The 142,932-nt window shown below is 48.8% G+C and overlaps 2 protein-coding genes across 4 annotated transcripts; both read left to right on the top strand.

Moving 5' to 3' along the window:
• Nucleotides 1-82,155: 82,155 nt before the first annotated feature.
• Nucleotides 82,156-121,671, top strand: LOC307226517 (maestro heat-like repeat family member 5; the record flags this gene model as incomplete). Its single annotated transcript, XM_079995212.1, has 13 exons — nucleotides 82,156-82,266; nucleotides 83,516-83,632; nucleotides 85,002-85,112; nucleotides 87,826-87,966; nucleotides 91,920-92,039; nucleotides 92,732-92,805; nucleotides 92,898-93,033; nucleotides 93,767-93,862; nucleotides 101,842-101,946; nucleotides 116,379-116,514; nucleotides 117,401-117,522; nucleotides 118,590-118,739; nucleotides 121,513-121,671. 13 exons carry the CDS (start codon nucleotides 82,156-82,158, stop codon nucleotides 121,669-121,671), a joined length of 1,578 nt encoding a protein of 525 aa, XP_079851338.1.
• A 231-nt stretch (nucleotides 121,672-121,902) lies between these two features.
• LOC307227064 (maestro heat-like repeat-containing protein family member 7) lies at nucleotides 121,903-124,905 on the top strand. Of its 3 annotated transcripts, none has more exons than XM_079996181.1 (6): nucleotides 121,903-122,027; nucleotides 122,338-122,519; nucleotides 123,345-123,482; nucleotides 123,787-123,901; nucleotides 124,122-124,192; nucleotides 124,503-124,905. In XM_079996181.1, the coding sequence occupies exons 1-5, from the start codon at nucleotides 122,016-122,018 to the stop codon at nucleotides 124,158-124,160; spliced, it is 486 nt and encodes a 161-aa protein (XP_079852307.1). In that variant the 5' UTR covers nucleotides 121,903-122,015; the 3' UTR covers nucleotides 124,161-124,192; nucleotides 124,503-124,905. The 3 variants fall into 3 exon arrangements, with proteins under 3 accessions (XP_079852307.1, XP_079852308.1, XP_079852306.1); XM_079996182.1 differs by having other exon boundaries at nucleotides 124,481-124,905; XM_079996180.1 differs by lacking the exon at nucleotides 124,503-124,905 and having other exon boundaries at nucleotides 124,122-124,444.
• The last annotated feature ends 18,027 nt before the right edge of the window (nucleotides 124,906-142,932 follow it).

The raw sequence follows: 142,932 nt of genomic DNA, 5'->3' as shown, positions 1-142,932 counted from the left end.
CTTCCCCACCAGAGCGTAGCGGGGGGGGGGGAGATTCCCATGTATCAGGGCCAGCGTCCCCTCCAGTAGGGAGAGAAGATGAGTCAGGGCTGACCACGCCTCCATCGCAGAGTGAGGGAACAGAGGGAAAGTCAGATCCAACTAGCCCCCCCGAAGGGGGAAGCAGTGACAGGAGCAGTGTAACGGTCAGGAGAAAGGTGGCCGGCTGGGCGCGCGCGCCAAGTTCAAATGTACAGGCGCGCGGGACAGCAGGAAGCCCGAATTGGGAACCAGGTCCTAAAGCCCGCCGGAGGCAGGGGGAAGACTCAGGGGATTCAGCGTCAGAAGAGTCTAGAAAGGGCAAGACCCCAGTGGACAGGCGGACCCAGAGGAGGAAAGAGCAAAGGAAGAGGTGGAGCAAGGCTAGAGTCTTAAACTGGTGTCTGGGGGGAGGAGATTCAGACGGAGCTTCAGCGATCTAGAGTTTAAGACGTAGAGCTGCGCGCTACGGCTTTGAAATCGAAACTGATCTTCAATAAAGACTTTTGTATATAACAAGAACTGGCGTTGGTCCTTTGTGAGCTGGGACCTCGGGCAGCTCTGACACATACACTTTGCGTTTTCTGGGTCAATGTGCATTTTCACCAAAGAACACGACTTGAAATAAGCGACATCCAAGATTCGTCTTTCTATGTAGATGGAACGCAAAACAAACTGTTTTGCTTTGTTATGGCATTTTACACTTCGCGTGGCTATTTGTGGGTGAATGAAAACTGAAAGAAAAATCCAAGCTTATTCGTCCTCTTTCTATTGAGATGGAACCAAAACACCTGTGCTTGAATTGGGCTGATAACAAACCTTTGCGATTTCTGGGTGAATGTGGATTCTAACCCCAAAAACAACAATTGAAAATAAGCCCCATCCGAGCTTAATCATCTTTTTATGTAGATTGAACCCGAAACTCTTTTTTTCTTTGGTTGGGGGCGATTCTGGTGCACACGCAAAAAACACCTTGCGAATTGAAAGCAGCCCAATCAAAGCTTATTCAAAGAAAAAAAGAGTTTCGGGTTCAATCTACGTAAAAAGACGCTGTTTTGTTATTTTGGTCTCGTTACATACACTTTGCGTTTTCTGAGTCAATGCATTTTCACCAAAGAACACGACTTTTATGCACATGTGTCAGAGCTGCCTCCAGGTCCCAGCTCACAGAGGACCAACGCTAGGCTGTAGTTATGTACAAAAGTCTTTATTGAGGTTCAGTTTCCATTTTAAAGCCGCAGCGCGCAGCTCTACGTCTCAACCTTAGACCGGCGAAGTCCCGTCTGAGTCTCCGCCCCTTTTCTCCTCTGGGCCCTCCTGCCCGCTAGGGTTTCATCCTTTCTGGACTCCTCTGACGCTGACCCTGATGATTCTTCCCCCTCCTTCCGGCGGGCTTTAGGACCTGGTTCCCTATCCGGGCTACCTTCTGTGCCGCTCGCCTGTACATTTGAAATTGGCGCGCGCGCCCAGCCTGCAACTTTCCTCTTGACCGTTCCCTCGCTCTCCGATGGAGGCGTGGCCACCCCTGACTCATCTTCTCTCGCTGGTGGTGCATATGTGGGCTCTGATACCTGGGACTCCTCCCCCCCACTACGCTCTGGTGGGGAAGCTGGTCCTGATTTCCAACTGTTGCTCTGGGAGTCCCCACTGGCCCCTTGCTTCTGGGGTGTCCCCCTTGGGTCCCCCCTTGCCCTGCCCATCGGCGCCCCCTTCTGTGAATCTTCCGATTCGCTGGAGAGGCTCATGGAATCTATCGGGCTGCTGTCATCTTCTCCTACGCTGCCCTCGGATTGCTCCCCCTCGCTCTCCATCTCCTCTCCTCCCTGCGCTCCCGCTGAGTCCCTGACATCCATCCCCCCTCGAAGCCCCCCCTTCCCCCCTCCCCCTCTTCTGGCGTGGGTTCCGGGTGCTCCAATGCTGTGGGAGTGCATGCCGGATACAGTTCTTCCCCCCTGGCATGCTGCCAGTCCGTCATGGGTACATCGATGTCGCTCTCCTCTGCTTCCATCTCGTTGCCGGTGTGCTCGAACCCAGGGTCCTCCCCCAACCCGTCCATGCCCGCTTGTTCCCCCATTTCCTCTGGGGAGTCTGCGTGCCAGGGCCCTCTGAGCAGTCTCCTGAGCCACTCCTCCTCGGGTTGAGTGTCCCACCAATAAGAGCGTTCCGCACCCAAGTCTGAGATCGACCCCTCCGGCGAGGTAGTCTCTGGAGCCGTCTCCTCAGCCGAGGAGAACCCCTGAAACGTACTGGCTGAGAGTGTGGGGGTGAAAAGATATTTGTCAAAATAATCCTCCGGCATGGGCCTGTGTGGGAAGAGTGCGTGGAACTCGTCTTTGAGGTAGTGCTCCTCCACCGCATAGTACGGCACCCAGCTGTTGGCGCTGGCCGGGGCACCTTCCCTTGCGATGAGATATTCGACCCCCTCTTCCCCCCATCTTGAGTCCAAAATCTCCGTTACCTCATTGAGTGGCTCCGCCCTCGGTGACCCCCCTGTCATGGGTGCGTCTCTAAGCGGACTAGGAGCTGTCCCTGGCGCCTGAAACCTGTGAGGTGCCTTGTAGGGCGTGAGCACCGATCTATGAAAGACCGGGTGCATTCTGGAACCCTCCGGTAGTGTCAAACGGAAGGCCACTGGGTTGATCTGTGCCTCGACTAGGTAAGGGCCTAGCTGCTTGTGTCCTAGCTTCTTCTTAGCTAAGGATCTGGCCGGCACTGCCTGGGCCGCTAACCAGACCCAGTCCCCTACCCGTATGTCCTCCCCCACTCTTCTGTGTTTGTCTGCCTGCATCTTGTATACGTGTTTTGCTAGGTCTAACTGCCTACGGAGCTGTTCATGGACCTCCTGTAACTCCTGTGCCAATGCCTCTGCTCCCTGCGGCTCCCCTCCCCCTCTTTCTCTAAGCCCGGGAAGGTCCTGGGATGTCGCCCGTTGTTGGCGAAAAACGGTGTCACCCCCGTGGACACGTGTTGTGTGTTGTTGTAGGCAAACTCGGCCAGCGGCAGGTAGTCCACCCAGGTCGAGGGCTGCTGGTTGGCGTAGCATCTCAGGTACTGCTGCATGATGGCGTTGACCCTCTCCGCTTGTCCGTTGGTCTGCGGGTGTCTTGCCGACACTAGGTTGACCTTGACGTTCAGGATCCCCATCAGCTTCTGCCAGAAACTCGAGATGAACTGGCGCCCCCGGTTGGACGGGATAGACCATGGCAGGCCGTGCACCTTGAACACGTGGTCTATGAACAGCTTGGCTGTCTGTTCCGCTGTGGCCACCTTCGCGCAAGAAATGAAGTGCGCCATCTTGGTGAACATGTCGACTACCACGAGTACTGCTGTTTTGCCCCTCGAGCTGGGCAGATCAGTGACAAAGTCCAAGGCCACCCTCTCCCACGGTTTGGACGGGGTCTGTAGCGGTTCTAACAGTCCCGCCGGCGGTCTGTGTACTGGCTTGGCCCTTTGGCATGTGTCGCACCTCGTGACGTAATCCGCGACTTCTCCCCGCATCTTGGGCCACCAAAAGTCTCTGGCTACTAATTCCACCGTATTTTCCTTGCCGAAATGTCCAGCGCTGGGTGCGTCATGTAGCTTTTGCAGTACTGTCGCGCGGAGTTCATCTCCCGGCACGTAGATGGCCCCTTTGCGGAGGAGCAGTCCGTCGCGTATCTGGAACTCGTCGTCCTTCGCTGTGCCGCTGCGCACCTCCTCCATCTTGGATCGTGCTAAGGAATCTGTTCGCAGCTCGCGCCGTATTGCTTCCAGGTCCACGGTGGCCGAAGCGCATGCCCACGCCTTAGGTGCGAAAATGTGTTTGGCCGCTACCGGTGCTGCTTCCTCCAGATACTGCGGCTTCCTGGATAGCGCATCAGCCATGATGTTGTTGTCTCCGGGGATATATTCTATCCTGAAGTCAAAATCCGCAAAGAACTCCGCCCAGCGGATGTGCCTCTGGTTTAGGAACCGCGCCGTGCGCCAGTATTCCAGGTTCTTATGGTCCGTGCGAACTTGCACCGTGTGTTTGGCTCCGATGAGGAAGTGCCGCCACGCCTTGAAGGCTGCATGAATGGCCAGCAACTCTCTGTCCCAGATGGTGTAGTTCTGCTCCGACTTGCTGAGTTTCCTGGAGTAGAAAGCACACGGCCTCCAATCCCCTTGCGGGTCTTGCTGCAACAGGACTGCCCCCACGGCTCTGTCGGAGGCATCCGTCTCCACCCTCATGGGTCTGCTGGGGTTCACATGTGTCAGGGACTCAGCGGGAGCGCAGGGAGGAGAGGAGATGGAAAGCGAGGGGGAGCAATCCGAGGGCAGCGTAGGAGAATATGACAGCAGCTCGATAGATTCCATGAGCCTCTCCAGCGAATCGGAAGATTCACAGAAGGGGGCGCCGATGGGCAGGACAAGGGGCGACCCAAGGGGGACACCCCAGAAGCAAGGGGCCAGCGGGGACTCCCAGAGCAGCAGTTGCAAATCAGGACCAGCTTCCCCACCAGAGCGTAGTGGGGGGGAGGAGTTCCAGGTGTCAGAGCCCACACATGCACCACCAGCGAGAGAAGATGAGTCAGGGTGGACCACGCCTCCATCAGAGAGCGAGTTAACGGTTAAGAGGAAAGTTGCAGGCTGGGCGCGCGCGCCAAGTTCAAAGGTACAGGCGAGCGGCACAGAAGGTAGCCCGGATAGGGAACCAGGTCCTAAAGCCCGCCGGAAGGAGGGGCAAGAATCGTCAGGGTCAGCGTCAGAGGAGTCCAGGAAGGATGAGACCCTAGCGGGCAGGAGGACCCAGAGGAGAAAGGAATTTAGGAAGAGGTGGAGCAAAGCGAGAGTCTTAAACTGGTGTGGAGGGGGAGGAGACTCAGACAGGACTTCGCCGGTCTAAGGTCGGGACGTAGAGCTGCACGCTGCGGCTTTAAAATGGAGACTGAATCTCAATAAAGACTTTTGTACATAACTACAGCCTAGCGTTGGTCCTCTGTGAGCTGGGACCTGGAGGCAGCTCTGACAGTAAGTCCTGTCTCAAATTTCAAAGAACCTCGCAACGTGAGAGGACGCAGCGAGGGGCGAAGATTGGTGCTTCGCGAGCTCACAAAAGCAGCACAAGATGACTACAGAAGAACGACTGGCAGCTTTGCAAGAAGCAGTGGTACAACTTAACGCAGAAATACGAGCGGCAAGGAGGAGAGAAGAGGAATCAGATGCTGTCTGCAAGGATCTGCAAAACAGGTTGGAAATGTTGACTAAACAGGGGCCACCGGCAGCCAAATCCGAAGGGATCGGGCTCGGGAAGAGAGGGGGGAGCCTGGTGTCGCATTTCGATGGGAGTCTGCAGCAATATCCTAACTTCAGAGCAGACGTAGTTTTTGCGCTAAAGTTGCTGGAGAAGGACTTTAGAGATGAGCAGGAGAAAGTAGGCTTCATACTAACGCATCTCCATGGAGAAGCTAAAGCGTGGTTGCGCAATCGGTGGAGAGATAATGATCCAGCCCTCCAAAACGCAAAAGCCTTCATTAAGGCGATGGACGCTTGTTTTTTATCAGAAATAGATGTGGATGTCGCTAGAAGAGAGATTCACGGTCTGAAACAAGGCAGAGCCACTGTAAGGCAATATCATTCCCGCTTTTTTGCATTGGTCAACGCGCTGGGATGGGAAAAGGACTCAGCGTCCGTCAGGGACCTGTTCTGGGAGGGGCTCAACGGGGCTGTGAAAGACGAAATCGCAAGGGGGGAGAGGCCACGGAGCACTCAAGAAGTGGTCCAGAAGGCGCTGACGATTGGGGTGCGGCTGGAAGAACGTCCCTGGAGCAAAGATGAAGGGCGTTGGGGACGCACGCCAGCAAGGGCACCTCCTTTCTTTCCCAGAGACTCAGCGCGCGCTCAATCCACGCCTCCACTGGGAGGGGGAGAGGAGCCGATGGAGATAGGTGGTGCCAAGGCTCAGTCAGCGACCAGAGCCCTCACACCAGGAGCAGCCAAGGTGAAGCCTCCTAGAGGGAACAGGAAGTGTTACATCTGCGAAAGTGCTCAGCATATGGCAAAAGAGTGCCCCCAGAGGCTCCACAAGCACAATGCAGCCTCAGCAAAAGTAACAGAAGCAGTTCAGCAGAGGGAACCGCAGCAGGGAAACGACGAAGTCTGGCTGGAAGCAGAGCCGCTGGGGCCCAGCCAGACGAATCAGTAAAGCAGTCCCCAGGAATCTTACAGCCCACAGACCCCCTCCCGCCCAAACCAGTGGTGCAGCTCACCGCAACACTCCAGCTTCCCAATGGGCTCACCATGGAAGTGCCTATTACCATTGACTCTGGTAGCAATGCAGACTTTATGGGGGTGGATTTCATCAAGCAACATAGCATAGCGCTCCTGCCTGCCACGATGCCCCTGAAAGTAGTGACAGTCGATGGAAGGGAATTGCTGGGGGGACAGGTGGTACAGCAAACGCCGCCAATGGTGATGCGCATTGGAAATCACCGCGAAGTCATCAGCTTCAACGTCACCCAACTGTCAGACACGCCCATAGTGTTGGGCATGAGCTGGTTGGACAGGCACAGCCCGGCATTGGCATGGTACCAGCGTAAATTGACCTTCTGCTCCTCCTACTGCTCAGAACATTGCATCATGACTAATCAGGAGGACGAGGGGCAAGAGGATGACCCACAGCTACAACTGGGCATGCTGCAAGCGGTACCCGACAAGTACAAGGCGTTTTTGGAGGTCTTCTGCGAGAAGGAAGCGGACAAGCTGCCTCCCCACAGACCCTACGACTGCAAGATTGACCTCCTGCCGGGGACAACGCTGCCGACCGGAAAACTGTACTCCATGTCTGAAGACGAACTGCAAGAGCTCAGGGAGTTCATAGATCACAATTTGAAGCGGGGATTCATCCGAGAATCCATAGCAGTGGGGGGCAGTCCTGTGTTCTTTGTGAAGAAGAAGGACACGCCCCAGAAGAGGCTTGTAGTTGATTTCAGAATTTTAAATTCGAAAACCAAGCCCACGGCTTTCCCGATGCCCAAGATCGACGACTTGCTCGCGACGGTGAGGAAGGGACGCATCTTCACCAAGCTGGATCTACGAGGGGCGTACAATCTTATACGCATGCGGGAGGGCGACGAGTGGAAGACGGCCATGTTCACGCCCTTGGGCACCTATGAGTATAGGGTTATGCCCTTCGGTTTACAAAATGGCTCCCACTGCTTCCAAGCATTCATGCATCACGTGTTAGCGGGGCTCCTCTACAAGAAGTGTGTCTGCTTCCTGGACGACATTCTGATCTTCTCGGAATCGCAGGAGGCTCACGAGGGAGATGTCAAGGAAGTCCTGCAAAGACTACGGGAGCACAGGCTTTACGCCAAGCTGGAGAAATGCCAGTTCGACATGACGGAGGTGGATTTCCTGGGCTACAAGCTGTCCGACAAGGGAATCGCCATGGACAGTGCCAAGGTACGATCAGTACTGGACTGGAAGAGCCCGCGCAATCGGAAGGAGGTCCAGAGGTTTGTCGGCTTTGCTAACTTTTATCGCAAGTTCATCAAGGGTTTCGCTATGCAGACGGCGGCCATCACGGACACCCTCAGCTCCAAGAAGAAGAAGTTCATCTGGACGGAGCAGGCGGAGCAGTCCTTTCAGAAACTCAAGCGTCTTTTTGCTTCCGAGGAACAACTGCTGCATGTGAACCCCAGCAAGCCCATGAGGGTGGAGACGGATGCCTCCGACAGAGCCGTGGGGGCAGTCCTGTTGCAGCGAGACCCGCAAGGGGATTGGAGGCCGTGTGCTTTCTACTCCAGGAAACTCAGCAAGTCGGAGCAGAACTACACCATCTGGGACAGAGAGTTGCTGGCCATTCATGCAGCATTCAAGGCGTGGCGGCACTTCCTCATCGGAGCCAAACACACGGTGCAAGTTCGCACGGACCATAAGAACCTGGAGTACTGGCGCACGGCGCGGTTCCTGAACCAGAGACACATCCGCTGGGCGGAGTTCTTTGCGGATTTCGACTTCAGGATAGAATATATCCCCGGAGACAACAACGTCATGGCTGATGCGCTATCCAGGAAGCCGCAGTATCTGGAGGAAGCAGCACCGGTAGCGGCCAAACACATTTTCGCACCCAAGGCGTGGGCATGCGCTTCTGCCACAGTAGACCTGGAAGCGATACGGCGCGAGCTGCTAACAGATTCCTTCGCGCGCTCCAAGATGGAGGAGGTGCGCAGCGGCACGGCAAAGGACGACGAGTTCCAGATACGCGACGGACTGCTCCTCCGCAAGGGGGCCATCTACGTACCGGGAGATGAACTCCGCGCGACAGTACTGCAACAGCTACACGACGCACCAAGCGCCGGACATTTCGGCAAGGAAAAGACAGTGGAATTAGTAGCCAGAGACTTTTGGTGGCCCAAGATGCGGGGAGAAGTCGCGGATTACGTCACGAGGTGCGACACCTGCCAAAGGGCCAAGCCAGTACACAGACCGCCGGCGGGACTGTTAGAACCGCTACAGACCCCGTCCGAACCGTGGGAGAGGGTAGCCTTGGACTTTGTCACTGACCTGCCCAGCTCGAGGGGCAAAACAGCAGTACTCGTGGTAGTCGACATGTTCACCAAGATGGCGCACTTCATTCCTTGCGCGAAGGTGGCCACAGCGGAACAGACAGCCAAGCTGTTCATAGACCACGTGTTCAAGGTGCACGGCCTGCCACGGTCTATCCTGTCCGACAGGGGGCGCCAGTTCATCTCGAGTTTCTGGCGGAAGCTGATGGGAATCTTGAACGTCAAGGTCAACCTAGCGTCGGCAAGACACCCGCAGACCAACGGACAAGCGGAGAGGGTCAACGCCGTCGTGCAGCAGTACCTGAGATGTTACGCCAACCAGCAGCCCTCGACCTGGGTGGACTATCTGCCCTTGGCCGAGTTTGCCTACAACAACACACAACACGTGTCCACGGGGGTGACACCGTTTTTTGCCAACCACGGGCGACATCCCAGGACCTTCCCGGGCTTAGAGAAAGAGGGGGAGGGGGAGCCACAGGGAGCAGAGGCATTGGCAGAGGAGTTACAGGAGGTCCATGAACAGCTCCGTAGACAGTTAGACCTAGCAAAACACGTATACAAGATGCAAGCAGACAAACACAGAAGAGTGGGGGAGGACATACGGGTAGGGGACTGGGTCTGGTTAGCGGCCCAGGCAGTGCCGGCCAGATCCTTAGCTAAGAAGAAGCTAGGACACAAGCAGTTGGGCCCTTACCTAGTCGAGGCACAGATCAACCCAGTGGCTTTCCGTTTGACACTACCGGAGGGTTCCAGAATGCACCCGGTCTTTCATAGATCGGTGCTAACGCCCTACAAGGCACCTCACAGGTTTCAGGAGCCAGGAACAGCTCCCAGTCCGCTTAGAGATGCACCCATGACAGGGGGGTCGCCGAGGGCGGGGCCACTCAACGAGGTGACGGAGATTTTGGACTCGAGATGGGGGGAAGAGGGCGTCGAATATCTCATCGCAAGGGAAGGTGCCCCGGCCAGCGCCAACAGCTGGGTGCCGTACTATGCGGTGGAGGAGCACTACCTCAAAGACGAGTTCCACGCACTCTTCCCACACAGGCCCATGCCGGAGGATTATTTTGATGAATATCTTTTCACCCCCACACTCTCAGCCAGTACGTTTCAGGGGTTCTCCTCGGCTGAGGAGACGGTTCCAGAGACTACCTCGCCGGAGGGGTCGGTCTCAGACTTGGGTGCGGAGCGCTCTTATTGGTGGGACACTCAACCCGAGGAGGAGTGGCGCAGGAGACTGCTCAGAGGGCCCTGGCACGCAGACTGCCCAGAGGAAATGGGGGAACAAGGGGGCATGGACGGGTTGGGGGAGGATCCTGGTTTCGAGCACGCCGGCAACGAGATGGAAGCGGAGGAGAGCGACGTCGATGTACCCGTCACGGACTGGCAGCATGCCAGGGGGGAAGACCGGTATCCGGCAGGCACCCCCATAGCATTGGAGCACCCGGAACCCACGCCAGAAGAGGGGGAGGGGGGAAGGGGGGGCTTCGAGGGGGGGATGGATGTCAGGGACTCAGCGGGAGCGCAGGGAGGAGAGGAGATGGAAAGCGAGGGGGAGCAATCCGAGGGCAGCGTAGGAGAATATGACAGCAGCTCGATAGATTCCATGAGCCTCTCCAGCGAATCGGAAGATTCACAGAAGGGGGCGCCGATGGGCAGGACAAGGGGCGACCCAAGGGGGACACCCCAGAAGCAAGGGGCCAGCGGGGACTCCCAGAGCAGCAGTTGCAAATCAGGACCAGCTTCCCCACCAGAGCGTAGTGGGGGGGAGGAGTTCCAGGTGTCAGAGCCCACACATGCACCACCAGCGAGAGAAGATGAGTCAGGGTGGACCACGCCTCCATCAGAGAGCGAGTTAACGGTTAAGAGGAAAGTTGCAGGCTGGGCGCGCGCGCCAAGTTCAAAGGTACAGGCGAGCGGCACAGAAGGTAGCCCGGATAGGGAACCAGGTCCTAAAGCCCGCCGGAAGGAGGGGCAAGAATCGTCAGGGTCAGCGTCAGAGGAGTCCAGGAAGGATGAGACCCTAGCGGGCAGGAGGACCCAGAGGAGAAAGGAATTTAGGAAGAGGTGGAGCAAAGCGAGAGTCTTAAACTGGTGTGGAGGGGGAGGAGACTCAGACAGGACTTCGCCGGTCTAAGGTCGGGACGTAGAGCTGCACGCTGCGGCTTTAAAATGGAGACTGAATCTCAATAAAGACTTTTGTACATAACTACAGCCTAGCGTTGGTCCTCTGTGAGCTGGGACCTGGAGGCAGCTCTGACAACATGTAACAGTTGTTCCTCGGAAGTGAAAAGACGCTTGAGTTTCTGAAAGGACTGCTCCGCCTGCTCCGTCCAGATGAACTTCTTCTTCTTGGAGCTGAGGGTGTCCGTGATGGCCGCCGTCTGCATAGCGAAACCCTTGATGAACTTGCGATAAAAGTTAGCAAAGCCGACAAACTTCTGGACCTCCTTCCGATTGCGCGGGCTTTTCCAGTCCAGTACTGATCGTACCTTGGCGCTGTCCATGGCGATTCCCTTATCGGACAGCTTGTAGCCCAGGAAATCCACCTCCGTCATGTCGAACTGGCACTTCTCCAGTTTGGCGTAAAGCCTGTGCTCCCGTAGTCTTTGCAGGACTTCCTTGACATCTCTCTCGTGAGCCTCCTGCGTTTCCGAGAAGATCAGAATGTCGTCCAGGAAGCAGACGCACTTCTTGTAGAGGAGCCCCGCTAACACGTGATGCATGAAGGCTTGGAAGCAGTGGGAGCCATTTTGTAAACCGAAGGGCATAACCCTATACTCATAGGTGCCCAAGGGCGTAAACATGGCCGTCTTCCACTCATCGCCCTCCCGCGTGCGTATAAGATTGTACGCCCCTCGTAGATCCAACTTGGTGAATATGCGTCCCTTCCTCACCGTCGCGAGCAAGTCGTCGATCTTGGGCATCGGGAAAGCCGTGGGCTTGGTTTTCGAGTTTAAGATTCTGAAATCAACTACCAGCCTCTTTTGGGGCGTGTCTTTTTTCTTCACGAAGAACACAGGACTGCCCCCCACTGCTTTGGATTCCCGGATGAATCCCCGCTTCAAATTGTGATCTATGAACTCCCTGAGCTCTTGCAGTTCGTCTTCAGATATGGAATACAGTTTTCCGGTCGGCAGCGTTGCCCCCGGCAGGAGGTCAATCTTGCAGTCGTAGGGTCTTTGGGGAGGCAGCTTGTCCGCTTCCTTCTCGCAGAAGACCTCCAAAAACGCCTTGTACTTGTCGGGTACCGCTTGCAGCATGCCCAGTTGTAGCTGTGGGTCATCCTCTTGCCCCTTGTCCTCCTGGCTAGTCATGATGCAATGTTCTGCGCAGTAGGAGGAGCAGAAGGTCAATTTACGCTGGTACCATGCCAATGCCGGGCTGTGCCTGTCCAACCAGCTCATGCCCAACACTATGTGTGTGTCTGACAGTTGGGTGACATTGAAGCTGATGACTTCACGGTGATTTCCCATTCGCATCACCATTGGCGGCGTTTGCTGTACCACCTGTCCCCCCAGCAATTCTCTTCCATTGACTGTCACCACTTTTAGGGGCATTGTGGCAGGCAGGAGCGCTATGCTATGTTGCTTGATGAACTCCACTCCTATAAAGTCTGCATTGCTACCAGAGTCAATGGTAATAGGGACTTCCATGGTGAGCCCATTGGGAAGCTGGAGTGTTGCGGTGAGCTGCACCACTGGTTTGGGTGGGAGGGGGTCTGTGGGCTGTAAGATTCCTGGGGACTGCTTCACTGACTCGTCTGGCTGGGCCCCAGTGGCTCTGCTTCCAGCCAGACTTCGTCGTTTCCCTGCTGTGGTTCTCTCTGCTGAACTGCTTCTGTTACCTTTGCTGAGGCTGCATTGTGCTTGTGGAGCCTCTGGGGGCACTCTTTTGCCATATGCTGAACACTTTCGCAGATGTAACACTTCCTGTTCCCTCTAGGAGGCTTCACTTTGGCTGCTCCTGGTGCTAGGGCTCTGGTTGCTTCCTGAGCCTTGGCACCACCTATCTTCATCGGCTCCTCTCCCCCTCCCATTGGAGGCGTGGATTGAGCGCGCGCTGAGTCTCTGGGAACGAAAGGAGGTGCTCTTGCTGGCGTGCGTCCCCAGCGCCCTTCGTTTTTGCTCCAGGGACGTTCTTCCAGCCGCACACCAATCGCCAGCGCTTTCTGGACCACTTCTTGAGTGCTCCGTGGTCTCTCCCCCCTTGCGATTTCGTCTTTCACAGCCCCGTTCAGCCCCTCCCAGAAAAGGTCCCTAACGGACGCTGAATCTTTTTCCCATCCCAGCGCGTTGACCAATGCAAAAAAGCGGGAATGATATTGCCTTACAGTGGCTCTGCCTTGTTTCAAACCGTGAATCTCTCTTCTAGCGACATCCACATCTATCTCTGATAAAAAACAAGCGTCCATTGCCTTAATGAAGGCTTTTGCGTTTTGGAGGGCTGGATCATTATCTCTCCACAGATTGCGCAACCACGCTTTAGCTTCTCCATGCAGATGCGTTAGTATGAAGCCTACTTTCTCCTGCTCATCTCTAAAGTCCTTCTCCAGCAACTTTAGCGCAAAAACTACGTCTGCTCTGAAGTTAGGATATTGCTGCAGACTCCCATCGAAATGAGACACAAGGCTCCCTCCTCTCTTCCCGAGCCCAATCCCCTCTGATTTGGCTCCCAGTAGCCCCTGTTTAGTCAACATTTCCAACCTGACTTGCAGATCCTTGCAGACAGCATCTGATTCCTCTTCTCTCCTCCTGGCCACTAGTATTTCTGCGTTAAGTTGTGTCACGGCGTTTTGCAGAGCTGCCAGTTGTTCTTCGGTAGTCATCTTGTGCTGCTTTTGTGAGCTCGCGAAGCACCAATCTTCGCCCCTCGCTGCGTCCTCTCACGTTGCGAGGTTCTTTGAAGAGACGGGACTTACTGTCAGAGCTGCCTCTAGGTCCCAGCTCACAGAGGACCAACGCTAGGCTGTAGTTTGTACAAAAGTCTTTATTGAGGTTCAGTTTCCATTTTAAAGCCGCAGCGCGCAGCTCTACGTCTCAACCCTAGACCGGCGAAGTCCCGTCTGAGTCTCCGCCCCTTCCACACCAGTTTAAGACTCTCGCTTTGCTCCACCTCTTCCTAAGTTCCTTTCTCCTCTGGGCCCTCCTGCCCGCTAGGGTTTCATCCTTTCTGGACTCCTCTGACGCTGACCCCCCTGATTCTTCCCCCTCCTTCCGGCGGGCTTTAGACCTGGTTCCCTATCCGGGCTACCTTCTGTGCCGCTCGCCTGTACATTTGAACTTGGCGCGCGCGCCCAGCCGGCAACTTTCCTGTTGACCGTTCCCTCGCTCTCCGATGGAGGCGTGGCCACCCCTGACTCATCTTCTCTCGCTGGTGGTGAATATGTGGGCTCTGATACCTGGGACTCCTCCCCCCCACTACGCTCTGGTGGGGAAGCTGGTCCTGATTTCCAACTGCTGCTCTGGGAGTCCCCGCTGGCCCCTTGTTTCTGGGGTGTCCCCCTTGGGTCCCCCCTTGCCCTGCCCATCGGCGCCCCCTTCTGTGAATCTTCCGATTCGCTGGAGAGGCTCACGGAATCTCTCGGGCTGCTGTCATCCTCTCCTACGCTGCCCTCGGATTGCTCCCCCTCGCTCTCCATCTCCTCTCCTCCCTGCGCTCCCGCTGAGTCCCTGACAGCATCAGTTAATATCTTAAACTTAATTCTGGGCTTTTTGCCCTGCCAGACAAATTTAGATATATCTCTCTGCCACTTCCGGAAGCACTCCGTCTTGTCCACAATCTGCAATGTTTGAAACAAAAACAACATCCTTGGCAATACATTCATCTTAACAGCAGCAATTCGGCCTAACAAGGAAAGCTTCAATTTTGTCCAACTATCCAAGTCTCTCTTAATTTCAGACCAGCATTTTTCGTAATTATCCTTAAATAGACTCAGATTCTTTGCTGTTATATTTACCCCTAGGTACTTTACTTTTTTAACCACAGTTAATTCTGTTTCTCTCTGAAACCGTTCCGACTCTGTATCTGTCAGATTTTTTCCCAACACCTTAGTTTTCTGTTTGTTTAATTTAAATCCCGCCACCCGACCAAAGTCTTGAATCAATTGTAACACTCTTTTCGTACTAGATTCTGGCTCCTGCAGAGTCAAAACTAGGTCATCTGCAAAAGCTTTAAGTTTATATTGTTTCGCTCCGACCTGGATTCCCTCCACCAACCGGTCCCCTCTCATCATATTCAAGAGCACCTCCAGAACCGAAATAAATAGCAAAGGGGAAATAGGGCAGCCTTGTCGTGTTCCTTTTTCAATTTTAAACTCTTCTGTAACCACATTGTTAACTATCAATTTAGCTTTTTGTTCTGAATATACTGCATCAATCCCATTCTCAAAACCCCGTCCCACTCCCATTTCTTTTAAATTTCCCTTCATAAATTTCCAAGAGATATTGTCAAAGGCCTTCTCCGCATCTATAAAAATTAACACTGCTTTTGTATTTATGTCTGTTTGCAAAAGTTCCAAAATGTCAATGATATTCCTTGTGTTAGCAAACAAGTGTCTACCTGGGAGAAAGCCTGCCTGGTCTTTATGAATTACTTCATTTAATACTTTTTTAAGTCTACTTGCCAAAACATCTGCAAATATTTTGTAATCCACATTTAAAAGGGAGATGGGACGATAGTTCTTAAGTTGTGTCTTTTCAGCTTCCGATTTTGGTATCAATGTGATAAAGGCTTCTTTCCATGATTCCGGCGCCTTCTTCCCCTCCATAATTTCATTGCTGACCTCCATCAGTGGTTGTATCAAGTAGTCTTTTAATGTCTTATAGTACTTGGCGGTCAGCCCATCTGGTCCTGGAGATTTGCCCAGTTTCATGTTCTGAATGGCATTTTCAATCTCTTGGCGTGTTATTTTACTGTTCAGGAGTGATCTATTTTCTTGTGACAATTTTTTAAGTCCATTTTTCTCCAAAAATTGTTTAATCTCAACCTCATCCTGCGGCTCTTGAGTATATAATTTTTTGAAATATTTCTGGAAACACTTTCTAATCTCCTCCGGGTTCTGAATGTTTCTTCCTTCAATTTCCAAGTTTGTAACTGTATTTAATTTTTGTCTCTTCTTCAACTGCCAAGCTAGCAGTTTCCCACATTTATTTGCCGATTCGAAAGTTTTTTGTTTCATTAATTTAATCTTCCATTCTATTTCCTGGTTTATCAGTTTAGAATACTGCGCTTGATGGAGTTTGATTTCTCTCAAGATCGGCTGTGACTTCGGGTTTAATCTTTTCTTCTCTAGTTCTTTTATTTTCTCCAAAATCTTATATTTTCTGTCGTTTTGTATCCTCTTCCTTACAGCATTCTGTTGTATCAAGAACCCCCTCATCACAGCTTTACTTGCGTCCCAAATAATTCTTTTTTCCACCATAGTGTTCATATTTATCTCAAAGTAATCCTTCAATGCTTTCTGGGCCTTCTTAATAGTCTCCTGATCTCTGAACAAGTTGTCATTCATCTTCCATCTAAAGGAGCCGGTTGGTGGTAGTATCATGTCCATTTTCAGTGCGTTATGGTCGGAGCAGGTTTTTGGGCAGATTTCCACCTTCCTGACCTTGGGTGCCAGACCTCTAGTTATCCATATTTGGTCGATTCTTGTCCAAGTCAGCTGGGCTTCAGAGAAGAATGTTCCTTCTTTTCCCAAGGGGTTCTTCGTTCTCCAAATGTCAATCCAGTCCATATTGTCTGTCAATTCAAAAAATTTTTGAATTTTGGTAGTCTGCCTTCTTTTGTAACATTTTGGCTTTGTGACTTATCCATGTTAGTTGATACGACCCCGTTCATGTCTCCCATCATAATGATGTTGTCATAGTCCAGATAATCCAGCATGGTCTCATGCAACTTCTTGAAAAATTCCGATTTCCCTTCATTTGGTGCATAAATTCCTAATATCAAAATCTTTTCTCCTTGATGTTGTATTTCAATTGCCAAAATTCTTCCATGTTCATCTTTGAATAAAAATTTAGGTGACAGGCTCTCTTTTGCATATATCACCACGCCTCTCTTCTTTACTTTGTCTGAAGATATAAATTCCTGGCCAAGTCTTTTGTTTATTAATACTTTTCTGTGGAGCCTAGTCACATGTGTTTCTTGTAAGCAAATAATGTCCAGTTGTTCCTTTTTTAATATATGAAAAATTTTCCTCCTTTTTTCCGGAATGTTGCAGCCATTTATATTCCAACTCAAAAGTTGCAGAGACATCCTGAATAAATCTGGTTATTTTTCTAGGGGTGGTATCTTGTTCGCTGGATCTTCAGGATCCGAGGGTGCAGACACCCCTGGTGCTCCAGGCCCCGTAGGCAGTTCAAGTCCTTTTTGAAGGTCCTCTCCGTAGGCGATGTTCTGATTTTAATCTTCTTCCCTCTAAAAGTGAAAGATAATCCTCCTGGAAAATCCCACCTGAAGATGATTGAGTTGCTCCTCAACAGTTTTGCTAGTTCCAAATAATCAGATCTAAGGTCCAGCAGTTGTTTAGGAATATCCTTGTAAATTTCAATTCTTTTGTCCAGAATATCCAGTGACTTTCCGTAATGCAGACCCAAAATCTTGTCCCTTTCCTCCTTCGATCTCAATGTTATTAAACAGTCTCTGGGCTTCTCTTTCTTTATAAGTCTTCCAAGCCTGAAGGCTGATATGATTTTAAGATCTTTTTCCTCTAAGTTCCAAAACTTGGAAAATTCTTTAGTCAGAAACTCAGCTAGGTTGCCTTCTTCCACCTCTGGTACCGACCTTATCCTTAAATTGGTCACCCTGTTCCACAGTTCTATCATGGAAAGATAGATCTGGTGTTCACCTACTTGTTTGCTGAGTGGTCTTACCTCTTTTTCTAAATTTCCCAGTCTTTGGCTGGTATCCTCAGCCAGTTTCCGATTTTCACCTGCAGTCTCCTTCAATTCTCCAATTGCTTGTACATTCTGTGCGACTTGTCCAGTTAATCTATTTAAGGATTCTGTGTTTTGATCAATTTTAGCTGTTTGCTGATCAACTTTTTTATCCAAAGATTCCAATTTTTCAAGAATTTTCTCTAAAATAGAGCCAGTTGCTCCTGAGGCCATCTCTTCCAATTGTAATTCCTCAGTTTCTCCCTCCCCTGCCCGAGGCAGAGAAGCGGCTTCTTCCTCAGAAGTCAAAATAGGCAAAGTAGGCAAAGTAGGCACAGATGATCTACGTGCCTGAGAGGCTGCGGTTAAAGTTGTTAAGGTTGTTTGTCTGGTTCTCGGTCCCTTTTTTCTTGCACCACTCATTCCAGAGTTATCTAAAAGTCAAGGTCAAGCTGAGTTGTTCCCATGAGAAAGCAACGGCCCAGATGGTAACAGTCAAACAGGAGGCCGGGAAAAGGAAAGTAAAACAATGTCACTGCTGTAAATCCCAAATCCTCTAGGGGGAGCTTAAAATGTCTTTAGGGAAGAAATCAATTCCAATAAAATTAATAAAGTCTAATTTAATATCCAGGAACCTTCAATAAGGTAGGTTTTAGCAGAGTTAGTATTTTAAAAAGCCACAATATTTCAGACAGTGCTTACTGGTATTCCGAAAGGTGTTTCAAAGTAGCCAGTCCAAACTCCCTCAGATTGTTTCAAAGCTTAAGTTCAAAGTATCCAGCCCTGCAGGCTGACTGCTCAGTTACTCAGGCAGTTCCAACACCTGGGTTTCTTGCTTAAATTGTAATCCAAATGGAAGAAAAGTATCATAGTCCAAATAGAAGTCATGTAATCAATTACTTAAGGTCCTTATTCTGCTTAGAAATAATTTCCATGGGTGCCCAGATCAGTTAAGTTAAAAGTTCACTCTTTGCCTCCACTCCTCCAGCTCTTTGCTTTGAAGTTCAGTGTCAGCGGAAGACGGACTTCCTATTTTTCGTCCCTCCGCTTTCAGCCAAATTCAATGTTTTTAGATCTCAAAGTTTTGTAAGATCCTTATTACTCACGGATTGTTGCTTTCCGAATCAGAAGTTTAGGAAGAAAGGTCAGCGCTCACCGGCAGCAGCAACGCGGCTTCGCTCCGTTGACTGCGGAACGACCCACAGCGCCGCAACCACCTCTGTGATCCGGAGCCCCTTACAGGGTTCCTTCAACGTTTTAGGGGCCGCTTCTGGCGCCCGCCGGGTCCCAAGACCACAGGCTTCTGCCACCTGTGGTTTTCCAAAGTGGGTCTCCGCTTCGCCGCAGCGGACGACCCGTTTTCAGCGGAGCTTCCCTCTCCCGGTTAGAAGAGGGCAGCCATTGCCGTTCGCGCCGCCTCCGGAATCTCTTCCGATTCGCCTCGAGCCTCTTCCGATTCGCTGGAGAGGCTCATGGAATCTCTCGGGCCACTGTCATCTTCTTCTACTCTGCCCTCAGATTCTTCCCCTTCGCTCTCCATCTCCCCTCTTCCCTGTTGTCAGGGACTCAGCGGGAGCGCAGGGAGGAGAGGAGATGGAGAGCGAGGGGGAGCAATCCGAGGGCAGCGTAGGAGAGGATGACAGCAGCCCGATAGATTCCGTGAGCCTCTCCAGCGAATCGGAAGATTCACAGAAGGGGGCGCCGATGGGCAGGGCAAGGGGGGACCCGAGGGGGACACCCCAGAAACAAGGGGCCAGGGGAGATGGAGAGCGAAGGGGAAGAATCTGAGGGCAGCGTAGAAGAAGATGACAGTGGCCCGAGAGATTACATGAGCCTCTCCAGCGAATCGGAAGATTCACAGAAGGGGGCGCCAGTGGCCAGGGCAAGGGGATTCCCAAGGGGGACACTCCAGGAGCAAGGGGCCAGCAGGGACTCCCAGAGTAGCAGTTGGAAATCAGGACCAGCTTCCCCACCAGAGCATAGTGGGGGGGAAGAGTCCCAGGTATCGAGGGCAGAGGATTCCACACCAGGGAGTGAAGATAAGTCAGGGCTGGCCACGCCTCCGTCGGAGAGCCAGACAACGGAGGGGAGGTCAGATCCGGGCAGTATCCCGGAAGAGGGAAGCAGTGACAGAAGCAGTGTGACGGTCAGGAGGAAGGTCACTGGGTTGGCGCGAGAGGCAAGTTCAAATGTACAGGAGCGCGGGACAGCAGAGAATGAGGATTGGGAACCGGGTCCTAAAGCCCGCCGGAGACAGGGGGAGGAGTCAGCCGACTCAGCGTCGGAAGAGTCCAGAAAGGGGAAAGCCCCGGCGGACAGGAGGACCCAGAGGAGGAGAGAACAATGGAAAAGGTGGAGCAGGGCTAGGATCTTAAACTGGTGTCATAGGGGAGGAGACTCAGACGGTACTTCGCCGGTCTAGGGTTAAGACGTAGAGCTGTGCGCTGCGGCTTTGAAATGGAAACTGAACCTCAATAAAGACTTTGTACATAACGACAGCCTCGCGTTAGAAAGAAGATGATAAAGCTCTGATGGGGCTTATTTCCAATTGTTGTTTTTGGGGTTAGAAACAAAGCAAAACAGTTTGTTTTGGGTTCCATCTACATAGAAAGATGAATCTTGGATGTCGCTTATTTCAAGTCGTGTTCTTTGGTGAAAATGCACATTGACCCAGAAATCGCAGTTTAACCCCCATCACAGCTTTATCATCTTCTTTTTATGTAGATGGAACCCAAAACTCCTTTTTGCTTTGGTTGAGGGCGATTCGGGTGCACACCCAACAACACCATGCGAATTGAAAGAAGCCCATTCAAAGCTTATTCGTCGTCTTTCTATGCATATGGAAGCAAAAAGACGCTGTCTTGTTATTTTGGTCTAATTACATAAACTGCGATTTCTGGGTCAATGTGCATTTTCACCAAAGAACACGACTTGAAATAAGCGACATCCAAGATTCGTCTTTCTATGTAGATGGAACCCAAAACAGTTTTGCTTTGTTATGGCATTTTACACTTCGCGTTCCTATTTGTGGGTGAATGAACACGGAAAACAATCCAAGCTTATTCGTCCTCTTTCTATTGAGATGGAACCAAAACACCTGTGCTTGAATTGGGCTGATAACAAACCTTTCACTCTGCGATTTCTGGGTGAATGTGCATTCTAATCCCCAAAACAACAATTGGAAATATGCCCCATTACAGCTTTATCATCTTCTTTTTATGTAGATGGAACCCAAAACTCCTTTTTGCTTTGGTTGAGGGTGATTCTGGTGCACACCCAACAACACCATGCGAATTGAAAGAAGCCAATTCAAAGCTTATTCGTCGTCTTTCTACGCATATGGAAGCAAAAATACCCTGTTTTGTTATTTTGGTCTAATTACGTAAACTTTGCGATTTCTGGATCAATGTGCATTTTCACCAAAGAACACGACTTGAAATAAGCGAAAGCCAAGATCTTCTTTCTATGTAGTTGGAACCCAAAACAACCTGTTTTGGCTTATTACATTTTCCTTTGCTATTTGTGGGTGAATGAACAATGAAAGAAAAATCCAAGCTTATTCGTCCTCTTTCTATTGAGATGGAACCAAAACACCTGTGCTTGAATTGGGCTGATAACAAACCTTTCACTCTGCGATTTCTGGGTGAATGTGCATTCTAATCCCCAAAACAACAATTGGAAATATGCCCCATTACAGCTTTATCATCTTTTTATGTAGATGGAACCCAAAACTCCTTTTTGCTTTGATTGAGGGCGATTATGGTGCACACCCAACAACACCATGCGAATTGAAAGAAGCCCATTCAAAGCTTATTCGTCGTCTTTCTACGCATATGGAAGCAAAAAGACGCTGTTTTGTTATTTTGGTCTAATTACGTAAACTTTGCGATTTCTGGATCAATGTGCATTTTCACCAAAGAACACGACTTGAAATAAGCGAAAGCCAAGATCTTCTTTCTATGTAGTTGGAACCCAAAACAACCTGTTTTGGCTTATTACATTTCCCTTTGCTATTTGTGGGTGAATGAACAATGAAAGAAAAATCCAAGCTTATTCGTCCTCTTTCTATTGAGATGGAACCAAAACACCTGTGCTTGAATTGGGCTGATAACAAACCTTTCACTCTGCGATTTCTGGGTGAATGTGCATTCTAACCCCAAAAACAACAATTGGAAATAAGCCCCAGCAGAGCTTAATCATCTTCTTTTTATGCAGATGGAACCCAAAAAGCCTTTTTGATTTGCTTAGGGGTGATTCTGGTGCACACCCAAAAAACAACATGCGTATTTAAATAAGCCCAATCAAAGCTTATTTGTCTCCTTTCTACGCATATGGAAGCAAAAAGACGCGGGTTTGTTATTTTGGTCTCATTACACCCACTTTGTGATTTCTGAGTCAATGTTGCATTAACACCAAAGAAGACGACATGAAAAAAGCGAAATCCAAGATTCTTCTTTCTATGTAGTTGGAACCCAAAACAATCTGTTTTGCCTTCTTTAGACTTATTACACTTCGCTTTTTTTTGTGTGGGTGAATGAACACGGAAAACAATCCAAGCTTATTCGTCCTCTTTCTATTGAAATGGAACCAAAACACCTTTGCTTGAATTGGGCTGATAACAAACATTTCACTCAGCGATTTCTGGGCGAATGTGCATTCTAACCCCAAAGGCAACAATTGTAGATAAGCCCAATCAGAGCTTTATCATCTTCCTTTTATGTAGATGGAACCCAAAATGCCTTTTTTGCTTTGGTTGGGGGCGATTCTGGTCCACACCCAAAAATCACCATGCGAATTGAAAGCAGCCCAATCAAAGCTTATTCGGTTTTTTTCTACACATATGGAAGGGAAAAGATGCTGTTTTGTTATTTTGGTCTCGTTACATACACTTTGCGTATTCTGAGTCAATGTTGCATTTTCACCAAAGAACATGACTTGAAATAACCGAAAGTCCCTCCATGGTTTTAATTTCATAATAAGTTGCAATTCAGCAATTAAGTTTAATTAATTGCAATTCATTAAATTAATTAAACTTAAACTTAATTGTATAATTAAGTTGTATAATACAACTTATTACCAAACTTAAAACCATGGATAGACCTGGTCTGAACAAAGACATTGGATTCTTATCTCATTATACATGACAAAGCCATTTTTCACCTTCTCACCCCTTGCTTTTTCCTGTAAGACCTATTGCAGTCGTTAAGAGTCGTCAACAGGCTCATCACAGCTATCTGCCAATCACCCAATCCCACCACCCTTCTGAGTAATACCCCTCCCCACCTTCTCACTATATAGAAGGGTCTGGTGACTTCTGTTTCAGTGTATCTGAAGAAGTGTGCATGCACACAAAAGCTCATACCAAGAACTAACTTAGTTGGTCTTTAAGGTGCTACTGGAAGGAATTTTTTTATTTTGTTTTGACTATGGCAGACCAACACGGCTACCTATCTGTAACTACATCCACTTTGCGATTTCTGAGTCAATGTTGCATTAACACCAAAGAAGACGACGTGAAATAAGCGAAATCCAAGATTCTTCTTTCTATGTAGTTGGAACCCCAAACAACCTGTTTTTCCTTCCTTAGACTTATGACATTTCCCTTTTCTATTTGTTCGTGAGTGAACACGGAAAGAACAATCCAAGCTTATTCGTCCTCTTTGCCAAGCAGGAAACACCATCAGAGCACTCCTGACATATGGTTGTCAAGCCTCTGCTTAAAGACCTCCAAAGAAGGAGACTCCACCACACTCCTTGGCAGCAAATTCCACTGTCGAACAGCTCTTACTGTCTTCAAATTTAATTTAGCAAATTCATTTATATTAGTTTTATCCTTTAAAAGTTCCTTCAAATATTATATTATTCAAATTTTCATCCAACATCTATCCCTTCTTTCATATTCTTATTTATCTTATTCACTTGAACCTCTTCGTTTCATTTCAGTGTCCTCAACATTCAAAGATTTTACAATGTTTTTGTAGGTAATTTTTAAACTTCTTCCAATCTTCTTCCACCTGCTCTTCTCCTTGATCTCGTATTCTGCCAGTCATTTCTGCCATTTCCATGTAGTCCATTACTTGCATCTGCCATTCTTCCAAGGTGGGTGGATCTTGTGTCTTCCAATACTTTGTGATGAGTATTCTTGCTGCTGCTGTTGCATACATAAAGAAAGTTCTGTCCTTCTTTGGCACCAATTGGCCGACCATGCCCAGGAGAAAGGCCTCTGGTTTCTTCTGAAAGGTATATTTAAGTACCTTTTTCATTTCATTATAGATCATCTCCCAGAAAGTCTTAATCCTTGGGCACGTCCACCAAAGGTGAAAGAATGTACCCTCAATCTCTTTACATTTCCAACATTTGTTATCGGGCAAATGATAAATTTTTGCAAGCTTGACTGGTGTCATGTACCACCTATATATCATTTTCATTATATTCTCTCTTAAGGCATTACATGCCGTGAACTTGATACCTGTGGTCCATAACTGTTCCCAGTCAGCCATCATAATGTTGTGTCCAACATCTTGTGCCCATTTTATCATAACAGATTTCACCATTTCATCCTGAGTATTCCATTTCAACAGAAGTTATACATTCTTGACAAGTTCTTAGTTTTAGGATCTAACAGTTCTGTTTCCAATTTTGATTTCTCCACCTGAAAACCAATTTTCTTATCCAAATTAAAAGCCTCCATTATTTGATAATAATGAAGCCAATCCCATACTTTGTTTTTTTAGTTTTTCAAAACTCTGCAGCTTTAATCTGTCTCCTTCTTGTTCCAATATTTCCTAATATTTTGGCCAGTTGGCCTCCATATTGAGCTTTTTCTGAGCCTTTGCTTCCATTGGTGACAACCACCTTGGAGTTTTATTTTCAAGCAAATCCTTATATCTTATCCAGACATTAAACAGTGCTTTTCTGACAATATGGTTTTTAAACGCTTTATGTGCTTTGACCTCATCATACCACAAATATGCATGCCAACCAAATACATTATTGAACCCTTCCAAATCCAATACGTCAGTGTTTTCAAGAAGCAGCCATTCCTTCAGCCAACAAAATGCGGCTGATTCATAATAGAGCTTAAGGTCTGGCAGGGCAAATCCACCTCTTTCTTTAACGTCAGTTAATATCTTAAATTTTATTCGGGGCTTCTTGCCCTGCCAGACAAATCTAGAAATATCTTTCTTCTTGAAACAATCCATTTTATCCAAAATTTGCAATGTTTGAAACAAAAACTGTGGGGATATATTGACTAATTATATCCTTATCCAACTTGTGCTAACAAGTTCCCAAAATATCAGCAGAGTTTATGACATTCCCCTTTTAGTTCGCAACGGTAACGTCTGCACAGGTTCGCTAGAACCTCTATAATAATTACTCTGGTAATTTCCCCTTTGTTCCCTCTTAAAATACAAGACACGACACAGTCTTCTTAAAAGTATAAAAGAGTTTACTCACGTTCTGTTCACAATATGATCCCAGAAGGCAGACAGCTTAAAAAAGGTTACATACTGTCAGAGGCTCAGGAGCAGAGGCACAGGGGAGAGAGGAAACGGAGAGCGAAGGGGAAGAATCTGAGGGCAGCGTAGGGGAGTATGACAGTGGCCTGAGAGATTCCATGAGCTTCTCCAGCGATTCAGGAGATTCCCAGAAGGGGGCGCCGATGGCCAGGGCAAGGGGGGTCCCAGGGGGGACGCACCAGAAGCAAGGGGCCAGCGGGGACTCCCAAAGCAGCAGCTGGAAATCAGGACCAGCTTCCCCACCAGAGCGTAGCGGGGGGGAAGAGTCCCATGTATCAGGGCCAGCGTCCCCTCCAGTAGGGAGAGAAGATGAGTCAGGGCTGACCATGCCTCCATCGCAGAGTGAGGGAACGGAGGGGAAGTCAGATCCAACTAGCCCCCCCGAAGGGGGAAGCAGTGACAGGAGCAGTGTAACGGTCAGGAGAAAGGTGGCCGGCTGGGCGCGCGCGCCAAGTTCAAATGTACAGGCGCGCGGGACAGCAGAAAGCCAGAATTGGGAACCAGGTCCTAAAGCCCACCGGAGGCAGGGGGAAGACTCAGGGGATTCAGCGTCAGAAGAGTCTAGAAAGGACAAGACCCCAGTGGACAGGCGGAACCAGAGGAGGAAAGAGCAAAGTAAGAGGTGGAGCAAGGCTAGAGTCTTAAACTGGTGTCTGGGGGGAGGAGATTCAGACGGAGCTTCAGCAGTCTAGGGTTTAAGACGTAGGCCGCGGCTTTGAAATCGAAACTGAGTTTCAATAAAGACTTTTGTACATAACCACGGACTGGCGTTGGTCCTTTGTGAGCTGGGACCTCGGGCAGCTCTGACAGTAAGCTCCGTCTCCCTTTGAACCCTCGCAGCGTGAGTTGGCGCAGCGAGGTGCAAAACTTGGTGTTTTGCGAGCTCATGAAAATCGGCAAAGATGACCACAGAGGACAAGGTGAAGCAGCTGCAAGAAGCAGTCTCGGCGCTTTACACAGAAGTAGCAGCTTCCAGAAAGAGAGAGGAAGAAGCAACAGCGCTCTGCCAGGATCTGCAAACCAGGTTGGAACGTTTGGGCAAAGAGGGGATGCCAGGACCCAAGCCGGAGGGAGTTGGCCTCGGGAAGAGGGGGGGCAGCATCGTAGCCCACTTCGACGGGAACCTGCAGCAGTATCCTAACTTCAGAGCAGACATAGTTTACGCGCTCAATTTGCTTCGGAAAGACTTTAGAGATGAGGAGGAGAAAGTAGGCTTCATAATAACTCATCTGCATGGGGAGGCTAAATCGTGGCTGCGCAATTTATGGTGCAAAAATGACCCCGCCCTCAAAGATTCAAACGCCTTTATTAAGGCTATGGACAATTGTTTTAAATCAACGGTAGATGTGGATGTCGCCAGGAGGGAAATGCATGGGCTGAAGCAGGGCAAAGCCACTGTGAGACAATATTACTCCCGCTTTTTTGCGTTAGTAAATGTGCTGGGCTGGGAGAAGGACTCCGCTGCCGTCAGAGATCTGTTCTGGGAGGGGCTGAATGGAGCTGTGAAAGACGAACTAGCGAGAGGGGAGAGACCCAACAGCACTACAGAAGTCGTCCAAAGAGCGTTGGCGATAGGGGTGCGCCTGGAAGAACGTCCTTGGAGGAGGGATGAGGGACGTATGGGGCGCACACAAGCCAGAACAACTCCTTTCCTACCCAGAGAGATAGCGCGCGCGCAGTCCGCGCCTCCACTGGGAGGGGGAGAAGAGCCGATGGAGATAGGTGGTGCCAGGGCTCAGACAGCAACCAGGAGCAGTCAAGGCGAAGGCTCCTAGAGGGAGCAGGAAGTGTTATATCTGCGACAGTGCACAGCACATGGCCAAAGAGTGTCCCCAGAGGCTCCAGAGGCAAACTGCAGCCTCAGCAACAGTAAAGGGAGCAGTTCAGCAGGGGGAACAGCTGCAGGGAAACGACGAAGCCTGGTTGGAGGCAGAGGCACTGGGGCCCAACCAGGCGAGTCAGTGAAGCAGTCTCCAGAGATTTTACAGCCCACAGACCCCCTCCCGCCCAAACCAGTGGTGCAACTCACAGCATCGCTCCAGCTGCCCAATGGACTCACCCTGGAAGTCCCTATTACCATTGACTGTGGTAGTAATGCAGACTTTATAGGAGTGGATTTCATCACGCAACATCGCATAGCGCTCCTACCAGCCACGATGCCCCTAAACGTCGTCACGGTCGATGGCAGAGAGCTACTAGGAGGACAGGTGGTACAGCAAACACCGCCAATGGTGATGCAAATTGGAAATCACCGCGAAGTCATCAGCTTCAACGTCACCCACCTGTCGGACACACCCATAGTGTTGGGCATGAGTTGGCTGGATAGGCACAGCCCAGCATTAGCCTGGTACCAGCGTCAATTAACCTTCTGTTCTTCCTACTGCACGGAGCACTGCATTCTGACCGGCCAGGAAGTTGAGGGGCAAGAGGATGGACCACAGCTACACTTAGGCATGGTGCAAGTGGTACCCAACAAGTACAAGGCGTTTTTGGAGGTCTTCTGCGAGAAGGAAGCGGACAAGCTGCCTCCCCACAGGCCCTACGACTGCAAGATTGACCTCCTGCCGGGGGCGACGCTGCCGACTGGGAAACTGTATTCCATGTCTGAAGACGAACTGCAGGAACTCAGGGAGTTCATAGATCACAATTTGAAGCGGGGATTCATCCAAGAATCCAAAGCAGTGGGGGGCAGTCCTGTGTTCTTCGTGAAGAAGAAAGACACGCCCCAACGGAGGTTGGTAGTTGATTACCGGATCATCAACTCCAGGACAAAGCCCACAGCATTCCCCATGCCGAAGATCGACGACCTGCTCGCGACGGTGAGGAAGGGACGCATCTTCACCAAGTTGGATCTATGAGGGGCGTACAACCTTATACGCATGCGGGAGGGCGATGAGTGGAAAACGGCCATGTTTACACCTTTAGGCACCTATGAATATCGAGTTATGCCGTTTGGTTTGCAAAATGGCTCCCATTGTTTCCAAGCCTTCATGCACCACGTGTTAGCGGGACTCCTCTACAAGAAGTGCGCCTGCTTCCTGGACGACATCCTGATCTTCTCGGAATCGCAGGAGGCTCATGAGACAGACGTCAAGGAGGTCCTGCAGAGACTGCGGGAGCACAGGCTTTACGCCAAACTGGAGAAGTGCCAGTTCGACATGACGGAGGTGGATTTCCTGGGCTACATGCTGTCTGACAAGGGACTCGCCATGGACAGCGCCAAGGTCCGCTCGGTGTTGGACTGGAAGAGCCCGCACAATCGGAAGGAGGTCCAGAAGTTCGACGGTTTCGCCAACTTTTATTGCAAGTTCATCAAGGGGTTCGCAATGGAGACGGCGGCCATCACAGACACCCTCAGCTCCAAGAAGAAGAAGTTCACCTGGACGGACCAGGCGGAGCAATCCTTTCAGAGACTCAAGTGTCTCTTCGCGTCCGAAGAACAGCTGCTACACGTCAACCCCAGCAAACCAATGAGGGTGGAAACGGACACCTCGGACAGAGCGGTGGGGGCAGTCCTGTTGCAGCAAGATCCGCAAGGGGACTGGAGGCCGTGCGCATTCTACTCCAGGAAACTCAGCAAGTCGGAACAGAACTACACCATCTGGGACAGGGAGTTGCTGGCCATCCATGCAGCCTTCAAGGCGTGGTGGCACTTCCTCATCGGAGCCAAGCACACAGTGCAAGTCCGCCGGACCATAAGAACCTGGAGTACTGGCGCACAGCGAGGTTCCTGAACCAGAGACACATCCGCTGGGCGGAGTTCTTTGCGGATTTCGATTTCCAGATAGAATACATCCCGGGAGACAACAACGTCATGGCGGATGCGCTATCCAGGAAGCCGCAGTATTTCGAGGAAGTGGCACCGGTGGCGGCCAAACACATTTTCGCACCTAAGGCGTGGGTGTGCGCTTCAGCCACCGTGGACCTGGACGCGGTACGTCACGTGCTGCAGACGGATTCGTTCACACAATCCAAGATGGAGGAGGTGCGAAGAGGCACAGCGAAGGACGACGAGTTCCAGATACGTGACGGACTGCCCATCCACAAAGGGGCCCTCTACGTGCCGGGAGATGACCTCCGCGCAAAAGTACTGCAGCAGTTACACGACGCGCCCAGCGCCGGGCACTTCGGCAAGGACAAGACGGCGGAATTAGTGGCCAGAGACTTTTGGTGGCCCAAGATGAGGGGAGAAGTCGCGGATTACGTCACGAGGTGCGACACATGCCAAAGGGCCAAGCCAGTACACAGACCGCCGGCGGGACTGTTGGAACTGCTACAGACCCCATCCGAACCGTGGGAGAGAGTGGCCTTGGACTTTGTCACTGATCTGCCCAGCTCGAGGGGCAAAACAGCAGTACTCGTGGTAGTCGACATGTTCACCAAGATGGCGCACTTCATTCCTTGCGCGAAGGTGGCCACAGCGGAACAGACAGCCAAGCTGTTCATAGACCACGTGTTCAAGGTGCATGGCCTGCCACGGTCTATCCTGTCCGACCGGGGGCGCCAGTTCATCTCGAGTTTCTGGCAGAAGCTGATGGGGATCCTGAAGGTCAAGGTCAACCTAGCGTCGGCAAGACACCCGCAGACCAACGGACAAGCGGAGAGGGTCAACGCCATCATGCAGCAGTACCTGAGATGCTACGCTAACCAGCAGCCCTCGACCTGGGTGGACTACCTACCGCTGGCCGAGTTTGCCTACAACAACACACAACACGTGTCCACGGGGGTGACACCGTTTTTCGCCAACAATGGGCGACATCCCAGGACCTTCCTGGGCTTAGAGAAAGCGGGGGAGGGGGAGCCGCAGGGAGCAGAGGCATTGGCAGAGGAGTTACAGGAGGTCCATGAACAGCTCCGAAGGCAGTTAGAGCTAGCAAAACACGTATACAAGATGCAGGCAGACAAACACAGAAGAGTTGGGGAGGACATACGGGTAGGGGACTGGGTCTGGTTAGCAGCCCAGGCAGTGCTGTCCAGATCCTTAGCTAAGAAGAAGCTAGGACACAAGCAGCTAGGCCCTTACCTAGTCGAGGCACAGATCAACCCAGTGGCCTTCCGGTTGACACTACCGGAGGGATCCAGAATGCACCCGGTCTTTCATAGATTGGTGCTCACGCCCTACAAGGCTACCTCACAGGTTTCAGGCGCCAGGGACAGCTCCTAGCCCGCTTAGAGACGCACCCACGACAGGGGGGTCGCCGAGGGCGGGGCCACTCAACGAGGTCACGGAGATTTTGGACTCGAGATGGGGGGAAGAGGGGGTTGAATATCTCCTCGCCAGGGAAGACACCCCGGTCAGCGCCAACAGGTGGGTACCGGACTATGCAGTGGAGGAGCAATGGCTCAAAGACGAATTCCATGCACTTTTCCCGCACAGACCCATGCCGGCAGATTATTTTGATGAATATCTTTTCACCTCCACACTCTCAGCCAGCACGTTTCATGGGTTCTCCTCAGCTGAGGAGACGGCGCCAGAGACTACCTCGCCAGAGGGGTCGATCTCAGGCTTTGGTACGGAACGCTCTTATTGGTGGGACACTCAACCCGAGGAGGAGTGGCGCAGGGAACTGCTAAGAGGGCCCTGGCACGCAGACTCCCCAGAGGAGATGGGGGGACAGGAGAGCATGGACGGGTTGGGGGAGGACCCTGGGTTCGAGCACACCGGCAAAGAGATGGAAGCGGAGGAGATCGACATCGATGTACCCGTCACGGACTGGCAGCATGCCAGGGGGGAAGAACTGTATCCGGCATGCACCCCCACAGCATTGGAGCACCCGGAACCCACGCCAGAACAGGGGGAGGGGGGAAGGGGGGGCTTCGAGGGGGGGGATGGATGTCAGGGACTCAGCGGGAGCGCAGGGAGGGGAGGAGATGGAGAGCGAGGGGGAGCAATCCGAGGGCAGCGTAGGAGAAGATGACAGCAGCCCAAGAGATTCCATGAGCCTCTCCAGCGAATCGGAAGATTCACAGAAGGGGGCGCCGATGGGCAGGGCAAGGGGGGACCCAAGGGGGACACCCCAGAAGCAAGGGGCCAGCGGGGACTCCCAGAGCAGCAGTTGGAAATCAGGACTAGCTTCCCCACCAGAGCGTAGTGGGGGGGGAGGAGTCCCAGGTATCAGAGCCCACATATTCACCACCAGCGAGAGAAGATGAGTCAGGGTTGGCCACGCCTCCATCGGAGAGCGAGGGAACGGTCAAGAGGAAGGTTGCCGGCTGGGCGCGCGCGCCAAGTTCAAATGTACAGGTGAGCGGCACAGAAGGTAGCCCGGATAGGGAACCAGGTCCTAAAGCCCGCCGGAAGGAGGGGCAAGAATCAGGGGGGTCAGCGTCAGAGGAGTCCAGAAAGGATGAAACCCTAGCGGGCAGGAGGGCCCAGAGGAGAAAGGAACTTAGGAAGAGGTGGAGCAAAGCGAGAGTCTTAAACTGGTGTGGAAGGGGCGGAGACTCAGACGGGACTTCGCCGGTCTAGGCTTTAAGACGTAGAGCTGCGCGCTGCGGTTTTGAAATGGAAACTAAACCTCAATAAAGACTTTTGTACATAACGACAGCCTGGCGTTGGTCCTCTGTGAGCTGGGACCTAGAGGCAGCTTTGACATATATATATATGCGAGGGAGGCACAAATGCGAGGGAGGCACCAACAATTCATTGTTCTATGATAGATTCGTGGCAGGTGGCAGTGCCCCCTTGAAGCAGAAAGAGCTTAAGGAGAGAGGGGTGAGGCCTGAGCATAAGAGTCTCCCTCCTGCCTTGCCCCATGTTGATATTTTGGGCTTACAGCTGATGGAACAGACAACCTTCTGCATTGCTCCTACCTTCCAGTCACATCTGATGCCACGTGCAACAATGTCTACCCAGGACGGTTCACTGAATGGATGCTTTGTGCTGGACAGCTGGACAGCAGCCAAGATGCCTGCAAGGTGAGGCTCTTCTCTTTTTACTGGCAAGTCCAGTGATTGGGGGTGGGGGTGGGGAGCAGACAAGCAGAGGCATACCTTGACTCCCTTGCGATCTTGGCCAGAAGCTGTATCAGTACATGTGAAGCTGGGAGAGACCATGGACCAGAAACTCCAAAAGTTTGCTTTTTGTCACCTTTCATGCTCTGCCTGTGATTTTCTCTATAACCATAGATAGATAGATAGATAGATAAATTTATTGTCATTGTCCATATATACACAGTATACACAACAACGAAAATCAAACACCCAAGACCGGATTCACATACACATTTGCACGTATCTCCAACACTCTCATCCTATTCAGACATAATCTATTAAAACATACATAATCCAGAATATAACACAACCTATTAGAAGCATAGCATAACCTAAAACCTATCTCATTCCTTACTACTCACTGCTTGCTATTTCTTACAACTGGCCCTGAGATCATTGTTTAGTGCAATCAGAGCTCTTGGATAGAAACTATTCAGAAGGCGTGTGGTTCGTGTTTTCATTGTCCTATATCTTCTGCCCGAAGGCAACAGTTCAAAGAGGTTGTGAGCAGGATGGGTGGGATCTCTCAGGATATTGTGTGCCTTCTTCAAGCTGCGAGACGTGAAGATCTCATCCAGGGTTGGTAGTTGGAGCCCAATAACATTCTGGGCAATTTTAATTATTCTCTGTAAGGCTTCTTTATCCATTCCAGAGCTGCTCCCATACCACGATAATATACTATAGGTTAAGACACTCTCAATGGTACTATGATAATAGGACAGAAGTAGGTGCTGAGATAGATTCAATCCTCTGAGCATTCTCAGGAACTACAACCTCCCCTGTACCTTCCTCACAACCATATTAATATTTGCAGACCATGAGAGGTCCTCAGAGATGTAAGTGCCCAGGTATTTAAAACTACCAACCCTCTCCACCTCCTCGCCATTTATGTGCAATGGTAATAATACACTTTTCTTTCGCCTAAAATCAATCAGGACTGCTCTTCTTCATCTCTCCCTCCCTCTCTTCCTGCAGCTCTCACCTGCTGTCTCTATCTTTCTTCTATCCAAGCGCCACTTGGCACTCCACTCACAGTTCCAATAGCACCACTGGCCAACCTGGGAGATGGTCCTGCAGGGCTGATGAGATGGGTGCCTAGAGGAGCCTGCATGCCTTGCCTGGCCTCCCAGAGGGGCATGTGTGCTCCTAGCCACTCCAAGCCATGGGTGAGAGGTGTGGTTTTGGTGGCCCCCTGAGCCTGCACTTTTTGGTGGGAGGTAAGGTTGTATAGGTGTCCCTGACGTTGAGTTCAGTAACATGGTCTAATTATGTGCATCCACACACACCATATAGATGAATGCTTCCCTTCAGACTAGAGCTGTCTCCAACCAAATCACTCACAAGCACAAGCATTCTCCATAGGCAGGCTAGTAGCTTACTGGCCAGACATTAACCAGAACTAAACAACAAAGCATAATATATTTGAAAAGTACAATAAAAAGCCATGTGCCAAATCCTCCCCATATCAAAGTTAAATAGCATTTATGTCATTCCCGCATTCTTGAGAGGGACAGAGGGGCTGTAAGCGCAAGCGCACACCCAGCCCAACAGGGGAAGAGAAATTCTCCAGCTGCAAGAGCCAACTTCTTGGGACCACTCAGGAGGTACGGTACTTGTGGCTGGGGAAAGCCTCACACAGCTCCCTCTCTCCTGCTGCAGGCAGTGCTCCAGGGCCTGAGAGTTCAAATAACGACAGTGAGAAATTGCCATGATTTGATCCTGTGCCCTGGAGAGTCCCAAAGCTGTTGTCTGTGTCTTAGGGAGATGTGGGCAGCCCCCTGGTGTGTGAAGAAGCCATCCAAGGACTGCTGTCCTGGAAGAAAAGCTGCAGTGAAGAGAACCGGCTGGGGCTGTACACCAAGGTCTGCATCTTTGAAGACTGGATCCACTACACAATTGCCAACAACTGAAGAGCAATCAAGCCAGATTGTGCTCTGTTTTTTTTTTTTTTTAAATGATTTTTATTAATTTCCAATTTTTTATCACAAACAAAAAAACAACAACATAAAAACAAACAAACAACAAACTCATATTTTCTTAACCTTATTTTCATAACCCTCTTTTCCCGGACTTCCCCATACCTTCCCCTTTTTGCATCCTTAATTTAATACCATTATTCAGCAACCTTTCTTGCCCAATTAAATATAAATTCATCCTCTTTTTCTACTCCACCCTAAAATTTAAACCCAATTATCGCTGCAATTCTACGTCTTCTTTCCCCTCAGCATTTTAACACTCCTCAGTTTTATAATAATTCTTAAGATACATCTTAAATTTCTTCCAATCTTCTTCCACAGTCTCTCTCTCTTGGTCGCGGATTCTGCCGGTCATTTCTGCCAGTCCCATAAAGTCAATCACTTTCGCCTGCCATTCCTCCAGCGTGGGTAACTCTTGTGTCTTCCAATACTTTGCTAGAAGGATCCTTGCTGCCGTAGTGGCGTACAGAAAGAAATTCTTGTCCCTCTTCGGCACCAGCTGGCCGACCATACCCAAGAGAAATGCCTCTGGTTTCTTGTTAAAGGTGCACTTAAGCACTTTCTTAATTTCATTATAAATCATCTCCCAGAAGGCTTTAATCTTTGGGCAGGTCCACCAAAGATGGAAGAAGGTCCCTTCAGTCTCTTTGCATTTCCAACATTTGTTATTGGGCAGATGATAAATCTTCGCAAGCTTGACTGGGGTCATGTACCACCTATAAATCATTTTCATAATGTTTTCTCGTAAGGCATTACATGCCGTAAATTTAATACCTGTGGTCCATAACTGCTCCCAGTCAGCAAACATAATGTCATGACCTATGTCCTGTGCCCATTTAACCATAACTGACTTCACTGTCTCATCTATTGTATTCCACTTCAACAGCAAGTTATACATTCTTGATAAATTCTTAGTATTGGGTTCTAACAGTTCTGTTTCTAGTTTCGATTTCTCCACCTGGAAACCAATTTTCCTGTCTTGTTTATAGGCCTCCATTATTTGAAAATAATGGAGCCAATCCCGTACCTTGGACTTTATTTTCTCATAGCTTTGTAGTTTAAGTTCACCACCTTCTTGTTCTAAAATTTCAGAGTATTTCGGCCAATTAGTTCTCATATTAAGTTTCTTTACCTCCTTGGCCTCCATTGGTGAGAGCCACCTGGGAGTTTTATTTTCCAATAAATCTTTGTACCGTATCCAAACATTATATAGTGCTTTCCTGACAATGTGGTTTTTAAAACCCTTATACACTTTAACCTTGTCATACCAGATGTATGCATGCCAACCAAAATTATTATCAAATCCTTCCAAATCTAGAATGTCTGGATTCTCAAGAAGTAGCCAATCTTTTAACCAGCAGAAAGCTGCCGATTCATAGTAAAGTCTTAAGTCCGGCAGGGCAAACCCCCCTCTTTCTTTAGAATCAGTAAGTATCTTAAACTTGATTCTGGGCTTTTTGCCCTGCCAGACAAATTTAGATATGTCTTTCTGCCACTTCTTGAAACAGTCCAGTTTATCAACAATTTGTAATGTCTGAAACAAAAACAACATTCTAGGCAATACATTCATTTTGATCACTGCTATTCGACCTAACAAGGAAAGCTTCAGGTTTGACCATATTTCTAAATCTTTCTTTATCTCAGTCCAGCACTTATCATAGTTGTCCTTAAATAAGTTCACATTCTTAGATGTCATGTTAATCCCCAGGTATTTTACACTCTTTGCCACCACTAGCACAGTTTCCTCTTGGAATCTATCCCTTTCAACATTTGTTAAGTTCTTTTCCAATACCTTGGTTTTTTGTTTATTCAACTTGAATCCTGCGACCTGGCCAAATACTTGAATTAATTCCAAAGCTCTTTTAGTACTAGTGTCTGGCTCTTGCAAAGTCAGTACTAAGTCATCTGCAAAGGCCTTTAATTTGTAATGTCTGGCTCCGACCTGAATCCCTTTTACCAGCTGATCTCCCCTAATCATATTTAACAGGACCTCCAGGACCCAAGCCAGATTGTGCTCTGACCTGGTATCTTGCTGCTCTGAGAAAGACCCTGTGATCTGGCACCACCAGCAATGCAATGACTATACAGGCCTGGCTACTATGGAAGAGAAGGCTTCTAGGAAGTCTACCCCCCAGTCTGCCCACCACCAGAGGGGTCATGGCTGAGGCAAGGGAGCAGAATCAAATGATTTGCTACCTCACTCCTCAGCTTCCGGCACACCTCCTGGAATGGCTTGATTTCACATTATGGTAGATGTTGGTTAGGTTTTACCATGTAGGTGAGGGAATATATTAACTATATTTTATTCCTCCACAAACCTGGCCAACAGACAAAACATCAGCTTATCGCTTGTGTTTAGAAGCACAGTGCCGAGCATCTTAAACAGTAAAAACAAAAGCCTTTAGGCTGATCTCCGCCTTCTGTTACCCTGTAAACAGGCCACCGACTGAAAAGTATGGTTAAAACATATAGTTTGCTCACAGTCAAGCACCTGCCCTTAGCAACAACAGCAGTAAAAATAAATGCAGGTAAAATACTTGTATTTACAGTGAAAGCAGCCTCAGGCATGAGCCTGATGCTGGAGCAAGCAGATACAAGTCTTCTCCCATCGGCTGGTTGGAGAGAGAGAGAGAGAGAGAGAGAGAGAGAGAGAGAGAAGGAACAGAAAATACTTCTTTTCTTCTTCCCTACCAAGAGAGGAGGGGAAATGAAATAACACAGAGCCTTCTCTACCAATTGCATTGATCTGAGTCCACCTAACAGCAATACTGCTCTGTGATTTTAATCCCCACACATGCTTACTAGTAAGAATATGCATTTTTAGATTTGATTTCTAAACTCCCACAATATTTACTCCATGGAGCAGTTTCATTAGCATCCCAGCCTTCCATGGCCTAACACAGTCAAAGCTCCATGAAAGAACCTACCACACCAGCACCCACCTAGAGCTGGCTCTGAAGTCTGCTTGTTTGTGAAGTGAGGCACTTGGGGTGCTCAGAGGCCCGACCCTCCAACGGACGTAAGTTGCAGAGCTGCTGATTTCCTTATACCGAAAACCGAGTCTGAAAAGACACAACTTAAGAACTACCGCCCCATATCCCTGCTTAATGTGGATTATAAATTTTTTGCAGACATTTTGGCTAAAAGACTGAAAAAAGTATTAATGGAGGAGATACATAAAGATCAAGCTGGCTTTCTCCCAGGCAGACATTTGTCTGACAACACGAGGAATATAATTAACATTTTAGAAAAGCTCAGTGGCGTAGCGTGGGTTGTCAGCACCCGGGGCAAGGCAAGTAATTTGCGCCACCTAACCCATGGATTTGCGCCCCCCAACCCGTGGATTTGCGCCCCCTAACCCTAACCCCCAGATGTTGCGCCCGGTGCGGCCGGGCCCCCCTGCACCCCCCACGCTACGCCACTGGAAAATCTTCAAACAAATATTAATACCAAAGCAGTTTTGATATTTGTAGACGCGGAGAAAGCTTTTGACAATATTTCTTGGAGTTTCATGAAGAAAAATCTTCAGGGGATGGGGGTTGGTCAAGGCTTTGAAAATGGTATAGGTTCAATTTATTCAGAACAAAAGGCTAAACTGATAGTTAATAACGTGGTGACAGAAGAATTTAAGATGGAGAAAGGGACACGACAAGGCTGCCCAATTTCCCCATTGCTTTTTATTTCGGTCCTGGAGGTCCTGTTAAACATGATTAGAAGGGACCATCTGATTAAAGGTATTCAGGTCGGAGCTAAACAATACAAACTTAAAGCTTTCGCAGATGACTTAGTATTGACATTACAGGAGCCAGAATCTAGTACTAAAAGGGTTTTGGAATTAATCCAGGAATTTGGTCAGGTGGCAGGTTTTAAGCTGAATAAATTAAAAACTAAGGTTTTGGAGAAAAATTTAACACCAGTTGAGAAAGAGAGAGGTTTCAGAAGGAGACAGGTTTAACATTGGTAAAAAAAAGTAAAATACGTGGGGGTGAACATGACTGCTAAGAATGTGAATTTGTTTAAAGATAATTATGAGAAATGTTGGTCAGAAGTGAAAAAAGATCTTGAAATATGGTCAAGCCTGAAGCTTTCCTTGTTAGGCCGAATTGCTGTTATCAAAATAAATGTATTGCCAAGAATGCTGTTTTTGTTTCAATCATTGCAAATTATAGACAAGATGCACTGTTTCAAGAAGTGGCAGAGAGATATTTCTAGATTTGTCTGGCAGGGCAAGAAGCCCAGAATAAAATTTAAAATACTTACTGATGCAAAGGATAGAGGTGGATTTGCCCTGCCGGACCTTAAACTGTATTATGAATCAGCAGCTTTTTGCTGGCTGAAAGAATGGCTGCTTCTTGACAACACAGACATTTTGGACTTAGAAGGTTTTGACAATGTTTTTGGGTGGCATGCATATCTGTGGTATGACAAGGTTAAAGCACATAAGGCATTTAAAAATCATATTGTCAGAAGAGCATTGTTTAATGTCTGGACAAGATATAAAGACTTAAAGGTAAAGGTAAAGGTACCCCTGCCCGTACGGGCCAGTCTTGACAGACTCTGGGGTTGTGCGCCCATCTCACTTAAGAGGCCAGGGGCCAGCGCTGTCCGGAGACACTTCCGGGTCACGTGGCCAGCGTAACATCGCTGCTCTGGCGAGCCAGAGCCGCACACGGAAACGCCGTTTACCTTCCCGCTGGTAAGCGGTCCCCATTTATCTACTTGCACCCGGAGGTGCTTTCGAACTGCTAGGTTGGCAGGCGCTGGGACCGAGCAGCGGGAGCGCACCCCGCCGCAGGGATTCGAACCGCCGACCTTTCGATCGGCAAGTCCTAGGTGCTGAGGCTTTAACCCACAGCGCCACCTGCGTCCCATAAAGACTTACTTGAAAATAAAACCCCAAGGTGGCTATCACCTATGGAAGCAAAGGCTCTGAAAAAACTCAATATGGAGGCCAACTGGCCAAAATATTGGGAGATTTTGGAACAGGAGGATGACAAATTGAAACTGCAGAGTTTCGAGAAATTAAAAGATAAAGTGCGAGATTGGCTTCATTACTTTCAAATAAGGGAGGCCTATAATTTAGATTAAAAAATTGGCTTCCAGGTGGAAAAATCAAAATTAGAAACAGAACTGTTAGAACCCAAAGCTAAGATACTATCAAGAATGTATAACTTGCTTTTGAAAAGGAATACTGAGGATGAAACGGTAAAATCTGCTATGATAAAATGGGCACAAGATATCGGACATGACATTATGTTTGCTGACTGGGAACAGTTGTGGACCACAGGTATGAAATTTACGGCATGTAATGCCTTAAGAGAGAATATTATGAAAATGATATACAGGTGGTACATGACTCCAGTCAAGCTTGCAAAAATCTATCATTTGCCCGATAATAAATGTTGGAAATGTAAAGAGACTGAAGGTACATTCTTTCACCTTTGGTGGACGTGCCCAAGGATTAAGGCTTTCTGGGAGATGATCTATAATGAAATGAAAAAGGTATTTAAATATACTTTCTTGAAGAAACCAGAGGCCTTTCTCCTGGGCATGGTCGGCCAATTGGTGCCAAAGAAGGATAGAACTTTCTTTATGTATGCTACAGCAGCAGCAAGAATATTCATTGCAAAGCATTGGAAGACACCTTGGAAGAATGGCAGATGCAAGTAATGGACTACATGGAATTGGCAGAAATGACCGGCAGAATCTGAGACCAGGGAGAAGAGTTGGTGGAAGAAGATTGGAAGAAATTTAAAATCTTTCTACAGAAACACTGTAAAATTATTGACTGTTGATGACGTTGGAATGAAACGAAGTGGTTCTAGCAATAAGGCAAAATAAGAATATGTAAGAATAGATTGATATCAGATGAAAATTTGAAGTTAGAATACTTGAGGATAAACAATTAAGGGTAAATTAAGAGGGTACGAATTTGCTGAACAAATTTTTAAATGGAATACAAAAAAAGGAGGTGTGAGGAAGTCATGAAAATAAGTAAATGAGTGGTAAGATATTAGAAAGAGGGATTTTTCTTTTTTCTTTTTACGTTAAATTTTGGTTCTTGTATTTTCTTTGTGCGTTCTTTGTTTATTGTTCACTGTTTTGCAATCCTTTTTTTGTCAAAAACTTAATAAATATTATTAAAAAAAAAAAAGTTGCAGAGCTGCTGATTTCCATACCCCCTAAGGTACCCATTTCACACACCCCTCTGCGACGTCACTGTTTCTGCCAAGAAAGTGCCTGTTAGGTTGAGGCACAACCTCTTCTGTTCTTTGCTCTTCGTCAAAACTGGCTATCCAACAGTCCCTTGCCTGAGCTAAGCCAAGCCCCTTGCCCACCTCACCAGCTTCTTACAGACATCTCAGTTCTGTTTCCCCATCATTGCCAACCACAGAGATGCCAACTGAGAGTGCCCACAAATGGCAAGTTTAGTTGAGTGTGCTCATACGCTACGTCACTGCACTGAACGGTGCCCAAAGCAGCCTGAAACAAACACCAACTGATTATCAAAACACAGCATCCTTGGAGGTTGCTACTGCTGCTGAAAGCTCTTAACTCTGTCCCTTGATAAAAACAGGATTATGACAGGAGGGATTCATTCCATTGTCTCTGCAGGCAAGGGCAGAGGAAGGGGGTGCGGTGGTTGTGTGCCACCCTGGGCGTCACCACTGAGGAGGGTGACAAAATGCTGGACGGCACTCACCATGAGGCCTGCAGCATGCCCAAACCACCAGTGGTCAGGACCTCATTAGCAGGACCAGTGGTCAGGGATGATGGGCCTTGTATTCCCACAACATTGGGTGACCCAAGGTGGAGAAAGGCTGCTCTGCACTGACTGGCAACCACTCTCTATCTCACATGAGGAGAGATACCTGGGTGCATTGGGTTCGCTGATGCATTTGGTGCAGAAGTTTCCCCTACGCAGGTCGCTCTCTCTGTGGTCTTTGTGGTCTTTAAGAACAGGCAAAAAAGTCCACTGCCAGTCCTTTGGCAAACACACAGGGCAGAAGTGAAACCAATTGAATCATCTGAAGCAAACTTAACAATAATACAAGGCTATGGCTATATGCACACTAACTTGAAATGAATTTTGTTGAGATCAATGTGACATTTTGGAATCTGGGTAAAACTATCCTGAAATGGGCAAGTCAGCATAGAGGTCTTTTTTTTTGTTTTGTCTTTTGTCTTTAGATGGAATGGCTGCAGGTCTGTCCTGCACATTTTTCTGGAAGCAAGTCCCAAATTTATGGGTTCAGGGAAAGGCCCAAAGAAAAAATCTATGCCAATCCAGGCTATTTGCCACAGAAAGGCCTTCATTTGGCACCAACACCCAAGCTAAACACTCTGTCAGTTTGCCTCAGATTCTAGAGAATTGTAGGCTTCAGAGATCCCCAAGGGTCATTCCAGCCCACCCCCTGCAATGCAGGAAGTACACTTTGATTGCAACTGACACTCACTCACTGTTGCTCATGAGCACCAGAAGCAGGTGTTGTCCCCTTCCAACGAAAACCCAATCTGTTTTTGGAGATCTGCACACACCTCCTCAGGTTGGGCAGGTGGCCATGTTTCCATTTCACTATTTCATGAAAAGTATGTGTTGCTTGATTGTAGAACAAAAAACCTCAAAGCAGTTTACAAAACCAGCAAAAGCACAGGCAAGCGCAGCAAAATCCTTGGCAGTGAGCATGGGGGGGGGGGCAGGGAGCAACGTAGGATTCTCACTTGAGTAAATGCAGGACAGGATGCCAGTATGGCTGAGAAGCATAGCTCTTGCAGGGGGACCTCCATGGACAGATGCAACCTAGCAGCGAATGGCCTAGGCTGGGGAGGGGGGCGAGCGGAGACCAGAAGCTTAACGCTGTGATGCAGCAGCAGCAAAAAAGGCGAATGCTCTTCTTGGCTGCCTCCACAGAAGTCTAGTGTGCAGATCTGAGGCATCTAATCATAGCCTGCATTTTTATTAAGGCTTGATCAGGGCCTGTATTTTAAAATGAGCTTAAAGATTTTCAAAATGTTTCATGCCAGGCAGAAGACCAGCTGCCTAAGTACTTTGGCAAGATGTTTATCCTCCTGGACAAGGGGGCCCCTGATTTATAGCAGAAAACAATTCTCAAAGTCGTAAAAAGGGAATTACAGGCTGAGAGCCAAGGTTACACTGACCCTACATATTACAGAAGATAAAAAAAAGCAGATGTCAGAGCTGCCCCTAGGTCCCAGCTCACAGAGGACCAACGCGAGGCTGTCGTTATGTACAAAAGTCTTTATTGAGGTTCAGTTTCCATTTCAAAGCCGCAGCGCGCACCTCTACGTCTTAACCCTAGACCGGCGAAGTACCGTCTGAGTCTCCTCCCCTCTGACACCAGTTTAAGATCCTAGCCCTGCTCCACCTTTTACGCTGCTCTCTCCTCCTCTGGGTCCTCCTGCCCGCTGGGGCATTGCCCTTTCTGGACTCTTCCGACGCTGAGTCGCTTAGCTCCTCCCCCTCCCTCCGGCGGGCTTTAGGACCCGGTTCCCAATCCTCATTCTCTGCTCCTGTACATTTGAACTTGCCTCTCGCGCCAACCCAGTGACCTTCCTCCTGACCGTTACACTACTTCTGTCACTGCTTCCCTCTTCCGGGATACTGGCCGGATCTGACCTCCCCTCCGTTGTCTGACTCTCCGATGGAGGTGTGGTCAGCCCTGCCTTATCTTCTCTCCCTGGTGGGGAATGCACTGGCCCCGATCCTTGGGACTCTTCCACCCCACTCTGCTCTGGTGGGGAAGCTGGTCCTGATTTCCAACTACTGCTCTGGGAGTCCCTGCTGCCCCCTTGCTCCTGGGCCGTTCCCCTTGGGAACCCCCTACCCCTGGCCACAGGCGCCCCCTTCTGTGAATCTTCTGATTCGCTGGAGAGGCTCATGGAATCCCTCGGTCCACTGTCCTCTTCTCCTACGCTCCCCTCGGATTCTTCCCCTTCGCTCTCCATCTCCTCTCTTCCCTGTGCCTCTGCTCCTGAGCCCCTGACAGCAGAGAAAAACATAAATTAAGAGTTGGTAAATAGTAAAATAAAACCATGTGCCTCCCATTAAACTTGAGCCATATTTTCCTAAGGTTAAAAGGTCAAGAGCAAATGGAAAAAAGCAACTGGCTTGGCTGGAGAAGGGAGGTGTAAACAGAAGAAGAGGTTTTCTTCCTATTTTATTTTGAGGCTGTAAACCTTCCTGTCAGGGGTTCAGGAGCAGAGGCACAGGGAAGAGAGGAGATGGAGAGCGAAGGGGAAGAATCCGAGGGGAGCGTAGGAGAAGAGGACAGTGGACCGAGGGATTCCATGAGCCTCTCCAGCGAATCGGAAGATTCACAGAAGGGGGCGCCAGTGGCCAGGGGTAGGGGTTTCCCAAGGGGAACGCCCCAGGAGCAAGGGGGCAGCAGGGACTCCCAGAGCAGTAGTTGGAAATCAGGACCAGCTTCCCCACCAGAGCAGAGTGGGGGGGAAGAGTCCCAAGGATCGGGGCCAGTGCATTCCCCACCAGGGAGAGAAGATGAGGCAGGGCTGACCACGCCTCCATCAGAAAGTCGGACAATGGAGGGGAGGTCAGATCCGGCCAGTATCCCGGAAGAGGGAAGCAGTGACCGAAGTAGTGTAACGGTTAGGAGAAAGGTCACTGGGTTGGCGCGAGAGGCAAGTTCAAATGTACAGGAGCGCGGGACAGCAGAGAATGAGGATTGGGAACCGGGTCCTAAAGCCCGCAGGAGGCAGGGGGAGGAGCTAAGCGACTCAGCGTCGGAAGAGCAGAAAAGGCAATGCCCCAGCGGGCAGGAGGACCCAGAAGAGGAGAGAGCAGCGGAAAAGGTGGAGCAGGGCTAGGATCTTAAACTGGTGTCAGAGGGGAGGAGACTCAGACGGGACTTCGCCGATCTAGGGTTTAAGATGTAGGGCTGCGCGCTGCGGCTTTGAAATGGAAATTGAACTTCAATAAAGACTTTTGTACATTACGACAGCCTAGCGTTGGTCCTCTGTGAGCTGGGACCTAGAGGCAGCTCTGACAGTATGAAATATATTGGCTTAAATGTAATTATGCAAAGGATTTAAGAAATGTTGGATTCTTATTTCATATAGTTGTAAGAGTTGTAACTATCCTGAAATTAAGTAAGCCATCAGCCCAGCCCCCCTGCCAAGCCGGAAACATCATTAGAGCACATATATGGTTGTCAGGCCTTTGTTTAAAGACCTCCAAAAGAAGGAGATCTTTCAATGTTGATGTGAACTCAAGATCCTTGACATATGTTTAAGATAAAAATTTAAAACTAATATCCATCTGTTTTGGAGGGCAATAGGGCAAGGAGGGCAAGGGGTGAGCTGGTAATTAAGGTTCCTTGTTGAGACAAATGTAAGATAAATGACTACTTATTTGTCATTTATAGATAGAAGAATATATAGCTTTTTGTTTCCCATAAAAGGCAAAAAGGAAATGAGTGTATCTTTTGTGATTGGTTCTAGCAAACAGCCAACAGGAATTTCAACCAGGCTGATTGGACAGAGGCAGCCACAGGAGGAGCAAGGGGGCTGGGTTAAGGTGCTGGCCATAACGGCAGGAGGCCAGGCCAGAGCTTGGTAACCATATACCACTGTGCCTCATATTTATTTGTCCGACAAATAAATTATTATTTTAATTTCTCTATTGCTGCGTTGAATATTTCATTCCAGCTAAGCGTTAACCACAAGCAGGGTGCTACAGATCCAGGGCCCAAATCCTGGAGAGTCAGTGTTCAAGTTCAGAGGCAAGAGCATTTATGTTGCAGGCAAATCCTCACTGGTATCTGCAAGGGAGGCTGGGAGAGACCCCCACCATGCCACCTGAAGCCCTGGAGAGCAGCAGCCAGTCAGTGTAGAGGTGGTGTGGCATAGTGGTAAGAGCAGTGTTTCTCAAACTTGGGTCCAGACAACAGCTGGGAAGAAACAGTGGATCAGAATGTCAGTCTAGGGCCCGGGAGGCCGGGGTTCAAATTCCCGTCTGGCCATGAAGCTCACTGGGTGACATCTGGCCAGTCACTCATTCTCAGCCTGACCTCCCTCGCAGGGCTTTTGTGAAGACAGAATGAGCAGGAGTGGCAGAGCCTAGGAAAAGGGACGGGCCGTCTGTCGTTCTCTCACTTTAGCCTGGAGGCTGATGCCGTAGCTGGTGAAGGCATACTGGCAATGCAGCAGCCCCAGGTGGGTGATCAGGAGCCGGCAGTAAGCGGTGAAGGTTGTGGTGAGGAAATGCCAGTAGAGAGCTCGGTCCAGAAACCAGATCTCAGAATGCGGGGTGACAACTGGAAGAGAGAAGAGAGACCGCAGGATGAGAAGAACAGACCACCCCACCTTTCAAGGGGGCCTAGGGATGACGAACTGGGCCTCGGTGCTTTCTACAAAGGATAAAGGCGTTTCCAAGGGAAATTCATCCTCTGAGGCCCTTCTTCGGGTGCCTCCTCCCCGAGAGGAGGGTGGCTACACAAGAACAGGCCTTTGCTGCAGTGGCTCCCTGTTTGTGGAAGGCTCTCTCCAGGGAGGCTCGCCTGGCACCTTCGCGACTTATCTGTAGGCGTCAGGCGAAAATGTTCCTGATATCTTTCTAAATATGTTGGGTGGGGGGATGCTTGTTTTTCTTCTTATTTTTATTATGCATTTTGTGTTTTTTATATTGCAGTTTTAGGTGGTAAACCACCCTGAGATTTGTGGATGAAGAACGGTATGCAAATTTTAATAATAATAATAATAATAATAATAATAATAATAATAACGAAAGATGAAAGCCAGGCATAGCTTGCTTCAGGAAGACTTCATCACAGGCCATGATAGAGAACAGCCTTTGTCAACCTGGTGCCCTCCAGATGTTTTGGACTATCCGTCCAAAGCCCATCAGTCTCAGCCAGCACAACTATGGTGCAAGGAACAGTAAAGGTAAAGGTAAAGGTAAAGGTAAAGGTAAAGGTAAAGGTAAAGGTAAAGGTAAAGGTAAAGGTAAAGGTAAAGATAAAGGTACCCTTGCCTGTACGGGCCAGTCTTGCCAGACTCTAGGGTTGTGCGCTCATCTCACTCTATAGGCCGGGAGCCAGCGCTGTCCGCAGACACTTCCAGGTCACGTGGCCAGCGTGACAAGCTGCATCTGGCGAGCCAGCGCAGCACACAGAACGCCGTTTACCTTCCTGCTGGTAAGCGGTCCCTATTTATCTACTTGCACCTGGGGGTGCTTTCGAACTGCTAGGTTGGCAGGCGCTGGGACCGAACGACGGGAGTGCAGCCCGCTGCGGGGATTCGAACCGCCAACCATGCGATTGGCAAGTCCGGCGCTGAGGTTTTACCCACAGTGCCACCTGCGTCCCCTATGCGAGGAACAGTAGTTCTGCCCTATTCCATGACGGGGACTCAGAGAAATAAGAGGGGCTGAAGACCTATAGGGAGTGGGGAATGGGGCAATCTGTCGTCCAGGAATGGCCCTACTGCAGCTAGCGAACCTGACAAAGCTGGTAAAAGGCACTGCTAGCTCCCTGACACTTTCCATTAGCTCTTGCTAACATTGGATGAATTTGCAAGTCACAATAAATAGTTGATGCAAATGAGCCACAGTTTCTCTCTGGCGCGCATTCTTCCCCCACCTCCTTTCCCCCCCAGACTTTTCCTTCTGGTTTTCCCTTAGCAACCCTTTCCTGTTTTGTGGGGGCAGTGGGGCGTCTTGCAGTAGGACCCCCTCCTAAAGTGGCTCTCTGCTATCAGCCTAGCTTCCTTCCGGGCTTGAGAATCTCCGCAGCCAGTTATTTCCTCCCAGCCTAACCTGCCTGCAGGGTCGTTGTGATGACAAAATGTGGGAGAAATTAATGACGTGCCCCATCTTGGGCTCCTCAGAGCAAAGGTGGGATATCAAGGTAATGGACAAAAATGCTCTAGGGCTACTTTTTTATTGCATTTTTATCCCACCTTTTCCTCCAAAGAGCCCAAGGTGGTTCTCTCCCTCCTCATTCAATCCCCACAACAGCCCTGTGAGGTAGACCAGGCTGACAGGCATTGACTGACCCCCCACCCCATGGTCGAACTCTGGTCTCCCAAGGGGCAAATTGTACAGGGAATGCGTACAATGGAATTTTATGAAAGCAAAACAGTACAGTTTAATGATTTTAAAAGGTGATCAAAATCCATATAAGAGACTGTCCTCAAAGAGTACTATTTACATGGACACCCTAAAAGCTGAGTAGAGAGTCTCTCTGAACAGAAGGCTGTTGTGTACCCCAATATTATCTATAAATATAGAAAAGTCTTGGAAAACTGCTTATAATGAGTACTATTTTAGGAAGACTAAGGACAGATCGTGAAGTTGAGGCTTCAATACTTTGGCCACCTCCTGAGAAGAGAAGACTCCCTGGAAAAGACCCTGATGTTGGGGAATATGGAGGGCACAAGGAGAAGGGGACGCCAGAGGACGAGATGGTGGGACAGTGTTCTGGAAGCTACCAGCATGAGGGAGGCAGTGGAAGACAGGAGTGCCTGGCGTGCTCTGGTCCAGGGGGTCACAAAGAGGCGGACACAAACAACAACAACAGCAAACTAGCAGCTGGAACCTTGTCAGGAGATAGGAGGCAGATATTACCTTGGAAGGCAAGAGCTTGCTAATGAAGGGGAGTTAAAATAGCTCAAGGAAGACACAGGGCAACAAAAGAAAAAATGCCTTTAAAAGAAGCTTGTAAGATTTAAGATTGCTCGGAAGAGACCAAAAGGACAGAATGTACCCCCAAAGCTAATAGGGAGACCCCAACACTGAAAGAAGAGAACAGTAAGTGACTGCTCTTTAGGAAATCCTTGCGACCTAGGTCACATTCACCCAGGAAGCGAGAAAACTGGCCAACTCCGGAGAATGGAAGACCCTTTGAAGATAAGAAAGCAGCGCTGTAGTATTCCATCCTGTGTCATAAATGATGTCAGAGCAGCAGTTTTCATTGCTCCTACGTCATGAGGGGCTTGCCTTTCGAAATGGGTCCAAGGTCTGGCCTGAAGTGCATACATCGCTTCAGTCTCTCGAGATTAGAGACTCGTTGCAACTAATCAAGGGCAGCTTTCCCTCAAATCCTTGGTCATTTTGACTGGCTAAGAAACTCGTGCTTCAATTCCATCTTCCCCCAGATCTCTGGGAGATTGGCAGCTGATGGAAGCTGTCGTGCAGTGGTTGTCATGCAGCGGTGAGACTTGACTTGAGAAAATAAACTTGCTCCTAAACAGCACAGCCAAAGAGCATACACAGAGTGCTCAGAGTGGCTCCTTACAGATTAACTGCAGTCCTAGAGCCACTCTGCCTTAGTTTACACAGCAGCAGCAGCAGTAGCCCAATTCCACAGACTTCTCCTGGCTGAGACACCCTCAGGCCCACAGAGCACGTGGCGACTATTTCAAGGGATGTTTAAAACAGAAATTTGAATGTTGTTTTTCTCCTGTCCTTGTTTATCTCCTCTCTGGCAGGTTACTTGATTGGATTGCTTGGGGAGCCCGGCCAGTCTTTCGTAATGATAAATACTTAGTTCCTGGGCTGGTCACAGGCTCACCCTATTCAAACAGAGACATACCCATAAAGACAGGATTTGTGAAGGAAAAGACAATGGGGAGGCTTTTCCATTTTCCTTTGACCTTGCAGAGAAAACATTTGGTCAGTTACGGAATCAAAATGGTTCCAGGTCAGTCTTCCTGTGCTGATCTATGTACATGCTTGGTTGGTACACTTATGAACATTTAACATATATCTAAGACCTCAAAATTCCTATCACAGGGAGGAGTCCCATGTCTCAGGGACGCAGCATTTGACTGCTAACAGTTAGGCTGGAAAGATTTGTGCAGGCCTTGCCAGGCCTTCTAGGCCTTCCTGCTTCTGCTGACCAGAAGCTTGGTCTCAAGACAGGGGTGTCATGGACTGTCTGGATGCAGAGAATTGGGGGGAGGCCCAAGCTGGGGAACCCCCAGGGGAAGAAGGCTCTTAGAAGCAAAGAAAAGCCCTCAACGACTAGGACCCAAATGATTCCACCTCCCTCACAGAGAATCTCTGGTGGTTCCCAGCACCCCTGAGTTTCATCTAGTCTTCACTAGGGATGTACCCTTTAGTGTGACAAGCCAAGCCCTGTGGAACTCCCTGCTACTAGACGTTTGCGGGCACACACGCTAAACCCTGTTTGTGGTGCCTACCCCTTTTCCCAAGTGATAAGACAAGAGACCAGAGTATGGGTTCAAATTGGCCACAACTTGATTGAGCTTCAGAAGTGGGGAACTTGGCACAGGCCTTGGCAGGCAACCCTCTCCACCCACCTGGCTGAGGATATGCAGGCAGTTGAGGCCCAGTGAGAGGGGACTGCAAAGCGCAAACTTACACAGCATGCCCTTCCACTGACCTCGTCTGGGGAGTTTGAGGTACATACCGCCGCTCTAGGGCCAGGGACTCCCGGTTTTGCCCTTCAATGGGCCCTGCAAGCATGACTGCATCCCCCCCCCCCAACTTGATGTTAGACTAAAGGCTACCTTGCCAAGGCCTAGAACCGCCACTCGAGGCCCTAAGGGGCCTCGCAGCCAAGTCCCACAACCGAGGACCAATTAAACCCCGCAATCTATCCAGTCCCCAAGGGCTCGTCACAAGTCGTGGAGCCAGAAGTCATTGCCCAGTGGGGTCAGGTGCACCCCGTCCCCCCGGAATAGGTCAACTCTATCTGCTGTGATGGTGGGATGTGGGATAGAGAACCCACCAATTTGGCGCATGGTGTTGCACATGGCCCTGCTAATTTTACTCACTGCATAATTGAGGCGAGAGGGATTGGAAGCCCCCCTCCAGTGAAGACGGGGTAGGAGATTGGACCAGCCGATGGTCATTGATGGGTACAAGGCATGCAGGCTTTTTAAATCTGCCTTTTTGCTCCACTAGATCGTTCTCCCCTGCATGTATAATCAAGACCCTTGGAGGGCCATGGGTCACTGCGGCACTACGCAGCATGGGCATCAAGCTCCGCCAACGCATGCCCCACTGGGCCATCCAACAAAAGCATACCTTGGGATGGATATTAAGGTTATGGCCACGATTTTGAGACTGTGCATAATCCGCTGCCCAATGGACAATGCTGTGGCCTATAACCCAGATCTTCATGGTGGGCAAACCTGTAAGACAATTAAATTGCAAGTGATAAGGAGGAGGAGCCGGGACGAATGTGACTTTTGTAGGCTGTTGAGCACCAGTGCCCCAGTGTCTTGATGTGTGCGGGGTCCCAACCCTGTATCGCCACTGAAGTGGCAGCCCCGATACGGAACAAGTGCCCGGAATATTCCTGGGGACTAACACTGCAAGCAGATAAGGCTTTGCGTAAGAACAGCAAAAGAGGCTTGAGCCCAGGAGTCAGCCTCTTTTCTTTTGGCCTTAGGCCCGCCCCTGGCCAGCCGTCCATTGTCCTCCCTGGCCGAGGGCAGGTCAAAGGCCAGCTCAAGCAGGTGGGTGGCACCCGCCCAGGTGAGCCTTGCTCGGTGCCGCAAACCCTGCCCACTTGTGGGGAAGGGAGGGCGGATATTGTCAAGGAGCAGCCCTCCCTTCCTTCAGAGATCTTTGGAAAGCTTTGTTGGTTTGCTTAAACAGGCATCATGATTTTAACCAATGAATATTGCTTGATATTCATTGACATTTTCGTGGATCTTTTGTTGATTCTCCCTTCTTCATTTTCCCACTTGCTATATTGCTACAAAGGGACGCGGGTGGCACTGTGGGTTAAACCACAGAGCCTAGGACTTGCCGATCAGAAGGTCAGCTTCACCTGGAAACCCTGATTCCCCTCCTCTGCTACCGTTCTACATTAAGAACACAAGAAGAGGCTGCTGGATCAGGCCCATGGCCCATGGAAGATGCCCTCAGAATACTGCTGCCCTACGATAGAGGGGATTTGGGTTTCCAGGTGAAGCTTGGCAGAACTGAATGGAGCATTTTCCAAAACCTTGCCCCTCTGTCTATGGAGCGCAACCTTCTTCCACTTCAATCAGGCCTTATGGTTGCTTAAGAACAGAAGAAACAGAACAGAAGAAAAGGCTGTGCTGGGTCAGGCCAATGACCCATCTAGTCCAGCCTCCTGTTCTCACAGTGACCAACCGGATGGCCGTGGGAAACCAGCAAGCAGCACCCGAGCGCATGAGCCCTCTCTGCTCCTGAGGTTTCCAGAAACTGGGATTCAGAAGCATGGAGGCAGAGCAAAGCATTTCACATGCGCAGAGGTATTTGTCTGCTTGCACATGTGAGGAAACGCTTGTATCAGGTGGTCCGCCAGAAACAAAAGGGTCTCCTTGTGCTCAGGTCAGGAGCAAATGCAAGGAGCAAGTGTGGCAACAAGAGAGCACTCAACAAAATACCCCCCCCCCCACAAAACTGGCTGACTGACCGAACCCAAAGGGTGCTCATCAATGGTTCCTCTTCATCCTGGAGAAGAATGACTAGTGGGGTGCCACAGGGTTCTGTCTTGGGCCCGGTCTTATTCAACATCGTTATCAACGACTTGGATGATGGACTCAAGGGCATCCTGATCAAATTTGCAGATGACACCAAACTGGGAGGGGTGGCTAACACCCCAGAGGACAGGATCACACTTCAAAACGACCTTGACAGATTAGAGAACTGGGCCAAAATTACCAGCTCCAGCAAATAGGCTTTGTAAAATAGAAAATTAAGTTATAAGTAAGAAAAGGTCAAAATTTAAGGCAATATTTGGTTTAATTTTAAGGTATGAGCAATTGAAAAAAATTAGTCTAAATTTAGAAGTATAATATCTGGAAAGTACAAAATAAGGTATGAAATAAGGTAATAATTTGCTGACATTCTGATTATAAATAACGCAGGGTAAGGAGACGCGAGGAAGTCCAGTTAGTTATAGAAGAAAAGTTATATTGAATGGTTGGTTATATTTTTCTCTTTTTATTATGTATTTTGAAAATTTAATAAAATATTTATTAAAAAAAAAAGAGAGAGAGAACTGGGCCAAAAGAAACAAGATGAATTTTAACAGGGAGAAATGTAAAGTATTGCACTTGGGCAAAAAAAATGAGAGACACAAATACAAGATGGGTGACACCTGGCTTGAGAGCAGTACATGTGAAAAGGATCTAGGAGTCTTGGTTGACCACAAACTTGACATGAGCCAACAGTGTGACGCGGCAGCTAAAACAGCCAATGCAATTCTGGGCTGCATCAATAGGAGTATAGCATCTAGATCAAGGGAAGTAATAGTGCCACTGTATTCTGCTCTGGTCATACCTCACCTGGAGTACTGTGTCCAGTTCTGGGCACCACAGTTCAAGAAGGACACAGACAAACTGGAACGTGTCCAGAGGAGGGCAACCAAAATGGTCAAAGGCCTGGAAACGATGCCTTATGAGGAACGGCTAAGGGAGCTGGGCATGTTTAGCCTGGAGAAGAGGAGGTTAAGGGGTGATATGATAGCCATGTTCAAAGATATAAAAGGATGTCACATAGAGGAGGGAGAAAGGTTGTTTTCTGCTGCTCCAGAGAAGCGGACACGGAGCAATGGTTCCAAACTACAAGAAAAAAGATTCCGCCTAAACATTAGGAAGAACTTCCTGACAGTAAGAGCTGTTCGACAGTGGAATTTGCTGCCAAGGAGTGTGGTGGAGTCTCCTTCTTTGGAGGTCTTTAAGCAGAGGCTTGACAACCATATGTCAGGAGTGCTCTGATGGTATTTCCTGCTTGGCAGGGGGTTGGACTCGATGGCCCTTGTGGTCTCTTCCAACTCTATGATTCTATGATTCTATGTGTTGTGTATTGAGTCAAAGGATTTTATATCTGTATTATTATTGTCTGTAATTGCATTAGGGTAAAGTAACTGCCTTTTGGTTCCAGAGGGTACAGCTACTATTGGTTCATTTAAGCTGCTGTATTTGGATCCTCTGTCTTATTGGTTTCCTCCAAAAGGCAGGACTGTGATTGCCTGATATTGTTCCCTCCAAAATGTATCCTTTCTAGCTAGTTCCCTGTCCCTATAAATGTAGCTCTCCCCTCCTCAGGTCTTAGTCTTGTTGCTTTAATAAAGAAGTGTTACTAGAGAACTGTCTCCAGCATATTATGTCAAGAGAGCTGAAATCACAAACCCCACGTCACAACAACTGGCGACGAGGATGGGATCCGGAATGCTGAGGAGCGGTTAAACGCAGCCCTGCCTCAGAGTCCGGATTGTAGCTAAGAACAAGACTCACTGGCCAGCTGAGTAGACGACCCTGCCCACAGGACAATGGAGAGTCCAAGGGTATTGGAGCCCTTCCAGCCATCAGGGCCCCACACGTGGGAAGACTACGTCGAACGCTTCGAGTTCTTCGCAGTGGCTCAAGGGATCACCAATGCCAGCAAAAGAAGGGCCACATTCCTGAGCTACTGTGGGCCTGAGATCTTCACTCTGGCCAAGGCATTGCTTGCCCCAGCGAAGCTAAGTGAGACATCTCTCAAAGATATTCTTGCCTGCCTAACAAGCCATTTAGCGCCTACTGAGACCAAGATGGCCCGGCGGATGGAGTTTCATAAGAGGCAGCAGCGTGCTGGGGAGTCTGTATCTGCATTTCTAGCTGAACTGCGGAAGCTCGCTCAGCACTGCGACTTCCAAGATCTGGAAGAGACTCTCCTGGATCGGTTTATTGGTGGTCTGAGCAGCAAGAAAGCCAGAAGACGCATTGTGGCTAAAGAAGAGGTTACCCTTGCTTCAGCCTTGAAGGAGGCCACCGCCACGGAGAATTATGAAAGAGAGGAGCTTGATGCCAGTCGCAGGGCCCCTAAGCCACAGATAGAAGTTGCGCATGCCATGGACGAGCTAGAGGCTACTCCGAGCCAGAGCCCAGTCCGTGGGGTCGAGTCAGTGCGTCAGGCCTGCACAGTGCGCAAAGATCACCGAGGCAGGTGCCCTGGTTGTGGCGGAAACCATGAGCGGAAGAGTTGTCGTTTCCGGGATGCTATGTGCGGAAAGACAGGTCACATCGCCAGGGTCTGTAGATCGGTGGCGTTGGGAGCGACTGGAGCACCTAGACTGGAGCATCGCAGATCGCCCACAGCAAACCATGTTCTAAAGGAATGCCACTACGTAACGGAGATCAATGGGAGGGTCGTGCAGTTTCCAGCGCAAGGCAAGGCACACGTCAAGGTGAAGATTGAGGGTCAGCTGTGCGACGTGGAGGTGGACTCCGGATCTGGATTCACTATCGTGTCGGACCAGACCGCGAGGACATTCTTCTCCAGGGGTAAGTTGCCCCCTCTGGAGCCCTTCCCGGCAACTTTGCAGTCATACTCAGCGGGCCGCATCCATGTCATGGGAATGTGTGCCGTGAGAGTACAGTTCCGGGACAAACAGGCGGTACTCAAACTGGTGATTGCGAAGGGCAGTCGCCCCAGTCTCCTGGGCACTGACTGGTTCCCCGCCCTGGGACTGAGTATATCAGGGCTTAATTCAATCCAAACCTGCCCTGAGATGAGCGAGGCATTATGCAAAGAATTTGCTGGTCTCTTTAATGGAAAACTGGGTTGTTATAAAGGGCCCCCAGTTGACTTCGAATTGGACCCTGGGGTGGCCCCAATCCGACTCAAACCAAGGCGAGTGCCATTTGCACTGCAACCCAAGATCGAAGCAGAGCTGGATAAATTGGTCAAGCAGGGAGTTCTCTCACCCGTGGACTCCGCTAAGTGGGAGACTCCAATCGTCACGCCCCTTAAAGCAAATGGGGAAGTCAGGATCTGTGCTGATTACAAATGTACTATCAATAAGGCACTCAGGGGAAACTCATACCCCATTCCAGTCGTATCACATCTGTTGGCTAAACTGGCTGGGGGCAAGGTGTTCGCCAAAATTGACCTGGCACAAGCTTACCAACAGCTGCCAGTAACCTCACAATCAGCGGAAGCACAGACTATTGTCACACATAAAGGGGCGTTCAGAGTTAACAGATTACAATTTGGAGTTTGTGTGGCCCCAGGGATTTTTCAAGGGCTCATGGAACGCCTGTTAAGAGGTCTGCTGGGGGTCTTGCCATTTTTTGATGACGTTTTGATTGCTGGAAAAGACCCACAGGAACTGGTTGCGCGTGTCCGTGCAGTGTTGCTCAAGTTCAAGGAGGCGGGGTTGCAACTAAAAAAGGAAAAATGCAGTTTTGGGGTGCCAACTGTGGAATTCTTGGGGTTTAAAATTGATGCATCAGGCCTCCACCCCACAGATGCTAAGGTTAAGGCCATCATCGAGGCACCACGACCACAGAACAAGACGGAGTTGCAGTCATTCCTGGGACTTATTAACTTTTATCATTCGTTCTTACCCCAGAAAGCTTCGGTAGCTGAACCATTACATAGACTGTTGCAGAAAAAGAATGTGTGGCGATGGGGGCAGGAGCAGCAGAAGGCTTTTGACTCCTTGCGAGGAATGCTGAGTAGCAAGAGCGTCCTGGCTCATTATGATGAATCGAAGCCGCTGGTCCTGGCATGTGATGCCTCTCAATACGGCCTGGGGGCGGTGCTGAGTCATAGGGAACTGGATGGGTCGGAAAAGCCCATCTCTTTCTATTCCCATACGTTGTCGCCCACGGAGCGCAACTATGCTCAAATTGACAAAGAGGCGCTTGCAATTGTGGCAGGAATCAAAAAGTTCCATGATTATGTGTACGGTCGTCATTTCTCCATTGAAACGGACCACAAACCACTGTTGGGGTTGTTTAACCCGAACAAACAAACGCCACAAATTCTCTCCCCCAGAATGTTGTGTTGGTCTATATTCCTGAACGGGTTCCAGTACACCTTGACCCATGTGCTGGGGAAACGGTTGTGCCACGCTGATGCGCTGAGTCGATTGCCCCCTTCCTGGCGGGAGCAATGAGGATCCTGCTCCAGCGGAGCACATAATGATGCTGGAAACACTTCCGGGGGCTCCTGTAACGGCTACTGATATTGCTGAGAAAACGAGGAAAGATGCTGTTCTCTCCCGTGTGCTCACTTGGGTGGGGAGGGGGTGGCCAGGTGGTCCACATGAAGACAAATTCAGGCCTTATGTGACAAGGCAGCACGAGTTATCCATGCATAAGGGTTGTCTCCTGTGGGGAGATAGGGTGATCATCCCAGCACCACTGAGAAACAGGGTTCTTGAGACGCTTCACATGGGACACCCGGGAATGGTCAGGATGAAGTTGCTAGCCCGATGTTATGTGTGGTGGCCTGGAATGGACCAGAACATAGAACAATGGGTACGAACATGCAAGGCATGCCAAGAGGTGCGGCCAGAAGTGGCCAGAGCACCAGTTCACTGGTGGGAGCAGTCCAGATCTCCCTGGAGCCGGCTGCACTTAGATTTTGCTGGGCCATTCCAGGGGAAGGTCTTTTTGGTTATCGTCGATGCATATTCCAAATGGGTAGAAGTGGCGATGGTCCCTAGCATGGCATCAGCTGCCATAATCAAGGTGTTGAGGCAGCTGTTTGCAACCCACGGGTTACCTGAGACCATTGTATCAGATAATGGGGCAGCTTTTGTATCCCAAGAATTCAGGGCATTCTTGGCTGATAACTTCATAAGAGGGGTCACATCCGCGCCCTTCCACCCATCCTCCAATGGGCAGGCCCAAAGAATCCATTGCGCGCTGAATGGAGGGTAACTTGTCAGCTCGCATCGCGCGAATGTTATTTTTGCAGCATGCGACGCCGTGTACTGCGACAGGCAAGTCGCCAGCTGAGCTGCTCTTGGGTAGAAGATTGGTAACGGTGCTGGATTATGTCCACCCGGATAAAATGCAAAACCGTAATTCAAGAGCAAACCCCCAGGCTGAGACTGACACAACAAGGTATTTCGCCCCTGAAGATCTGGTCTGGGTGAGGAACTATTCACGAGGTTCACGGTGGGTGGCTGGTGTGGTCACCCGGGCTAGTGGACCTGTGTCCTATTATGTGACCTTGGAAAATGGGCAAGTTTGGAAGAGACATATAGATCAGCTGAGGCGCCGGGCGCTCAGCAGGGAAGAGTCTGATAATTCATCCCTGGCTAACGACACAGAGCTGCAAGACCAGAGTGAAAATGGCCCAGAGGTGCAATCACCAGGGGCTTCAGCAAATGAACCAGGGTCTGCTAGTCCTCAGGATGACGAGGTACAGGTAGGGGACCCTGAGATGTCTGGGACTCCATCTGTTCCTGACGAAACCCCTATAGCAGCCCCCCTACCACAGGTGATACCCAATCCAGAACCGGCAACACCTGTTGTCAGGAGATCAAGTAGAAGTTGTAGGACCCCACAGTACCTTAGAGATTACGTCTGCTGTGCTCACTAGGGGGGGAGGGGTGTTGTGTATTGAGTCAAAGGATTTTATATCTGTATTATTATTGTCTGTAATTGCATTAGGGTAAAGTAACTGTATGGGACGCAGGTGGCGCTGTGGGTTAAAGCCTCAGCGTCTAGGACTTGCCGATCGAAAGGTCGGCGGTTCAAATCCCTGCGGCGGGGTGCGCTCCCGCTGCTCGGTCCCAGCGCCTGCCAACCTAGCAGTTCGAAAGCACCTCCGGGTGCAAGTAGATAAATAGGGACCGCTTACCAGCGGGAAGGTAAACAGCGTTTCCATGTGCGGCTTTGGCTCGCCAGAGCAGCGATGTCACGCTGGCCACGTGACCCGGAAGTGTCTCCGGACAGCGCTGGCCTCTGGCCTCTTAAGTGAGATGGGCGCACAACCCCAGAGTCTGTCAAGACTGGCCCGTACGGGCAGGGGTACCTTTACCTTTACCTTTAAAGTAACTGCCTTTTGGTTCCAGAGGGTACAGCTACTATTGGTTCATTTAAGCTGCTGTATTTGGATCCTCTGTCTTATTGGTTTCCTCCAAAAGGCAGGACTGTGATTGCCTGATATTGTTCCCTCCAAAATGTATCCTTTCTAGCTAGTTCCCTGTCCCTATAAATGTAGCTCTCCCCTCCTCAGGTCTTAGTCTTGTTGCTTTAATAAAGAAGTGTTACTAGAGAACTGTCTCCAGCATATTATGTCAAGAGAGCTGAAATCACAAACCCCACGTCACAACACTATGATTCTATGATTCTATGAAAAAACCCCCAGGGGTAGACTTTGGTGATATGGCGCCCTGAGCTAGGAAACAGCAGGGCTTGAGCTGACCTCTTTGAATTCCGAGGTGCCAGGAGAGAGTCCAGCTTCCATCTACCATAAGGCCTATTATGGGCTGGCATTGAAGTCACAGTGGCCTCTGCCAAAGCTGGCTTCTTCAAAGTACATTTGCAAGCCATTCTGAGGCTGCCTACCCAGAAGCTTAAAAATGGTTACAACTTCTTCTTTTTTTACAATTATATTTTATTGTTTCAATATTTTAAAAATCATATACAGTCAAAACACAATTTTGACTTTTCTCTTAATTTTCGTCAACTTCCCACCCTGTTTTCCATGGAGTTGTTGTTTCTCTCCTGCTGCACCCCGTCTTCTGTTTGTCAAATCATAACCCCAGTATTATAATCCAATTACTTACGTTGCTCATAGCTCAAATCCTCCGTACGAGTTCAGCGTACTTGTCAGAGCTGCCTCCAGGTCCCAGCTCACAGAGGACCAACGCTAGGCTGTAGTTATGTACAAAAGTCTTTATTGAGGTTCAGTTTCCATTTTAAAGCCGCAGCGCGCAGCTCTACGTCTCGACCTTAGACCGGCGAAGTCCCGTCTGAGTCTCCGCCCCTTCCACACCAGTTTAAGACTCTCGCTTTGCTCCACCTCTTCCTAAGTTCCTTTCTCCTCTGGGCCCTCCTGCCCGCTAGGGTTTCATCCTTCCTGGACTCCTCTGACGCTGACCCTGATGATTCTTCCCCCTCCTTCCGGCGGGCTTTAGGACCTGGTTCCCTATCCGGGCTACCTTCTGTGCTGCTCGCCTGTACATTTGAACTTGGCGCGCGCGCCCAGCCTGCAACTTTCCTCTTGACCGTTCCCTCACTCTCCGATGGAGGCGTGGCCAACCCTGACTCATCTTCTCTCGCTGGTGGTGCATATGTGGGCTCTGACACCTGGGACTCCTCCCCCCCACTACGCTCTGGTGGGGAAGCTGGTCCTGATTTCCAACTGCTGCTCTGGGAGTCCCCGCAGGCCCCTTGCTTCTGGGGTGTCCCCCTTGGGTCCCCCCTTGCCCTGCCCATCGGCGCCCCCTTCTGTGAATCTTCCGATTCGCTGGAGAGGCTCATGGAATCTATCGGGCTGCTGTCATATTCTCCTACGCTGCCCTCGGATTGCTCCCCCTCGCTTTCCATCTCCTCTCCTCCCTGCGCTCCCGCTGAGTCCCTGACATCCATCCCCCCTCGAAGCCCCCCCTTCCCCCCTCCCCCTCTTCTGGCGTGGGTTCCGGGTGCTCCAATGCTGTGGGGGTGCATGCCGGATACAGTTCTTCCCCCCTGGCATGCTGCCAGTCCGTGACGGGTACATCGAAATCGCTCTCCTCCGCTTCCATCTCGTTGCCGGTGTGCTCGAACCCAGAATCCTCCCCCAACCCGTCCATGCCCCCTTGTTCCCCCATTTCCTCTGGGGAGTCTGCGTGCCAGGGCCCTCTGAGCAGTCTTCTGCGCCACTCCTCCTCGGGTTGAGTGTCCCACCAATAAGAGCGTTCCGCACCCAAGTCTGAGATCGACCCCTCCGGCGAGGTAGTCTCTGGAGCCGTCTCCTCAGCCGAGGAGAACCCATGAAACGTACTGGCTGAGAGTGTGGGGGTGAAAAGATATTCGTCAAAATAATCCTCCGGCATGGGCCTGTGTGGGAAGAGTGCGTGGAACTCGTCTTTGAGGTAGTGCTCCTCCACCGCATAGTACGGCACCCAGCTGTTGGCACTGGCCGGGGCACCTTCCCTTGCGATGAGATATTTGACCCCCTCTTCCCCCCATCTCGAGTCCAAAATCTCCGTCACCTCATTGAGTGGCTCCGCCCTCGGCGACCCCCCTGTCATGGGTGCGTCTCTAAGCGGACTGGGAGCTGTCCCTGGCTCCTGAAACCTGTGAGGTGCCTTGTAGGGCGTTAGCACCGATCTATGAAAGACCGGGTGCATTCTGGAACCCTCCGGTAGTGTCAAACGGAAGGCCACTGGGTTGATCTGTGCCTCGACTAGGTAAGGCCCTAGCTGCTTGTGTCCTAGCTTCTTCTTAGCTAAGGATCTGGCCGGCACTGCCTGGGCCGCTAACCAGACCCAGTCCCCTACCCGTATGTCCTCCCCCACTCTTCTGTGTTTGTCTGCTTGCATCTTGTATACGTGTTTTGCTAGGTCTAAGTGCCTACGGAGCTGTTCATGGACCTCCTGTAACTCCTCTGCCAATGCCTCTGCTCCCTGCGGCTCCCCCTCCCCCTCTTTCTCTAAGCCCGGGAAGGTCCTGGGATGTCGCCCGTTGTTGGCGAAAAACGGTGTCACCCCCGTGGACACGTGTTGTGTGTTGTTGTAGGCAAACTCGGCCAGGGGCAGGTAGTCCACCCAGGTCGAGGGCTGCTGGTTGGCGTAGCATCTCAGGTACTGCTGCATGATGGCGTTGACCCTCTCCGCTTGTCCGTTGGTCTGCGGGTGTCTTGCCGACGCTAGGTTGACCTTGACGTTCAGGATCCCCATCAGCTTCTGCCAGAAACTCGAGATGAACTGGCGCCCCCGGTCGAACAGGATAGACCGTGGCAGGCCGTGCACCTTGAACACGTGGTCTATGAACAGCTTGGCTGTCTGTTCCGCTGTGGCCACCTTCGCGCAAGGAATGAAGTGCGCCATCTTGGTGAACATGTCGACTACCACAAGTACTGCTGTTTTGCCCCTCGAGCTGGGCAGGTCAGTGACAAAGTCCAAGGCCACCCTCTCCCACGGTTCGGACGGGGTCTGTAGCGGTTCTAACAGTCCCGCCGGCGGTCTGTGTACTGGCTTGGCCCTTTGGCATGTGTCGCACCTCGTGACGTAATCCGCGACTTCTCCCCGCATCTTGGGCCACCAAAAGTCTCTGGCTACTAATTCCACCGTCTTGTCCTTGCCGAAATGTCCGGCGCTGGGTACGTCGTGTAGCTGTTGCAGTACTGTCGCGCGGAGTTCATCTCCCGGCACGTAGATGGCCCCCTTGCGGAGGAGCAGTCCGTCGCGTATCTGGAACTTGTCGTCCTTCGCCGTGCCGCTGCGCACCTCCTCCATCTTGGATCGTGCGAAGGAATCTGTTCGCAGCTCGCGCCGTATTGCTTCCAGGTCTACGGTGGCTGAAGCGCATGCCCACGCCTTGGGTGCGAAAATGTGTTTGGCCGCTACCGGTGCTGCTTCCTCCAGATACTGCGGCTTCCTGGATAGCGCATTAGCCATGATGTTGTTGTCTCCGGGGATATATTCTATCCTGAAGTCGAAATCCGCAAAGAACTCCGCCCAGCGGATGTGTCTCTGGTTCAGGAACCGCGCCGTGCGCCAGTACTCCAGGTTCTTATGGTCCGTGCGAACTTGCACCGTGTGTTTGGCTCCAATGAAGAAGTGCCGCCACGCCTTGAAGGCTGCATGAATGGCCAGCAACTCTCTGTCCCAGATGGTGTAGTTCTGCTCCGACTTGCTGAGTTTCCTGGAGTAGAAAGCACACGGCCTCCAATCCCCTTGCGGGTCTTGCTGCAACAGGACTGCCCCCACGGCTCTGTCGGAGGCATCCGTCTCCACCCTCATGGGTCTGCTGGGGTTCACATGCAGCAGTTGTTCCTCGGAAGCGAAAAGACGCTTGAGTTTCTGAAAGGACTGCTCCGCCTGCTCCGTCCAGATGAACGTCTTCTTCTTGGAGCTGAGGGTGTCCGTGATGGCCGCAGTCTGCATAGCGAAACCCTTGATGAACTTGCGATAAAAGTTAGCAAAGCCGACAAACCTCTGGACCTCCTTCCAATTGCGCGGGCTTTTCCAGTCCAGTACTGATCGTACCTTGGCGCTGTCCATGGCGATTCCCTTGTCGGACAGCTTGTAGCCCAGGAAATCCACCTCCGTCATGTCGAACTGGCATTTCTCCAGTTTGGCGTAAAGCCTGTGCTCCCGTAGTCTTTGCAGGACTTCCTTGACATCTCTCTCGTGAGCCTCCTGCGATTCTGAGAAGATCAGAATGTCGTCCAGGAAGCAGACGCACTTCTTGTAGAGGAGCCCCGCTAACACGTGATGCATGAAGGCTTGGAAGCAGTGGGAGCCATTTTGTAAACCAAAGGGCATAACCCTATACTCATCGGTGCCCAAGGGCGTGAACATGGCCGTCTTCCACTCGTCGCCCTCCCGCATGCGTATAAGATTGTACGCCCCTCGTAGATCCAACTTGGTGAAGATACGTCCCTTCCTCACCGTCACGAGCAAGTCGTCGATCTTGGGCATCGGGAAAGCCGTGGGCTTGGTTTTCGAGTTTAAGATTCTGAAATCAACTACCAGCCTCTTTTGGGGCGTGTCTTTTTTCTTCACAAAGAACACAGGACTGCCCCCCACTGCTTTGGATTCTCGGATGAATCCCCTCTTCAAATTGTGATCTATGAACTCCCTGAGCTCTTGCAGTTCGTCTTCAGACATGGAGTACAGTTTTCCGGTCGGCAGCGTTGCCCCCGGCAGGAGGTCAATCTTGCAGTCGTAGGGTCTGTGGGGAGGCAGCTTGTCCGCTTCCTTCTCGCAGAAGACCTCCAAAAACGCCTTGTACTTGTCGGGTACCGCTTGCAGCATGCCCAGTTGTAGCTGTGGGTCATCCTCTTGCCCCTCGTCCTCCTGGTTAGTCATGATGCAATGTTCTGTGCAGTAGGAGGAGCAGAAGGTCAATTTACGCTGGTACCATGCCAATGCCGGGCTGTGCCTGTCCAACCAGCTCATGCCCAACACTATGGGCGTTTCTGACAGTTGGGTGACATTGAAGCTGATGACTTCGCGGTGATTTCCAATTCACATCACCATTGGCAGCGTTTGCTGTACCACCTGTCCCCCCAGCAATTCTCTTCCATCGATTGTCACTACTTTCAGGGGCATCGTGGCAGGAAGGAGCGCTATGCTATGTTGCTTGATGAAATCCACTCCTATAAAGTCTGCATTGCTACCAGAGTCAATGGTAATAGGGACTTCCATGGTGAGCCCATTGGGAAGCTGGAGTGTTGCGGTGAGCTGCACCACTGGTTTGGGCGGGAGGGGGTCTGTGGGCTGTAAGATTCCTGGGGACTGCTTCACTGATTCGTCTGGCTGGGCCCCAGCGGCTCTGCTTCCAGCCAGACTTCGTCGTTTCCCTGCTGTGGTTCCCTCTGCTGAACTGCTTCTGTTACTTTTGCTGAGGCTGCATTGTGCTTGCGGAGCCTCTGGGGGCACTCTTTTGCCATATGCTGAGCACTTTCGCAGATGTAACACTTCCTGTTCCCTCTAGGAGCCTTCGTTTTGACTGCTCCCGGTGTGAGGGCTCTGGCTGCTGACTGAGCCTTGGCACCACCTATCTCCATCGGCTCCTCTCCCCCTCCCAGTGGAGGCGTGGATTGAGCGCGCGCTGAATCTCTGGGAAAGAAAGGAGGTGCTCTTGCTGGCGTGCGTCCCCAACGCCCTTCGTCCTTGCTCCAGGGACGTTCTTCTAGCCGCACACCAATCGTCAGCGCTTTCTGGACCACTTCTTGAGTGCTCCGTGGTCTCTCCCCCCTTGCGATTTCGTCTTTCACAGCCCCGTTCAGCCCCTCCCAGAACAGGTCCCTGACGGACGCTGAGTCTTTTTCCCATCCCAGCGCGTTGACCAATGCAAAAAAGCGGGAATGATATTGCCTTACAGTGGCTCTGCCTTGTTTCAAACCGTGAATCTCTTTTCTAGCGACATCCACATCTATCTCCGATAAAAAACAATCGTCCATTGCCTTAATGAAGGCTTTTGCGTTTTGGAGGGCTGGATCATTATCTCTCCACAGATTGCGCAACCACGCTTTAGCTTCTCCATGGAGATGCGTTAGTATGAAGCCTACTTTCTCCTGCTCATCTCTAAAGTCCTTCTCCAGCAACTTTAGCGCAAAAACTACGTCTGCTCTGAAGTTAGGATATTGCTGCAGACTCCCATCGAAATGCGACACAAGGCTCCCTCCTCTCTTCCCGAGCCCAATCCCCTCTGATTTGGCTCCCGGTGGCCCCTGTTTAGTCAACATTTCCAACCTGGTTTGCAGATCCTTGCAGACAGCATCTGATTCCTCTTCTCTCCTCCTTGCCGCTAGTATTTCTGCGTTAAGTTGTCCCACGGCGTCTTGCAAAGCTGCCAGTCGTTCTTCTGTAGTCATCTTGTGCTGCTTTTGTGAGCTCGCGAAGCACCAATCTTCGCCCCTTGCTGCGTCCTCTCACGTTGCGAGGTTCTTTGAATGAGACGGGACTTACTGTCAGAGCTGCCTCCAGGTCCCAGCTCACAGAGGACCAACGCTAGGCTGTAGTTATGTACAAAAGTCTTTATTGAGGTTCAGTTTCCATTTTAAAGCCGCAGCGCGCAGCTCTACGTCTCGACCTTAGACCGGCGAAGTCCCGTCTGAGTCTCCGCCCCTTCCACACCAGTTTAAGACTCTCGCTTTGCTCAACCTCTTCCTAAGTTCCTTTCTCCTCTGGGCCCTCCTGCCCGCTAGGGTTTCATCCTTGCTGGACTCCTCTGACGCTGACCCTGATGATTCTTCCCCCTCCTTCCGGCGGGCTTTAGGACCTGGTTCCCTATCCGGGCTACCTTCTGTGCCGCTCGCCTGTACATTTGAACTTGGCGCGCGCGCCCAGCCTGCAACTTTCCTCTTGACCATTCCCTCGCTCTCCGATGGAGGCGTGGCCAACCCTGACTCATCTTCTCTCGCTGGTGGTGCATATGTGGGCTCTGACACCTGGGACTCCTCCCCCCCACTACGCTCTGGTGGGGAAGCTGGTCCTGATTTCCAACTGCTGCTCTGGGAGTCCCCGCTGGCCCCTTGCTTCTGGGGTGTCCCCCTTGGGTCGCCCCTTGCCCTGCCCATCGGCGCCCCCTTCTGTGAATCTTCCGATTTGCTGGAGAGGCTCATGGAATCTATCGGGCTGCTGTCATCTTCTCCTACGCTGCCCTCGGATTGCTCCCCGTCGCTCTCAATCTCCTCTCCTCCCTGCGCTCCCGCTGAGTCCCTGACAGTACTATAATCCGAAAAAGGCCTATTTGCCCACAAAACTGCTAATTTTGCCAGTTCTGCATAGTCCGTTATCTCACTTATCCCTTCTTTGGAACTTCTTTTTCCTTCCATTTCTGCGCATATAGAATCCTAGCTGCTGTTGTTACATATAGAAACATCTTTAACTAATTATATCGAATAGCAGGTCACCACAACCAAAAGCTGCAGTATCTAGCTCACCATTGCAATGATAAACTCTAAAAATATAATTGAGACAAGACATTTCATCAGAAATTAATCAGAAACTATTCACTTTGGTTATTGTTAGTGGCTGTGGACATGCCATAACATTACAGCACATGACTCCTTCCCCCCGAGAATCATGGGAACTGTAGTTGACCTCTAAACACAGTGCTATAGGTCCCAGTGCAACACATGCCTGGCTTATCCTAGAGATCACTGTGTGCAAAATTTGCGATGCCACTTGAGCCTAATATTTACCCTGCAATGCCAACCACCTTTGCCCAGGACAATGTACGACACCCTGGACTCAGCTCTTCAAAAATTATTAGAATTTGGACTAAGAAACAGGAGAGTGTTCTGGAAGGAAGGATATTTTAAAATGACTGGAAGATCAGAATTATGAAATGGGGAGGGGGGGAATATATTAAAAAAACTCTTCCAAAAATCCCTTTAAAAGAATCAAGTCTTTAAAAAAAAGTCCTAAAAAGTATTTAAAAGAATCCTTTCCAAAAAATTAAAAAATTGTACCGTAACCCCTTAGAGGTAGGTAGTTGGTCTACCTAGCTGAATCTGGGGGGAAACAAGAGAGAAGAACGCAGGAACAAGTGAAAGAAACTTTCTCCCGACAGCGAGAACATGGAAAGGCCTCCCCAAAATTTTTAGTTTGGAATGTATAATTGGCTTTATTGTTTGTATTATGATGTGGCAAGAATTGATTTGATTTGTTATCATTGGAATGTTACTAATGGAGAATTAATTTTAAAAATATTCAATCCATTAAGAAGTTCTTAGTTCATCTTCGATGAAGGTTTGCCGGATCATAAATCAGCAAATATAATGTAAATAGAAAAAGAGATGAGCAAGAGGTCTCCTTTCCACTGACATCATCATTCCATCATGTTGTCATAGTGCTGTGACCTCATGTCTCCAGGGGCTTGCCCTTAGCAACGCTGGTACACAGCGACCCCCATAGAGAGTGAGTGTGTTTTCTTTTTCTCCCCAAAGTCAGTGTGGTATATTTAGTTTTAACTTGACATTTGTGTTCCCTTTTAATAAGAATAAGAATGAGAATTTTTTATTTGTATCCTGCCCTCCCCGGCTGAGGCCGGGCTCAGAGCGGCTAACATCATAAAAAAAACCCAGGAAGGACCTTTTAGGCAGAATTTTGTTCCAAAGCCAGAACCATTCAGTTCTTTCAGGGGTTGGCCAGGGTAAAATGTAGAAATTGGAGACAGAGCTATTTGTGGTGGTATCATTACTACTCATGGAATTCCTTACTAATTAAAGTCTCCCTGATTTCACAAGAGGAATAACCATGATCTATATAGCTCATGTCTGGGAAAAGGTGGCATTTTCCCAAGGTCTTACCATGAGGGTGCAGTAAATGAGAATTGGCCCTTAACAGCTTGCTTGGTTCCCTCCCCTGTACATTTTAGGCTCACGTTCCCTTTTTCTCTGGGATGCGGTGCAGGCTGTGATTTGGGCTGACTTCCCAGAGAGCCTCTGTTGTAAATAAAAATTGCCCTTTTTCCTTATGGGGTATCCAAGAACCCATATAGAGTCCTTACATGGGTTCCTTATTGGTAGGAGAAGATAACAGAGGCCAACTAGAGAATATTGAGAAGCAAGGCAGCTAGTAAGCTTGATCTTTATTGATCTGTTGCAACAGGGTGCTCCCCTCACCCGCAGGAGTGACGAGGAACCCAGAACAATGGTGCGCAAGGCCTTACATGGACTCTTGAAATTGCCACCCTGTAGACCAAGACCACCCCCTGGAACATCATACATACATCATAGAAGGGGTGTAACCTAAGGCCACCCCTCAGATACATCACACCTACATCACAGAAAAGGCGGCCTAAACAGAAATTTAATGTTGTTTTTGTCCTTGTTTATCTCCTGTCTGGCAGGTTACTTGATTGGATTGCCTGGGGAGCCTGGCCAGTCTTTTGTAATGATAAATAGTTCCTGAGCCAGGTCACAGGCTCACCCTATTCAAACACAGACATACCCTTAAGACAGGATTTGTGAAGGAAAAGACAATGGGGAGGCTATTCCAATTTGACCTTGCAGAGAAAACATTTGCTCAGTTTAGGAATTAAAATGGCTTCAGGTCCAGTTAAAAAAGATTTAGAAATATGGTCTAATTTGAAGCTTTCCTTGTTGGGTCGAATTGCAGTTATAAAGATGAATGTATTGCCAAAAATGTTATTTTTGTTTCAAACTTTACAGATTGTGGGCAAGATGGATTGCTTCAAGAAGTGGCAGAGAGAAATCTCTAGATTTGTCTGGCAGGGCAGAAAGCCCAGAATAAAATTTAAAATATTAACTGATGCGAAGGAAAGAGGGGGGTTTGCCCTGCCGGACTTTAAACTTTATTATGAATCAGCAGCATTCTGCTGGTTGAAAGATTGGCTGCTTCTTGAGAACACTGACATTTTGGATTTGGAAGGCTTTAATAATGCTTTTGGATGGCATGCATATTTGTGGTACGACAAGGTTAAAGTGCACAAAAACTTCAAACACCATATTGTCAGGAAAGCATTGTTTAATGTCTGGATTAGGTACAAAGATTTATTGGAAAATAAGACCCCAAGGTGGTTGTCACCCATGGAAGCAAAGGCTCTGAAAAGACTCAATATGGAGGCCAAATGGCTGAAGTATTGGGAGATATTAGAACAGGAAGGAGATAAAATGAATTTGCAGAGTTTTGAGAAATTAAAAGACAAAGTGCGAGATTGGCTTCATTATTATCAAATAAGAGAGGCCTATAATTTGGATAAAAAATTGGGCTTCCAGGTGGAAAAATCGAAACTGGAGACAGAACTGTTAGAACCTAAAACTAAGATCCTTTCAAGAATGTATAACTTGCTGTTGAAATGGAACACTCAGGATGAAACAGTTAAACAGCCATGATTAAATGGGCACAGGACATAGGTCATAACATTTTGTTTGCTGACTGGGAAAAGTTGTGGACCACCGGTATGAAATTTACGGCATGTAATGCCCTAAGAGAGAATATTATGAAAATGATCTATAGGTGGTACATGACCCCAGTCAAGCTTGCTAAAATTTATCACCTGCCTGATAACAAATGTTGGAAATGTAAAGAAATTGAGGGTATTTTCTTTCACCTTTGGTGGACGTGCCCGAAGATTAAGGCTTTCTGGGAGATGATATATAATGAACTGAAAAAGGTATTTAAATATACCTTCCTTAAGAAACCAGAGGCCTTTCTCTTGGGTATAGTCGGCCAATTGGTGTTAAAGACAGATAGAACGTTTTTTATGTATGCGACAACAGCAGCAAGAATACTTATCGCAAAGTATTGGAAGACACAAGATTTGCCCACCTTGGAAGAATGGCAGATGCAAGTAATAGACTGGCAGAAGTGGCAGAAATGACTGGCAGAATCCGAGACCTGGGAGAAGAAGCGGTGGAAGAGGACTGGAAGAAGTTAAAGAACTACCTGCAGAAACACTGCAAAGTTTATGAATGCTAAAATGATGTTGGACATAAAAATAATATGGCATTAGTGATACAGTGTTAAAAAGTATGCAAAAATGCAATAGAAATAGGGTGAAAGACTAAAGTTATATTATGTCAAAAGTAAACAATATGCTAAAGGTGTTTAAACATAAGGAGGAAAGATCGGAGACATAATAGAAGTGATTTTAATAATTAGAAATGAGTTTTTAAAGATGGTAAGGATTTGCTGTATTTGATTGGACAAAGAGGAACACAAAAAAGGGAGGCGTGAGGAAGTCAAGAAAGAAAGTTTTGTAAACATGAATTAAAAAATTGGAGTTTTTATTTTTATTTTTTTATTTTTTATTGATGTGTATCTGTGATTGTTTTTGCTGTTCTGTATTTTTCTGATGTTTCTTCTTTTTCTGTAAAAACAAATAAATATATTTTAAAAAAACAAAACAAAATGGCTTCAGGTCGGTTTTCCTGTGCTGATCTATGTATGTGCGCCTATCACACCATCCCATGAGCGGTGTGAGTTGTTCAACTGCATTCTAAATGACATACAGCATTACCAAACCAATAAACAGAATATCCAGTCAACCTTCAGCTGAGGCTCCCACAAATGAGAGTTGTTGTTTTCAACACAACAAAGCCACTTCCGAACCTGGCGAGGAGTTGGGGTTGTGGGCTTCATGCCCACTCCATGTGCGCGGGGGCTGGTTCCAGCCCCCGTGAGACTGAGGGAATCCCAGCTGCGTCGTCAACCCAGCCAGCCAGTTGGGTGGCTGGGGGGGGGCGTAGCCTGCCCTATTTAGGGCCGGCGCGGCCGGGGCTCACCCTCTTTTCACCTGGCCAGCCATCCCACTTTGGTTTGTATTAATGTTGTTTTGTCTCTTGCTTACCTTTTCTTTAGGCTGTGTATCTCAATTCCTTCGGTGATCGATTTTCACTTGGATTTACCCACGCATCGGTGTTGTGCCTCCCATCAGATTGCCTGCCTCAAGCCCACCCGTGTTCCAGGCAGCCGCTTCGGCAGCCAGAGCCATTTAGCTCCGAAACAGCAGGGCTGAAACTGCGCTGGAAAACCCCATCGACCGGGTGTTCTGTTCTCTCTGGGTGGCTTCTCTGCAGCGGAGCTTTGCGGAACGCGGTTTGCACGTTCAGCGCCAGCCCGTCGCCGTTTAGTCCTTTTACTTGGAAGCGCACAGCTCGCCCGACAGATCAGGTTTGACTGGGGGTTCTTATTTCTAGCCGCATTCGCAGGGTGGTGGGGCACCTTTAACGTTTTTTTTGGGGGGGGCTTGGTGGAGCAAAAGGAGGGAGGCTTAAAAGGACACGTCTTTGTCGCTACCCCTTTGCATTTGGTACTGGCCGCGTTGCCTTTGCGTTCCAACAGTTGCTTCTTCACCATTATACCTTTCCAAGAACTTCAGCCAGACTTCCAGATCGGATTTTACCTCTTTAGATAGGTGAACCCTGTGATGGGGTGACCGCAAGCCTGCTGACAACCTCGCGAGGCAGCTGCAAAATGGGTGGCCTGGGGAAACCACCCGGCAAGCAAAGTTCAAATGGCCTAACAACGGCTGAATCTGCCTGAGCGTAACTTTTCTTTTCTTTTTTTTAATGAATATTTATTGGCATTTTCAAAAAACCACACAAAAACAAAAGTAGACAAAAATAACAAAAATACAAAAATCCAATTCTTAAAAAAACAATTAAAAACACATAAAATTTCAGTTACATATTTTCATTTAACTTGTTTCTCAGACCTCCTTACACCTCCCCTTCTTGTATTCCAATTTAAATTATTAACTCAGCAAGTCCTTATTACTTATTTCTCAACTTTAACTTAATAATTTAATTTTAGCATGTTGCTATTTTACTTTTCCTCCTTCCATTTCCTCAATTTATTTTTGCAAACCTTATTTTCATTTAATTTAGACCATTTTAGAAACCAATTTTAACTTATCCAAACTTAAACCTCAATACTTATACATCATTACTCATTCTTAAACATTTTTCCTAAAGTCGACCAAAATTTCCCTTCCACGACTTTCCCAATTTCCATACAGATAGCAAAACAAAATAAAAACAGTAAAGGTAAAGGTAAAGGTACCCCTGCCCGTACGGGCCAGTCTTGACAGACTCTGGGGTTGTGCGCCCATCTCACTCAAGAGGCCAGGGGCCAGCGCTGTCCGGAGACACTTCCGGGTCACGTGGCCAGCGTGACAAAGCTGCATCTGGGGAGCCAGAGCTGCACACGGAAACGCCTGGTAAGCGGTCCCTATTTATCTACTTGCACCCGGGGGTGCTTTCGAACTGCTAGGTTGGCAGGCGCTGGGACCGAGCAGCGGGAGCGCACCCCGCCGCAGGGATTCGAACCGCCGACCTTTCGATCGGCAAGCCCTAGGCGCTGAGGCTTTAACCCACAGCGCCACCTGAGCAAGTTATAATTATATACCCTTTGGATTCCCTAACTCCACCCACCCCTTTCCCGGTTTCAGTCCCCAACAAGGGTTCACCAGTCTCAATATACTGTTTAGCCTGGAGATCTCACATCCGAGGCTCTTAAATCTCTTTCAATTCCTCTCTGCTGGTCTTTTTGATAGTCCTTAATGTTAAACCCCAAATCTCGGAGAGGCTCCGGCCCAACAGGATCCATGTTTCTTCCAGCCAGATCCCCATACTTAAAAGTAAAGTCTATGGGGTACTCCAAATCTTGTTTCATACTCCTTTCAAATCCAAATGTCCCCAAAGCTTCAACTTCCATCTTAATCAAATTTATAATCCTTCGGTCTTCAGATCTCCACACAAGGAGATCTCTCAGTTTTCCGCTCTCCAATTCAGGCCAGACTTTCCACATCAGGTTTTTATTTTCCTTTGTTGCCATCATGTCAGGCCTCAAATTGCAGCTCTCCTTTAACATCTGCAAAATTACAGCTGCTCCTACCTTTTCTTCAGGGGCAACATATGTCTCCTCCATATTCTCATGGCTCTCAAGTTTCTCTATTTGTTCAATTGAATGGGCTTCCTGCTTCAAATCCTTATCAGATTCAACAATGTTATTTACTGTTAAGTCCAAAGTTGTGACGTTTATAGCCAAAACATCAATTTGGCCTTGTAACTTTCCCAAGAGAACAAATGTTCTATCCAATTCAGCCTCGATTTTCCCTCCTCCAGCCATTCTTGTAATGTCCCTAAACCCCCTCTAGGGGGATTTTGGTTCCTTAATGTTCCTTTCAGCTCAAATCCAAAAATCAAGTTAGTTTGTATCAGCCCTTCCTTATTTTCAACAAATTGTAACAAATATAACCAGCAGAAACAACAGAAACAAAGTTCTCTTTTTCCTTCTGACAGCTAACTTGACAGCTGTCAAACTCTTCAATACTTCATCAACAGGCTCTCTCGCGGGACGCTCCCGGGTCCGGGGGGGGGTGGAACTTCAGCTCCCAAAGTTAATCTTTTATCCTCCAGTAACATTTCTTATAATGTCAGAACGTGAAAGTTAAAGTCTTTTAGAAAAAAGAAAGAAAAGATTCTCTCGACCTTAGTTAGCAGGTCCTTTGCTTTAGGTTATTTACAAAGGGGGGGGGGCGGACTTCCTTTTTAACCCTTCCCCGCTCGTTCCTGATTCAACAAAATTTTCTTTAAATTCCAATTTCCGTACTACTCACGGGTTGTTACTTTAGAGTCCAATTGTTCCAAGGAAAAAGTCAGCGCTCTCCGACAATGGCTTGCGGCTTCACTCCGCAGAAGGAGCAGTCTACTCACAGCACCGCGCCGCACCCTGTCCCTGTTCCGGAGCCTTTAAAAAGGCTCCTTCGCAGATTGGGGAGCGCAAATGGTGCCCGCCGAGTCACCACGCTCACAGGCATCCACGCTTGTGATTTTTAAGGGTCCCCGCGTGGCTGCCGCGGACAAGACCCAATCCTGGCGGAGCCGGTTCCCTCCGGAGCTCGGAGGGAATCCACCATTAGACGATGGCGCTAACCCAGAAGTCCCTGAGTGTAACTTTTCTTAGAGGGAGAAGTTGCTGAATGAGGTCCCTAAGCGCAACCATTTTTTCAATAGGAAGTTTTGAAGTTTGGGCGACTGTGTCCAACTCAATGCCTAGGTAAACCATAGTTGTAGCTGGGCCCTCCATTTTATCTGCAGCCAAAGGTACTCCCAGCTGTCCTGCTAAAGATGTGAAGGCTTCTAGAAGGGCCGAGCACTTATGCCTACTATCAGCTACGAGAATAAAGTCGTCCAAGTAGCGCAACACACCCTCAGAGCCTATTCTAAAACGAAGCGCCCAGTCCAAAAAGGTACTAAATGCCTCAAAGGCTGCACAGGCCACTGAGCAACCCATAGGCATTGCTTTGTCTACAAAGTAAGTAAAGGTAAAGGCACCCCTGCCCGTACGGGCCAGTCACGTCCAACTCTGGGGTTGCGCGCCCATCTCGCTTAAGAGGCCGGGGGCCAGCGCTCTCTGGAGACACTTCCGGGTCATGTGGCCTGCGTGACAAAGCTGCTTTGGCGAGCCAGCACCAACACAGCACACGGAAACGCTGTTTACCTTCCCGCTATAAAGTAGAACCTATTTATCTACTTGCACTTAAGAGTGCTTTCGAACTGCTAGGTGGGCAGGAGCTGGGACCGAACGACAGGAGCTCACGCCACCGCGGGGATTCGAACCGCCGACCATACGATCGGCAAGTCCTAGGCGTTGAGGTTTTACCCACAGCGCCACCCGCGTCCTGTGTCTACAAAGTATGCCCCGTCAGATTTAAAACCCAGCCACCGGAAGTCTTCCGGGTGGACTGGCAGGAGTCAGAAAGCAGACTCTATATCACATTTCGCCAGCAACGCGCCTTTTCCAAATTTGCGAATAAGTTTAACTGCTTGGTCAAATGAGGCATACCTCACAGAGCAAAGTTCCTGAGGTATCGCATCATTGACGGACCCTCCCTTTGGGTAGGATAGGTTGTGAATCATGTGAAACTCACTGGGTGCCTTTTTGGGGACGATGCCTAATGGGGAGATATGCAAACCCTCTATGGGAGGGACAGAAAAGGGGCCGGCTGCCCTCCCTGCCTTAATTTCTTTAAGTATTTTCTTGCGCGCCACTTTGGGCATCTCTCTAACTGATTTCTGATTTGGTGGGTCACCTGAATAGGGGGGGGGAGCAACTGGGATCCTAAAACCTAAACTAAAACCTTCCCAGAGAAATAATGCAGCTGTTCTGTTGGGATAGAGATCCAAAAGGGTTTTTAAGGCTCACGTACCCTTTTTGTCTGGGATGCGGTACAGGCTGTGATTTGGGCTGACTTCCCAGAGACATCACATGAGCGGTGTGAGTTGTTCAACCACATTTTAAATGACACACAGCATTACCAAACCAATAAACAGAATATCCAGTCAATCTTCAGTACCTATAAAAGAACTTCAGGGATAGGACCAGAAGCATTAGCCTCATCCTTAGGATCAGAAGCTGAGGCTCCCACTGATGAGTTGTTGTTTTCAACACAACAAAAGGGATAGCGTTTCACTCCTGCATCTGCTGGAGAACCGCCCCCCCTCCAACTAACTGAAAGTACAACCTGGGAATATACACAGAAGCCCAAATGATTATTTGGAGGCGGAACAGGTACTGCTTGAAGCTGATGGGGTGCGGTGTCCTGAAGCGACTGTCTGTTGTCCATGCCTTCCCCTTTCTCCGGGGGGGGGGGGAGAAGCCAGGGAGTGAAGGAGGTGAGGACAGGTGACCCCCCTAGGCCCAAAGTCACCCCAGGCCTCAAAACCAAATTTCCCCTTTCTCTCGTCTACAACAGCTTTTCTCTGCTCTTCTCTGCTTTCTCACAAGATGCTGCTGCATAAGCAAAAGGTTATTTTTTATCAGTACAAGAAGCCTTCAAAAAGCTAATGAATAGGCTCTGTCAATGCCAGGAATAAGCAGGTCTGGGAATTGAGTCTTATCTCATCCAGTTGCAACACATCTTGGACACGCTGAACGCAAGGCTTCTCAACCCTCTTGGCTTCTCATCCCTCTTTCCTGGGAAGGGCGCTAAGAGTCCCAAGAGTCCCAGGACAGGAGCTTTCTGTTCATGCTCAGGGAAACTCATGAGGCAGGACTCCTGAGGAGGGGGAGAAGGGGGAGGGAACTGGAGGGGAATATATGCTCTGTGCAAATGGCTGTGAACTTGTGCTTGTTTGTGAAGTTATCACACTAGCTCCTTCTACCAAGCCCGGATGATAGAAATAAAGCTCTTTCTCTGAAATTATCCCTTGAGTGCCTGTTTGACTCCCCTTTCCCTCTCCCGGGTGCAATGCTCTTCCCATCCGAGGGCAAAGCCTGAAGAGGCTACAGGAGTTGTGGCGTCCTCAGGCACAGAGGTTTTCCAGGTAGCTAGTCCCAGGGTCCACTTCTGCAGGCAGCGCGCCTCCACCCGCACACAAGACAAGCCGCCTGCAGGAGTCGACTCCTGCAAAGTGGCCCACCAAGGGGAGATCCTTCCAGCAAGGTTTCAGGGCAGACCTTCAGCCAGACCTAGTCTGTCTTGGGATCCACCCATAATGAGAAAACGAAAACAAAACTGTTCACACAAAAGGCAGGCCTTACATCCAGGCTTTTACTGACCGTACATTAAAATACCTTTTCACAAGAGATAATAAAACACAGCACCCAGAATTAGGAAGAGATAACCAGGCTGGAATAGTAGATCATGTCAGATCATTTTCCTCCACAAATTTTACAATATTCTTCCGCGGTATCCACTTCCTCCCCCCTTGGATCGCTTGCTATTTCCAGGTCTGTCAAATATTTGGTCATCCTTCTCACTCTGAGTAAAAAGACTTCCTCATTTCAATGTTTACAAATAAAAATACAATACCAAATACTTTGAATCATTCCCAGATTCTGTCAATATCCAGGATAATATTTCCCAATTGCTAAATTTCCAGCAATCAGAACTGGAATATCATATTCCAGTCTTAATAGATTACCTAAAAATGACACTTGTTATCCAGAGATTCTATTTATTTTTTTAAAATAATTTTTTATTGATTTTTCCATGGATTCTACTTCTAACAATATATCTTTAACAATTTTTCATATTTCGACCCTCCTCCCCTGGACTTCCCTCGTACTCACATTTTGTTTTATTTCCCTATTGTTCACCTTGCGTATTTGATGTTTCCCCAAAATTTCCTCAATACATATAGTCTTATTTTTTGTTGTAGACAGTTGTGATTGTTCACTGCCAATGAGTCCATTTCTTTATGTTGCCTCTTCATATATGTTGTAAATGGTTCCCATTCTCTTTTAAAGTCTTTGTTGTCCTTTTCATGTAATTTTTCTGTTAGTTTTGCCGGTTCTGCATATTCCATAAGTTTCCCTTGCCATTGTTCTTTCATTGGTATTTCTTCTGTCTTCCAAGTTTGTGCTAATTAAATTCTTGCCGCTGTTGTTGCATACATAAATAATTTCCAATTTTCTTTTTTTACATCTTGGTCTAAAATTCCTAGAAGGAATGCTTCTGGTTTCTTAACAAAAGTCTTTTTAAACAGTTTTCTCAATTCACTATATATCATTTCCCAATAATTCCTAATCTTTTTGCATCTTGCAGGATGGCTTTTTTTCTAAAAAGAAAAAAGAAGAACAAGATCTACCCCTCATACGAGGAGGAGGCCCCTGCCCTACTGCCAGCATTGGCAAAGCCTTCAACATCAGCCACAGAGGGCAGGAGGAGAAATCAAAAGATCTACCCCTCATATGAGGACGAGGCCCCTGCCCTACTGCCGGCATTGGCAAAGCCTACCCCATCAGCGGCAGAGGCCAGACCGGCAGAGGCCAGACCCCTAGTCTTGCCAGGGCTGGTGAAGCAAGATCCAAGCCAGCAGCGGCCCTCAAAAAAGAAGAGCCTTGAGGACTCTGGGCCAGCGTTCCCAGGTGAGTAGGCAGAACCAGATCCCTCTTGGGTTCCCCTTGGTCTTAGACCTGGTGTTTCCCTCTACGGATGTTGGTGATCTGACACTAACTAAAAGCGAAACAAAAGAAGTGCCATGGTCAGATCACTTCCTGGTGCAACTGGACTTCTCCGCGACCCTTCCCCTCTGCAGGGAGGTGGGACCGATTCGGATGGTCTGCCCCTGCTACTTAATGGATCCAACTGGTTTCCAGAGAGCGGTAGGGGATGTTTTATCCCAAGTTGGTGGCCTCTCGGCTGATTCCCTGGTGGCCCGTTGGAATGCGGAGTTAACCAGGGCTATTGACTGTCTGGCTCCGAAGCACCCTCTCTGATTGCATGGAGCCTGGACAGCCCCATGGTTTCCCCCAGAGCTGAGGGCGAATCGTTGAGATGGCTAGAGTGCCGGTGGTGGAAAACTCACTCTGAATCAGACTGGACACGGGCTAGAGCTCAACGTCGAGCCTACCAAGTGGCAATGCAGAAAACAGCAGCGGGAGACTTTTTCAGGTGGTTCACAATCTATCAGAACCACTTGCACCACCAGGGCCTGGTAGGGACCCCAAGATCTCCTGCAGTGCTTTTGCAAAGTTTTTTTGCAGATAAAGTTGCTCAGATTCAGAAGGAGGTAGACTCCACCGTGGGAGCAAGGACAGGGCGGGAGAGTAGCACTGTCTAGTTCTGTCTAGTCCTGTTACATGGGATCAGTTCCAATCTGTTACCTCCGAGGATGTGGACAGGCTGCTTGGACAAGTGAAACCAACCACCTGTCTCCTTGATCCTTGCCCATCCTGGCTGATAAAAACGAGCCGGGAAAGGCTGGGCGATGGGCTCTGCGGGGTAGTGAATGCTTCTCTCTGTGAGGCAGCCTTCCCAGACCCACTGAAAGAGACGGTCATTAAACCGCTTCTTAAAAAAACTTTTTTAGATCCAGCCAATTTGGCCAACTATCGCCCAGTCTCAAATTTACCATTCTTGGGCAAGGTGGTTAAGCGGGTGGTTGCCGAACATCTCCAAGCATGCCTGGAGGATACGGACCATTTGGATCCCTTCCAATCAGGATTCAGGCCTCACCATGGGACTGAAACTGCCTTGGTCGCACTGGTTGATGATCTCCGGCGGGCTAGGGACAAAGGTGAGAGCTGTTTCCTAGTTCTGCTGGATCTCTCAGCGGCCTTTGACACCATCGACCATAACATCCTTCTGGACCGTCTAGAGGGGCTGGGAGCTGGGAGCACTGTTATACGGTGCTTCCGCTCCTTTCTCCTGGGCCATGCCCAGAAAGTGGTGTTGGGGAATGAGTGTTCAGACCCCTGGGCTCTCACGTGTGGGGTGCCTCAGGGTTCCGTCCTCTCCCCCATGCTTTTTAATATCTATATGAAGCCACTGGGAGAGATCATCAGGGGGTTTGGGCTGGGTGTTCATCAGTATGCAGATGACACCCAGCTTTACCTCGCCTTTAAATCAGAACCAGTGAAGGCGGTGAAGGTCCTGTGTGAGTGCCTGGAGGCGGTTGGAGGATGGATGGTGGCTAACAGATTGAGGTTGAATCCTGACAAGACTGAAGTCCTGTTTTTGGGGGACAGGGGGCTGGCGGGTGTGGGGGATTCCCTGGTCCTGAATGGGGTAACTGTGCCCCTGCGCAGCCTGGGAGTCACTTTGGACTCACAGCTGTCCATGGAGGCACAGGTTACTTCTGTATCCATAGCAGCTGTCTACCAACTCCACCTGGTATGCAGGATGAGACCCTCCCTGCCTGCAGACTGTCTCACCAGAGTGGTGCATGCTCTAGTTATCTCCCGCTTGGACTACTGCAACGCACTCTACGTGGGGCTACGTTTGACGGTGACCCAGAAACTGCAATTAATCCAGAATGTGGCAGCTAGACTGGTGACTGGGAGCGGCCGCCGGGACCAAATAACACTGGTTCTGAGAGATGTGCATTGGCTCCCAGTACGTTTCCGAGCACAATTCAAAGTGTTAAAGCCCTAAACGTCCTCGGTCCAGTATACCTGAAGGAGCCTCTCCACCCCCATCATTCAGCCAGGACACTGAGATCCAGCACCTAGGGCCTTCTGGCGGTTCCCTCATTGCGAGAAGTAAGGTTACAGGGAACCAGACAGAGGGCCTTCTCGGTAGTGGCGCCCACCCTGTGGAATACCCTCCCTTCAGATGTGAAGGAAATAAGTAGCTACCCTATCTTTAAAAGACATCTGAAGGCAGCCCTGTTTAGGGAAGTTTTTAACATTTAACGCTGTATTGTTTTTAATACTTGATTGGGAGCCGCCCAGAGTGGCTGGGGAAACTCAGCCAGATGGGCGGAGTATAAATAATAAATTATTATTATGATGATACAAGGTCAGGGTCTCTCTTGGTTTCCTTGATGTCTGGGTGGAAGTCCCCCACCCCACCCACCCCTCCTTGTTAAGAGGCGTGGGACTTCCGGGTGGCTGCCCCTGTTCTGCATTGTTGGGGGTTGGACTAGGTGACCCCCGCAGGTCCCTTCAGACGCTACAGTTCTATGATCCCTGTTCAGATATGGCATGCACCCGCTCATTGCAACAGGCGAGAAGCCCCCTGAGAAAGAACTTGCCGTCTTTTCTCATGTATAAGACGAGGTTTTTTACCCCCCAAATCAAGTGTCAAATTGGGGCTCCTCTTCTACAGGGGGAGTGCTGAGGGGGGACGGGCGCTTGATTGTAGCCGCCAGGAAGAGATTCCCAGCTATGATTTCTTTGCTGTGGAAAGGGCTGTTGTCAACTGGCAGACGATAGGTGACTTGGTGGCTGATGCCTGCCTGCAATTGTGCAATTTGATTAATGGCTCCCTCCCCACCAAAAAAGCTCAACCACTCTGGGCAACCCCTCCCCAAAAAAGCTTAACAAGTCTTGGCAATCTGCCCCCGTTTTCTAAATTTTGAGTGCCCAGAAATAGGGGGCGTCTTATACATGGGGGCGTGTTATACATGGAAAAACACGGTACCTTTCCCTCTCATCCACCTCATTTACTCACCTCTCTCTCTCTCTTTTTTTCTGAAGAACTCTCTGATGAAAACTTAGAGTACTTGTTGGTGGGTAAGAAAATGCTGGGAGGAAGAACCGTCAGAGAAGCTTTGGAGATGATGGATGAAAGGGAGATTTTGGAGACCATCCTCCAACACCTCCAGCCACCTCCCCAGGTGTGTGTGATGCAGGGTGGATTTGATTGAAATCAAATCTATTTAAAGCATATTTTTACATTCTTGCTTGTATAATCTTAATATTTACAGATGAAGGTTTCATTTTGGGAATAATAAATTTCCAGAGTAGTTTTTACTACTGATTTGGTTATACTGTTAGGAATGCATTGACACATAATTATGAAATTATTGTGGGGTATAATAAGTTAACTGCGTACAGACTCTTCAGGTTACATACGCTTCAGGTTACAGACTCCACTAACCCAGAAATAGTACCTCGGGTTAAGAACTGCCATCGGCTCAGGGGCGAGAGGGGAAAAGCCGGGTGGATTTCAGAGAGCCCCCAAAGATCGTGGGAAGCAGCACTTCCTCAGCGGAGGAAGGAGAGGAGAAGCATTTTATTTTAGAAATCCAAATTAATTTTTTTAAAAATGTGATTTAAATCAAAGAAATCCATTTTTAAAAAAGGGGGTCATTGATTTTTAGCCACCCTGGTCTGATGTTGCGCAGCGTGAACCAGGATTCCCCAACCTGGTGCCCTCTAAATGTTCTGGACCATATGCTGCCTGGGGCTGGTGGGAGCATGTAGAAGGGGAACTGCCATGAACTATCACAGGCAAAGGCAAACCCAGCCCTCCAGCTGTTTTGGGACTACAGCTCCCATCATCCCTAGCTAACAGGACCAGCAGGTCAGGGGTGATGGGCATTGGAGTCCCCAAACAGCTGGAGGGCCGTGTTTGCCTCGGCCTGAACTATTGGGAGCCCAGCTTGGAGGAAGGTCCTATTTGCAGATGCAAGAGACGACTTTCTCCTGGTGGGGCTTGAAAAGAGGACCAGGCAAATTTGGGGAAGCAGAGAAGGCGATCAGTGCAGCATCTGTAGACCGGAAGAAGAACCAATCCATGAACTTGATTTGGTGGGATGACTTGGACCCCAGGAAATGTTGCATGTTTTTTTCTTTAACTTTTGCAACTGATCGTTCCCGATATCTGGGAACGTTTGAGAATCCGATATTGTGCAGTAAAAGTTTTTGTGACTGTATTGTGCCTGATATGGCCAATATTTCCTCTTCGCTCTCAAGAGCAGTTAATTTGCCAGGCCTGGGCATTTGGCAGAGCAGGCAAGCAAATACTTTCTGCAACAGAAAATTTAATAAATAATCATACTGGGAGTGGTATTGTCTGTTTGTTATTATGGTATGTATTTTTGAGTTTTTATATTGTAAACCGCCCAGTGATCTTCGGATGAAGGGCAGTACAGAAATTTAATAAATAATAGTAATAGCCACAATGCCTAGATTCTGTTTGTTCATGGCAAGAAACAAAGTGCTTTAAATGAATGGTGTGTCTCCCAGTCCAGAGGATTTATTGAATCTTCTTTGGAGTGTCACTTTAAAAAAGAAGAAGAATTGATTGCAATAGATTTTACTCCAAATGATTTTTGCAAGAAGTCTATTTCTAGGCATGTGGGTTTTTTTTAGAGAAGACAAGTGGCAGATAGATGGCAACTGTTCTCTAGACAAGAAACATGACACTTTTCTTCATTTTATTCCCAGCAGAAGACATCCAAGCCTGGACACAACAAGGTAAGTCCTTGTCGCGAATTCCTCGCGACACTTTTAGCAGAATGCTCAGAGTCCCAGGTTCTTTAGTGCAGTATTTATTATTGTGAGCTCAATATATATACAAATATCTACAGAAGCAGTTCATCTAATCAGACAGAGTACCTGCACCTTGAGGCAAAAGAAGACTCCACACTCATCTACACCACTCCACCACTATTGGACAGGCTTCCCTTTTAAACCGGTGACAGCCAATCACATTACTGCTGCGTCATTCTGACCCAGCACTTCCACAGAGAGTATTGGATCTGTAGCCTTATTGGAGTTCACTGACTGGGTCTGCGTTGCTCCGGGACAGGAGGAAGGAAGCCAAATGACACCAAGGTTGATTCAAAGAAGAAAGAGTTTATTCTGCTCTCCGGATAGCAGAAGGTACTTGCGTGATCAAGTCCACAGCAAGTCCAAAGGAATTTTAGGTGGTTCACCGGGGAGTCCCCCGGTGTCTTCCGACACCGGTACGTTCTCCTGGTCAGTGTTATCAGCAAGCCAGATGTCTCTCGCACATGGACAGCTTGAGCGCATCCCACGCCTCACTTGCTGTCACCTTATCAGCTACGTAGACTAGCTGGCTGTCGTCCATTCCAAGGATGATCATAGCCAAGGTTTTCTCATCCTTTTCATCCTCCTCAGGGGGCTGCGGTGGATCTTCCACCACTTTCCACAGGCCCTCACGCTTGAGAAAGTGTTGCATGCGGACTGACCAGATGCTGTAGTTCATGGCCGTCAGCTTCTCCAGCAGCACGCCAGCTCTGGACTGCTCCATTGCTGCAGCTCCCTTCCAGCACCCACGGCTAGATAACAGCCACCTGTATTCATGCGCAGCAGAAGTGTGCTGGGCCCATAACCCTGTCACGAATTCCTCGCGGCGCTTTTAGCAGAAAGCTCAGAGTCCTAGGTTCTTTAGTGCAGTATTTATTATTGTGAGCTAAATATATATACAAATATCTACAAAAGCAGTTCATCTAATCAGACAGAGTACCTGCGCCTTGAGGCAAAAGAAGACTCCACACTCATCTACACCACTCCACCACTATTGGACAGGCTTCCCTTTTAAACCGGTGAAAGCCAACCACATTACTGTGGAGGGAGGCTGGGGACACCTGTAAGAGGCTGCAAGTGCAGGTATTAGTCCTCTAAAAAAGCGGGAAGAGCCTAGGGTCAGCGTATCTAGGACAAAAGTGTGTCATGAGAATGAAAGACGAGGCTGCTGGGTTAGACCAGCATCCTTATCTCACAGTGGCCAACCAGATGCCCATGGGAAACTGGAAAGCAGAATTCGAACACAGAGCACTCTCCCCTTCCTGTGGTTTCCAGCAACTGGTATTCAGAAGCATTCCTGCCTCCAACAGTGGAGGCAGAGCAATTAGGACATGCTGAACTTGTCAACTTTCAAATTCCCCAAATGAGGAGTACTAAAGAGTTGTAATAGGGACGCGGGTGGTGCTGTGGGTTAAACCACTGTGCCGCTTGGGCTTGCCGATCGGAAGGTCGGCGGTTCGAATCCCTGCGATGGGGTGAGCTCCCGTTGTTCGGCCCCAGCTCCTGCCCACCTAGCAGTTCAAAAGCACATAGTGCAAGTAAATAATAATAATAATAATAATAATAATAATAATAATTTATTTATATCCCACCCTCCCCAGCTGAAGCTAGTACTGCTCCGGCTGGAAGGTAAATGGCATTTCTGTGTGCTGCTCTGGTTTCGCCAGAAGCGGCTTAGTCATGCTGGCCACATGACCTGGAAAAACGGTCTGTGGAAGCGGACAAATGCCGGCTCCCTCGGCCTTAAAGCGAGATGAGCTTTAAGCCCAGAGTCGTTTGCGACTGGACTTAATTGTCAGGGGTCCCTTTACCTTTACCTTTAAAGAGTTGTAACATGACTTGGGAATTCAGAAGATGTGTAAAATTGCATACAAATCATTAAAACAATTGCCTAGTACTTGCAATCTATTGTTATTATTTAGTATTACCCGACATTTTCAGACGGTAAAATTGAAATTCTTTGGTTTTCCAAAAGCAGTTGATGTAGCTGGTGGGGTCTCCTCCCTGTGACTCACCCAAACCTTCCCCAACCCTTAGAACGCCCTCTATAGATACTATGGACTCAAGCTGCGGGATTCCAGGAGCGCAGAGACAGTTCACCAGTACCTGCACTTACTCCTGAGGTTGCCTCTCGAAGAGGAAGCAGACAGAGAGGTGAGTGAATGTGTGGGATGTCAGGGGGGAGGAGAGCCAGTGGGACTGGGACTGCGCTCACACGGAGACTGTCCTGGAAGAGCCTCCTCCTTCTGAACCCTCCTGATTCAAGCGCCTCCCCAGGCTGCTCCCCAGTGTCCCACCACCACAATCCAGGGTCCCCCACTCTTACTCATCCAGCCAGTCCCTGACATTACCCCACCAGCCCTCTGTCCTGATTTCCGGATTGGTCTCTGCTCATGACCTTCCTCCCTCCAAGGATTTTGTGCCCACCCACTCACCCCCTCAAAGCCTCTTACAGGAGCAACTGCTTTTCAGCATTCAACATATCTGGGCAGATTTGTTTAGTTTTGGGTTAGATCAGAGCAGCCAGCAAGTGGCCCTCAATGCCTTTCTTGGCAGCCCTCAGCAAGCTTGGAGGCACCCCTACACACCTGTAGGCCTTGCACTGCCTTCCCAAAGCTGGGTAAGGAGGTGCTGGGCTTGGGGAAGGAGGCAGGTGTGATCTGTCAGGGTCCTAGAGTCCTCAGTTAGCTCTTTCCCACCTTTGGCAAGAAGGTGGGAAGGCTCTAGGTCCCGCCAGAGCCTCGTGGCTCCTTCCCAAAACCCAGCGCCTCACCTGCCTACCTTTGGGAAGGCAGCATGCGGGCCGGGGCGTGTGTGTCAAATTGTGGCCTTGCTCCCCTCTCCCACACGACAAGTCAGTGTGCGGCCCACAGGTTCTGTGCTGAACTACTCTTGTGGCCCACTTGGTATGAGAAATTGGAGCACCCTGGTTTAGATGGTGCATATTCCTGCTCTGGCGCCTTTGGGTGAGGGGTGGATTACAAATACTTCCAGGGAATAAATGGTGCATTTTAATGTAGTTGAGTGTTTAATGAAGCCAAGAACTGTATCACAAGATTTGAAAATGTCAGAATGCAAGGCATCCTTGCGTTGCAAGCTGCACGAGTCTGGGAGGTGTGGTCTGGTCAGTTCACATCAGAATTTACAAAAATATCGTTCTTCAAACCACCCCTATTATTATCCGGGATGAAAGGATCTCTTCAAATTGGTTCTCTAAGTGTCTCATTTCTCCATTCTTAAATTTGGTTCCCCACATTTCGCAGGAATCTGCTTACAGAATCACATTTATCCTCCATCCCTCATGATCAGCTTAGCTTAATGGTTGCCATCAGTTTCATTTTAATTGATTTTATTTAATTTTTATAATGAAATGTTTTTAGAATGTTGTACTATTTAATTGTTGTTAGCTGCCCTGAGCCCAGCTTTGGCTGGGGAGGGTGGGATATAAATAAAATTTATTATTATTATTATCACTAATTGCAATCAAGAAAACGACATGTTTGACGTGCCTCATTCTCCCTAGGGAATTTCTGAGGCTATTGGCGTGGCTTCAAGCACCCATATTTCACAGGTGCTGATGGCAGTGCGGGACTTCGGCCACGCAGCCATTGCAAGGAATACTGAGACGTCTGAGGTAAGGGTGTGAAGTGAGGAAGGAGCGTAGCAAGAGTGTAGGTCAGCCATCCCCAGCCTGGTGCCCCTTCCCCATCCGTGTGTTTTGAATTGGAACTCCCATCAGCCCCTGACAGCATGGCCAATGGTTAGACGAAGATCCTGGCAGATTGGATCCTTAGCGGCTCTTTACATCCACACCAAAGCATGTTGGAAAAGAACGAATCCTGCCCCATTTCCAAACATGCTCTTTTTCAAGGGATGGGATCCTTACCATTCCAAAAAGGCAATTGGATCTGCTCTCAGTATGGAAGCCAGACAGCTTCCTCTGTGGGTATGTCTCAGTCATCCTTCTGAAGTGGGCTCCAGCAGTCCTGTCTCTGTGGCTCCAGATCCTAGATCTGATCTGATCCCTTGGCTCAGTCAGTCAGTCAAACAGATTCGTTAGAAACCATTGGTCACCCCTCAAAGTACACTGACCCCTGTTTTTAGGTTGGTTGTCAGATGGTTGGTTGGCATTTCTTCAATAGTGGAAGCTAATGGGGACCCCCAAGGGTCATCTAGTCCAACCCCCTCCAATGCAGGAATCTTAAGCATCCCTGAGAGATGGCCATCCAACCTCCAACGAAGGAGAGTCCACAACCTCCCAAGGGAGAGTGTTCTGCTGTCAGAAAGCTTTGAATGAAGAACCTCTTAGAGTTTGGAAGAGGGGACACCTCTCCAACTGAGGGGAGGGAGCAGAACCCAAGAGAGAAGGCAGGCGGCAGGCTGGGAGAGGCAGAGAGAAAGAGGGGAGAGGTTTCAGCTGCATCCCCTGCCAAATTTGCTCTCGTGCAAGGGTTCTTCTGCCTTACGGGAGTGCCTGCTGGCCCCATTCAACTATGTTCTAGAGTAGACCCACTGAATTTAATGAAGATGACTAAGTTAGGCCCATTCATTTCGACAGGTCTACTTGAAGCAAAGCATAGTTGAGTGTCGCTCTCTGTGTTCACCTCCATATATTTGTCAATTAAGCGAATTATTACAAAGGCATGTGAGGAGAATCAGAACTTACAGGGTTAAACAGTTCTGTGTGACGTCTCACATTCTGAGGCGTGGTTATGTTCACATACGGGAATCTTTCTTTGTGTATGAGTTTCCTTTCGTTTTTGGCTGAGAGGCGAAAGGATGTCTGCTCTTTCGCCGGGCTGATTTATGATGTTTTTCTACTCATTAAAAGACTGTTGGAGTTTAGCAAGAAGCCTGCATTCAGTCTGATTTATTATCCACACACAAGGCAACAGTTTCTGCCGCTGCAAAACTCTGCTAAGGACTTTGCTAAGAGAGCTAAGGGAGCTCAAGTTTTCTATCGGCACAGACGTCCATCGGCGCAGCAGAAGTGTACTGGGCGCCATTTTATCTCACAAGGCATAGTAACTGCGTGCGGATCTAACAGTTCCATAACCTGAGGGGGCCTTGGGGTCATGTGCCCCCGACTCTCCAATTCTCCAACCCAGCTGGAAGGAGATCAGATCCTTTTCCTTCCACTTTCAGTTAACTTCCCTCAAGCTTCCGGTCTCCGTTTTGCAACTGTGCTAGAGGAGAAGGGAGCAGGAGCCGATGAGTCCAAGGCTCATTCACACAATAATAAACCATAGTTTATCACAGAGGTAACCAAAATGGTGCCCTTCAGATGCTACAGACTGCAACTCCCATCCCTCCTGACCTCTGGCCATGCTGGCTGAGGCTGATGGGAGCTAGAGGCCAACCTATGTTGATGCCTATGTTTATTGTTACATCTGAACGCAGCCCTGAACTCTCTTGTGCTCTGCCATCCAAGAGAAATGAAACCCAGGAGTGTGGTACCTCTGGATTTTTGCTGTGAGTTGGTAAATGACCAAGGAAATTTCCCAACCCTCACTATGGAGAAGATGAGCAGATCCACCTGGTTCATTTTAATTTTTAAAAAGCAGCTCCCATGGAAAAGAGCACCAGTGGTCAGTCTACCCTACACTGTCCTGCACTTTCTCCCTGGTTGACTGACCGAACCCAAAGAGAACACCTTCATGGTTCCTCATCATCCTGGGGAAAAAGTGACCAGTGGGGTGTCACAGGGTTCTGTCCTGGCCCGTTGTTGTTCCACGTTTTTTTAAAATAAAAGACTTGGATGAAGGAATTGAGGGGATGCTCATCAAATTTGCAGATGACACCAAACTGGGAAGGGTAACCAATGCCACAGAAGACAGAATCGGGATTCAAGATAACCTTAACAGATTGGAGAACTGGGCCCAAACTAACAAAATGAAATTCAATAGGGTCAAATGTCAGGCTCTACATTTAGGCAGGAAGAACCCGATGCACATATATAGGGTGGGGGAGCCCTGGCTTGCCAGCAGTTTGAGTTTCCTGGAGGAAAAAAAATACAAAATTTGTAAGTCTGCACAACAACTTGTTGTTGTTGCTTAGTCGTTTAGTCGTGTCCGACTCTTTGTGACCCCCTAGACCAGAGCACGCCAGGCACTCCTGTCTTCCACTGCCTCCCGCAGCTTGGTCAAACTCATGCTGGTAGCTTCAAGAACGCTGTCCAGCCATCTCGTCCTCTGTTGTCCCCTTCTCCTTGTGCCCTCCACCTTTCGCACAACAACTTACTGACTACTAATATTTTCCCAGCTGCTAAAAGGTCCCAACTAAATGGTGATTTGTCTCCAATTGCACTTAAGGTTCCCAAACTCACTTTCCCCATCCTTTCCCTCCAGAATACTAGCGAGACGAATGCCAGTATCACCGTCATCCTTTGCTGTGGTCAAATGGCATCCGGGGCACGGCAGGATGACCTCCCCCTTTTTATAGACCTCATCACAGAGGAGCTCCTCTTCCAATTCCAGAACAGCAGGAAGGTATGGCTCTGATTATCACACGGACTCCTGTTGTTTGTTCTCTCAGCTATACCATACTTTTCCGTGTATAAGATGAGGTTTTTTTATTATTATTATTAAAAAATGATGTTTAAAAATGAGGGTCATCTTATACACAGAGAGTGCATAGGGGGGACGTGGGTTTGGTTGCCGCTGCAAGCCGGAGATAGTCAACAGCTATTGTGTGCGTTATTGGTGGCTGCGGCAAGGGGTGGTGTTGATTGGCTGTCGCTGCGGAAATTGGGAAGGCGATTGGCGGTTTCTGCCGGCGAGGGACAGACAATAGGTGGGTTTTGCGACATGTGTGAGTGGCTGCATAGGTTCAGCGGGTGAGCAATTTTTGGAATCCCCTCCCCCAAATAGCTGAACAACTGTGGGTAATCCTACCCCCGAAAAGCTCAGCAACTCTGGGCAATCCTTCCCCCATTTTCTTAATTTGGAGTCCCCCAAAATAGGGGGTGTCTTATACTCGAAAAAAATATGGAGAGGCTCATGGAATCTATCGGGCTGCTGTCATCTTCTCCTACGCTGCCCTCGGATTGCTCCCCCTCGCTCTCCATCTCCTCTCCTCCCTGCGCTCCCGCTGAGTCCCTGACAGGTATATTCTGCCTTTCTCCTGTCATACGTCTCCAGGAGGTGTGCAACCATTTCCCCCATGGTCACCATCCAGGCACTGAGCAGACCACCTGAGCTCCATCAAGGTCCTTGCACCACACGCCTTCAGACTGTGCCCTAGGGAAGGGTTTTTGGCTTCATCCACCGAAGGGTTGTAGACTGGGGTGTATACTGACTCCACACTTAGGACCAGATGGGGCATTACAGTGGTACCTTGGTTCTCAAACTTAATCCATTCTGAAACCAAAGTGTTCCAAACCAAGGCATGTTTCCCATAGAAAGTAATGCAAAATGGATTAATCTGTTCCAGACTTTTTTAAAGAAACCCTAAAACAGCAATTTAACATGAATTTAACTATCTAACAAGACCACTTCTGGGTTAGGGTTAATTTTTGGATTGGTATCTGAAGAAGTGTGCATGCACACGAAAGCTCATACCTAGAACTTACTTAGTTGGTCTTTAAGGTGCTACTGGTAGGAATTTTTTGTTTTTGGATTGGGTTAGTGTTAGGGTAATGTCAGAGCTGCCTCTAGGACCCAGCTCACAGAGGACCAACGCCAGGCTGTCGTTATGTACAAAAGTCTTTATTGAGGTTTAGTTTCCATTTCAAAGCCGCAGCGCGCAGCTCCACGTCTTAAAGCCTAGACCGGCGAAGTCCCGTCTGAGTCTCTGCCCCTTCCTCACCAGTTTAAGACTCTCGCTTTGCTCCACCTCTTCCTAAGTTCCTTTCTCCTCTGGGCCCTCCTGCCCGCTAGGGTTTCATCCTTTCTGGACTCCTCTGACGCTGACCCCCCTGATTCTTCCCCCTCCTTCCGGCGGGCTTTAGGACCTGGTTCCCTATCCGGGCTACCTTCTGTGCCGCTCGCCTGTACATTTGAACTTGGCGTGCGCGCCCAGCCGGCAACTTTCCTCTTGACCGTTACCTCGCTCTCCGATGGAGGCGTGGCCAACCCTGACTCATCTTCTCTCGCTGGTGGTGAATATGTGGGCTCTGATACCTGGGACTCCTCCCCCCCACTACGCTCTGGTGGGGAAGCTGGTCCTGATTTCCAACTGATGCTCTGGGAGTCCCCGCTGGCCCCTTGCTTCTGGGGTGTCCCCCTTGGGTCCCCCCTTGCCCTGGCCATCGGCGCCCCCTTCTGTGAATCTTCCGATTCGCTGGAGAGGCTCATGGAATCTCTCGGGCTGCTGTCATCTTCTCCTACGCTGCCCTCGGATTGCTCCCCCTCGCTCTCCATCTCCTCCCCTCCCTGCGCTCCCGCTGAGTCCCTGACATCCATCCCCCCTCGGAGCCCCCCGTCCCCCTCCCCCTCTTCTGGCGTGGGTTCCGGGTGCTCCAATGCTGTGGGGGTGCATGCCGGATACAGTTCTTCCCCCCTTGCATGCTGCCAGTCCGTGACGGGTACATCGACGTCGATCTCCTCCGCTTCCATCTCTTTGCCGGTGTGCTCGAACCCAGGGTCCTCCCCCAACCCGTCCATGCCCTCCTGTCCCCCCATTTCCTTTGGGGAGTCTGCGTGCCAGGGCCCTCTTAGCAGTTCCCTGAGCCACTCCTCCTCGGGTTGAGTGTCCCACCAATAAGAGAGTTCCGTACCAAAGTCTGAGATCGACCCCTCCGGCGAGGTAGTCTCTGGCGCCGTTTCCTCAGCTGAGGAGAACCCCTGAAACGTGCTGGCTGAGAGTGTGGGGGTGAAAAGATATTCGTCAAAATAATCCTCCGGCATGGGCCTGTGTGGGAAGAGTGCGTGGAACCCGTCTTTGAGGTAGTGCTCCTCCACCGCATAGTACGGCACCCAGCTGTTGGCGCTGGCCGGGGCACCTTCCCTTGCGAGGAGATATTCAACCCCCTCTTCCCCCCATCTTGAGTCCAAAATCTCCGTTACCTCGTTGAGTGGCCCCGCCCTCGGCGACCCCCCTGTCATGGGTGCGTCTCTAAGCGGACTAGGAGCTGTTCCTGGCGCCTGAAACCTGTGAGGTGCCTTGTAGGGCGTGAGCACCGATCTATGAAAGACCGGGTGCATTCTGGAACCCTCCGGTAGTGTCAAACGGAAGGCCACTGGGTTGATCTGTGCCTCGACTAGGTAAGGCCTAGCTGCTTGTGTCCTAGCTTCTTCTTAGCTAAGGATCTGGCCGGCACTGCCTGGGCTGCTAACCAGACCCAGTCCCCTACCCGTATGTCCTCCCCAACTCTTCTGTTTTTGTCTGCCTGCATCTTGTATACGTGTTTTGCTAGCTCTAACTGCCTTCGGAGCTGTTCATGGACCTCCTGTAACTCCTCTGCCAATGCCTCTGCTCCCTGCGGCTCCCCCTCCCCCGCTTTCTCTAAGCCCGGGAAGGTCCTGGGATGTCGCCCATTGTTGGCGAAAAACGGTGTCACCCCCGTGGACACGTGTTGTGTGTTGTTGTAGGCAAACTCGGCCAGCGGTAGGTAGTCCACCCAGGTCGAGGGCTGCTGGTTAGCGTAGCATCTAAGGTACTGCTGCATGATGGCGTTGACCCTCTCCGCTTGTCCGTTGGTCTGCGGGTGTCTTGCCGACGCTAGGTTGACCTTGACGTTCAGGATCCCCATCAGCTTCTGCCAGAAACTCGAGATGAACTGGCGCCCCCGGTCGGACAGGATAGACCGTGGCAGGCCGTGCACCTTGAACACGTGGTCTATGAACAGCTTGGCTGTCTGTTCCGCTGTGGCCAGCTTCGCGCAAGGATTTCATCCTTTCTGGACTCCTCTGACGCTGACCCCCCTGATTCTTCCCCCTCCTTCCAGCGGGCTTTAGGACCTGGTTCCCTATCCGGGCTACCTTCTGTGCCGTTCGCCTGTACATTTGAACTTGGCCCGCGCGCCCAGCCGGCAACTTTCCTCTTGACCGTTCCCTCGCTCTCCGATGGAGGCGTGGCCAACCCTGACTCATCTTCTCTCGCTGGTGGTGAATATGTGGGCTCTGATACCTGGGACTCCTCCCCCCCACTACGCTCTGGTGGGGAAGCTGGTCCTGATTTCCAACTGCTGCTCTGGGAGTCCCCGCTGGCCCCTTGCTTCTGGGGTGTCCCCCTTGGGTCCCCCCTTGCCCTGGCCATCGGCGCCCCCTTCTGTGAATCTTCCGATTCGCTGGAGAGGCTCATGGAATCTCTCGGGCTGCTGTCATCTTCTCCTACGCTGCCCTCGGATTGCTCCCCCTCGCTCTCCATCTCCTCCCTTCCCTGCGCTCCCGCTGAGTCCCTGACAGGTAAGGATTAGAATTAGGATTAGGGTAGGTGTGGCTTTATGTTTCCTTGTGATTTTGATTCAAACTCAATTTTATAAAATCCCTTCTCCTTTCAGAATGAGGCTTTGAAGAAGAGCTTTATGAAGGCAGCAACTCTAACAACCAAGGCGCTTGTGCAATCGAATGTGGGATATGTCACCTTCCCCCACAAAGACGAGCTCACCTTCTGCATCACAGTGAGTAAAAAGAAAAAGAAAAAAAGAGGGGGAATCTCCTGGGGTTTCTTTTCAGAGCGTTTTTTCTTAAAAATAGCTGTGTAGGTCTAGCTCTGGGTTGCATGTTCTGATCATCTGGCCTCAAACCATTTCTGGGTAGTCACGTTCTGCTCCAACTCAAGTTTCCAAACCCACTTGAAAGGCAGCCCTACATTGTGGCAACCTCAGCAGGATGTCACCAGTGTCTAAGTAAAAGAGGCTAGGTTCTCCCAGGAGGAGAGGGCTGTCGATGGCTCCCAGCCATGATTGCTATGTTCTACCTCCACAGAGGAAGGAAGCAATGTTTCTGAATATAGTTGCTGGAAGCCACAGGCGGGGAGAGGGCTCTTGGGCTCATGGTCTGCTCCCTGGTTTCTCACAGATGTCTGGTTGGCCACTGTGAGAATGCTGTGAGGATGCTGGACTAGATGGGCCCTTGGCCTGGTCCAGAAGGCTGATCTTATGCTGTTCTTATGCGGTACAGCTCTGCCCAGGAGAAAAAGGGATCTTATTCCCAGATCCAGGAAGCCCACTCTCCTCCCCTAGGAGGACCCACTTGCCAATTGCAAAGAAGTTGTCAAGTGGGCTGGATAGAGAGCACAACTCAGGCCTTGGTGTGGTGGCAGGGATGGCGCCTCCAGTTCCCTGACATGCTGTGTGCTTCCCCACCACAGGAGGTCATCAAAGAGGAGCCAATGGCATCACTCAGCATCTTACACCCCGCAATGGAAACGATCATTCGCATGACGTAAGTACGGCCAGACACAGTACATATTTCTTCACCAGGTTTATGGACTGGTGGGTGCTGATCCTTTCCTCTCCCCTTCTTTCTCTTTTCAGTGCCTTGAGACCATGCATGGACCCCCTGCTCCGGTCTCAGCTGCTACAAAAAACCATCAGGAAGGTCTTCCAATTGCCATCATTGCAGGTTACGAAGGTCAAAGCCGGGAGCTCCGTGCCGGCAACACAGAGCCAGGTGACTGGACCTTCTGCTTCTGGAGGAAAATGGGGTTGCCAGGTTAAAGGATTTGAGGGCAAAGAGTCTGAGCCGTTTAAGCTGCAAAGAATGCTGCCCGAGACACTTGACCCATCACAATGATGTAACAGCCAGAGACTTGGGGTGTATATTTTTGATTTTAATCCTGTTTCCATATTTATTGCATTTCACCTTTGGCTAGAATGCATCCACGAATGATTCCTGCATGCCTGCATTTTGTGACTCTCATGCCTCCCTCCTACGCTGCATTTAATTTTATTTGTTTGCTTGTTTGTTTATATGCTGCCCATCTGATTGGGTTACTCTAGCCACTCTGGGTGGCTTCCAACAAATTAAAACACAACCAGACATCAAATATTTAAAACTTCCCTATGCAGGGCTGCCTTCAGATGTCTTCAGATGGAAGTATAATGATGTATCTCTCTGACATCTGATAGGAGGGTGTTCCACGGGGTGGGCCCCACCACCAAGAAGGCCCTCTGCCTTGGAACACCCCAAGGAAGTTGAGCCCAGTGTGGAGTCCTATATCTTTATATTGCATGACCTGTAACCTTACATACATCAAGAAACGTTTGATGTTTATGACTCTTTGTGTGCCTTGCTTGAACCCCTGCATAAGCTTTGTTACGAATTTGGACTAGAAGGCTCCAGAGCATATGGGATTTCCATGGGGGTCTTCAGCTTCTAACTGCTTTTGCTTCTCTCCTTCCAGGACTGTTATCAAGAGACGATCTACATCTGGCTCAACATGCTCACCAGCTTGCTGTCGGAGGCCCCCTCTCTGGAGACGCTGCAGAAGATATTAGTGGTAAGGGAGTCCCCAAGGTGTCAGAGCAGGGGGAAGCAGCAGCTCCCATGCCGGAGGACAGACCCTCTTGAAATGATTGCACGGGGGGCATCTGTGGCCAACTCACTGGTTGTGGGTGCTGATGATCAAGTGGGCCTCTGTTCTGCTAGCAATACTTGTGCAAGGCACACAAGATATGTCCTCTGCTGATGGCCTATGGGGAAGGGCCATGGCTCGGGGCAGAGCATCTGTCTTGCATGCCCAAGGTCCCCGGTTCAGTCCTCAGCATCTCCAGGTGGGGCTGTGAAAAGGCTCTCTGTCTGAAAGGCCAAAGGGCCAACTGCCAGTCCTCATTACCTGTGGATCAATGGCTGGGCTTGGTCTAAGGATGCTTCCTGCATTCCATTGCTATGGCTGTGGTGAGGTGTATGTTGTATTGTTGTAATTATCACACACACAAACACACCAATGACAGATTGCAGGGCAGTTCACAACATAAAAATACAAAATCAGAACAGAAAATGCATAATAAAACAAAAGCAACCCAAGAGCCAATTAATATCTAATTGTGTGGCTATTCCCTCCCCCCCACAGGTGGAATAAATGAAGACAACGGACACAGAGTTTTAGGTTAATGGGCGAAAAATGGCCACAACTTTATTGATTACAGGAAAGAAGGGTATTGGCTTTAGGCATTGGCCCTAACCGACTATCCGGTCTGACCGGGAAGGGTTAAACACCAACAGGGGGAGCCACCCGAGATGCATATCCCTAGGCGCTCCCCAAGGGGTTACCGCTCGGGGGCGCGCTTTAGGCCCTAGCCTCCGTAGGTTTCGGACGAGGCGTCGCCCCTCGGAGTCCTTTAACGAACTACCCTTCAAGCATTGGGGGAGGTGATGGCGTTCCTCCCCCCCAACCTCATCTGCATGATAATACCCCGGCCAATGCCTACCGCCACCGAGCCGCAAGCCGGCTCGCCGCCAATACCCTCAGACCTGTAACCAATCCCTAACGCCTTGAAAATTATCTGCCAACCAAATAACATTGCCAGCATCAGATAGATGCACGCCATCCCAGTGATAAAGCATTTCCTTGTCAAACCGTATGCACGCCATCCCAGTGATAAAGCATTTCCTTGTCAAACCGTATGCATGGGTGCTGAATGACCCGACCGCCCCATGCGGCCACTCTACGAGCCACCGTGCGCTCCACAATCCTCCTAGCTTTGTTCACAGCCACGGGTTTTTCTGCATCCCTTTCCAACATCGCCTTTCCAGCAAAGATGACCAGATTATTGTAATGTTTTCATGGGATGCCCTCAACAATTCCAAGTCATTGATAATGTTCCATATCAAGTCCACCCCTTTCCTATACGCCAAGTCGTTCTCGCTCAGCTGGATGACCATGGCACTGGGTGGGCCCTCAATGCCACTCCCACCCAGGGCTGCCACTCTACGCACCACCGCCCAATGCCAGGCTTTCCTAGCCCTGTTTATGGCTATCGGGCACCTGCAATCTCTCCAAACCCGCCTCTCCATCCACGAGGCCCCAAATAAACTAGTAGTGACGTTTGGGTAAGAGGCCTTAAGTTCCTCCAAGTCACTAAAGATATGCCACATCAAGTCGACTGCCTTTCTGTAAGCTAACACTTTTCGCCTAATTGGATAACTAAAGCATCTGGGGGCCCCTCCGCCGCCTCTCTGGCCCTAATAGCGGGCAACATTTTTTGGCCCAGCGCATTCTCCTTCGAGAGATCCAAGATATATTTATGTAGCTAAGGTGCGGCCCGAGACCGGAATTGATGGCGCGGACCCTGGCCCAATGCACCATGCTGTGCCCGATTATCCAGATGCGCGCCCTCGTAGCTCCTGCACCCTAGGTCCCCATTAGCGGCATGGTTTATATCCCAGTGGACGGTGCAGGGCCTATACTCCAAATATGCATCACAACGTCACCTGAAAGCAAAAGAAGGTAACAAAGCCAGGTCAGGTATACTGTGAACAATCACAAGGTCTTATGAATATATCCTTTATATGCATCAGACTTCCCTTAATGCATCAGACTTCCACTGCCCCCAAGTCCTTCATCCTTTCAGATGAGAGTCCCAAATGCACTGCTGTGGTGGCGGCCCCAATCCGAAAGGAGTTAACCGTGAATTTAGCTGAGGGTAAACCTCAGGCAGCAATCGCCCTTCGCATAACGTGCATGGACTGATGCCGTGCAAGGCGGAGCCATCCCAATGTTCGAGGAATGGACCTGAGACGGTTGGTCCCATGTACATGAATTGTTTAGTGTCCTTTACTGCTGATCGGTTTTGGAACATTGGACATGCAGGACTAAATTGGATCTGAACAAGGTCAGGTCTCTCAAACTACCTCGGGCAATGGAATCTGGTTGGCCCTTACAAACCACTTCGCCACTGCGCATAGCGCCAAAGGCAATGGAGTATGCAGCTGTAAATAACTGGGCCTTGTCCTCGGACCAACAGATACTTCTTAATTTTCTTCCTTCTTGTTTTTTTTTTTATGGTTTATTATTATTATTATTATTATTTTACATTTATTTATTTATTTATGAATTAGCATAGAATGTCATAAGTTAAGGGCCTTCTACCATCACTTTTAGGAGGCTGCGGCCTGCGCCAGCCCCACAGTGCCCTTCACACTAAGAAGGCCACACCAGGGTCTCTGGATTAAACAACCTTACAGAAAAAAGAGATTGCCGCCTACTGGATGTTTAAGAGTCTTTGCTGCACGACCCAGCACTCTCCAATGTACCAAGTATTGCAGAGCTTCAGCCTTGGTAGGAGGCGTGTGAAGCTTAGGATTTTTTAATTTACCTTGAGGTGTGTCAAGCGTAGGTTTTTTTTTTTTTTTTTTACTATTATTATTATTGTCATTATTATTATTATCATTATCATATTTTATTATTATTATTTTATAAGTTTGCCTTGAAACTCCATAAAGTCCACCCAAGCCCTTTTAAAAGATCTAAGCGTGGGCTTGGCTCCTGAAGCTAATACTCCCTTCAGGACATCATGTTCCCAAGGCTCCAAAGGTGCTCCCGGAATGGCTGTGGCAATTCGCTGCACCTGTGCATCCGTGATGCCCTTGTTAACCCCAGGGGTAAATTTGTTAGAGAAGTAGATGTTTATTTCTAAGCACTAAAGGTCAAAGGTCCGGGACAGGTTTGCCACTCTAGGAGTGCGATAATTGTTTAGACGGGACTTCTTAGCAAAGCCTCTCCCTGATTTCGAACAGAAAAGGTAAAAAAAAAAAGGTAAAAAAAAAAGGGGAAAAAAAGGAAAAAACCTCTCGGCTGCCGAGGAGTGAAGAGGGCGGACCCGAGGCGTGCCTGGCCTTAAATAGTATTAGGCCACGCCTCCCTGGCCCGCCGATTGGCAGGCAGGGGGGGCAGGCACGCCCGGGGATTCCCTGGATCTCGCGGGGGCTGAAATCCAGCCCCCACGCATGTGGGAGGGGCCAGCCCGCAACCCCCTCTCTTCCCCAAGGCTCAGAAATGGCTTTAGACGGGACACTTCCCGAACTGATTCTTTGGTTTGGGGGGGGGGTTCCCCGAGTTAGGGGGTAATGAAATGAGGATCCTGAGGCCATAAGAGAAACTCTTTGCTGCCTCTATTTTTAGGGTATCTATCGAGAAGGGTTCTAAGAGGTGAGGGCTCAACAGAAGAGAACATCCCAGTCAAGGGCCAAATTAATACCAGTTTCTGGCTGTTCTTTTTGGCGGGTCTGTGAGCTTTTCAAGACCCCTGATGGAAATGCCCCCTGCTGCCCGGAAAAGGCTGTTTACCTTTAAAACACGAAGACGCTGGGTGGTTACCTAGGCACTTCTCACATTCATGCACATACTTACAATTTGGCCCTTGGCACACACCCGTGTTGTACTCCCAGCAAACCTCATGGTGAGGGACTCGCTTGGCTTCAAATTTTCTGACTTTCCTTTTCCCACATAGGGACCCATATGCTCCATCCAGTAATTCTGGTCGCTCGGAACACAGCAGGTGGTGGGCAGCAGGAAGCTTTTCTGAATCGTCCTCGGCATCAGAAGGCTTACTTCTTTTGCTCTTCTTGGCCGAATGCTTCTTCTTACTTAGACTTCTTTCTCCCTTCCACAGCATTCCCTGTGGAATACTGGGAAAGTCTGGGGTATACTGAGAGGCAGAAAGGTTATAATTGTAAGCATGAGCCCTACCTCCCGAGGATCTGTCATTGGAAACCCAGGGACACGTAGACTGTAATTATGTGTGAGGATGCATAAATGGATTGCTACTCGAATGTGGAACCCTAAATAAGGAGGCCAAAGTGCAAAGGAGCTCCTCACTATTTCGGAAGAGGCCGTAGTGATCATGGGCCTGAATTGTTGGTAAAAGGTTTCCAAAGCAGAGGAAACACTGACTAGGCCTGTGGGTTGCAGGGCACAGGAGGCTACCGTAACCCATCTTGGACACAGGACTCACTGTTGAATCATTGGCTGCTCTCAGCACTGCTGCAGTGGCCGCGGAGGTACCAGGGCGGTCCACAATGTTAGGTGGCGTATCCGGGATGCATTCTTGGGTGAGCGCAAGAGGTGCCGCTGCCACCTGGCCTGCGGGCCTATATTGCCTATAAAATGTCTAAAAGCATTGAAAAATTGTGCCAAAGTATGTGGGTTACTAGGCACTACGAAGGCCTGAGGCCCCTCTTGGTTCCCTTATGCCCCCCCCGATACAGTAGGCATTACAAGGCCTGGGACCCCTCCTGGTTCCCTTGTGCCACCCCAGATATAGCGGCATTTTGAGCAGACATAGTTTGATACCCTTAATTAGCCTGGTTCAGTAAAATCAACGCCAACTAGCTTGGATTATATGGGTGAGCTGCGAGCAATATCACAGTAGTTCAGTATTGTCTGCACTGGTGAGTTTAAAGGAATCAAAGATGCCTAACTAATCTCCAACAAATTGTATTTAGCTGCAAACAATATCACCGTAGCTCATTATTATCTGCACTGGATAGCAGACCAAAATACCAGCCCACACCTCAAGCAATGTATTTAGAGGAATACTGAGTCTATAATAAACAGAAGAGCACCTTTGATAATGTCAGCAGCTATGCAGCAAGCTAGAGGTAGAATTATACATTGTAACCCAGCAATACAGCAGTGAAAGATGATAAGTTGACTTATGCAACAAACCTATAAGCAAAGCAAAGCTCCCAAAAGCCCTTAAGCACTATTATCAAAATCAACCAAATGATTTAAAATTGCCAGATTAAATATATACTTATAAACTAACTGATGAAATACCAGAAAGAGATGAACGTAAAAGAGGCATGAGCTATTTGCTTTAGATTCCCTATAACCTGTATGCAAAGCTCGCAAGAGATTGCAGGCGAAGAAACCCTTTAATAAATCAAATGATGTAAAACCTGGATCTCTTTTCCTTATAACTATGAATTGACTATACCAAATTATAAAATTAAAGCCTAGGCAGAGAGTAAATGACACAGCTCCACAGAGCACCGCAAGCTGAATGAAATAATTTGAATTCCAATATACTATGCACTAATGCTTCAATTTGATTTAAATGTGTTTCCTAAATTCCCAGAATGAAATTCTCGAGAGTGTAAGTATAAACAAAAGCAGTCAAATTAATTAGAGGATATTAATTCTAAGATTAGCCTAGCCAGAGACGCTGTAGCCAGCTCTATGCAAGCTTATGCACCAAGAGGAGGGGCTCCCTGCAGCCCCTTGCATGCTCATATTTAAGCTAGGCTCTATTAATAATTGCGCTATCATCCTTTGTTTATATTGCTTGTGTTTATTTCCTTTGTTTATATTGTTTATATTGCTTTTGAATTTAAAACCAAATAGAAAGTGAGGGGCACTCAAAAAGTAGATCCCACGTGGTTTTGCCTCTCCTAAAATGGCCGCCGCCGCAAGGCCACGTGGGCAATCAAAATGGCGGCCGTAATGCGTTCCCACTGCCTAGCGGCAAGGAACATGTGCGGAAACACTTAACGCTAGCCCTTTAACACTGAAAAAATTCCACAACCGCAAGAGCAAAACCTGCAGGCATTCCCCACGTACCCCTTATGAACATTAATTATTTCCCTGGTTTTTCCGCCGGTTAGGCTTAAAAGGTAGGGTTTTTAAAATTACTTCCCACGTGGAGTGCCTATAGTAAAATGGCAACCGCCCGGAAGGCCATGTGGGTGGATGAAATGGCGGCAGGGGCACGGTGGTTGCCCGGCAACGGCACAGCTGCTTCCGATGCTTTCCAAGTCTAAACTTCCGCGCGAAAATAAAACAGCCTGTAGAACTCACCCCCTCAAGAATGCTGCTGAAATGATTATTTGACAAGAAATTCTGCCCCCTCACCCCAGCAGGAAAATGAAACACAACCGGCACCAAATGCAGCCCGCTCTCCTCCCGCAGCTGCCATCCACCTAATTGCACCACGCTCCCCTGCACAAACCCCTAGCTAAAGCATGAAGCCCCAACAGCAAAAACCTGATTGGATGGGTGCGCTGTGTCCTCCGGCCTTTCTTCCTTGAGCTCCTTGCAGGACAGGCAGTCAGCAGTCGAGGGCAGGCAACGGATCACCAGAAAAAGCTCCACAAAGCTGAATAAATTCTTCTGAAGGGGGCATGCAGCAGCAGGCAAGGCAAGCTCCTGAGGGCAGGGAACTTGCACCAAAACACACAGAGCTTCCTGTAAAACTGTAGACGTGAAAGAGATGCTGGAAGGAAAGCACACAAACACACACACACAGTGATTTTAGCTCAATTACAGCTCCCGTGTTAAACTGCAGCAGCTGGAATGGAGCGCAAAGGGAGAAACCCCCAGAAGGAAAAAAGCCCCACAAAAATAGAGATAACAACTCCTGAAAATCAAGCAGTTTAGAAATAAAGCAACACCAGCAGCGAATGCTGAAAATTCCCTGTAAAAGAAAGGGAGCTTTTTCTGTGAAGCTACAGCATATTCCACGAGGTGCCCTGCAGCTCAAGAACAAAGGCAACCAAGAAGCAAGGCAGGAACGCTCCAGGCAAGGCAGATAAGATCTCCCACAAGCAGGAACAGCTGATATGCGGGAAACGTGAGGGCTGGCCGGGGAGAGGGGAGAAACGAAGGGGCAGAATGGAGACTGTTTAAATTAGCTGGGGAGAGGGGAGAAACAAGGGGGGCAGAACGGAGACCGTGTAAAATCAGCTGATTAAAGAGCATTCAAACCACGGGGAGAGAGGGGGAGAAGCAAAAGGAGGAAGGATGAGGAAATTCTGAAGCACCTCTGCTGACCACGGGAACAATAAACACACACACAAACAGCAACGCACCAGCAGAATTAACGACGAATGGCAATGTAGTCACCCCCCCAGGCACCCCAATCAATTAAAATTCAGCCAAAGTACCCAATTATGAAGAGAGCAGCGCAATAAAGGCGAATTAAGCAGCGCTCACTCCTAGAGGAGAAAGGAATAACGAAAGGTAAACTTCCCTGCCGGCAAGCCTCTTCTGAAATAACTCCACGTGGTCCAGCAGCTGAGGGAAACCCAAACTGCAAACTGCAAACTGCGTCGTCTCCAGGGAAGAAAGGGGGTGAGCCAGGGGCTGCCCTGACCTTAAGTGGCCCTAGGAAGGCCCGCCCCTGCCGCTAGCCAATTGGCTGGCGCCACAGGGTATGCTAATTGGGTGAATCCCTGTCTCCTGCGAGGCTGACGCCAGCCTCGCAGAGTGTGGGCGGGGTCGTGATCCCACAACCCCCCCTCCTCCTGAAGGTCGGAAGGGGCATTCTACTAAGCTGCCTCGAGTCCCTGTCTGGGAAAAAGGTGGGGTATTATTATTATTATTATTATTATTAATAATAATAAACAAATTGCAGCAAACTTTCTCCTTTACAAAACAACCCCCTTTTGCAATTTGTCCCCTCTATGAAGCTTTGTGAATTTGCAAACCTGGATTAAGGGTTGTCCTTCCATGTGATGACGATGATTTCTCTCCCGCAGCACACAAATGGCTGGATTGACTCCACAAAAATCAGTGAGAGGCAAAGAGCAGTCAAGACCACCAACGTACTCATGAAATATGTCTCCGAGCATTTGGACTTTGATGTGAGTGACCAAGGCTTAACGCTGCAATTTCAAATCGTATTGCGTTGGAAAGTTCAGGTGTGAACTAGATGAAAGCTGTATGGCATGGCCATTCCAGGGGAAGGTGCCAGCCAGTGCTATTTTTCTAGAAAAAGAGGTGCCAGGACTCACCATGAACTCACCACTCTTGTTCTCTTATAACGGCAATAGTGCCCACCTGAGAGGTGCCAGTGTTAGCTTTTTGCAGTATAGTAGCACTGCAGAGAGCTTGCTGGGGAGACAATGCATAAAAAGGGACTCAAAAATAACTTAAACAAGATTTTCATAGCAAAAACAAAAACTCCTTATACACTAAATACACCAACAACAAACCAGACCCAACCACCAACCCATCCCCCAGGGTAATGGGAAAGCTAGGTGCTGCTCCTTATATACTACACCCAAATGCTGACACAGCTTAATCAATACAACTCAGCACCTGCTATGTTTCACAGCTGTAAAGCTGGGTCTCGCTATTTTGCTCTGGCCCCTTAAAGACATACACAACTGGTGGAACAATGATGAACCTTTACATTTAAAGAAACCATTCAACATTTCCCCTGCGGTTCATCATTGTGGAACAAAAACATAAAGCATATTTTGTACATGTCTTTCATGTGTAACCTTTGGAAGTGCTTTAGTAAAAATGTCTGCAATTTGATTGTCACCTGGAACATATTGAAATACAATCATTTCATCAGCAATTAGTTTCTTTACAAACTGTAAACGTAACCTTAAGACTCTAGTGCGCTGAGTATTGGTCTCTGAAAACAGGATAGCGAGTCTGCTCTGGGAATCAAGGTAAACTCTTACTAGTAGTGTTACTTTCATCTGTAGGTGTCAGAGCTGCCTCCAGGTCCCAGCTCACAGAGGACCAACGCTAGGCTGGAGTTATGTACAAAAGTCTTTATTGAGGTTCAGTTTCCATTTTAAAGCCGCAGCGTGCAGCTCTACGTCTCGACCTTAGACCGGCGAAGTCCCGTCTGAGTCTCCTCCCCTTCCACACCAGTTTAAGACTCTAGCCTTGCTCCACCTCTTCCTAAGTTCCTTTCTCCTCTGGGCCCTCCTGCCCGCTAGGGTTTCATCCTTCCTGGACTCCTCTGACGCTGACCCTGACGATTCTTGCCCCTCCTTCCGGCGTGCTTTAGGACCTGGTTCCCTATCCGGGCTACCTTCTGTGCCGCTCGCCTGTACATTTGAACTTGGCGCACGCGCCCAGCCTGCAACTTTCCTCTTGACCGTTAACTCGCTCTCCGATGGAGGCGTGGTCAACCCTGACTCATCTTCTCTCGCTGGTGGTGCATATGTGGGCTCTGACACCTGGGACTCCTCCCCCCCACTACGCTCTGGTGGGGAAGCTGGTCCTGATTTCCAACTGCTGCTCTGGGAGTCCCCGCTGGCCCCTTGCTTCTGGGGTGCCCCCCTTGGGTCGCCCCTTGCCCTGCCCATCGGCGCCCCCTTCTGTGAATCTTCCGATTCGCTGGAGAGGCTCATGGAATCTATCGGGCTGCTGTCATATTCTCCTACGCTGCCCTCGGATTGCTCCCCCTCGCTCTCCATCTCCTCTCCTCCCTGCGCTCCCGCTGAGTCCCTGACAGTAGGTCTGCAAATACTTGCAGATACCATTCCACATCACAAGTGGCCTGAACGCATGCACATAATTCACTCTCTGTTGTGGAGAGACAAATAATGGTTTGTGTCTGGGACTTCCATTCAAATGGACAACCTTTATAACAAAACACCATACCAGACACACCCCTGCAATTATTTTGTTCCACTGCATGAGATGCATCGCAGAAAATTTCAAAACCTTTGTCAATACATGATGTAAACTGCAACCTATAATGTTTGGTATGTTTAAGGTACATTACCACTCTCTTAAGAGCAGAGAAACATTGCGTAGTGGGCTTTTCCACAAATTTTGCCAGAAAGTGAAAAGCATAAATTATATCTGGTCTTGAGATTCTTTGAATGAAATTTAGCTTGCCTATAGCAGAACGATACAAAGTTTTGTTAGGAAATGGCTTATCTTCACCTGTAAAGGTGAAACCACATACCATAGGCGTTTCCTTCCCATTTGCATTTTCTTAAACCCATTTTGAATCAATAAGTCTCATATCTGGGGTTTGTGGTACAAGAGACCAGGTGTTATGCTCTTTTAAAGAAGCTATCTCAGAGTTGATAGCTTTATACCAATTTACTTGGTGCTTAGGTAAATTCTGAACATCATTGTAGCTTTTTGGCTCAAAAACCGCCTTATTGGCATACACAGTATTTAAAAGTTCATCTGCAAAACGTTGTGGCTTCTGTCTCTTTCTATCTGAACGTCTCAGTCCGGAAGGAGAGTCAGACTCCTCAGACTTAATGGGACTAAGTAAACTACTAGTTTCAGGTTGTAAATCATCATTGTCAGACTGAAGAGGTGCCTGTAGGCTAAGATCACGGTCAGAAAACTCAAGAGAATCTAACCTCCCCTCGGGTGCCTGTGACTTTAAATCATCAAACAAATTATCAGATTCAACAGGCTTTTTGTCTTGTTCCATTAATTCAGAAGCACCATTTCCTCCTGCTGCTGCTGCTTCTTCCTCTTCTTCCTCAGTATCATTTATACCGTTAGTATCTTGGAAAACAGCAACGCCATTCCAATTTACAGTTTGTATCATGCTTCTGGTAATATGAAATTTGCCAGTTGCTGGTATGTAAATTCTGTATGCCCCCTTCTGGTAGCCCATTAATTTTCTCAGAACACTGCACTCACCCAATTTCTGCTTAGCGGGATAATGCATAATTACATCTGAATCCCAAATGCGTAGGTATTTCAGATTAGGGCATTTTTTAAACAGCTTCTCATAGGGGGTGACATCTAAACCAGAATGATAACTGCGATTTCTAACGTAACAAAAGGCATTGAGCGCTTCAGCCCAAAAGACTTTGGGCAGATTAGCATCGTACAGATAAGTTTTAACCCCTGCCTGCAGGTCATGCTGCACAACTTCAACAAGCCCATTTTGCCAGGGACTTCGGGGGCAAGATAACTCGTGAGTAGGCCCCTGTGCCTCAGAAAAAAATTCCCTGCCCCGGTCAGAAAACAGATACTTAATTGGTTTGTCAAAATGCATTTTTACCCAGTTGCAAAAAGCTCTGTACTTCTCAAATGCTTGGGACTTCTCAGCTATTGCATAAGTCCAACAATATCTACTATACTGGTCTATCAGGGTAAGCCAGTACTTAGAACCTCCTAATGATGGTGGGAGTGGCCCAACTAAATCACAATGTACATGCTCAAATGGCTCAGTTATTTTCCTATCTGAGTACCTACCCTTGCGTGCAACCTTAATCTTATTCTTGCAACAGGATAGACATTGCATAAAGAATTTACATGGTTTTAAGTTTAGGCCATTAACAATATTCTTTGTCTTAATTACATCAGCAAAATTCAGGTGTCCCAGAATTCTGTGTGCTTCATGGACACACCCGGAATGTGGCCTTACACTCCTCAACCACTGGCTTGACTGTGCTGCTCTGCAATTTATAGGCGATTGGGAGTAGGTGTGAAAATACAGTCTATATAATCAGAGTCCCGGGCATACAATAGACGTTTGTTCCCATTGAAAAACTCACACATTGACTTTAAGAAACGCACAGTTATGCCTTGACGAGCAAAACTTCTTACTGACAATAAATTGTCCACTGACGGGCAGTAAATGCAGTTCGCTATCGTAATGTTTAAAGAGTCAAGTTTAATAGTACCCCTGCCAAGCGACTGCAAGACTTGTGAATTGGCTAAATGTACATTACCAATTTCCTCTTCGAAAGAAATAAACAAGCTTCGATTGTTGCAAATGTGCTGAGATGCTCCTGAGTCCACAAAAAAAGACTTCCACTTGGCACCTTTAATTCTTTTACGATCTGTAGTCCGAGCATGAAAAGCTCGCGGCTCGTTTCTGTCTTTACGGTACAATGTCGGCTGCTGGGCTGATGACTGTGACTGACGAACAGAAACAGACTTGGGAGTACTTTGCTTTCTTTTGGATCTGCAGTCCTTTGCAAAATGTCCCTGCTTATTGCAGAACCAACAACGCTTTGCAGCTTTAAATGCAGTCGTATCAACACAAGTTTGCATATGGCGTTCCTCATTGTTTCTGGAAATAGGAGTGCTTATGGCACAAGCCTCCCTTCTATCCAACTCGCCCATTAATCGTGCCGTTATTTATTTTTTAATAAATTTTTATTAAGATTTTAAAGGTTAAAAAAAAATAAGAAAAAATACAGTCAAAAAAGAAAATAAGAATTAAAAAAAATACATATATCAAAATACAGAAAAAAGAAAGATAAAAAACAAAGGTAAAAAGAAAAAAAGTAAAAAAGCAAATCAAACCTTTAACTCGCTTAGTTGCAATCACTTATTTCCTTGACTTCCTCATGCCTCCCATTTTTGTATTCTAATTCTGTTAGATATTCTAGCAAATCCTTCCAACCTTGTTTTTATCCTAATAGTTTATCTTAACATACTATACTTCCCCTCTTTATATTTTAATTCATATAAATATTTCAACACATCCTTGATCTTAATTTTATCCTCATATCTTATCTTAATATACTGTAATTTTCCATTCTTTCCTTCACCAAGTTATCATCCACTTTAACTTTGTTTAATCTTATTTCCCATTAAAACTTATATATCTGTACTTAAGACATTTCCCCTAAGGTCAAAGAAAAAATTCAATTCCGCGATTTTCCCATCTCTCATTAAAAAAAAAAAATTATATTATATATACTTTAGATTCCCAATTTTCTTTCACCAAATCCCCTCCCCGGTTTCGGCCCCTCAATAGTTCCATTAATCTCGGAAAACCATCAGCCCGGAGATCTTAAATCCGAGGCTCTTAAGTCTCTCTCCTGTCCGCTCTGCCAGTCTTTTTGATAGTCTTTAATGTTGAAAATCAGATCTTGGGGAAGCCCCAACCCAACAGTCATCATATTACTTCCTGCCAAACTTCCATAGTTAAAAGTAGGGCCTATAAAGTATTCCAAATCTTGTTTCACACTCTTTTCAAATCCAAAGGTCCCCAAAGCTCCAATCTTCCAATCTCCACCTGGCTCGGATTTATATTCCAAAGGTCATTTGATCTCCACATAGGGTGATCTCTCCATCTTTCATCTTCCAGGCCAAACCAGGCTTCCATCTCCAAATATTTACTTCTCCTAGTTGTCATCATGTAGGGCCTCAAGTAGTAATCCACTATTTGCCTCTGTAGGGTTACGGGTCCCCCTTTCCTCACTTTGCTCACAACAAGATTCTCCTTTTCAAATTTTTCAATTTGTTCAGTTGAAAGAGGTTCCTGTGCTTGGTTCTTGTCCACTTCTTTGCCAAAACCTACTTTTGCTTCCAAGATTACCACGTTAGTAGCCATAACATTTATCTGGTCTTGCAGCTTTCCCAAGAGATAAAATGTCCTGTTCAGTTCACACTCGATTTCCTTCCTAACAGCCATACTTAAATAGTCCAAGGTCAAAAACTAGTTTCTCAAGGCTTTTATCTTTAGCTGCATCCTTACGACAATAACCCAAAGCTCCCTCTAGAGGGATTCAAATTCTTTTTCACTCCTTCCAGCACCGACCCAAAGGTCCCATACATTGAATTATAACAGTTCCTTTCTTCCTTTTAAACATAAAGTTGTAACAAAAACAGGCAGTAGAAACAAAGTCCTTCTTTTGTATCCTAACAGCTAACTTGACAGCTGTCAAATCACTGTCAACGGGCTCACACAGACCACTCCCGGGTCTGGGGATGTGGCACTTCAATTTCACGGATTTTAACCTTCTCCTGCAGGTTCCCCTGCTTCCAAAAAAGATATTGATGATAGTTTCAATCAATGGAATTTAGGTCTTTTACACAAAACTCTCCACAACCTTAGTTAACTGGTTCTTTGCTTCAGTTTATTTACAGAAAGGGGAGGCGGACTTCCTGTTTGGACCTTCCCTGATCGGTACCATTTTTTTTTTAAAAAAACTTTAAATACTTTAGAATTCCAATTTCCGTTCTACTCACGGGTTGCTGTTTAAAATCCATTTGTCCACAAGAAAAAGTCAGCGCTCTCCAGCAACGGCTACGTGGCTTCACTCCGTAAAAATAGCGGTCGATTCAAAACACCGCACCGCTCACCCCACGTCACTTCGGAACCCCCGAAAAGGGGTTTCCCTGTGGGTAGGGGGGCGCTCCTGGTGTCAACCGAATCCCACGTTCCCAGGCTTCATCCGCCTGGGATTTCTAAAGGGTCTCTGCCTTCGCCGCGGCGGTACGACCCGAATTCCACGGAGCGGGTTCCTCTCAGTCAGAGGAATGCTGCCATTGCCGATGGCGCTAACCCGGAAGTCCGCTAATCATGCCGTTACCCCTTCCACGATTAATTGTGCTGGTGGAACAGCAGATATCTGGCTAGCTACACCATCAAAGTCCTCATTAAGGGAAGAAAGAATGATAAAAACATACTGAATATAAGGTATCTCCATGTCCCTTCGAATTAATTCGCAGTGTATTGCCTCCAGACGTCTCAAGTGTGCTGCCAAATGACTACCAGGCTGCAACTTGGTCTGGTACAGCTGCTTGAAAAACATCAATGCAGACACTGACTCTTTTCTAATATGCACTGCTGCAAGACTGTCCCACATTTCTTTGGCAGTTTTCTTATTTCTTATATAGACTACTTGCTGGTCACTGACTGCCAAATTAATTATTGCCCTGGCTTTTGCATCTCCTTTCGACCAAGCATTAGTTACAGGGTCAGGAGGGTCATCAGTTACATAGGTCCATACTTCTCTAGAGGTCAAAAGCGCCTCCACCCGAAAAGACCATAAACTATAGTTCTCATCTGTTAGCTGTGGGAACACCAGAGCCTTCTCAGCCACCTTTGCCGACTGAGAGCCAGTGTGGTGTAGTGGTTAAGAGTGGTAGTCTCCTAATCTGGGGAACCGGGTTCACATCTCCGCTCCTCCACATGCAGCTGCTGGGTGACCTTGGGCCAGTCACACTTCTTTGAAGTCTCTCAGCCCCACTCACCTCACAAAGTGTTTGTTGTGGGGGAGGAAGGGAAAGGAGAATGTTAGCCGCTTTGAGACTCCTTAAAGGGAGAGAAAGGCGGGATATCAAATCCAAACTCTTGGGGACTTTCGGGTTAGCGCCATCGGTAATGGTGGAATCCTTCTGACTAGGAGGGATCTGCCTCGAGGAAATCGGGTCTGTACCGCTACGGTGAAGTGGAGACCCTTCAAAAATCACAGGTTGGAGAAGCCTGTGAGTGTGGGATTCGGCGGGCACCTTTTGGGCCCCCCCAATTCGCAGGGAATACCGATTACGGTTCCGGAGCGAAGCAGGGTGAGCGGCGCGGTGCTGTGAATCAACTGCTTTTTCCTTGGAGCGAAGCCGCACAGCCGTTACCGGAGAGCACTGACTTCTTCCTGTGACAATTCGACCTCAAAAGCAACTACCCGTGAATAGGAAAAATTGGAAGTATAAAAGGACGAAAAAGACTTAATTTCCCACCGATGCGGGGAGGTTTAAACAGGAAGTCCGCCTTCCGCTTTTGTAAATAGATCAAAGCAAAGAGACTACAAGCTAAAGTTTTGGAAATCCGACTGGAAAGGATTAATTTCCTAACACAAAAAGTATCAACCCCCCCCCCCCAGGAAGCAGGGGAAGGAGGGGGGAGTTTTGGACTATATATACCTGCAAGAGAGAGGGAAAGAAGTTAAAATCCACCGCTCAAAACTTGGGAACGGGCTGCCAATAGACAAAGACTGTTGTGCTTTGAACTGCGTATTAACTGTGAATAGAAGACTTGCTGACAGCTAGCTCAGCAAGAGAGATACATTGTGGTTAGTTGTCCTCTTCTGCTCTTAAAAAGGAGGGAAAGTAACTGGAAAGTAACAAAAAATTGGAACTGTTTATTTTTTTTATTTGAGTTTAAAAGGTGTCATTTTGGACTATTGCAACTGTTTCCACCTAGCGGAAGTTTCTGAAATTGATACTAGGGGAATTTTCCACTTGCAAAGAGAAACTGTGTAGCTGGGATTGACCTTGGCTCTTCTATTGTTTAAGTGTTATGGCACATGGGAAAGAAAAAGTAGACTCGTCATTCCCAGACAAAACAACAAGGTCTGGGAAGATTTGGCAGTGAAGACCATCAGCCGTTGGTCTCCCTACCCCATCTGCGACTGTACCAACACAATCTAAGCCTAGTGGAATGTCATCAGAAGATGTTTTAGCGATTGCACTGGCCAAGATTAATGAATCTTTGGAGCAACTTAATAAGAGGGTCGAAGAGACAAATAAGATGGTTGAAGAGACAAAGATGACAGTGGACGAGGCAAAAGTGAAGGTAGACGCAGCAACCACTAAAATTGACTTAAATACAGAAAGCTTAAATAGCTTGGGACAAAAGGTGAACACTAATACAGAATCTATTCAGAAATTGTTGCAGGAATCTACTTTGATCCGACAGACTGCAGATGAAGCTAAGGAAAAAGCTGCTGCTGTGGAATTTAACAACTGGAAACAGAGAAAGTCCCAGATCTACAGAGGCAAATTGAGGACCATAAATTGACACTTTCTATGACTGAACTTAAGGAAAAACAGATGAATTTAAGGATTAGAGCTGTACCTGAATTAGAGAAGGGCAGTTTGATAGAATTTCTGACACAGGAATTTGCAGAGTTCTGGAAGTTGGATTTGAAACAAGAAGAATTCAAAATCGTGAGGGCCTTCAGACTTGGAAGAGGAGGAAACAAGAATAAAATAAGGGACTGTCTGATTACTCTCCGATCTAAAGAAGAGAGAGATAAAATTTTGGGTCTGCACTTTCAGAATTCTTTGACAATTCTGCAGTCAAGAGTGGAAATCTTTAAAGATATACCGAAACATCTGTAATGGTTATAAGGGGTTACTTGTGCGTAAGTCGCCGTCACTTTTGGCTAGATTGCCTGGCTAACCATGCTTTTGGCTGAAAGCCCTCACTCTGTGGCCGTTCAGTCGCTTGCAGAATCCGTCAGTGGGCGTTTCTTGAACCTCTTCCAGCATAAGAGCTGTTTGACGCCAAGTCTCCGCCTACTCTCCCTGCGTGGGACTCTTCTGCGCAAGGAAGGAGTGGGCAGAGGCGTGCCCGTGCTCTCTCCACTGGTCTCAGATGAAGGGTCCTGGAGACCTCTCTCTGAATCCTCCATCTCCCTCCCTTCTCTACTGGTGTTACGTTGAATTCCTTCCCCCCTGCTGGTCCCCTCTCCTGCATCGCTTTGGAGCCCAGCCTCCACCTCACGCTCCAATGTCAGGTCCCTGACAACATCTTTTGGATCTTAGGTCCAACTTTGGAGATTTGGTTGCCCTGTTGAGAAGGAACAAAATCATCTTCAGGTGGGAATTTCCCCAAGGCCTATTCTTTAGCTTTAAAAGAAGAAAGATAAAGATAAGATCAGTGGAGGAAAAAGATAAGTTTTTGGGAAACCATGGAGAAGATCTGCAGAAAGAACTTGGAAAAGAGCCAGGAGTTTTGGACAGAAGTTCACCAAAAAGAGGGAAATCAACACCACTAACAGAAATAGATAAAGTACTAAGTGCTGTTGGAGGAGAAGCAGAGTAACTACATCATGGCACTGCAAGTATTAAGCTGGAATGTGAATGGACTCAACTCCCCGGAAAAAAGGCAAGAGTCTTTCATTTATTAAAAAAAGAACAATTGGATTTGATTTGTCTACAAGAAACACATGTGATAAGGCTACACAGGAAGATATTGAGCAATAAAAGATTGGGACATGAATTTATTTCATCAGACAAAGTTAAGAAAAGAGGAGTAGTACTTTATGCAAAATGAAATTGATGAATCAGGAAATAGAATGGAAGATCAAACAGATGAGACAGAAGACATTTGAATCGGCAAATAAATGTGGGAAACTGCTGGCTTGGCAAATGAAAAAAAGACAAAAACTTAATACTATTACTAATTTGGAAGTGGAGGGAAAGAATATACAGAATCCAGTGGAGATCAGGAAGTGCTTTCATAGGTATTTTAAACATCTATATACACAGGAGACTCAGAAAGAAATGGACATTGATCGATTTTTGAAAATAAATGGATTACAAAAAATCTCTCAAGAAAATAAGCTAATGTTGAATTATAAAATAACAGACCAGGAGGTAGAAGGAGCCATTAAGAACATGCAATTGGGCAAATCCCCAGGGCTGGATGGTTTCACTTCAAGATATTATAGATCCTTGAAAGAATGGCTAGTACAGCCTTTAAAGGAAGTTTGCAATGAAATACTGGAAGGGAAAAAGGCACCAGAGTCGTGGAAGGAAGCTTATATTACACTTATACCGAAAACAGAGTCTGAGAAGACACAGCTTAAGAACTACCGCCCCATATCTTTGCTCAATGTGGATTACAAAATTTTTGCTGATATTATGGCTAAAAGACTAAAAAAGGTACTAGTAGAAGAAATCCATAAAGATCAAGCGGGCTTTCTACCGGGGAGACACTTGTCTGACAATACGAGGAATATAATTAACATTTTAGAAAAATTACAAGTGAATATTAACACCAAAGCAGTTTTGATATTTGTGGACGCGGAGAAAGCCTTTGACAATATTTCTTGGAGTTTCATGAAGAAAAATTTACAGGGAATGGGGGTAGGTCAAGGTTTTGAAAACGGTATAGGTGCAATCTATTCAGAACAAAAAGCTAAATTAATTGTAAACAATGTAGTCACAGAGGAGTTTAAGATTGAGAAAGGAACACAACAAGGTTGCCCAATCTCTCCATTGCTTTTTATATCGGTCCTGGAGGTTCTGCTTAATATGATTAGAAAGGACCAATTGGTTAAAGGTATACAAGTCGGAGCTAAACAGTAGAAATTGAAAGCATTTGCTGATGATTTGGTATTGACACTACAGGAGCCAGAATCTAGTACCAAAAGAGTATTGGAATTGATTCAAGACTTTGGTCAGGTTAATAATAATAATAATAATAATAATAATTTATTATTTATACCCCGCCCATCTGGCTGGGCCTCCCCAGCCACTCTGGGCGGCTTCCATAAAAACCAAAAATACAGTAAAATATCACACGTTAAAAACTTCCCTGAACAGGGCTGCCTTAAGATGTCTTCTGAATGTCAGGTAGTTGTTTATCACTTTGACATCTGCTGGAAGGGCGTTCCACAGAGCGGGGGCCACTACCGAGAAGGCCCTCTGCCTGGTTCCCTGTAGCTTTGCTTCTCGCAATGAGGGAACCGCCAGAAGGCCCTCGGCGCTGGACCTCAGCGTCCGGGCAGAATGATGGGGGTGGAGACGCTCCTTCAGGTATACTGGACCGAGGCCGTTTAGGGCTTTAAAGGTCAGCACCAACACTTTGAATTGTGCTCGGAAACATACTGGGAGCCAATTTAGGTCTTTCAAGACCGGTGTTATATGGTCTTGGCGGCCGCTCCCAGTCACCAGTCTAGCTGCCGCATTCTGGATTAGTTGTAGTTTCCGAGTCACCTTCAGAGGTAGCCCCACGTAGAGTGCATTGCAGTAGTCCAAGCGGGAGATAACCAGAGCATGCACCACTCTGGCGAGGCAGTCCGCAGGCAGATAGGGTCTCAGCCTGCGTACCAGATGGAGCTGGTACACAGCTGCCCTGGACACAGATTTAACCTGTGCCTCCATGGACAGCTGTGAGTCCAAAATGACTCCCAGGCTGCGCACCTGGTCCTTCAGGGGCACAGTTACCCCATTCAGGACCAGGGAATCCTCCACACCTGCCCGCCTCCTGTCCCCCAAAAACAGTACTTCTGTCTTGTCAGGATTCAACCTCAATCTGTTAGCCGCCATCCATCCTCCAACCGCCTCCAGACACTCACCCAGGACCTTCACCGCCCTCACTGGTTCTGATTTAAAAGAGAGGTAGAGCTGGGTATCATCCGCATACTGATGAACACCCAGCCCAAACCTCCTGATGATCTCTCCCAGCGGCTGCATGTAAATGTTGAAAAGCATGGGGGAGAGGACAGAACCCTGAGGCACCCCACAAGTGAGAGCCCAGGGGTCTGAACACTCATTCCCCACCACCACTTTCTGAACACGGCCCAGGAGGAAGGAGCGGAACCACTGTATGACAGTGCCCCCAGCTCCCAGCCCCTCAAGACGGTCCAGAAGGATGTTATGGTCGATGGTATCAAACGCTGCTGAGAGATCCAGCAGAACTAGGAAACAGCTCTCACCTTTGTCCCTAGCCCGCCGGAGATCAACCAGTGCGACCAAGGCAGTTTCAGTCCCATGATGAGGCGTGAATCCCGACTGGAAGGGATCCAAATGGTCCGCTTCTTCCAGGCGTGCCTGGAGTTGTTCGGCAACCGCTCGCAGGATTTAAGTTGAATAAGTTGAAAACTAAGGTTTTAGAGAAAAATCTAACAGTGATTGAGAGAGAGAAGTTTCAGAAGGAGACAGGATTAACATTGGTTAAGAAAGTGAAATACTCAGGGGTTAACATGACTGCTAAGAATGTGAATTTATTTAAAGATAATTATGAAAAATGTTGGACGGAAGTGAAAAAGGATCTAGAAATATGGACAAATTTGAAGTTATCATTGCTAGGCCGAATTGCTGCGATAAAAATGAATGTATTGCCAAGGATGGTGTTTTTGTTTCAAACACTGCAAATTTGGGACAAAATGGATTGTTTCAAGAAGTGGCAGAAAGATATCTCTAGATTTGTCTGGCAGGGCAAGAAATTTAAGATACTAACTGATGCTAAAGAAAGAGGTGGATTTGCCCTGCCAGACCTTAAGCTTTATTATGAATCAGCCGCATTTTGTTGGCTGAGAGAATGGCTGCTTCTTGAAAACATAGACATTTTGGACCTAGAAGGTTTTAATAATGTATTTGGGTGGCATGCATATCTGTGGTATGACAAGGTCAAAGCACATAAAGCGTTTAAAAACCATATTGTCAGGAAAGCACTGTTTAATGTCTGGATAAGATATAAGGATTTGCTTGAAAACAAAACTCCAAGGTGGTTGTCACCAATGGAAGCAAAGGCTCAGAAAAAGCTCAATATGGAGGCCAATTGGCCGAAATATTGGGAAATTTTGGAACAAGAAGGGGACAGATTAAAACTGCAGAGTTTTGAAAAACTAAAAAACAAAGTACGAGACTGGCTTCATTATTACCAAATAATGGAGGCTTACAATTTGGATAAGAAAATTGGCTTTCTGGTGGAAAGATCAAAATTGGAAACAGAACTGTTAGATCCTAAAACTAAGAATTTGTCAAGAATGTATAACTTGCTGTTGAAATGGAATACTCAGGATGAAATGGTGAAATCTGCTATGATTAAATGGGCACAAGATGTTGGACATAACGTTATGATGGCTGACTGGGAACAGTTATGGACCACAGGCATGAAATTCACGGCATGTAATGCCCTAAGAGAAAACTTAATGAAAATGATTTACAGGTGGTACATGACACCAGTCAAGCTTGCAAAAATTTATCATTTGCCCGATAATAAATGTTGGAAATGTAAAGAGACTGAGGGTACATTTTTTCACCTTTGGTGGACATGCCCAAGGATTAAGACTTTCTGGGAGATTATCTATAATGAAATGAAAAGGTATTTAAGTATACCTTTCAGAAGAAACCAGAGGCCTTTCTCCTGGGCATGGTCGGCCAATTGGTGTCAAAGAAGGATAGAACTTTCTTTATGTATGCCACAACAGCAGCAAGAATACTCATTGCAAAATATTGGAAGACACAAGGTCTACCCACCCGGGAAGAATGGCAGATGAAGGTGATGGACTATATGGAACTGGCAGAAATGACTGGCAGAATCCGAGACCAAGGAGAAGAGTTGGTGGAAGAAGATTGGAAGAAATTTAAAGTTTATCTACAGAAACATTGTAAAATTAAGGAATGTTAGAAGGATGTTGGAATGAAGTTATGTGGTTTTAGCAGAAATGATATAAAGGTCTAAGTAAAAATGGATTGTTAATTGGTGAAAGAAGAGAATGTAAAATTATAGTATATTAAGATAAATTATTAGGATAAAAAAAAAGATGGAAAGGATTTGCTGAAATATCTAATTGAACTAGAATACAAAAAAGGGAGGTGTGAGGAAGTCAAGGAAATAAGTAAAGGAAAGAAAGTTATGTAAAGGTTTGATTTGTTTTTTTTAATTGTCTGTTTTTTATTTTTTTTGTTTAAATTGATATTTGTTTATCTTTTTTTTCTAACCTTTAAAATCTTAATAAAAATCCATTAAAAAATAAATAAATCAAATCCAAACTCTTCTTCTTCTTCTTCTGAAAGCATGCCAGACGGTTTTCTCTTGCTGGGCTCTGTGGGACGAGGGCTGACTGTGCATCTCTCTCTCTCCACTTCTTAGGTATCCCAGGATTTCCCCCTTCTTGGACAGCTGGTGGCGCTCTTGTCCCTTCACCTCGCAGACAACGTGAAGGAGATTGGCCTGCAGTCAGCGGAGGCCTTGTACCATCTCCATTACATCATGATAGCCAAAATGGGTGAGGAGGATGCTGGGAAATGGCTTGTTTCTTGTAAGCCGCAGGATGGGAGATCTGTAGCCCTCCAGAGGCTGCTCCAACTCCCATCATCCCTGAGTGTTGCCCATGCTGGCTGCTGCTGGGGTTGATCAGGGAGTTCAGGAGGGCCAGAATTGTGCTAGCACTGGCCTAACGCCAACACCCCGTTGGCCAGAGATGAGAGGGCAGTCTTGGGGGAGGAATTCACTGCTGATGTTCATCAGAAAAGCCTTCTGGACCTGACCAGTGGCCCAGCCCAGTCCAGCATCCTGTTCCCACAGGGGTTGATCAGATGCTTGTGGGAATCCAGCAAGCAGAATTCAAGCTCTTTCTACTCCTGTACTTTGCTGCCTCTGACCATGGAGGCAGAGCATAGCCATCCTGGCTAATAGCCATGGGTAGCCTTCTCTTCCATGAATTTGCCTCATCTTCTTTGAAAGCCATCTTGGTCCGTGGCCATCAGTGCCTCCTGTGGCAGGGAGTTCCAGAGTTTAGCTGTGCATTGCAAGAAGAAGGACCATCCTGAAACTTCAGTTTCATTGGAGGTCCAGTTGTTCTCATGTTATGAGGGCAAGAGAGAAAGCTTTCTCTCTCCACTTTCTCCAAGCCATACATTGTGTCTCCTCTTCCTCGCCGTTTTTCTAAACGGAACCGCCCCCCAAATGCTGCAACCAGCATTTGCTCCACAAGCACCCCAGTCCTTTTGGTTGCCCCCTTCTGAACCTTTTTTCCAATTCTGAATTATAATTTTTGAGGTGAAACCAATAATTGTTTTTGTTGGTCCCAGCGGGAAAACTGGAGGTTTTGAGCAGGGAGCACTAATGCTGGGTTCTTTTGCATGCATATTCCAAAACCCGACCCTGCTTAGGTAAGGAACTGGAGAAGAGGAGGAATAAAAATAAGAAAGGCAACATGGTCAGATGGGTCCGAGAAGACTTCTTCATCCCTGGGCCCTCCCTCTTCCACTACAACATCGCAAAAGTGGCCAAGGTAGGGGTGGCCTTTTGTACTCTTTATTGCTAAGACCGCAGCCACTCCCAGTTAGCAAAGATTTGCTCACTCGGGCCAATGGGGCCCTGCCCCACCAACTTCAGCCTGCCCTCAGGCAGCCCACGCCTTCTAGGGATGAGGGAGAGATTCAGAGCAGTTCACACTGGAAGCCAAAGCTATCAAATCAAGGCTTTCAGAAACAACAGGAGGACTGAAACACAACCTGCCTTTGAAATTCACGTGTCCTTGAATTTCGCAATGCCAAACAGTGTGTAAAAAAATCCATGCGTGAGCTATTAGTGTAAATAACATTCAGAAATGCATTGTATTAGAATAAATTGCTCAAAGACAAGTGCCCGGTAGCCTAAACTGCATGCAGAATTCTACTTATTGAAATTCTACCAGGTGCTGGGAGACCTAGGGTTCAGATCCCCACTCACGAGTCAGTCACAGTCTCTCAGTCTAACCTACCTCATGAGACTAAAACGGGGAGGAGAGAGAACCATGCATTGCCACCTTGGGCTCCTCAGGGCGGAAAAAGAATAGGAAAAGTTGACTCATTCGATGCATCTTTCACAAGGCACTGCCAAGCCAATGGACTATGCCAACCTTGTGGTGGGTGTTTTTGTTGTATATTAAGAACTAAACACACAGCCGGCAGGTTCCCACCCAGTCTGTTTGGCATTGGTTATATAACGGATAGCCACTATTATTCACCCTCTCTGTTCCTGGAAGAATTTTTTTTTTAAAATTTTCTAGTCTGATTTTAGATTGAACCTCTTCATGTTCCAATGTCATAACCAATTTAAGATGTGGATCGAAAATAGCAAGGCGTCACCTGACTTTTAGTTTTGTTTGTTGTAAAATCTTTCAGCTACTTAAATAAACACATAAATAGAATCACCAAATTGTAGAGTTGGAAGGGACGTGGGGGTCACTTAGTTCAACCCTCTCAAGGCAGAGTGGAGATGTCTTTCACTTGGTTTGTGAAGGCACCCTTGGACTACTGAAACGTGGTCAGAGTGTGGAGCAGAAGAAAACTCCCTCTTCTTTCTTCTTTGTGCCAGGCTTTTGGGGAGCACCTCACGCCCAGCCAGATCAACGAAGTCGTGTTGAAGGCGATTGACAACCTGACAGTGGAAGACAGAGCCGTCTCTCAGGCTGCAGGAAAGCTCCTGAGGTCCTTCCTTGAGGAATGCGGCATGGAAATGGAGGACGTAAGGCTGAAAACGGAGGCAGGGGGAGCAGGTTTCCTCTACATCAACCATTCTCTTCGGACTTAGAATTAGCTTGTTTCTGGGAAGTAAGAAGGCATTGTGTGGGAAGTAAGAAGAGCCAGTGTGGTGTAGTGGTTAAGAGCGGTAGACTTGTAATCTGGGGAACCGGGTTCGCGTCTCCGCTCCTCCACATGCAGCTGCTGGGTGACCTTGGGCCAGTTACACTTCTTTGAAGTCTCTCAGCCCCACTCACCTCGCAGAGTGTTTGTTGTGGGGGAGTTACAGATAGGTAGCCGTGTTGGTCTGCCATAGTCAAAACAAAAAATTCCTTCCAGTAGCACCTTAAAGACCAACTAAGTTAGTTCTAGGTATGAGCTTTCGTGTGCATGCACACTTCTTCAAATACACTGAAACAGAAGTCACCAGACCCTTCTATATAGTGAGAAGGTGGGGAGGGGTATTACTCAGAAGGGTGGTGGGAATGGGTGATTGGCAGATAGCTGTGATGAGCCTGTTGACGACTCTTAATGACTGCAATAGGTCTTACAGGAAAAAGCAAGGGGTGAGAAGGTGAAAAATGGCTTTGTCATGTATAATGAGATAAGAATCCAATGTCTTTGTTCAGACCAGGTCTCTCCATGGTTTTAAGTTTGGTAATAAGTTGCAATTCAGCAGCTTCTCTTTCCTGCTTTTTCCTGTAAGACCTATTGCAGTCGTTAAGAGTCGTCAACCTGCAGAAGACTTGCAGAAGGAAGTTGGAAAAGAGCCAAGAGCACCAAACAGGAAATCACCAGATAGAGGACTTGAGCAAAGAGCATTGGATAGAAGATCACCAAATAAAGGAATAGTGGAGATAGCAGCATTATCTTTTGGATTGGACTCCCCCAGTGAACCTGCCGTCAACATTACCAACAGAAGAAGAGCAAGCAGTTGGAGGAAAAGCAGAGTAATTACACTATGGCGTTGCAAGTGTTGAGCTGGAATGTGAATGGACTGAACTCCCCGGAAAAGAGGCGGAGAGTCTTTCATTTATTAAAAAAAGAACAATTGGATTTGATTTGTCTACAAGAAACACATGTGATAAGGCTACACAGGAAGATATTGAGCAACAAAAGATTAGGGTCATGAATTTATCTCATCAGATAAAGTTAAAAAAAGAGGAGTAGTTCTTTATGCAAAAGAAAGCCTATCACCGAAATTTATATTCAAAGATGACCAAGGAAGATTTGTTGCAATTGAAATTCAATCACAAGGAGAGCAATTCTTGATAGTAGGCATCTATGCACCAAATGAAGGAAAATCGGAATTTTTTAAGAAACTACATGAGACTCTGATGCACTATATGGATTACAATATGATCTTGATGGGAGACATGAATGGAGTGGTGTCTACAAATATGGATAAGGCTCAGAGACAGGTAGTCACCAAAGATGGTAGACTACCAAAAACCTTTTTTTGACATGACTGAAAATATGGACTTAGTTGATATTTGGAGAATAATAAAGAATCCTCTGGGAAGAGAGGGAACTTTCTTCCCCGAGGCTAAAATGACATGGACAAGAATTGACCAAATCTGGGTAACTAGAGGACTGGCTCCAAAGACCAGCAAAGTGGAGATTTGCCCCAAGACTTGTTCTGATCATAATGCAGTGAAGATGGAAATGAAATTGACGCCAATTGGTTCCTTCAGATGGAGGATGAATGATACTTTGTTTAGGAATGAAGAAGTGATGAAGGCGGCCCCAAAAACTCTGAGAAACTACTTTGAGATAAATATGAACACAACAGTGGAAAAAAGAGTAATCTGGAATGCAAGTAAGGCAGTTATGAGAGGATTCCTGATACAACAGAATGCAATTAAGAAGAGAACCCAAAATGAAAAAAAGGATAAAATCTTGGAAAAAATAAAGCAAGGAGAGAAGAAGCTGAGAGCAAAACCAAAATCACAGGAGATCCTGAAAGAGATAAAGTTATATCAAGTACAATATATGAAATTGATGAACCAGGAAATAGAATGGAAGATTACAAAATTTTTGCAGATATTTTGGCTAAAAGATTAAAAAGGGTGTTAGTAGAAGAAATTCATAAAGACCAAGCGGGCTTTCTCCCGGGCAGACATTTGTCTGATAATACGAGGAATATAATTTATATTCTAGAAAAATTACAAGTGAATATCAATACTAAGGCAGTTTTGATTTTTGTGGATGCAGAGAAGGCCTTTGACAACATTTCTTGGAGTTTTATGAAGAAGAATCTACAGGGGATGGGGGTAGGTCAAGGTTTTGAAAATGGTATAGGTGCAATTTATTCAGAACAAAAGGCAAAATTAATTGTGAACAATGCAGTGACAGAAGAGTTTAAGATTGAGAAAGGAACACGACAAGGTTGCCCAATCTCTCCATTGCTTTTTATATCGGTCCTGGAGGTTTTGTTAAATATGATCAGAAAGGACTAATTGGTTGAAGGCATACAAGTGGGTGCTAAACAGTACAAACTGAAAGCATTTGCTGACGATTTAGTATTGACTTTGCAGGAGCCAGAATCTAGTACCAAAAGGGTACTGGAATTGATTCAAAACAAAGGTCACCACAGCCAATCACAAACAAACAACCACACCCTAGGCCAAGCCCAACCTCTCTCACCACCAAAGGAACACAAGTGAACGGCAGAGAACCGGCATGAGTAACGCTGACACCAAACCCTACATACATTAAGCAAAATAGAAACAGTTCACCACACTTTCTCATCCTGGTCTTCTTTTATCTTCTTCCAGCTGCCTATGGTTGTGAAGGAGATTTACAACCATCTCCACCAGATCCCCGACACCCGCACTAAGGAAGTGACACTTTCGGCTATTGTCAGCCTAGCCACCAAGCGCATGCAGCCGGTCGTAGACAGCCTGTTGGACTGTTCAATGGAGCGTGATGAGTAAGTTTTTGTGATGTGAAAATGGGGAGGGGTAGATTTAAGGGGTTTCTTAATTTATATTTATTTATATTGAATTTCGTACTTGCAAAAAATTGTGCTCCGAGTTGTGGTTTCTTTCTTTGCTAATGTATGTGCAATATAAAGAAAATATCAAAGGCCTGACTTTTTTTAAGAAAAGGAAAAAGGAAAAATTCTGTTTTGAAAAATTGCAGAAGTGCCACGGTGATCTGGAAGGCCTTGGTCGCTGATCAGTATTCCAGCGTCAAGCTGCTGAGACCCCTCCTGAAAAGGCTGCAGGATGAAGACCCCAAAGCGGAAGTCACTTCCAGGCGACGCAGCACTTCTCAAATGCCAATGGCGGTACGAAACCACTCAGTTTTTCTCTCCTGGATTGTTTTGAATGGGTGCTGGATGGGGCTGGGGGCTTCTTGCTGGGAGGGGGGTGCATCTTAATAAGTGGTCCATCCTGTGAGCACCTGCTTTGTATGCAGAAGGGCCCCAGCATCTCCATGTCGGGGAGTCCCTCGCCTGAAACCCTGGACAGCCACTGCTAGTCAGTGTAGACAACACTGAGGGAGATGGACCGGGGCTCTGAGTCGCGTCTGAGTCTGAGATCTTGATCTGACGATGACCTCTGCTGAATGCCGTTCTCCTGTCCTTGTCCCTCCAGGCTACCAACGCTCTGTGTCATATCCTGTCATTCCCTGAGGCTGCAGGTATCCTGAAGAGCAAGTTCCACCACCTGCTGTTTGCACTTAGCACTCAGATCTGTTTTGTCCATGAGGCGAGAAGAAGAGGTTCGAGGGCGGCAAGTCTAATCCCGGAGCCCTCTTCGCATCTCGATCCACTGATGTAAGGGACCTGCTAATGCATTTGGGGGGGCCCTCCCTTCTCTCTCTGACCCATAGTGGTGATGGCTCAGCTCTCCCCCAAGAGATAGGCTTCATTTGGACATGGAGGTTCTGCTTAGGTTAGATAGCTAGGAGACCCAGGCTTCTCCAACCCCTGTGCTCTTCAGTCGCTTTGGACCACAACTCCCACCAGCCCCAGCCAGCACAACTGGGCTGAAGATGGGAGTTATTGTAGCCCAAAACATCTGAAGGACACTAGGATGGGAGAGGATGTTGGAGACTCTCCCGCACGATGGGCTGATTTGGGTGTGGTGGGACTCACGTGTCATGAAACCTTAAGTCTCCATCACAGCCAAAAGGTTGCCGCTTGTGCTGGAAACATGGGGGAGGCTGCAGGGGGTGATGGTTGGGGTTGGACTGCAAGATGTCAAGGACCTAAAACTCCCCAGATGAACCTACCCAGACCTTGTGCTCATCATCGGAAGCCCCTCTTCACGTGCCTCCTCCACACAAGAAGGGGCCTTTTCTGTGGTGGCTCCCCATTAGTGGGTTGCTCTCCCCAGGGAGGCTTGCCTGGTGCCTTTAGATGCCAGGCAAAAAATGGTCCTCTTCAATCACGCCATTGGCTGATTAATCTCCTATGCCCTTTCAACTGCGTTTGTTGGAGGGAGAGGAGTTATTGGTTTGCTTTGGTTCTTGTTTTTATTCTGTATTTTGTGCTTTTTAACTTGCATTTTTATGTTGTGAACTGCCCGGAGATCTACGGGTGAAGGGCAGTATACAAATTTTAAAAATATAATATTCTTAATTCCTTCACTTGACTCAGGACCGCTGTGCAGGCCCTGAAACAACTGATTGGGCGTGTTGAATACCTTGACGAATTTGAGGTTTTGGGGTTGCAAAGCTGCTGGGATATGCTGTCAAGTCCAGAAAGCTTTTTCAAAGGCATTCGTCTTCTGGCAAGGTAAGAAGGTGAAAAGGACTGGCAGGTGAGGCATGAAGAGCAAGGGCTGCTTTCTGGGGAAATGGGGATAAACTTCTTATTTATTTCAGAAAATGTACCATATTGTTCACTCTATAAGACACACTTTCCCCCTCCTAAAAAGTAAGGGGAAATGTGTGTGCGTCTTAGGGAGCGAATGCAGGCGGGAGGCTCTGCTCAGCGTTCAAGTAACCTGGTGGTGGTTGTTGTTGTGCAGGAACGCTGGGTGGTTCTTCCTGCCAGCTTCAGACTTGTGAATTCTTTGTCTCTTACTCTTATGTTTCAGGACCTTGTTCACCTCCTCAACAGAAGAGTACAAGAGGATTGCCCGATTGGCACGGGAATATATGTGCTGTCCGAACAACAAGAAGAGAGCCATTGGCATGGCGTTTTACTTGGAGGTAGGAACTGGAAACAGGGAATGCCTGTTCTAATGTTTCTAATGGTTTCTTTATTCCTCACAATTTAACTGTCAAATGTTCTTTAGTATTTACACATTTTTTATTTAATTGTACAACTTCACTGCTATCATGTCTAATATATATGGACAGTGTTTTTTTGATAGAAGATGAATGTATACATAATAAAAGATGCACTTACAGTGGCTTTGCTCCAACTTAGGGGATGTCCGACTCTGATACAGACACTTCCGTGACCTAGCGCGCAAGTTACTGCAGGCAGCAATCATACAGGTATTCCGTTAATGGATGAGCAAGTCTTCACCTTTGGAAGGCTAAGATTTTTCTTAAAATTACATTTTTATATGTACTATTGGAAACACCTTAAAGCTGGTATAAGTTCATATGTATTTATTTTTGCCTGCTTTAAAGATTGATTTTTGTATGTCTGCTGGTTTATTATATATATTTTTTTCTCTTTGTTCCGCTATGTATCAGGGTGGGGAGACATAACAACAACAACAACAACAACAACAACAACAACAACAACAACAACAACAATTCTTTGCTCGTCCAAATAAGCTTTTTTCATATATTTATTGAGGCCACTAAGTCTTTGAACTGAAGAGATTTCTCCAGTTTCAAGCGTCATCTCATGCTCTTTATGAGCCAAGTCCAAACCCTCCTGCAGTTCAGACCCAGCTTAGGATGTGTTTGGTTCAGCATGATTCCAACCAGCTCATACTCTTTCCTTCCCTTTCCCACCAAAATGTACCTGACTGTGAGAGCAGAGGTGAATTAGATTGGGAGGGCCATGCCCAGCCCTAGAGGTTGGAAGGCGGGGTCCAGGCACACCAGAAACCAGCAGAGAACTCCATAGTTCCAAATGGAAGCACCAGGCTAGCTTCTGCTGCAGCCACATTTGGATAAGAAGGGGCAGGAGGGCTCATGCGTGGCTGGATGCTTCTTGCTGGAGACCATTGAACTGAAGTGAGCTGCTTTGGGGGCCAACCTGAATCAATCCCAAAATAACCCGTTCAAGAGGTGCTTTTTAGAAGCTGAGCTCACACTAAAACTGTAAAACCATGAAAATATATGCTTATGAAATACAAGATATTTGTCTGATTAAGGGGGGGGGGCAGCAGCTCTATACCTTCCATGGGTCACAACAAGACTGGGGGTCAAAACAAAGCACCACCATCTCAGGTGAATATCAGGATTGAGTCCATTGCTCAACTTTATCTGGTGTCACTTAGGCTCTGCCAGTGAGACCACTTGTGCTGCTGCCGCTGCCCTGTCTGGCTGTCAAAGCCTCGACGACCTGCACTGCTGCTGCAGCACATTCTGACGGTCAAAGCCTCGATGACCTGCGCAGCTGCCGCTGCCCTGTCTGGCAGTCAAAGCCTCGACGACCTGCGCTGCTGCCTCTTCCTTTTCTGGCTGTCAAAGCCTCGAAGATCTGCGCTGCGGCCGCAGCCCCTTCTGGCTGTCAAAGCCTCGAAGATCTGCGCTGCTGCCTCTGCCTCTTCTGGCTGTCAAAGCCTCGAAGACCTGCACTGCTGCCTCTTCCTTTTCTGGCTGTCAAAGACTTGACGACCTGCGCTGCTGCCGCTGCCCCTTCTGGCTGTCAAAGCCTTGACGATCTGCGCTGCTGCCTCTTCCTTTTCTGGCTGTCAAAGCCTCGATGACCTGTGCTGCTGCCGCTGCCCCTTCTGGCTGTCAAAGCCTCGACGATCTGCGCTGCTGCCTCTGCCTCTTCTGGCTGTCAAAGCCTCAACGATCTGCGCTGCTGCCTCTGCCTCTTCTGGCTGTCAAAGCCTCGATGACCTGCACTGCTGCCTCCGCCTCTTCTGGCTGTCAAAGCCTTGACAACCTGCACTGCTGACGCTTCTGGCTGTAAAAGCCTCGACGACCTGCTGCCGCTGCCCCTGCTAGCTGTCAAAGCCTCGACGACCGGTGCTGCTGCCTCGGCCTCTTCTGGCTGTCAAAGCCTCGACAACCTGCACTGCTGCCTCCGCCTCTTCTGGCTGTCAAAGCCTTAACAACCTGCGCTGCTGACGCTTCTGGCTGTCAAAGCCTCGACGATCTGCGCTGCTGCCTCTGCAGCTTCTGGCTGTCAAAGCCTCGACGATCTGTGCTGCTGCCTCTGCCTCTCCTGGCTGTCAAAGCCTTGACGACCTGTGCTGCTGCTGCTGCCCCTTCTGGCTGTCAAAGCCTCAACGATCTACGCTGCTGCCTCTGCCTCTTCTGGCTGTCAAAGCCTCAACGATCTACGCTGCTGCCTCTGCCTCTTCTGGCTGTCAAAGCCTCGACGATCTGCGCTGCTGCCTCTGCCTCTCCTGGCTGTCAAAGCCTTAACAACCTGCGCTGCTGACGCTTCTGGCTATCAAAGCCTCGACGATCTGCGCTGCTGCCTCTGCCGCTTCTGGCTGTCAAAGCCTCGACGATCTGCGCTGCTGCCTCTGCCTCTCCTGGCTGTCAAAGCCTTAACAACCTGCGCTGCTGACGCTTCTGGCTATCAAAGCCTCGACGATCTGCGCTGCTGCCTCTGCCGCTTCTGGCTGTCAAAGCCTCGACGATCTGCGCTGCTGCCTCTGCCTCTTCTGGCTGTCAAAGCCTCAACGATCTGCGCTGCTGCCACAGCCTCTTCTGGCTGTCAAAGCCTCAACGATATGCGCTGCTGCCTCCGCCTCTTCTGGCTGTCAAAGCCTCGACAACCTGCTCTGCTGCCGCTGCCCCTTCTGGCTGTCAAAGCCTCAACGATCTGCGCTGCTGCCTCTGCCTCTTCTGGCTGTCAAAGCCTCGATGACCTGCACTGCTGCCTCTGCGTCTTCTGGAAGTCAGAGACTCGACGACCTTTGCTGCTGCCGCTGCCCCGTCTGGCTGTCAAAGCCTCAACGACCTGCTCTGCTGCCGCAGCCCCTTCTGGATGTCAAAGCCTCAGTGACCTTTGCTGCTGCCTCTGCCTCTTCTGGCTGTCAAAACCTTGACGACCTGCGCTGCTGACACTGATGCTTCTGGCTGTCAAGGCCTCGACGACCTGCGCTGCTGCCGCTGCCCCTTCTGGCTGTGAAAGACTCGACGACCTGTGCTGCTGCCTCTGTCGCTTCTGGCTGTCAAAGCCTCAACGATCATTGCTGCTGCCTCTGCCTCTTCTGGCTGTCAAAGTCTCAACGATCTACGCTGCTGCCTCTGCCTCTCCTGGCTGTCAAATCCTTGACGATCTGTGCTGCTGCCGCTGCCCTTTCTGGCTGTCAAAGCCTCAACGATCTACGGTGCTGCCTCTGCCTCTTCTGGCTGTCAAAGCCTCGATGACCTGCACTTCTGCCTCGGCCTCTTCTGGCTGTCGAAGCCTTGACAACCTGCGCTGCTAACGCTTCTGGCTGTCAAAGCCTCGACGACCTGCTGCCGCTGCCCCTTCTGGCTGTCAAAGCCTCGACGATCTGCCCTGCTACCTCTGCTGCTTCTGGCTGTCAAAGCCTCGACGATCTGCGCTGCTGCCTCTGCCTCTTCTGGCTGTCATAGCCTCGACGACCTGCACTGCTGCCTTTTCCTTTTCTGGCTGTCAAAGCCTCGACGACCTGCGCTGATGCCTCTTCCTTTTCTTGTTGTCAAAGCCTCGATGACCTGCGCTGCTGCCGCAGCCCCTTCTGGCTGTCAAAGCCGCAACGATATGCGCTGCTGTCTCTGCCTCTTCTGGCTGTCAAAGCCTCGATGACCTGCACTTCTGCCTCCGCCTCTTCTGGCTGTCAAACCCTTGACAACCTGCGCTGCTAACGCTTCTGACTGTGAAAGACTCGACGACCTGCTGCCACGGCCCCTTCTGGCTGTCAAAGCCTCAACGATCTGCGCTGCTACCTCTGCTGCTTATGGCTGTCAAAGCCTCGACGATCTGCGCTGCTGCCGCTGCCCCTTCTGCCAGTCAAAGCCTCAACGACTGCTGCTTCCGCCTCTTCTGGCTGTCAAAGCCTCAACAACCTGCGCTGCTGCCGCTGCCCCTTCTGGCTGTCAAAGCCTCAACGATCTGTGCTGCTGCCTCTGCCTCTTCTGGCTGTCAAAGCCTTGACGACCTGCTGCCGCTGCCCTTTCTGGAAGTCAGAGACTCGATGACCTTTGCTGCTGCCGCTTCCCCTTCTGGCTGTCAAAGCCTCAACGAACTGCGCTGCTGCCGCTGCCCCTTCTGGCTGTCAAAGCCTCAACGATCTGCGCTGCTGCCGCTGCCCCTTCTGGCTGTCAAAGCCTCGACGATCTGCGCTGCTGCCGCTGCCCCTTCTGCCAGTCAAAGCCTCAACGACCTGCGCTGCTGCCTCCTCCTCTTCTGGCTGTCAAAGCCTCAACAAACTGCGCTGCTGGTGCTGCCCCTTCTGGCTGTCAAAGCCTCAACGATCTGCGCTGCTGCCTCTGCCTCTTCTGGCTGTCAAAGCCTCGACGACCTGCGCTGCTGCCTCTTCCTTTTCTGGCTGTCAAAGCCTCAACGATCTGCGCTGCTGCCACAGACCCTCCTGGCTGTCAAATCCTCAACGATATGCGCTGATGCCTCTGCCTCCCCTGGCTGTCAAAGCCTTGACGACCTGTGCTGCCGCCGCTGCCCCTTCTGGCTGTCAAAGCCTCAACGATCTACACTGCTGCCTCTGCCTCTTCTGGCTGTCAAAGCCTTGACAACCTGCGCTGCTGACGCTTCTGGCTGTCAAAGCCTCGACGATCTGCGCTGCTGCCTCTGCCGCTTCTGGCTGTCAAAGCCTCGACGATCTGCGCTGCTGCCTCTGCCTCTTCTGGCTGTCAAAGCCTCAACAATTGTGCTGCTGCCTCTGCCTCTTCTGGCTGTCAAAGCCTCGATGACCTGCACTGCTGCCTCTTCCTTTTCTGGCTGTCAAAGCCTCGACGACCTGCGCTGCTGCCTCTTCCTTTTCTTGTTGTCAAAGCCTCGATGACCTGCGCTGCTGCCGCAGCCCCTTCTGGCTGTCAAAGCCTCAACGATCTGCGCTACTGCCACAGCCTCTTCTGGCTGTCAAAGCCTCAATGATCTGCGCTGCTGCCTCTGCCTCTTCTGGCTGTCAAAGCCTCGATGACCTGCACTGCTGCCTCCGCCTCTTCTGGCTGTCAAAGCCTCGATGACCTGCGCTGCTGCTGCTGCCCCTTCTGGCTGTCAAAGACTCGACAACCTGCGCTGCTGCTGCTGCCCATTCTGGCTGTCAAAGTCTCAACCACCTGCGCTGCTGCCTCTGCCTCTTCTGGCTGTCAAAGCCTCGATGACCTGCACTGCTGCCGCAGCCCCTTCTTGCTGTCAAAGCCTCGTCATCCTGTGCTGCCGCCGCTGCCCCTTCTGGCTGTCAAAGCCTCGACAACCTGTGCTGCTGCCTCTGCTTCTTCTGGAAGTCAGAGACTCGATGACCTTTGCTGCTGCCGCTGCTCCGTCTGGCTGTCAAAGCCTCAACGACCTGCTCTGCTGCCGCAGCCCCTTCTGGATGTCAAAGCCTCAATGACATTTGCTGCTGCCTCTGCCTCTTCTGGCTGTCAAAGCCTTGACGACCTGCGCTGCTGACACTGATGCTTCTGGCTGTCAAAGACTCGACGACCTGAGCTGCTGCCTCTGTCGCTTCTGGCTGTCAAAGCCTCAACGATCATCGCTGCTGCCTCTGCCTCTTCTGGCTGTCAAAGCCTCGACGACCTGCACTGCTACCTCTTCCTTTTCTCGCTGTCAAAGCCTCAACGATCTGCGCTACTGCCACAGACCCTCCTGGCTGTCAAAGTCTCAACGATATGCGCTGCTGCCTCTGCCTCTCCTGGCTGTCAAATCCTTGACGACCTGTGCTGCTGCTGCTGCCCCTTCTGGCTGTCAAAGCCTCAACGATCTACGCTGCTGTCTCTGCCTCTTCTGGCTGTCAAAGCCTCGATGACCTGCACTTCTGCCTCCGCCTCTTCTGGCTGTCGAACCCTTGACAACCAGCGCTGCTAACGCTTCTGGCTGTCAAAGCCTCGACGACCTTCTGCCGCTGCCCCTTCTGGCTGTCAAAGCCTCGACGATCTGTGCTGCTACCTCTGCTGCTTCTGGCTGTCAAAGCCTCGACGATCTGCGCTGCTGCCTCTGCCTCTTCTGGCTGTCAAAGCCTCGACGACCTGCACTGCTGCCTTTTCCTTTTCTGGCTGTCAAAGCCTCGACGACCTGCGCTGATGCCTCTTCCTTTTCTTGTTGTCAAAGCCTCAATGACCTGCGCTGCTGCCGCAGCCCCTTCTGGCTGTCAAAGCCTCAACGATCTGCGCTGCTGCCACAGCCTCTTCTTGCTGTCAAAGCCTCAACGATATGCGCTGCTGCCTCTGCCTCTTCTGGCTGTCAAAGCCTCGATGACCTGCACTGCTGCCTCCGCATCTTCTGGCTGTCAAAGCCTCGATGACCTGCGCTGCTGCCTCTTCCTCTTCTGGCTGTCAAAGCCTTGACGACCTGCGCTGCTGCTGCTGCCCATTCTGGCTGTCAAAGCCTCAACGACCTGCGCTGCTGCCTCCGCCTCTTCTGGCTGTCAAAGCCTCGACGAACTGCACTGCTGCCGCAGCCCCTTCTGGCTGTCAAAGCCTCAACGATCTGCGCTGCTGCCGCTGCCCCTTCTGCCAGTCAAAGCCTCAACGACCTGCGCTGCTGCCTCCGCCTCTTCTGGCTGTCAAAGCCTCAACAACCTGCGCTGCTGCTGTTGCCCCTTCTGGCTGTCAAAGCCTCAACGATCTACGCTGCTGCCTCTGCCTCTTCTGGCTGTCAAAGCCTCGATGACCTGCACTGCTGCCTCCGCCTCTTCTGGCTGTCAAAGCCTCGATGACCTGCGCTGCTGCTGCTGCACCTTCTGGCTGTCAAAGACTCGACGACCTGCGCTGCTGCTGCTGCCCCTTCTGGCTGTCAAAGCCTCAACGACCTGCGCTGCTGCCTCCACCTCTTCTGGCTGTCAAAGCCTCGACGACCTGCACTGCTGCCGCAGCCCCTTCTTGCTGCCAAAGCCTCGACAACCTGTGCTGCTGTCTCTGCCCCTTCTGGCTGTCAAAGCCTCGACAACCTGTACTGCTGCCTCTTCCTTTTCTGGCTGTCAAAGCCTCAACGACCTGCGCTGCTGCCTCCGCCTCTTCTGGCTGTCACAGCCTCAACAACCTGCGCTGCTGCTGCTGCCCCTTCTGGCTGTCAAAGCCTCAACGATCTGCGCTGCTGCCTCTGCCTCTTCTGGCCTTCAAAGCCTCGATGACCTGCACTGCTGCCTCCGCCTCTTCTGGGTGTCAAAGCCTCGATGACCTGCGCTGCTGCTGCTGCCCCTTCTGGCTGTCAAACACTCGACGACCTGCGCTGCTGCTGCTGCCCCTTCTGGCTGTCAAAGCCTCAACGACCTGCGCTGCTGCCTCCACCTCTTCTGGCTGTCAAAGCCTCAACAACCTGTGCTTCCGCCTCTGCCCCTTCTGGCTGTCAAAGCCTCGACAACCTGTGCTGCTGCCTCTTCTTCTGACTGTCAAAGCCTCGATGACCTGCGCTGCTGCCTCTGCCTCTTCTGGCTGTCAAAGACTCGATGACCTGCGCTGATGTCTCTCTCTCTCTCTTTTTAAAATAAATTTTATTAAGATTTTAAAGGTTACATGAATAAAATAGGAAAAAACACCGAGTTAAACAAAGAAAGAAAACAAAACAACACATAAAAACAAGTCACAATCCGCGCTGCTGCCTCTGCCTCTTCTGGCTGTCAAAGCCTCGAAGACTTGTGCTGCTGCCTCTGCCGCTTCTGGTTGTCAAAGCCTCGATGTCCTGCGCTTCTTCCGCTGCCCCTTCTGGCTGTTAAAGCCTCAACGATATGCGCTGCTGCCTCTGCCTCTTCTAGCTGTCAAAGCCTCGATGACCTGCGCTGCTGCCGCGGCCCCTTCTGGCTGTCAAGGCCTCAATGACTTGTGCTGCTGCTGCAGCCCCTTCTGGCTGTCAAAGCCTCAATGACCTGCGCTGTTGCTGCAGGCCCTTCTGGCGGTCAAAGCCTCGATGACCTGCTCTGCTGCCTCTGCCTCTTCTGGCTGTCAAAGCCTCGACAACCTGTGCTGCTGCCTCTGCCTCTTCTGGCTGTCAAAGCCACAACGACCTGCGCTGCTGCCTCTGCCTCTTCTGGCTGTCAAAGACTCGACAACCTGCGCTGATATCTCTGCCCCTTGTGGCTGTTAAATCCTCGATGGCCTGTGCTGCTTCCACAGCTCCTTCTGGCGGTCAAAGCCTCGATGACCTGCGCTGCTGCCTCTGCCTCTTCTGGCTGTGAAAGCCTCGACGATCTGCGCTGCTGCCTCTGCCTCTTCTTGCTGTCAAAGCCTCGACAACCTGTGCTGCTGCCTCTGCCGCTTCTGGCTGTCAAAGCCTCGATGACCTGCGCTGCTGCCTCTTCCTTTTCTGGCTGTCATGGCGTTGATGACCTGCGCTGCTGCCACAGCTCCTTCTAGCTGTCAAAGCCTCAACGATCTGCGCTGCCACTGCTGCCCCTTCTGGCTGTCAAGCCTCGACGATATGCGCTGCTGCCTCTGCCTCTTCTGGCTGTCAAAGCCTCGATGTCCTGTGCTCCTTCCGCTGCCCCTTCTGGCTGTTAAAGCCTCAACGATATGCGCTGCTGCCTCTGCCTCTTCTGGCTGTCAAAGCCTTAATGAACTGTGCTGCTGCCTATGCCTCTTCTGGCTGTCAAAGGGTCGACGACCTGTGCTGCTGCCACTGCCCCTTCTGGCTGTCAAAGCCTCGATGGCCTGCACTGCTGCTGCTGCCCCTTCTGGCTGTCAAAGCCTCGATGACCTGCGCTGCTGCCGCAGCCCCTTCTGACTGGGAATCTGGAGACCCATTAAAAATCACAGGCCGGTGAAGCCTGTGAACGTGGGATTTGGTGGGCACCCTTTGCACCTCCCCTATCCGCGGGGAAACCCGGTTTCAGGTATCCGGAGCGACGTTGGGTGAGCGGCACGGTGCTTTGAATCGACTGCTTCTTCCACGGAGCGAAGCCGCTATGCTGTTGCCGGAGAGCGCTGACTTTTTTCTTGTGGACAATTTGACTTTAAAGCAACTACCCATGAGTAGAGCTGAAGCAGGAGAATTGAATTTTTAAACGTCTAATTTGGTATCGAAACGGGGAGGTTCAACACAGGAAGTCCACCTTCCCCTTTTGTAACTAGACTGAAGCAACAAGGCTGCAAGCTGAAGTCTTCGAAAGCCTATCGTAAAGGACTAAATTTCCATTGGTAAAAAACATTAAACCCCCCTTGGAGGCCGGAGAAGGGGGGAGGGAGTTTTGGACGGAGCATGTCTGCAGGAGAGAGCGAAGAGAGTTAAAATACCACTGCTCCGACCCTGGAAACGGGCTGGTAGCAGGACTGACGTTCATTGACAGTGATTAGAACGTTCATGGACAGCTAGCTAAATAAGAGAAATTCATTGTTTCCACTGTCTCCGTCTGCTCTTAAAAAGGAGTAAAAGTAACTGAAAATTGAAACTAACTTCATTGTTTGAACTGTGTTTAAAAGGGGACATTACGGATTAATATAAATAGAAACTGTTTCCCCCTAGAGGAAGCTTTTAAAACTGTTACAAGTGCTGGGCTGGGGGAATTTCCAGCTGCAAGATAAAATACTGTGCGACTCTGGGACTAACCTTGAATCTTTTAAGTGTTATGGCAAATGGAAAGGAAAAAACAGACCAGTCAATTCCTGAAAAAACATTAAGGTCTGGGAAGACTTTGCAGCAACCCAGGAGAGCCTCAACATCAGGCCCCCCTGCCTCTTCGGCTACTGTGCCAGCATACTCAAAATCAAGAGGAATGTCAACAGAAGAGGCCTTAGCGGTTGCATTAAGCAAGATAAATGATTCATTGTAACAGCTTAACAAGAAAGTGGATGTGGCAACCACTAAAATTGATTTAGTATAAATAATCTGGGTCAAAAGGTGAATACCAATACAGAAACCATTCAGAAATTGATACAGGAATCTACTTTGATACAGCAGACTGCGGAGGAAGCCAGGGAAAAAGCTGTTGCTGTGGAATGTAAAGTAACACAACTGGAGAGAGAGAGAGTCCCAGCCCTACAGAGGCAACTTGATGACCATAAGTTGAAGCTTGTTATGATTGAACTTAAAGAAAAACAGACGAATCTGAGGATCAGAGCTTTACCTGAATTGGAGAAGGAAAGTTTGATCAGAGCTTTACCTGAATTGGAGAAGGAAAGTTTGATAGACTTTCTCACGCAGGAATTTGCCAACTTTTGGGACTTGGACTTGGGCCGAGAAGAGTTTAGAATTGTGAAGGCCTTCAGACTTGGAAGAGGAGGGAAAAAAGAGAAGAATAGAATAAGAGATTGCTTGATTACCCTCCAAATCAAAGAAGAGAGAGACAGAATATTGGGTTGGCACTACCAGAAGAACTTAGAAGTACAACAGTCAAGAGTGGAAATTTTTTAAGACATCCCGAAATATCTCTTGGATCTTAGGCCTAACTACAGAGACTTGGTTGCCCTGCTGAGAAGGAATAAAATCATCTTTAGGTGGGAGTTTCCCCAAGGTCTATCTTTCAGTTTCAAAGGAAGGAAAATAAAAATAAGATCAGTAGAAGATAAAGTAAAGTTTTTGTATAAATACGAAGAAGATCTGCAGAAGGAACTTGGAAAAGAGCCACGAGCATCGGATAGAAGATCACCAGATAGAGGACTAGAGCAAAGAGCATCGGATCACCAAATAGAGGAATACTGGATATATCAGCATTACCCTTTGGATTGGATTCCCCAGTGAACGTGTCACCAACACCACCAACAGAAGAGCAAGCATTGGGCGCAGTTGGAGGAATATCAGTGTAATTACATCATGGTGTTGCAAGTTTTGAGCTGGAATGTAAATGGACTGAACTCCCCAGAAAAAAGGCGGAGAGTCTCATTTATTGAAAAAAGAACAATTGGACTTGAACTGTTTACAAGAAACACATGTGATAAGGCTACACAGGAAGATATTGAGTAATAAAAGATTGGGCCATGAATTTATCTCATCAGATAAAGTTAAAAAAAGAGGAGTGGTCCTTTATGCAAAGGAGAGCCTATCACCGAAATTTATATTCAAAGATGACCAAGGAAGATTTGTTGCAATTGAAATTCAATCACAAGGAGAGCAATTCTTGATAGTAGGCATCTATGCACCAAATGAAGGAAAATCGGAGTTCTTTAAGAAGTTACATGAGATTCTGATGGATTATATGGACTATAATATGTTTTTGATGGGAGATATGAATGGAGTGGTGTCTACAAATATGGACAAGGCACAGAGACAGGTAGTCACTAAAGATGGTAGACTACCAAAAACCTTTTTTGACATGACTGAAAATATGGACTTAGTTGACATTTGGAGAATGAAGAGTCCTCTGGGAAGAGAGGGAACTTTCTTCTCTGAGGCTAAAATGACATGGACAAGAATTGACCAAATTTGGATAACTAGAGGACTGGTTCCGAAGACTAGCAAAGTGGAGATTTGCCCCAAAACTTGTTCTGACCATAATGCTGTGAAGATGGAAATTAAATTGACGCCAATTGGTTCCTTTAGATGGAGGATGAACGATACATTGTTCAGGAATGAAGAAGTGACCAAGAAGGCCCAAAAAACTCTGAGAGACTATTTTGAGAAAAATATGACTACTACAATGGAAAAAAAAGAATAATTTGGGACGCAAGTAAAGCGGTTATGAGAGGATTTTTAATACAAGAGAATGCAGTTAAGAAGAGAACTCAAAATGAAAAAAAGGATAAAATCCTGGAGAAAATATAGGAAGGAGAGAAGAAACTGAGAGCAAAACCAAAGTCACAGGAGATCCTGAAAGAGATAAAGTTATACCAAGTACAATATACGAAGCTGATGAATCAGGAAATAGAATGGAAGATTAAACAGATGAGGCAAAAGACATTTGAATCGGCAAATAAGTGTGGAATATTGTTGGCCTGGCAAATGAAAAAAAGACAAAAACTTAATACTATTGCTAATTTGGAAGTGGAAGGAAAGAATATACAGAACCCAGTGGAGATTAGGAAGTGCTTTCAGAGGTATTTTAAAAAACTTTATACACAGGAGAAGCAGAAAGAAATGGATATTGATCGATTTTTGAAAATAAATGGACTACATAAAATCTCTCAGGAAAGCCAGCTAATGTTGAATTACAAAATAACAGATCAGGAAGTGGAAGGGGCCATCCAGAACATGCAATTAGGTAAATCTCCAGGACTGGATGGTTTGACTTCAAGATATTACAGACCTTTGAAAGAATGGTTAATACAACCATTGAAGGAAGTCTGTAATGAAATATTGGAGGGGGAAAGGGCACCAGAGTTGTGGAAGGAAGCTTATATTACACTTATACCGAAAACAGAGACTGAAAAGACACAGCTTAAGAATTACCGTCCCATATTGCTGCTTAATGTGGATTACAATTTTTTTGCAGATATTTTGGCTAAAAGATTAAAAAAGGTGTTAGTAGAAGAAATTCGTAAAGACCAAGCGGGCTTTCTCCCGGGCAAACATTTGTTTGATAATACGAGGAATATAATTAATATTCTAGAAAAAATACAAGTGAATATCAATACTAAGGCAGTTTTGATTTTTGTGGACGCAGAGAAGGCCTTTGACAACATTTATTGGAGTTTTATGAAGAAGAATCTACAGGGGATAGGGGTAGGTCAAGGTTTTGAAAATGGTATAAAAGGTAAAGGTAAAGGTACCCCTGCCCGTACGGGCCAGTCTTGACAGACTCTGGGGTTGTGCGCCCATCTCACTCAAGAGGCCAGGGGCCAGCGCTGTCCGGAGACACTTCCGGGTCACGTGGCCAGCGTGACAAAGCTGCATCTGGCGAGCCAGAGCCGCACACGGAAACGCCGTTTACCTTCCCGCTGGTAAGCGGTCCCTATTTATCTATTTGCACCCGGAGGTGCTTTCGAACTGCTAGGTTGGCAGGCGCTGGGACCGAGCAGCGGGAGCGCACCCCGCCGCAGGGATTCGAACCACCGACCTTTCGATCGGCAAGTCCTAGGCGCTGAGGCTTTAACCCACAGCGCCACCTGTGTCCCTTTTGAAAATGGTATAGGTGCGATTTATTCAGAACAAAAGGCAAAATTAATTGTGAACAATGTAGTGACAGAAGAGTTTAGGATTGAGAATGGGACACGACAAGGCTGCCCAATTTCTCCATTGCTCTTTATATCGGTCCTTGAGGTTTTGGTAAATATGATTAGAAAGGACCAAGAGGTTAAAGGTATACAACTGGGATCTAAAGAGTACTAAACAGTACAAATTGAAAGCATTTGCTGATGATTTAGTATTGACTTACAGGAGCCAGAATCTAGTACTAAAAGAGTACTGGAACTGATTCAAGAATTCAGACAGGTAATAATAATAATAATAATAATAATAATTTATTATTTATACCCCGCCCATCTGGCTGGGCCTCCCCAGCCACTCTGGGCGGCTTCCATAAAAACCAAAAATACAGTAAAATATCACACGTTAAAAACTTCCCTGAACAGGGCTGCCTTAAGATGTCTTCTGAATGTCAGATAGTTGTTTATCGCTTTGACATCTGCTGGAAGGGCGTTCCACAGGGCGGGGGCCACTACCGAGAAGGCCCTCTGCCTGGTTCCCTGTAGCTTTGCTTCTCGCAATGAGGGAACCGCCAGAAGGCCCTCGGCGCTGGACCTCAGCGTCCGGGCAGAATGATGGAGGTGGAGATGCTCCTTCAGGTATACTGGACCGAGGCCGTTTAGGGCTTTAAAGGTCAGCACCAACACTTTGAATTGTGCTCAGAAAAATACTGGGAGCCAATGTAGGTCTTTCAAGACCGGTGTTATATGGTCTTGGCGGCCGCTCCCAGTCACCAGTCTAGCTGCCGCATTCTGGATTAGTTGTAGTTTCCGAGTCACCTTCAAAGGTAGCCCCACGTAGAGTGCATTGCAGTAGTCCAAGCAGGAGATAACCAGAGCATGCACCACTCTGGCGAGACAGTCCGCAGGCAGATAGGGTCTCAGCCTACGTACCAGATGGAGCTGGTAAACAGCTGCCCTGGACACAGATTTGACCTGTGCTTCCATGGACAGCTGTGAGTCCAAAATGACTCCCAGGCTGCGCACCTGGTCCTTCAGGGGCACAGTTACCCCATTCAGGACCAGGGAATCCTCCACACCTGCCCGCCTCCTGTCCCCCAAAAACAGTACTTCTGTCTTGTCAGGATTCAACCTCAATCTGTTAGCCGCCATCCATCCTCCAACCGCCTCCAGACACTCACCCAGGACCTTCACCGCCCTCACTGGTTCTGATTTAAAAGAGAGGTAGAGCTGGGTATCATCCGCATACTGATGAACACCCAGCCCAAACCTCCTGATGATCTCTCCCAGCGGCTGCATGTAAATGTTGAAAAGCATGGGGGAGAGGACAGAACCCTGAGGCACCCCACAAGTGAGAGCCCAGGGGTCTGAACACTCATTCCCCACCACCACTTTCTGAACACGGCCCAGGAGGAAGGAGCGGAACCACTGTATGACAGTGCCCCCAGCTCCCAGCCCCTCAAGACGGTCCAGAAGGATGTTATGGTCGATGGTATCAAACGCTGCTGAGATATCCAGCAGAACTAGGAAACAGCTCTCACCTTTGTCCCTAGCCCGCCGGAGATCAACCAGTGCGACCAAGGCAGTTTCAGTCCCATGATGAGGCGTGAATCCCGACTGGAAGGGATCCAAATGGTCCGCTTCTTCCAGGCGTGCCTGGAGTTGTTCGGCAACCGCTCGCTCAATCACCTTGCCCAAGAATGGAAGATTTGAGACTGGACGATAGTTGGCCATCATGGCCGCATATAAAGATGGTTTTTTAAGAAGCGGTTTAATAACCGCCTCTTTCAGCGGGTCTGGGAAGGCTCCCTCACGGAGGGAAGCATTCACCACCCCACGAAGCCCATCGCCCAGTCCTTCCCGGCTAGCTTTTATAAGCCAGGATGGGCAAGGATCCAGGAGACAGGTGGTTGGTTTCACTCGTCCAAGCAGCCTGTCCACATCCTCGGAGGTAACAGATTGGAATTGATCCCACTTAACTTGACCAGACAGAACTCTAGCACACTCCCGCCCCGGTCCTGCTCCCACGGTGGAGTCTACTTCTTCCCGAATCTGAGCGATTTTATCTGCAAAAAACTTTGCAAAATCATTGCAGGAGAACATGTGGCCCGTACTGCGCCCCGATGTTGCAGGTGGTTCCGCTAAATTGTGAACCACCTGAAAAAGTCTCCTGCTGCTGTTTTCTGCAGATGCAATAGAGGCGGTGAAGAAATTCTTCTTCGCCGTCGCTATCGCCACTTGGTAGGCTCGACGTTAAGCTCTAACCTGTGTCCGGTCAGATTCGGAATGAGTTATCCGCCACCGGCGCTCTAGCCGTCTCAACGATTGTTTCAGTGCCCTCAGATCCATGGAAAACCACGGGGCTGTCCGGGCTCCATGCAATCGGAGAGGGCGCTTCGGAGCCAAACAGTCAATAGCCCTGGTTAACTCCGCATTCCAGCGGGCCACCAGGGAATCGGCTGAAAGGCCATCAACCGGTATACCAAAAGGAATCCTGTACTGCCCCTATTGCCCAACTTCCAGAACATGCACTCGGAAAACTGGGTCTTCCCAATAGGACGCCTGGTGCAGACTAATGACTTTCTAAAAATCACTGCAAACATGACCTGGGTTGCTGTGCGTAAGTGTCAGAGCTGCCTCCAGGTCCCAGCTCACAGAGGACCAACGCTAGGCTGTAGTTATGTACAAAAGTCTTTATTGAGATTCAGTTTCCATTTTAAAGCCGCAGCGTGCAGCTCTACGTCTCGACCTTAGACCGGCGAAGTCCCGTCTGAGTCTCCTCCCCTTCCACACCAGTTTAAGACCCTCGCCTTGCTCCACCTCTTCCTAAGTTCCTTTCTCCTCTGGGCCCTCCTGCCCGCTAGGGTCTCATCCTTCCTGGACTCCTCTGACGCTGACCCTGACGATTCTTGCCCCTCCTTCCGGCGGGCTTTAGGACCTGGTTCCCTATCCGGGCTACCTTCTGTGCCGCTCGCCTGTACCTTTGAACTTGGCGCGCGCGCCCAGCCTGCAACTTTCCTCTTGACCGTTAACTCGCTCTCCGATGGAGGCGTGGTCAACCCTGACTCATCTTCTCTCGCTGGTATGTGGGCTCTGACACCTGGGACTCCTCCCCCCCACTACGCTCTGGTGGGGAAGCTGGTCCTGATTTCCAACTGCTGCTCTGGGAGTCCCCGCTGGCCCCTTGCTTCTGGGGTGTCCCCCTTGGGTCCCCCCTTGCCCTGCCCATCGGCGCCCCCTTCTGTGAATCTTCCGATTCGCTGGAGAGGCTCATGGAATCTATCGGGCTGCTGTCATATTCTCCTACGCTGCCCTCGGATTTCTCCCACTCGCTCTCCATCTCCTCTCCTCCCTGCTCTCCCCCTGAGTCCCTGACATCCATCCCCCCTCGAAGCCCCCCCTTCCCCCCTCCCCCACTTCTGGCGTGGGTTCCGGGTGCTCCAATGCTGTGGGGGTGCATGCCGGATACAGGTCTTCCCCCCTGGCATGCTGCCAGTCCGTGACGGGTACATCAACGTCGCTCTCCTCCGCTTCCATCTCGTTGCCGGCGTGCTCGAACCCAGGATCCTCCCCCAACCCGTCCATGCCCCCTTGTTCCCCCATTTCCTCTGGGGAGTCTGCGTGCCAGGGCCCTCTGAGCAGTCTCCTGCGCCACTCCTCCTCGGGTTGAGTGTCCCAACAATAAGAGCGTTCCTCACCCAAGTCTGAGACCGACCCCTCTGGCGAGGTAGTCTCTGGAACCGTCTCCTTAGCCGAGGAGAACCCCTGAAACGTACTGGCTGAGAGTGTGGGGGTGAAAAGATATTTGTCAAAATAATCCTCCGGCATGGGCCTGTGCGGGAAGAGTGTGTGGAACTCGTCTTTGAGGTAGTGCTCCTCCACCGCATAGTAGGGCACCCAGCTGTTGGCGCTGGCAGGGGCACCTTCCCTTGCGATGAGATATTCGACCCCCTCTTCCCCCCATCTTGAGTCCAAAATCTCCGTTACCTCATTGAGTGGCTCCGCCCTCGGCGACCCCCCTGTCATGGGTGCGTCTCTAAGCGGACTGGGAGCTGTCCCTGGCTCCTGAAACCTGTGAGGTGCCTTGTAGGGCGTTAGCACCGATCTATGAAAGACCGGGTGCATTCTGGAACCCTCCGGTAGTGTCAAACGGAAGGCCACTGGGTTGATCTGTGCCTCGACTAGGTAAGGGCCTAGCTGCTTGTGTGCTAGCTTCTTCTTAGCTAAGGATCTGGCCGGCACTGCCTGGGCCGCTAACCAGACCCAGTCCCCTACCCGTATGTCCTCCCCCACTCTTCTGTGTTTGTCTGCTTGCATCTTGTATACGTGTTTTGCCAGGTCTAACTGCCTACGGAGCTGTTCATGGACCTCCTGTAACTCCTGTGCCAATGCCTCTGCTCCCTGCGGCTCCCCCTCCCCCTCTTTCTCTAAGCCCGGGAAGGTCCTGGGATGTCGCCCGTTGTTGGCGAAAAACGGTGTCACCCCCGTGGACACGTGTTGTGTGTTGTTGTAGGCAAACTCGGCCAGGGGCAGGTAGTCCACCCAGGTCGAGGGCTGCTGGTTGGCGTAGCATCTTAAGTACTGCTGCATGATGGCGTTGACCCTCTCCGCTTGTCCGTTGGTCTGCGGGTGTCTTGCCGACGCTAGGTTGACCTTGACGTTCAGGATCCCCATCAGCTTCCGCCAGAAACTCGAGATAAACTGGCGCCCCCGGTCGGACAGGTTAGACCGTGGCAGGCCGTGTACCTTGAACACATGGTCTATGAACAGCTTGGCTGTCTGTTCCGCTGTGGCCACCTTCGCGCAAGGAATGAAGTGCGCCATCTTGGTGAACATGTCGACTACCACGAGTACTGCTGTTTTGCCCCTCGAGCTGGGCAGGTCAGTGACAAAGTCCAAGGCTACCCTCTCCCACGGTTCGGACGGGGTCTGTAGCAGTTCTAACAGTCCCGCCGGCGGTCTGTGTACTGGCTTGGCCCTTTGGCATGTGTCGCACCTCGTGACGTAATCCGCGACTTCTCCCCGCATCTTGGGCCACCAAAAGTCTCTGGCTACTAATTCCACCGTCTTTTCCTTGCCGAAATGTCCGGCGCTGGGTGCGTCGTGTAGCTGTTGCAGTACTGTCGCGCGGAGTTCATCTCCCGGTACGTAGATGGCCCCCTTGCGGAGGAGCAGTCCGTCGCGTATCTGGAACTCGCCGTCCTTTGCCGTGCCGCTGCGCACCTCCTCCATCTTGGAGCGCGCGAAGGAATCTGTTCGCAGCTCGCGCCATATCGCTTCCAGGTCTACGGTGGCTGAAGCGCATGCCCACGCCTTGGGTGCGAAAATGTGTTTGGCCGCTACCGGTGCTGCTTCCTCCAGATACTGCGGCTTCCTGGATAGCGCATCAGCCATGATGTTGTTGTCTCCGGGGATATATTCTATCCTGAAGTCGAAATCCGCAAAGAACTCCGCCCAGCGGATGTGTCTCTGGTTCAGGAACCGCGCCGTGCGCCAGTACTCCAGGTTCTTATGGTCCGTGCGAACTTGCACCGTGTGTTTGGCTCCGATGAGGAAGTGCCGCCACGCCTTGAATGCTGCATGAATGGCCAGCAACTCTCTGTCCCAGATGGTGTAGTTCTGCTCCGACTTGCTGAGTTTCCTGGAGTAGAAAGCACACGGCCTCCAATCCCCTTTCGGGTCTTGCTGCAACAGGACTGCCCCCACGGCTCTGTCGGAGGCATCCGTCTCCACCCTCATGGGTTTGCTGGGGTTCACATGCAGCAGTTGTTCCTCGGAAGCGAAAAGACGCTTAAGTTTCTGAAAAGACTGCTCCACCTGCTCCGTCCAGATGAACTTCTTCTTCTTGGAGCTGAGGGTGTCCGTGATGGCCGCCGTCTGCATAGCGAAACCCTTGATGAACTTGCGATAAAAGTTAGCAAAGCCGACAAACCTCT

This window comes from Podarcis cretensis, assembly GCF_951804945.1.
Source record: "Podarcis cretensis genome assembly, chromosome: 11".
Lineage (NCBI taxonomy): Eukaryota > Metazoa > Chordata > Lepidosauria > Squamata > Lacertidae > Podarcis > Podarcis cretensis.
This window is presented reverse-complemented; position numbering and strand designations above follow the sequence as displayed.

What these genes read in the sequence shown, in the direction of transcription:
- LOC307227064 (XM_079996181.1), top strand. An exon ending in TCGCATCTCGATCCACTGAT is followed by an intron (nt 122,520 to 123,344) that starts GTAAGGGACCTG and finishes CACTTGACTCAG; the next exon opens with GACCGCTGTGCAGGCCCTGA. An exon ending in GGCATTCGTCTTCTGGCAAG is followed by an intron (nt 123,483 to 123,786) that starts GTAAGAAGGTGA and finishes CTTATGTTTCAG; the next exon opens with GACCTTGTTCACCTCCTCAA.